At 44.1% G+C, this 110,219-nt stretch overlaps 2 protein-coding genes across 2 annotated transcripts; both read left to right on the top strand.

Annotated features, from left to right (window-relative positions):
• Positions 1 to 27,558: 27,558 nt before the first annotated feature.
• On the top strand, positions 27,559 to 92,188 carry igsf21b (immunoglobin superfamily, member 21b; the record flags this gene model as incomplete). The annotated part of the gene is made up of 10 exons (XM_084333426.1): positions 27,559 to 27,577; positions 46,836 to 46,948; positions 57,685 to 57,806; positions 65,618 to 65,736; positions 68,075 to 68,190; positions 70,695 to 71,241; positions 79,552 to 79,652; positions 85,340 to 85,532; positions 87,544 to 87,585; positions 91,998 to 92,188. The coding sequence occupies 10 exons, from the start codon at positions 27,559 to 27,561 to the stop codon at positions 92,081 to 92,083; spliced, it is 1,458 nt and encodes a 485-aa protein (XP_084189552.1). The 3' UTR covers positions 92,084 to 92,188.
• A 4,914-nt stretch (positions 92,189 to 97,102) lies between these two features.
• dhrs3a (dehydrogenase/reductase (SDR family) member 3a) lies at positions 97,103 to 109,088 on the top strand (the record flags this gene model as incomplete). The annotated part of the gene is made up of 6 exons (XM_084333425.1): positions 97,103 to 97,297; positions 99,373 to 99,516; positions 100,593 to 100,712; positions 102,686 to 102,924; positions 106,214 to 106,339; positions 108,977 to 109,088. 6 exons carry the CDS (start codon positions 97,103 to 97,105, stop codon positions 109,086 to 109,088), a joined length of 936 nt encoding a protein of 311 aa, XP_084189551.1.
• Between the last annotated feature and the right edge of the window lie 1,131 nt (positions 109,089 to 110,219).

The following is a 110,219-nucleotide window of genomic DNA, read 5'->3' as shown; positions in this document are numbered from 1 at the left end:
GTCTGATATTTTTTCTTTGCTTAAGGGTAATGATAAAAATAGCGGGTGGCAAGTTTTTCACACATAAGCCAGAGCCGTGAAATAAAACCAGTTTTTTACACAAACGAGGTTATTGGCTGTGGCTGGCGTGCATGATGTAAAGCTTTTACTCTACAGGTAAGTATGTGCTTTCATGTAGCGTGCTATGCAACTGGTGTCACGGCTCTGCTTTTTTATGGCGTCGTATCAGGGGTGAGGTGTTGAGGGGGGTGGACAGAATAACCCCCCCCCCCCCCCCCCCTCCGGATATGGTTATATCCTTACGTAACTGTTTGGCCGGGAGGTTGTGCCTTTCTACCTATCAGTTTCCCTGACGAGGGTGTTTTCTCTCTCGTCACACAAAGGGCCCAGAACAGAGCCTTGTGGGACACTGCATTGCACTAGGAGGGTCTCAGATGTTTAATCATTATGTTATATCAGTTAAATAAGATTTAAACCAAGCGAGTGCATGACCCTGAATGCCAACATGATTCTCGAGCCGACTCAGAAGAATGGAATGATCGACAGTGTCAAAGGCTGCACTGAGATCAAGCAATAAGAGCACAGAAGTTAGGTTTTAATCGAGAGAGAGCAGTAAGTCATTTGTGACTTTGGTAAGCGCCGTTTCGGTGGAGTGGAAGGCTCTAAAGCCAGATTGAAAAGATTCATGAAGATTGTTATTTGATAGATGGTCAGTAAGTTGCGTTGCGACAATCCGTTCTAATATTTTGGATAGGAACGGAAGATTGGAGATAGGTCTGTAGTTTTTCAAGATTAGAGGGTCGAGGTTCGTTTTTTTAAGTATTGTTTTTATGATTGCTGATTTAACCTGTTAAGCCGTATTTCGCCTAAAGGTACATGCCTAAGTAAATGTAAGATTGCTCCACTTCTGAGGCGGCTACGTGGCGTAGTGGGCAAGGCGCTCGCCACGAATGCGGAGTGCTGGGCTCGCCTGTTCGAGCCCAGCGCTCCACATTGCTTTCAGTTTAGCTGGTCGTTCATACTAATACACATTGGCCGTATTAGGGGGTGGGAAACTGATTGGTGGGGATCGGGCGTTGTGGACAGCGACTCCTACAGGTCGGTTGGTGCGCCTGCGCAGTAGAATCAGGAAGTGTCGGGGGCAGCGTGAGCCTCCCACGCGTTACTCCTCGCCACTGAGAGATCGAGCTGCGCAGGTGAAAAGATGCGACTGCTGTTACCTCAAGTACCGGAGGGGACTTGTGCTATGTATGACTTAGTCCACATTGCAGCCGGCTTGTGGGAGGCAAGAAACAGCGTTCGTGACAGGGGAGGGTTGAATTGGATGATACGAAATTGGGATGGGAGAAAATATAGAAAATGGGAGAAAAAAAGTGGATAAAAAAAAATGGCTCCACTTCTGCAAGGGGTAATTTGCATGTTCTTGGTATCTAGGAACATCTAGGGACCTGGGGGTATGTATTTCCAGTGTCAGAAATATTGTGTCTGTTACTAGGCTGAGTAAATTGTAATGAAGAAAAGGAGAATATAAATGATGATTTATGATTTTTGCATCTTTGATCATGTTAAATCTGCGGGGCACGAGAAAATGCTCACTGAGCTCATTCACCACCTTATTGAGATCATGTGTACAAAAAATCTAAGCAAATGAACCGCTGGAAGATGATTAAACAGAAGGATTTGTAGATACAGTAATTAATGATAATCGATTTTAATTATAAATTCATATTTTTGACCTTGAACTTGACCTTGACCTTATTATGGCCAAATAATACATCTATGGATAGGGAAAATGCTCCTCTTTCCAATGGCCGGGTTGAATCTGGATTTAGTCATTTCCTTGCGGTTTTTACTATAATTAGCATTTTTCGCTAAATTCTGATCAATCGTATAAAACATCGGTAAAAATGAAAATATACACTGACTACTGTTTTTGATAGGGTTATGGTCTTTACTCTTGGCAAACAAAAATTAAACACATTAACCTCTTAACATCCAAGGGCCCACATGTGGACGATTCTTTTCCGACCTCTAGTGGCTCGGGTGTGCATTTCTTTTAATACAATATATAGATAGAATTAAAGCCCTATTTGTTTCCTGTCGATTGCCCTTTCAGGTGACAAAATCCGTTCAGCGGTTCTCGAGTTACATGCCGATATGTGAGGCGTGCCCAAAAGTATGCAAAAGTACACATTACCACCCCTGACTCCCGGGGCTCTAGCTCCGTCAATCATTTGGCGATCTCGAAAATCTTTGCACAGGGTTGTAGCCAATGAGTTTGGCTTTCCAATGATACTCCATGATATGATAATTTGGGATCTAATACGGTCTCTATTGATCGATTTATGATAAAGAAAAGCAGGGTCCCCCTATAGGGGGACCTTAAGGCTTAACAAGGCCATGGGCACCATGCCAGTAGACAAAGAGATGTTGAAGATATTGAGTAGGGCAGGGCCTAGAGTTGGGAAGAGTTTCTTGATGAGAGTTGCTGGAATAGGGTCAAACAAAGCCGCACCAAGGGTTTAGCCGCACCAAGCAATTTAGAGAGGACACTAAGTGAGACATTTTCAAGGCAGCATAGCGTATGGCTGGATTCAAAGTCAGGGGGAAGGCCTATCAGAGGTTGGGAGGGACTCTTATTGTTGAGTAAGCCAACAATTTCATCTCTTATGAGATACATTTTCTTGGTAAAGAATTTAATGAATTCGCTAGCCGAGAATGCATGGTGAGTTGGTTGTTTCTGAGTAAGTTTTGCAACTGTGTCAAACTGAAACTTTAATTTGTTTTTGTTTTCGTTGATGAGCCTGGAAAAATATGAGCTTTTGATGAGAGTGCCTTTTTGTAATTATGTAAACTATCATTCCAGGCAAGGCGGTACACTTAGAGTTTGGTCGAACGCCATTTATGTTCAAGTTTGCGACATGCCTTTTTTTTATTATTATTTTTTTAGCATTTTTACAGCTTTTATTGGCCACGCAGGCAGGCAAGTGCACACATAGAGGCCAAGGAGTGCCTGAGCACCTGCCTTTTTGAGCCTCATCAAAAAAGTGCCCTTTTTGAAAAAAAAAAAAAAAATGATTTTTTTTTATTATTTTTTTACCATTACGCATATAGACTGCCCTTCCAACTGAAAAATGTCAGGATAGAATCAAAATATTAGGTAAAGAGAGAGAGATGCCCCATATTCCATTGCAGTTTGCACGGCCTCCTCAGCGTGCCTCTCCGCAGACCTATATATTTTATGCATAGCGTGGGTGGTGATGATGATGATGATAGAAACCGCTGTTGAATGCTGGTTGAGGGACACGAAGAAGTCAAATCCGATGGGATTTGGGAATCTCAAATACAAATCGGGATTGGAATAAAAAATGCATTTATATTAAACAATACAGAATATACAGCACTTCTTGGGGTCTGTAGGGTAAGCACTTATTCCCTCCCCCCTGAACATTTATGGAGATGTATGGGCCTTTTAAGTCAGTGATAAAAGTGTCTTTCAAGGATAAGTGAGCTCCTGCACTGATTATTATAGTTCAATATTCAATATTTGATCACCAAAACCCCCCAAAAAGCATAAAAAGGGGGGCCCCCGCCCGAAAAGGGCTACGCGCGCTCGGCTAATATATACGCACAAGTGTAGTGCCCTTTTCAGCCTTTGAGCACCTGCCCCTCTAAAGTCCTGTGCACGTCCCTGCACGCAGGGCTGACAGAGGAGAGGGCGAACGGGAGGAGAGGTGGGGAGGACATGCGACAAATAACGACGGGAGCTGGGATCGAACCCGGGTCGGCCATGTAGGTGCGCGAGGCACTATGGTATGCGCCACGAGGGCGCCCCACGACATGCTAATTTATGCAAATGACATGTCGTCAGCTTGTGACTGCAACTTGTTCCTGTTTGCGGACGACTCAGCCCTGCTGGTCTCTGACAAGAACAAGTTACAGGTTGAAAAAGCCCTCAGCTCGGAACTAGGCAAAATCTGCATATGGCTCGCCGACAACAAACTATCATTACACATGGGCAAAACAGAGTCCATTCTCTTCGGTTCAAATAACAAACTCAGCAAGACCGACGGCTTCTCAGTTACAGTGGGTGACAATATTATCACAAGGAAAGATGAAATTACCTACCTGGGTTCCATCCTAGAGGCTAATCTTTCCTGTGACAAAATGGCATCCAATGTAATAAAAAAAGTCAACCAACGAACGCGATTCTTGTACCGGATCTCCTCTCTGGTAAACAAGAATACCCTGAAGACTCTAGCAGGAGCACTCATTCAAGGGTACTACGACTATGCTTGCACCTCATGGTACCAAAGCACCTCAAAGGCACTAAAAAACAAATTACAAACATCTCAAAACAAGCTAGTCAGACTACTACTTGACCTGACTCCTAGAACCCACCTCACCCCTGCCCACTTTGACAACCTAGGATGGCTTAGAGTAGACGACAGAGTACAGCAACTTGCAATGGGCCTGGTCTACAAGATACACTACGCGACCAAGGTACCCATGTACAGTACATGTCAAAATACTTCCCAAAGGTCAGTGAATACCACGATCACAACACCAGAGGGAGCTCCACAAATCATGTAAAACCCAGATTCGGCTCAAACAAGGGACTAAACACGTTTCGCAATTATGCCACATCAATGTGGAACGCCCTACCTAAAGCTGTAAAGGAATGTGAATCACTACCCACTTTCAAAAACACTCTCAAAAAACACCTACGTGAGACTGCAATTCGAAACTGGCCCCTACAAATGTCCTAACCTAGTTGTACAGTAAATGACCAAGTAAGGCTTTGTCAGTATTCCAATGTACAGTGTAAAATGTGTGTGTGTCCCCTACCCAACCCCCCCCCCCCCCACCTCCAATGTACAGCCCTCACCCAACCCACCCAACCCCACCCCACCCATCCAACCTCCTCCAATGTACAGTTTCTACGCCAAATGTATATACACTCCTTTTCTGGACACTTTTGTATCACAAACAGTACTGTATTTGCAAATCTGATATGTCATAAATGTATAGATGTAGCAGTACTGTCTATCTGTATGTCATGTATGTCATATATGTTATGATGAATTGAAAATGGGGGACCCTGATGTAAACAAGACGAAAGTCTTTCTCTGGTCTGCATCCCCTTAACAATTGTATGTATTGAGCTGTACTGTACTGTACCCATTTTGCAATCTGTTAATAAACTTTTCAATCAATCAATCAATCAATCATGCCTTTTTAAAGGTGTGAGTTTCCTCTGTAAACAAGGGAGTTTGTTTTGTTTAATACACACAGCGTTGTCTCTAATGTTATCTAACTACTGATAGCTCTCGATATCATCAGTTTGGTGCTGGCTAAATAGCGTGAGCTAACGTTAGCTTCTAGCCACAATGCTATACTGTTATAATGGCATAGACAAGAACAAGTTACAGGTTGAAAAAGCCCTCAGCTCGGAACTAGGCAAAATCTGCATATGGCTCGCCGACAACAAACTATCATTACACATGGGCAAAACAGAGTCCATTCTCTTCGGTTCAAATAACAAACTCAGCAAGACCGACGGCTTCTCGGTTGCAGTGGGTGACAATATTATCACAAGGAAAGATGAAATTACCTACCTGGGTTCCATCCTAGAGGCTAATCTTTCCTGTGACAAAATGGCATCCAATGTAATAAAAAAAGTCAACCAACGAACGCGATTCTTGTACCGGATCTCCTCTCTGGTAAACAAGAATACCCTGAAGACTCTAGCAGGAGCACTCATTCAAGGGTACTACGACTATGCTTGCACCTTGTAACTGAGGGGTACAATTCCCTGACTGTATGGTTAGATATGATACTTACTACCACTACCTCTTGTACTTTAGACTCTGGCCACCCAGTACTAGGTATAAATAATTATGATAAACACTCCCACCTGATGAAACGGATCCAACACAAATGTACCAAATCGAAAGTTTGAGTTTTAATACATAGCAAAAGGTATGTACAACGATCACTTAATTACATTTATGATTTGAAATAGTATGCACTTTTATGGCAAATGAGTATTCGTAGATAGATCAATATCGAATGTCCAATCTCTGATTGCGCAGGAAGCAAATATACAACCTGGAATATTTAGGGAACAATAGCAATGATACTTGAATGATTATATAGCTGGATACACTAGGGGAAGGTTCCGACTGCTTGTAGGACAGCTGGAGGGGGGGGGGGGTAGAGTCTGGCTGTATCCCGTCTGGCCGAGGGTATCCTGGGAGAGCCCACAGTCGTGCGACCCGGTGCCCAGCGATCCTCGATCCACAGATGAAAGCAGTTGGACTCTCTGTGGCCGGCGTCCTCCGGTCCACAATGGAGAGACGTGAGGCGACCTCGTCGTGTAGAGCGTCTTCTCACCTGTCGTCCTCTCCGGGGGGGGTATTTCCAACACACCGCAGTGTTGGCCTTTATCCATAGAATAATCAAAGTACTCAAAGCATAATCCAAGCCGGGGAAGGCTAGCCGTCGTCGGTAGAATAATCCAATATACAGGTCCACTCGCTCTTTGGCCTGGAGCTCCTCGGGTGCAGCTTCACGTGGGGTCAACCACCCTGGATAAGCGTCCAGCTGATGCCCGAAACGATGGGGGTGCTGATTACTATAGAACTCTTACCGCACGAGGCACTACATATGAATAGACTATTATTAGCTTAATAGAATACGTCCAACTCGACGATATAGTGCCAAATATGACTATTCAAATATTAATATACACGATGTCTCAATGCCGATACTGGGCCGAATTGGCCTTACTGCCCACACGTGGTTCGCGGGGAGGCTTTTGCGTCTGTCACTCTGTTGGAGGGTAAGGAACTGGACTAAAAGAAAGCTCTACTTTAATAGCGCAGTATATATACGCACTATGAACAAATAGTACCATTAGTGGTGCGGTAGACATATTCCTATGCGGAACTAGGACTTGTCCATACATGTTGAGCGGTACGATTGAACCTGGTCTGAGGGGTATGGCGACCTGGCACCAAGATCTCGTCCAATGGTAGAATGGAGACTATTATGGGATGTTCAGTAGACTAGAAGGGATATTCAATGCATATTGTACAAGGAATATACAAGGGATATCAGGGGATATACAAATACAATTAAATATATATATATAAATAAATATATATATTCGGTTTAATCTGATCCTTCAGAACACACCTCATGGTACCAAAGCACCTCAAAGGCACTAAAAAACAAATTACAAACATCTCAAAACAAGCTAGTCAGACTACTGCTTGACCTAACTCCTAGAACCCACCTCACCCCTGCCCACTTTGACAACCTAGGATGGCTTAGAGTAGACGACAGAGTACAGCAACTTGCAATGGGCCTGGTCTACAAGATACACTACGCGACCAAGGTACCCATGTACAGTACATGTCAAAATACTTCCCAAAGGTCAGTGAATACCACGATCACAACACCAGAGGGAGCTCCACAAATCATGTAAAACCCAGATTCGGCTCAAACAAGGGACTAAACACGTTTCGCAATTATGCCACATCAATGTGGAACGCCCTACCTAAAGCTGTAAAGGAATGTGAATCACTACCCACTTTCAAAAACACTCTCAAAAAACACCTACGTGAGACTGCAATTCGAAACTGGCCCCTACAAATGTCCTAACCTAGTTGTACAGTAAATGACCAAGTAAGGCTTTGTCAGTATTCCAATGTACAGTGTAAAATGTGTGTGTGTCCCCTACCCAACCCCCCCACCTCCAATGTACAGCCCTCACCCAACCCCACCCACCCAACCTCCTCCAATGTACAGTTTCTACGCCAAATGTATATACACTCTTTTTCTGGACACTTTTGTATCACAAACAGTACTGTATTTGCAAATCTGATATGTCATAAATGTATAGATGTAGCAGTACTGTCTATCTGTATGTCATGTATGTCATATATGTTATGATGAATTGAAAATGGGGGACCCTGATGTAAACAAGACGAAAGTCTTTCTCTGGTCTGCATCCCCTTAACAATTGTATGTATTGAGCTGTACTGTACTGTACCCATTCTGCAATCTGTTAATAAACTTTTCAATCAATCAATCACTCCATTGACATTAGCATGCAGCTAACAATGCTACCGATCTTTTTTTAGACTAAACTATCCGCTCTTGGTGGTCACTTGTGTTGATGTTAGTTTTGTTTCATCAACAAATGACAGGCAGAACACACAGTGAATGTATCCGTTTTGTTTATTGCACTTTTATTAGGCTTTGCTGAAAAAGAATTGCTGCATTGAGTAAATAGGCAAGATGGTGGCGCCCATAGGCGTCTGCCTTGTTGACATTTTCTTTGCTGGAGCTACCAGGAAGTGTATTGGCACATTCAAGTTCTGATTGGTTGAAATTGCCTTCATGTTCGCCACTTACTGCCACCTACTGCTTTGGCAGTGTACTACATCAGTGTGCTCAGGTGACAAAAACAAAAAAAAAACGAAAGTGTGACTCGAGGCGCAGGACGTCGCGGCGAAACGCGTATGACAATGAAACGAAAATGAAACGAAAGGTGTAACCGCAGGCTTAAGGGGAGCAACAATGTCGAGCGTGCTATGAAGGGTGGCGTTAAGGTTATCTGTGAAGAGATCAAGGGGGCCAGAGTAAGAGAGGAAGGGAGAGAGGGTGTCTGGTAGGCATTTAACAACAGTTGGGACAGTGGAGGAGTTAATATGACGGATCATGTAGGATTCTACACTATCTGGGCGAGAAACCGTCAAATCAATTTGAAATGTTATGAGGTAGTGGTCTGAAGAGCAGGAACATAAGGAGAAATGGTCAAATCTGACACAGTGAGACCACGGGCTAGGACTAAGTCAAGGGTGTTCCCACCACAGTGAGTGGGTTGGTGAACGATTTGAATGAGACCGACAGAGTCAATGATGTCTGTAAATGCCTTGTTTAGGGGGTCTAGCGTTTTGTTGGAATGAATGTTAAAATCACCAACAATTAATATGTTATCTGAGTGCGTAACAAGCTCAGAGATGAAAGTGGAAAACTCATCTATAGGAAGAGGGAGTAAGGGCCTGGGGGGCGATAAAGGACAGCCATTACAAAGAATGCAGTGTGGAGGTAGGAATCAGACCGTCACACTTTCTGTTAGGGGGGGGGGGGGGGGAGAGGGACGCATCAGGATAACCTCAAAAGAGGAAAACATACAGTTTGAGTCGGATATAAAGTTGTGCTTGGAGACGTAAATCAGAGCAACTCCGCCTCCATTTTTGGAGGTGCGTGCGATATGAGAGCTACTAAAATTAGGGGGTGAAGCCTCGTTTAAGGGCAGGAAGTCATTAGGTTTAAGCCATGTCTCAGTGAGGCCCAATAAGTCGAGACTATGGTCTGTTATTAGCTCATTTATCAAAAGAGCTTTGGTTGGCAGAGAGCGAATGTTAATAAGCCCAACCTTCAAGCACTGAGTATATTTAACAGAGCGATTTTCAGCCATGCGGGTAGGCTTAATCGCAATTAAGTTGGCACGGTTTAAGGACGAGCTGGGTAAAGCGGAGCATAACGAGATATTCTAGTTTTGATTGGATATACCGGGTTAGGGATAGAGATAGAAAGAGAGGAGTGGGGAGCCTGATGGGGGAGGGACCCAGCATGGTTAGGAAAGGTATAGGGATTGTCAGGCTCCATTGGTTTAGCATGACTGGCAGGCTCGCTACGAGCCTGTACCCTGGCATGCTTGTGGGGTAATGTTTTACAACATACATAAATGTTTTACAAAATAATGATGATGTATGATCAATATAATAATCATTTAAAAAATCCTGGGCACACACAGGTCTGTCCGACTTACGTCCGATTTACAACTGCCTTTTTGAGTTTGTAAATCCTACAACGAATTTACAATACGAAGCCGTTCGAGAATGCCGAATAAATTCGTAAAATAGAGTTACGAAGGAATTCCATGGTAACTTTCACGTATGTCCGTTTGAGAATGAGGACCAATGTTTCTTTTCATTGCTATGCAGATGACGTCCAAATGTACCTTCCTATGAAAATAAAATGGTAAATGGCTGCTTTTTTATATAGCACTTTTATCCAAAGCGCTTTACAATTTGTTACACATTCACTCACACATTCACACACAGACGGCGGAGGCAACCATGCAAGGTGCCAACCTGCTCATCTGGGTTAAGTGTCTTGCTCAAGGACACATCGACACGCTGCCCGGGAGGAGCGGGAATCGAACCGGTAACCTCCGGATTGCCAGACGACTGCTCTACCTCCCGAGCCACTGTCGCCCCGTCAAAAATATCAAGATTCCCTCAAGCCTCTGCTAGCTGGTCTAGAAGACAACACTAGTCAAGTCAAGAGTCAAGAGTTTTATTTGTCACGGCATACAAGTATACAGTGAAATGCGGGGGGTCTTGCCCGCAACGATTGTGCATAGTACAATAATACAATAATAAGAATCCAAGGGATGAGAATGCGACATTTGTGCAATAATACAAGTCATAAGAGTAAAGACATAGGTATATGTACATGAGTTTTTCAAAAGCATGGTAAGACATGCTAGGTCCTGTGATAGTTAGCTGTTAGCTGTTAGCTACGGATGGGGCACTGGGTCTTATATACACTACTATACATGCTTTACTATACAATCTACAGTTATACTATGTGTCCTTATGCTAGCTTGCTATCCATCTACTATACAAGAACCACTCATGTTCTTGTTTTTAAAGTGACCTTTCATTGTGTAAAGTGACCATAGTGTGAGCGTGTGCAGCATAATTGTGTGTGTGACTGTGTGTTCATGTTAAAGTGACTGCTAGTGTGTGAGCATATACAGTGTGTGTGTTGTGTGTGTGTGTGCTCATGACTTGGATGAATCTAAATTCACTCACTCTTAATGATGGGAAGACAGAGGTTATTGTGTTTGGGCCTTGTTTTAATTACTCTGTTAGGATCTCCTCAGGTTATCTGGTGAACTTCTACCGTTGCGCCATAGAAAGCATCCTCACTATCTGCATCACAGCCAGAAAGCAGTACAGAGGGTGGTGAAAACCGCCCAAGGCATCACCGGTACACCACTCCCTGCAGTGTCTGAGCAAGGCACCTCTCACCCCAATCACAAACTGTTTGCCTCTGGGAGGCACTACAGCAGGGGTAGGCAACCCTAGGCACGCGTGCCTGCATAGGCACGCGGGGGCATTTGCATAGGCACAGGGGGCAGCATATAAAAAAAAAAAAAAAAAAAAATTTTGCTTTGAAATATTATAGTGAAATATTTTGCACTGTTGTCGCATTTATCTTGTTGAAATCCTCCCACAGGTTATTTTTACTACCACATATTTAATTGAGACCCTTTATTTGTTTAATATTTTCAATTTAGCTGGAAATACATTGCTACATCATTCAGTAACATTTGCAGAGCCTTATAACAAAAACATTGTGACCAGTGGGATTAATCAACAAATTGTATTATTTATTTTTCTATTTCATTGAACATTGCACATGTTAAATGCCATTTTTTTCTCAAAATGTGAGTATTACCAAGTCAACTTGTGTTCTTAAAACAATGACAATAAACATAGTTTTATTAGGTTGAAATAATGTGGCTGTGTACTTATTTTTCTGTTAACTTATTATGGATTGAAAACTGAAAACCTTAATGCACAGTAACTGAACTCAATATTTTTAAGTTCTGGTAACTTATTATTATATTTTTTGTACAGTGTAGTCTTGCGATCAATCAAAACCTATTTACACGATATACCTCACATTCACCCTCCATTCACATCCTGGTGTTCTCCATTAGGCCTGTAGGTGGAGCTATGACAGCACACGTACAGTACACACACCAATGGTGTGTGATGTGTCCAAAAATGAATGGGCAAATGTGAGTGAAATGGTCGCACTGTATGCAGCTGTTTGTCTGCATTGCATCCCCCCCCCCCCCCCCCAACTCAGATTTAGGGTTGATACAACCATCATAATAATATTGTTAATAATAACAATAACAATAATGATGTAATAATGTAAAAATTATTATTAAAAAGACCTGATTATGAGAAAAAAAAATTACGATGCATGGAATATTGTTGAGGCACACTAGTTACAACTATATTTCAAACAGGCACTCCATGTCAAAAAGGTTGCTGACCCCTGCACTACAGGAATCTCAGTTCCAGGACCAGTAGGCTCAGGAACAGCTTCTTCTCCTCATCTGTCATCTTGCTGAACTCTGCACCCAGCCTGATCTTGCTTAAAATATTTAAATAAAGTACAAATCAACCGCAGGAAAAAGGTACATATCGTATGTTATGTTATAGCCATAATATATTGACAAATTTTACGAAAATGTACAATGTATACATATTACAAATAAGTAAATATATTACATGTTCAAAACATTTAAACTTTTAATGATTTTAGAAAACATTTGAGCTCCCCTGCTGTGGAATGAACCTGGGGCAGAGGCATGACAGGGGGGGCCTTGAGATTTATTTATTTTTTAAAAAACGTTTTTTTTTTTTTTGTTTATTCCAGAAAATTATCACTAAAGTGCTATCTGTTGCAGCTGCACTGTTCTCCATGAAAATACCATTTCTCAAAATCTGAAAATCATTATTTAATAAAACACAGAAAAGGATCACCAAGTTACTCTGGATAAAAAAAACCTTTACAGACAACATTGAGACAAAGCTTCCTGACACATCTCCATCCAAACTCTTGGAAGAACTCTTTGAAATCTCATCTGATACCACCTAGAGAGCTAGTTTCAGAGTGTGGTGCTGAGTACCAAGTATCTCATCTCATGGCCCACCAAGTATCTCATGATGCAGCAGTTAAGGTGTTGATACCATTCAGCACCACATACAGTATCTGTGTGAAGCTGGCTTTTCATCCATGACAGCTCTGAAAACAAAATATAGGGCCAATTTGAAAGGTCACGATATTGGTGTTATTTCAATAAATTTAAACATGGCCCATTTCATGACTATTTTGTTGGGGCGAGGGGGGGGGGGCAAAATATTTTGGTCCGCCAAAGGGGGGCCTGACAGAAAAAGTTTGAGAAGCACTGCTTTAAACTAACCATAACCTTAACCCTAACCTTAACCCTAAGTTTATATCTTGACCATGACCGTTAAACATTAAACGTTTATTTATTTTACGATTTTATTTATGTTTTCTGATGAGAACGTGTTGCTGCACCACAGTGAACCCCCCCGCCCCCCAGACTAAATTTCTCAATAGTCCTTTGACCTTTGACATTGCATCGCTTTTCTCTTTCTCTTCCTCTCCCTCCCCCTCTCTCTCTCTCTCTCTCTCTCTCTAACACACACACAGACACACACACTCTCGTCATACCGTATGAACTATGTTACCTATACTCAACCTATACCATATGAAATCTGATGCCTATACTCAACCTATACCATATGAAATCTGATGCCTATACTCAACCTATACCATATGAAATCTGATGCCTATACTCAACCTATACCATATGAAATCTGATGCCTATACTCAACCTATACCATATGAAATCTGATGCCTATACTCAACCTATACCATATGAACTCTGTTGCCTATACTCAATCTATACCATATGAACTCTGAACTCTGTTGCCTATACTCAACCTATACCATATGAACTCTGAACTCTGTTGCCTATACTCAACCTATACCATATGAACTCTGAACTCTGTTGCCTATACTCAACCTATACCATATGAACTCTGAACTCTGTTGCCTATACTCAATCTATACCATATGAACTCTGAACTCTGTTGCCTATACTCAACCTATACTATGAACTCTCAACTCTGTTGCCTATACTCAATCTACAGTATACCATATGAACTCTGAGCTCTGTTGCCTATACGCAATCGTCAATCCATATGTATCTATCTACTGCCTACCACTGTCTTACACTGTACTCATAACTACCTACTTCAATCTATAGTCTATCCATATAACACTGTGTATGATACAGTATAACAATGTACAATAACACTATACAATTATCTATCTGTATATATATCCATATATACGTGGTAGCCTCCACTCTCCCAGATGATCTGACTGTGGGGGGTAAGTGCGCAGCGATCAGGAAGGGACTGGGAATTGGCATACGACTAACATTGGGATGGGAGAAAATCGGAGGAAAATGGAGGGGGAAAAAGACCAATGAAAAAAAAAAAAAAAAAATTTACTCCATAGCTTCATCATATATACTCCATATAAGCATGTGTGTAACTGAGGGGTACAATTCCCTGACTGTATTAATCAAGTACTAGTATCATTAAACTATTACCGTCTATGTACTACTGGCCAATACTGTACACAAGTATATTAGATTAGAACACTTCCACAATAACACGGTTTTCCACACAAATACTCGTTTACAATATTTATTACATAAAGGAATATTAGATTACATTACTTTGAATGCGCTTATAAGGCAAATAGAATGTGCAGGCAAATCAATAGTGAATGTTAGGAATTAGATCTAGGGATATTCTGGGATGGGGTGTACTACCGGTTGTAAGCCAGCAGAGGGGGGCAATGCTCTATGAATGTCAATGGTCCACGGAGCTGTAGCAAGGCACCTGGAGACGGTGTTTTACTCCCTGAGTCAGCGGGGAAAAGCAGCCTGGTCCCAGGATGCGCGCCGTGCAGGTGAAAGCCGTGGCGCCTCTGGTGCGACAGAGACGGGCTTGAGTGATGTCCCCACGGGCACGTAGATCCCACAGCAGTGGGTGTAGACGGTTCTCTGCTTCCAGCAGCTTGGTGAAGAATGAAGAATAATACTCCTTGCCGGAAAGTGGCACTGCTGGCGGGGTGTAGATCCTCCGTGGTGCGCTGTAGGTATCCTCCGGTGCGCGGTAAAGCACGGTTGAACTTGACGTTACTATACTATTAGCACAGGCAATAAGTGCTCTATGTAGATGCACAATTACTCACTCCACGTGGTCTTTGACTCGTAATGAAGGTTTACTAATAAATAGCGAACGATACATTGAACAAATGTATTAGGATAACACGAGACTCTATCTTGGGGCAATGCGAGCCCTGCTCTGCCCACGTTGCGTAGTGGGTGAGACGTTGCTTGGATAACTGGAACCGAACGAGACTGAACGGGACAATGGACTAAGAGGCTAAGAGAAAGTTCTACTTTACTTGCGCCATATATATATGCGCTGTGAACAAATAGTACCATTCGTATTTCAGTAGCCGTATTCATGGGCAGAAGCTGGGCATGTACAGACATATCTCGTCGGTACCTTTGAAGTCAGCTCTAGGGGGTAAGGCAGTGGCGCCAGGGGATCGCTTCCAATAGGAGAACGAATATTATGGTCTGTCCTGCTACCAGGTAAAGGGATATTCCGTATATATGTACAAAGAATATACAAGGGATATCAAACGATATACAAATATTATACATGGGATCTCAGGCAATAAATATATATATTCGGTTTAATCTGACCCTTTGTAACAGCCGCCCCCTAATTAGTCCCACCTAATTAGCTAAGCAGGGACAGATTAACCGCACTGTCCACTACTCAATGTCTGTGAGGGGTCGGGCAGTTCACAAAGTCAGGGGTCATGGTCGTCATTAGGCGAGTCGGGGAGCCTTGGCGACTATCAGCCTCGCCACGGGTCGGTTGTAGATCCGCCCTTGGCCGAGCACTTCTGCCACTCTGACCTTTCCGTCGGCACCAGTGGTCACTTTGCTTACGCGGCCGGCCGGCTACGCAGCTCGGGGTGGTGACTGGTCTATGGTCATGATGACTGGACGGGATGAAGGGGGGCTTAGGAGGAAGCGGGCCTGAGACTGCTTTGATCTGTGCTTGGCTGTGCTTTCTCCTCCTCCGTCTGTTTCTCTTGTTCGCTCTGTACCCCATGTGAGGAGGGGCCGGTCCCAGCCGCCCCGTCAAGGAGTCGCTTGGGGTGCTGGGTTCGAGGTCAGCTACATCTGAAGCGCAGCTGAGGGGGGTGGAGTTCCGAACTCCCTCTGGTACCCACGGTTCTCTCACGGGCCTCTCGCTTAATGTCAATAGCCTCTGCTGTACGGGGGAGAGGCCGGTGTCTTCTTCTGTCGCTCCGGAGTGGAGGCAGCTAGTGGCTGCTGTTTGGTTGAGAGATTTAGCGAGGGGGCCTTGTAGTGTCCACCCTAGGCGGGTCTCGACTGCTGCAGGACAGCCTCGGGTTCCGGTATGGACCCGGTCTATCGGGACGATGAGGTCTGCATGGTCGGAGCCTATCAGCAGGGTCGGGGTGGCGCCGTCTATGAGCGGGATAGGTAGTTGACGCAGGTGCACATATTTATCCATCAGCTGTGGGATGGGGTAGGTGTACTGTGATAGTCCTATTTCTTGGCTGGTGAAAGCATTTGTAATCCTATACCGTCGCTCTGGCTGCCCGCTTGCTGCGATAGTGAAGGAGACATTCTCGCCCTTTATCGTCTTTAAATCTCTTCTTATTGTCCGAATCGTCATTTGGTTCTCGCAGTCCCAGCTGGGCCGCAGCGGACGCGAGCAGAAGGGTCTTCTCTGATCCGTCATCAAGGACGGCGTAAGTGTCCATGACTTTGTCCTCGTGGCTCAGGAGCACCCTGACCACTTTGAGGAGCACACGGGGGGTCCCGCTATGCTGGGGGTCTATGTGGAGCACTCCTGTCTCGGGTGGTGACGTAGACTCTATATGGTGCGGGTCGCACCGTGACTCCCAGTGTCTGCCGTAGCAGTCGGGACACCAGGGAGCGGTCTGGTGGAACTTTGGTTCTGGTGCCACCGCCTCGGCATGGTACATTACCGCGACGGGCCCACTCGGTTGTCCTGGCTGACGCCTGTTGATGTCGTGCAGGACCTCCAGGTGGGTGCCACCGCACCTGCTGCACTTCTTTTTCAAGCGGCACTCAGCTGCTAGGTGGCTGCGCGCGCAGCGGAAGCAGCGGCGGTGGTCCTTGACCCACTGGCTCACATCATCCGTGGTCAGCTTCTTGAAATCTTCGCACTGATAGAGCCGATGTTCTCCCTCACAGTACTGGCACTCAATCTTCCACTGGTCCTCTTTCGTCGAGGGGGTGTTGTGGTTCTGGTGCTGCGGTACTGATTCGGCTTGGTGCATAACAGTCACCGATCTTCTTCCATCATTTATTCTCCTGGGTCCCTCTCTGGAGCTTGGCGTGCTCCGCCCGAACGTATCCAGTCGTAAGCTGCTGACTTCTCTCGCCAGGAAGTCGGCTAAATCAAGGAGGGATGGTTCGGGGCCGTTGGGATCCCGGTAGTCTCTCTGCCGCCTAAAACGCTCTTGTCTTGCGGGTGGCAGCTTCTCCAAAATCCTCTCGACGTTAGAGTTGGTGTATAGCTCATGCATGCCCTTTTCCCGTTGCGCTCCCAGCATCCCTACCAGGGACTGCACTTTGATTGACAGGTCGTCTAGTGAGCGATTGTCTGTTGCTGGGGGTAAGCGGTCAATATGCCTTATCTCTTCTATTACGTAATCCCATATACGTCCATATCTCTGGTCCAGCGCCGCTAGGGCCGCTGTGTATGGTGTCGAAGAGGTAGCATAGGCCAGCGCTATATTGTGCGCTCACGGTACTTTCAGGTGCTTCAGTAATATTGCATACTTGTGGCGTTCATCAGCGACATCCACCATCATTGTCTCTAGGCACATCCGGAGCTCCGTGTACTGTGCTCGACTCTCATAGGCGAAGTCGGGAAATGACGGCGTGGCAATGTATGATGTCATGGATGACTGGCACATCGGTGAGCGTTGGGGGAGAGGCCTCCTAGGCGAGTCTCCTCTTGCGTGTCGTCTTGGGCTGGTACTTGGTGGGTACCGAAGGTCGGGTACCCAGGTGCTGTTCCTCGGGGCTGACGGTGCGTCAAACTCACCCGTGAGTTGAGTCGGGGGTTTGTAGCGCAGGGCCTCGGGGCTGACTTCTGGGCTGTACTGGACCTCCTGGTCCTGAGTACGTTGCTGCTGGTCGGGGCTGTACTGGGCCTCCTGGGCCAGAGCACGTTGCTGCTGGTCGGCTTGACACTCCTCCTCCTCCTCCTCTGCCAGGACCTGGAGTCTTCTGTTCAGTCTCTCGGCGTGGTCCGGTTCTTCCCGGTTGCTAGGTCTCGTATGGACCGGCCGGGGAGGGGGTTCGGAGACGTGGACAGGATCCTCCTGTAGGCGGGGTCCCGGGTCGCTTCGTCGGGTAGGGGAATGTGTCCTAGACCCATGTCTTGACGATCTCTGGGAGCTCCGTGCGGAGTGAGGGGGTGTCGCCATGGCAACCAGTTTGTCCATCAGCTCCGCCTGCAGCCGGTCGCGCTCTGCCTCGCGCCGGGCATGGGCTGCGTCGCGCGCTGCTTCGCGCTGGGCATTGGCGATGTCGCGCTGCGCATTGGCGCTGTCGCGCTGCGCATTGGCGCTGGCCTGGGCAGCGTCGCGCTGTGCGTTGGCGACGTCGCGCTGGGCATTGGCGCTGGCATGGGCAGCGTGGAGCTGTGCATTTGCGACGTCGCCGCGGCTTCTCTCGATGTTCTCTTCTGTCTGGAGGCGTCTGGTCTCCAGCCTTATGCGGTCGTCTTCACTCCTTTGTTGCGCCTGGAAGCGCTCTCGCTCACCTGCGTAATGTTCACGCTCGCACGTCTGTTGCGCTTGAAGTCGATCGCGTTCGGTGGAGGCTGCCAGGGTGGCGATGAGTGCCTGCGCCAGCATCTTGTCCGCCTCGCTGGGGGAAGACGCCGTTCGGGGCGATCGGCTCCCGGCAGTACTTGTTGGAGATCCGTTCTCCTGTTGCGTACCGAGGAGATCCGTCTCCTGGGTGCGCGTCTCTTTAGGGTTGTCTTCCTCCCGGAGCTGGTCGGGGGCTATTTCTTCGGTATTGTCTGGGGGTAAAGTCGTGTCAGTTCCCTCCTGGTCCCCACCGTGAGCTTGGTCAGTTACATTAGCACCCACTAGGGCCTCTGTGGTCGGGGTAACCTGGTTGTTAAGGTCAGACATAATTTTACTTTCTACTTTTTCCGCGTTTAACTTCCCTTTAAAGCTAGGTATTGGACTGACAGAGTATGCCTCTAGATAGGGAGGTGGCTGCCGTCTGCGCTGCGGGCGATCTAGCTTAGGAGAACCGTTTGTGGAGTGTTCGTCATCGGCCATGTCAATATTAATATTATATTAATATTACGCTAATTATTATCCGGCTATCGAAGGACCAATTGTAACTGAGGGGTACAATTCCCTGACTGTATTAATCAAGTACTAGTATCATTAAACTATTACCGTCTATGTACTACTGGCCAATACTGTACACAAGTATATTAGATTAGAACACTTCCACAATAACACGGTTTTCCACACAAATACTCGTTTACAATATTTATTACATAAAGGAATATTAGATTACATTACTTTGAATGCGCTTATAAGGCAAATAGAATGTGCAGGCAAATCAATAGTGAATGTTAGGAATTAGATCTAGGGATATTCTGGGATGGGGTGTACTACCGGTTGTAAGCCAGCAGAGGGGGGCAATGCTCTATGAATGTCAATGGTCCACGGAGCTGTAGCAAGGCACCTGGAGACGGTGTTTTACTCCCTGAGTCAGCGGGGAAAAGCAGCCTGGTCCCAGGATGCGCGCCGTGCAGGTGAAAGCCGTGGCGCCTCTGGTGCGACAGAGACGGGCTTGAGTGATGTCCCCACGGGCACGTAGATCCCACAGCAGTGGGTGTAGACGGTTCTCTGCTTCCAGCAGCTTGGTGAAGAATGAAGAATAATACTCCTTGCCGGAAAGTGGCACTGCTGGCGGGGTGTAGATCCTCCGTGGTGCGCTGTAGGTATCCTCCGGTGCGCGGTAAAGCACGGTTGAACTTGACGTTACTATACTATTAGCACGGGCAATAAGTGCTCTATGTAGACGCACAATTACTCACTCCACGTGGTCTTTGACTCGTAATGAAGGTTTACTAATAAATAGCGAACGATACATTGAACAAATGTATTAGGATAACACGAGACTCTATCTTGGGGCAATGCGAGCCCTGCTCTGCCCACGTTGCGTAGTGGGTGAGACGTTGCTTGGATAACTGGAACCGAACGAGACTGAACGGGACAATGGACTAAGAGGCTAAGAGAAAGTTCTACTTTACTTGCGCCATATATATATGCGCTGTGAACAAATAGTACCATTCGTATTTCAGTAGCCGTATTCATGGGCAGAAGCTGGGCATGTACAGACATATCTCGTCGGTACCTTTGAAGTCAGCTCTAGGGGGTAAGGCAGTGGCGCCAGGGGATCGCTTCCAATAGGAGAACGAATATTATGGTCTGTCCTGCTACCAGGTAAAGGGATATTCCGTATATATGTACAAAGAATATACAAGGGATATCAAACGATATACAAATATTATACATGGGATCTCAGGCAATAAATATATATATTCGGTTTAATCTGACCCTTTGTAACAATGTGTTACACTGTATATTGTTACTATTACTTATTACTGTTTACTATTACTTTGCACTCTCGTTAGACGCCAACTTAATTGTGTTGTACTGTACAATGGCAATACAATCGAATATAATCTATTTAAGTATCAAACATTAAAGTACACATTCACCATGATGTTTGTGTATTCCAATGCTTGGGAAGTTCATTCAGTCCTTGATCTACTGACCTCTAAAGGTCATGTTAAAGTGGTCCAGTTATGCTGCTCTGATTAAAGGTCATGTTAAAGTGGTCCAGTTATGCTGCTCTGATTAAAGGTCATGTTAAAGTGGTATGTGCAGTTATGCTGCTCAGATTATATTATCATCTTGAAGTTGGATGGCTTCACAATTGAAAGCACATAATCTTAATCAATCTTTGGCATATTTTCTACACAAAATATTTTTCTTCAAAGTACCTAGTAACTGATGGGTTCAGATGAATGACGACCAGCTGAATTTCTTCGCTCACATTGCCGTAACAACCAGAACCTGCAGATTCCTCCTGAGCCATGTCAGAAGGATCCACCCCTTCCTGAAAAAAAAAGCCTCTCAACTCCTTGTGCAATCAACAGTCATATCTTGCCTCGACTACTGCAATGCACTGCTTGCATGGTCTACCGACCACCGCCACCAAGCCACTTCAACTCATTCAGAACGCAGCCGCCCGCCTGATCTCCAACATACCAAAGTCAGCCCATGTTACCCCACTTCTTAGAGAGCTGCACTGGCTCCCCATCGCCACACGAATCCGCTTCAAGGTCCTCGACCTGGCATACCATGCAGCGAAGGGAACGGCTACATCCGGTCAATGGTCTCTAACTACACACCCTCAAGACCCCATACATCTTCTGGCCACCTCACTCCAATCCGAACTCCAGGAGGGTCATCAAAGAGAAGCCGCCTATTCTCGGTCCTCGCTCCACAATGGTGGAACGAACTTCCCACCACAGTTAGGACAGCAGAAACACGACCAATCTTTCGCGGTCGACTAAAAACACACAAACCTTCTTACTGTCTTCTACTATCATGCACTCTTCCACTAATTAATATTCCTTGTCTATATTACTAGCTACTATACTAATATGTCTCTACTATATGCACTCAACACTGCAGCATCCCAAGTTTCAACACTGTTTAATGAACATTGTTACTCAGCTGAAAGATCTGCACCTGGCTCGCTGATAACAAACTATCATTACACCTGGGTAAAACAGAGTCCATTCTCTTCGGTTCAAATAACAAACTCAGCAAGACCAACGGCTTCTCAGTTACAGTGGGTGACAATATTGTCACAAGGAAAGATGAAATTACATACCTGGGTTCCATCCTAGAGGCAAATCTTTCCTGTGACAAAATGGCATCCAATGTAATCAAAAAAGTCAACCAACGAACTAGATTCTTGTACCGGATCTCCTCTCTGGTAAACAAGAATACCCTGAAGACTCTGGCAGGAGCACTCATTCAAGGGTACTACGACTATGCTTGCACCTCATGGTACCAAAGCACCTCAAAGGCGCAAAAATAAAATGACAAACATCACAAAACAAACTGGTCAGACTACTGCTTGACCTTACTCCTAGAACCCACCTCACTGTCTGTATGCCCTGAAGAAGGCCGATAGAGAGGCCGAAACATGTTGGTGTTTTTTTAATGGTTCTACTATGAACTAAGCTATTTATTAAAGCCTTTTATAGAAGAGTGCCTGGAACTTCCTTATTTTTATTCACCCCTGCCCACTTTGACAACCTAGGATGGCTTAGAGTTAGGGGTGTAACGATGCGACCTCACAACGATTAAGTTCGATTACGATTATTCAGGCAACGATTTCAATGCTTGAAATCTCTTCATTTGACCACGATTCGATTCGATTCATTTTCGATTCATTTTCTATCAGTTAATTCCCCAAAAAAATTTGAATACACAAATGTGGCTGGGGGAACTGATTCACTCAGCATGAATGGACTATAGGTCAATAAAAACAATACACACAAAAAAAAACATTACATTTTTTTTTTATTATTATTATTTCGATTAATTTCGATTATAATCTATTCTAACATTTTCAAATCGATGCAGTTGAATCGTCACATTAGAATCGATGCATTTCGATTCATCGATGCATTGTTACACCCCTATTAGAGTAGACGACAGAGTACAGCAACTTGCAATGGGCCTGGTCTACAATATATACTACACCACTAAGGTACCCATGTACATGTCAAAATACTTCCCAAAGGTCAGTGAATACCACGACCACAACGCCAGAGGGAGCTACACAAATCATGTTAAACCCAGATTCGGCTCAAACAAGGGACTAAACAAGTTTCGCAATTATGCCACATCAATGTGAAACACGCCCTACCCACAGCTGTAAAGGAAATGTGAATCACCATTCACTACCCACTCTCAAAGAGCACACGGGAGACTGCAATTCAAAACTGGCCCCTGTAAATGTCCAAACCCAACCCCCTCCAATGTACAGTCTCCCCCCCACCCAACCACCTCCAATGTAAAGTTTCCCACCCCACCTCCCAACCCCCCACCTACCCAACCTCCTCCTATGTACAGTTTCTTCCCCCTCAAATGTATACTCTCTTTTTGTACTCATAAACAGTACTGTATATTTGTAGATCTGGTATGTCTTAAATGTCTAGATGTAACAGTACTGTCTACCTGTATGTCATATATGTTATGATGAATTGAAAATGGGGGACTCTGGTGTAAACAAGACGAAAGTCTTTCTCTGGTCTGCATCACCTTAACAATTGTGTGTATTGAGCTGTACTTATATTGTACCCATTCTGCAATCTGTTAATAAAATGTTTAATCAATCAATCAATACCCTTCCTGCTGACTTGTCATACAGAATTGTAAGTCACTTAGCATTAGCATCAGCTAAATGTCTAAATGTAAATGTAGTGGAGTGTACAAAGTTCCCTAAAATGAAAATTACACAAATATATATATATATTTTTTTTGATCCACTTTTTCTCCCATTTTCTATTTTTCTCCCATCCCAATTTTCGTATCATCCAATTCAACCCTCCCCTGTCTTTGAACGCTGTTTCATGCCTCCCACAAGCCGGCTGCAATGTGGACTAAGTCATACATATAGCACGAGTCCCCTCCGATACTCGAGGTAACAGCAGTCGCATCTTTTCACCTGCGCGGCTCGATCTTTCAGCGTCAGGGGTCTGGGCTTTGGAGGGGCCCCGCCCCCGTCGCTTCCTGATTCTACTGTGCAGGCGCACCAACCGACCTGTAGGAGTCGCTGTCCACAACGCCCGATCCCCACCCATCAGTTTCCCTCCCCCTAATACTGCCAATGTGTATTAGTATGAACGACCAGCTAAACTGAAAGCAATGTGGAGCGCTGGGCTCGAACAGGGAGGCGAACCTGTTCGAGCCCAGTCTCCAGTATTCGTGGTGAGCGCCTTGCCCACTGCACCACGTAGCTGCCAAAATTACACAAATATCTAAAAACTTTACTTAATTAGCCTACAGTACTTGAGTAAAAACACTTTCCACCACTGTCTGTCAGAAATGGTGACCTGTGTGTTTCTCTCTGCTGAAAAAGTTCATTGTAAACCTAAACCTGCCAACCTCACTTCCCACCCTAACCTAGTAGGTATAGATAGAGAATAGATTTAAAAAAAAAAAAAATGAATTAGTATTAGTATGAATCAATTCATAAACAACTTTTATAAACACACATCATGTCACCATTTCTGATGGATTTCGGTGTAACACCGGTACCATGGTAAAACTCAAATGACTACCATACTACCACCACCATACCATGATACTTTTTTAGTAAGCGTGGCTAAATCTATTAAGTTGCGTGCCATCTGGTGTGCGTGCGTTGGCGCGCACAGAGAGAGAGGGGGGGGGGGGGGTCGAATATGATGCTCTATAATCCACACATACGATACAGGCTGCAGTGAAAGGAGGATAGACCGCGATCAGCCCCAACAAGCGGGTCTGTGCGCTCCTCCAGCAACACTATGAAGTTCCCCGAGTGAGGATGCGCGCCCGTTGCACGGCATGGAGGTGGATGCTTGTAACACACTACCGACGACTTCTGCTCTGTTAACAGATGGAATATATATCCGTCCACTTGACAACAAGAACAGAGGAAGATGAGCGGTGTTTTTACTTTCTGCTTTCTCTTCTGTGCATATATGTTGAATGTAGCAGTCGGTAAGTCTGAAAAAGACAATCTACTTGCAAGTGACGAACGGAATTGCGCGTTATTATGTTGTCTATTATGGTAGACGTTTGGTCATTTGTAAGCTACTAATATTGACAGTAAACTAACTATACTACTACGGTATGTGCAAGTGGTTTTTCATTTGGGCAAAATGTGTGCTGTTAGTGTTGGGCTCTTGAATCTCATGAGATCAGGCTACAGAGATTTAGTTGAGCATGCTTGGCCGAGTGCAACTCATTACCCGTATTGACCGCAATTAATTGAAGGATTTTCATTTGAAGATCATTATCATCATCTAAGTAGACTCACTGTTGTACTTATAGCATAGTGACAACGCTCCACTGCACCGTAATTACAGCCTGTGCACAACAGTGTTTTTGCAGCTTGACGTACCGTACTTGACAGCGAGCTGCTAGAGATGCTACAGTATAGGCTGTCTATTCCCAGTTGTCAAATACTGGTTTCTGATTGATTATTCTAGGGGACGAATACTATTGTCTGGCTCTGACCCATTGGAGAAGGTCATCTGTAGACTGTACTCTACACTGATTGGATGCTGCTCACTCACTGATGTACTGGGGCTGCTAAGAGTGGACAATGCCACAAACTAAATAGATATCAATATCAACCTTTTGAATATTGATAATGAGATGAAATCATCGTCCGTGACTACTATTCTGTAGGCTGTAGAATAGCAGTTATTTCCTCTGTCTCTACAAACTAAAGAATAAACCAAGTTTAGTGGGTGTAGGATGGACTTCATGACAGAGTATAGTCTGTAAAACTTCAAGTAGTGGCCCTGGCTTTTATTTGCTTCAATCACTGAACTCACCCTGCCTGTATTTGGGACAGGCATCTATATGGGACAGCCTCTAATTCATTTTGCAATTTGATTTGATTGATTGATTCATTGAAAATGTAATTAACAGATTGCAGAATGGGTACAATACAGTACGGCTCAATACACACAATTGTTAATGGTTTGCAAACCAGAGAAATACTTCCGTCTTGTTTACATCAGGGTCCCCCATTTTCAATTCATCATGATCATGCTCAGCAAAGATGGGAAATATTGAATAGTTTATTTAAACCAGTATGAATATGACTTGTATATGACATGTACCAGCATGTACACATCAAAATAAAACAAATAAACTGGGTATTCATCTACCAATCCTATGGATGATTTAATTATTAACACTTCACTGCACCAGATCCCCAGTGATGCTTAGGATGCTCAAGATGGCTGATAAGACTTAGCTCCTGCTCCTTCCATTAATTCAGTGATTATCAGCTTGGATACAAAGATTGATGGTAACAAACATTTGATTAAATGAAGATGTTGGTGACATAGTGTTGGCTCAGAAGATGAAGCCACATAAGATGTACATTATAAGTACTGTAAACATATTTTAAAGAAAACAATCAAATAAAAAAGTTAAAAAAATACTGCTTTGCAGTGTCGATGGCAACCGGATAAACAATTATTGGATTCTAATTGAGACCTGCCTCTAGATTTAAAATGATAAGCACATCTCTGGTGAACACTAGATTTAAAATGATAACCACATCTTTAAGCACTAGATTTAAAATGATAAACACATTTATGTTAAGCACTAGATTTAAAATGATAAGTACATCTCTGTTAAGCACTAGATTTAAAATGATAAACACATCTCTGGTGAACACTATTAAAATGATAAACACATCTCTGGTGAACACTATTAAAATGATGAGCACATCTCTGGTAATTTAAAGAGGTCCTTCTGCATGGCTCATTTACAGGATGTTCCACAGAAGGCCAGCTCTCACATTAATGGACGTCTTCCATCATCCACTATTCATCCGTTAATTCACGTGAACTGGGACCTGGCACACTTTCTTCTCTTGTCTGTCCTTTCACCTACTTGCCACTGCTGTAATTGCGCAAGTCAGGTCTCCTCTCACGCTTTGAGAACACTATAGTCTTGGTCTGTGTGCCTGTGGAGAAACTCTCAGAGAGAGAGAGAGAGAGAGAGAGAGAGAGAGAGAGAGAGAGAGAGAGAGAGAGAGAGAGCTCTGATAAGACTTAACCCAATGAGAGAATGAGGAAAGTAGAAATGGAATGAGTGACGACTGCACACAAGCAGCTCTGATTCTCCACGGTAACAGCTGTTGTGGAGAAAACAAAACCCCCAAACCATTCTCTGTCCTTGTTTTGTAGGTCTTGTGTCTATGAGGCACTGTGCTGTAAACACAGCCATAGGCATGCAGGTTCTCATATAACCTCCAGGTATGAGGGTGATATCAATCTTTAAATCATCTCCTTTCAGTATCCTTAATCTCTTTTTTTGGGGGTCAAAATAATATTATGGTTTCTATTACACTGTTCACTATCTGTTATACAGTGCATTATGAATGTCAGTTATCTTGTCCAAGGTCTGTTTGCCATTCCAGTTTGAGATAATCTGTCTTGGAACAGACATGATTCTGTGTGTGTGTGTGTGTGTGTGTGTGTGTGTGTGTGTGTGTGTGTGTGTGTGTGTGTGTGTGTGTGTGTGTGTGTGTGTGTGTGTGTGTGTGTGTGTGTGTGTGTGTGTGTGTGTGTGTGTGTGTGCGTGTGCGTGTGTGTGTGTGTGCGTGTGTGTGTGGTGAGCTTGGCAAATGGCTGGCTGGCTCTCTGGATGAAAAACTACAAGGGTGGATTAAGGCAGAGGGGGAAAAATAATCTGTAGGCTTCAGGCTGATGTCAGGGTGCAGAGGCCAGAGCTGTGTGTCATCATCCAGATGCCCGTGTCTCCAACACTGTGGTCTTTAGCCAGCTAGCGTCTACCACATCGCTGGCTTCAGATCAACTGGAGGTCAAGGGCCAAAGGTGAACAATGGCGAGCCTAAGCCCAAGTACCGCAAGGCCAGGTGCATTAATACATGATATGGCGGCACGGCGCCATATGAATCACACCCGCTAATACTGTGGAGTGAGGAGGGAGAGAGAGGTAGTCGGTCTGTCCTCAAACGCCTGCACGGGAGGATTAGTCTGTATCTGAGTGGCTGCCCTACATGTGATCTTTCTACTAGTTCAGGAGGCGAGTTTAGCACACTGCCACAGGTCAGCTTAAAGCCAGGGTCACTTCACTGAAAAACAACGCTGATTTATTTTGCACATAAACTCACACATGTCCGCTCCCCAGGTTCTAAACTGTTTGCACACATTCATTTAGTTGGACAGTTATTGATCGTTAAGGAGTTTGAATATGGCCACCAGTGATGTCATCGGGGACACTGAATCCTTGTGTTGTGCTAATAACCGCTCAATGAAATTATGTAGATGAAGAAATAGAGTGTCCCTTTAAAGGAGGGAATGATGAACAACTCCTACCTCTCTAGTAGGGCCTATTGTTAACTGGTGTGCTGAGCTAAATATATCGTTGCTGGCAGAAGAAAACCTTGTATCTCCAAAAATCCAACTTTTCAGGAGATGAAAAAAACTACCTGGTTTTAACGTAATTGAACACCATGTCACAATAGTTGGTACAATGTCTTCATAAATAGTCAGTTACTTGCCGGTATCAATACATTCTTAATATTTTACTCTGATAAAGTTCAAATGGAGTTACATTTTTGTAAAACAAATGTTCTGAAAATATGGCTATGATAGGTTTTGTTATTATTTTTATTTATTTTTTTACTTTGACCAGTCACCTGGTTCTTCTTAGCGTTTATCGCTTTTTCTTCTCATTCATACTTGGTCAAGTTCGACCGACAGAAGCAGGCTGAAAGGGTTCAGATGGGGGGGTAGACACTCTGGGAAAGGCACGGCTGCCGTCCGGGATTCGAACGCGCTCAGCCCCAGATCCGCGCGAGCGCGGTTGTCCACGGCGCTGAAATAGCACTCGCGGTACGTGGTGAGCTACTGGAGCTCCCGAGGTTTTGTTATTCAACGATTCAAATGGCAGTAACGACGACAGAGTACAGCAACTTGCAATGGGTCTGGTCTACAAGATACACTACACCACTAAGATACCAATGTACATGTCGAAATACTTCCCAAAGGTCAGTAAATTCCACGACCACAACACCAGAGGGAGTTCCACAAATCATGTTCAACCCAGATTCGGCTCAAACAAGGGACTAAACACGTTTCGCAATTATGCCACAACAATGTGAAACGCCCTACCCACAGCCGTAAAATAATGTGAATCCCTACCCTCCTTCAAAACCGCTCTCAAAGAGCACCTACGGGTGGCTGCAATTAGAAACTGGCCCCGGTAAATGTCCAAACACCCCACCCCCCACCCAACCCCTTACAATGTACAGTTTCTTCCCCTTCGAATGTATATATTTTTCTTTTAAGATCTCTTTCTCTTAAACAGTACTGTATTGTGTATATGTCTTGTATGTCATAAATGTTCTTTATGAAACAGTACTGTATATCTGTATGTCATGTATGTCATAAATGTCTTGATGAATTGAAAATGGGGGACCCTGATGTAAACAAGACGAAAGTCCTTTTCTGGTCTGCATCCTTTTAACACTTTCAGCGCCAATCACGTAATATTACGTGTTTGCTCGCCAACCATTGAGCATATTACGTTTTTAGATAGTTTTTTCTTTTTTTCGATTTTAATATCCTATACACTCTCACGGACCTCAGTGTTATCATTGGAACTCATTCTGAGACCCCGAGAGTGCAATGCCGGCCGAATCCTGCTAGGTGGCAGTACCGCCTACCCTTTGAAACCTTATTTCACACTGCATGTTACATTTGATATGATCCGGGCAGAGAATTTAGACCCAGGCAAGTGAAACGCTTCATTTGAGCAACGTGATGCATATGTTGTGCCATTTCATGTCAGGGACCCGATGGACATCAATACTGGAAATCGCGATCAGACAATTGGAATATTCATTTTGGCATACCTCCTAGTAAAGGTAAGGACTATATGACATCAATCCTACTTTGATCCAACAATGATTTCACATCGATCACAGCGATCAACGTATGTAAAACGTATGCCGTTGCTGACGATCAGAGCATCAAAAAACGTACCTTTGATTTGGAAATAGTAACGTGTCCAGACGAGCAACGCAAACGACTTTAGCAAAATGCACACAGCGCTCCATAACGCAGCTTCCAGGAATTAGCCCGGATCACTCTGAAACTATACAATATTCACCACAGGATAACATGCAAACGTATACATGAAAACATTAACTCTTTTTTACATGTTGGACGAGAGATAGTGACTGTCAAATGAGCCATAGTATTGTTTCTATAGCTATAATATAGAATATAGATATAGCCCTCCAAACATCGTGACGCACAGTGAAAATGCCTATCTTTTAGCGTGGCCCATTGACTATAGGATGAGGATAATAGCTGGCGCTGAATGAGTTAACAATTGTTTGTATTGCGCCGTACTGTATTGTACCCATTCTGCAATCTGTTAATAAAGTTTTCAATCAATCAAAACATTGGAGACGCGTGTGCAGAAAGGGGCGGTTACGAGGTTTTGACAGACAGTTTTGAGGGCGAATAGAGTTACGAGGTTTAGACAGATGATCGGTTTAATGCTTTCCCATTGGTTAAGTTGTAAAACCACACACACATGGAGGATGATCGAATGAGTTGATTTATATAAAAAAAATGGAGTTACAAGGTTTTCTTCCGTCAGCGACAATATGTATGTATGTACAAATAAAAAGGTAATAACTGATCTGATTTGGTTTCCTGGCTACTGGCAAAAGTACAGAACATTGTCATTTGTAATTCTTGCTGAGTCACGTCTTCCCAGTGAGACGTCACACCTTGCATTCACAATACATCATCGTGGCCTTGTACCCAGTCACCTGATGGATAAAAACAGGATTTGTGGATGTACCAAGTGATGGCCACAGTGGCTCAGGAGGTAGAGCTGTCGTCTGGACGGAAGGTTCCCGGTTCGATTCTGGCTCCTCCCAGCAGTGTGTCAAAGTGTCGTTGAGCAAGACACTTAACCTCTAACTGCTCCCAATTAGCAGGTTGGCATCTTGCTTGGTGCCGTCGGTGTGTGAATGTGTGACTGAATGGGTGAATGTGAGGCATAAGTTGTAAAGCGCAGGTACACTTCTGTGAGGGATGACATTTTTTGAAAGTGATATTGAGGGGGGGGGGGGGGGGGTGTAGACAAGTGACAATGTTGTTGAGGGGGTGTGTGTAGACAAGTGACAATGTTGTTGAGGGGGGGTGTGTAGACAAGTGACAATGTTGTTGAGGGGGGTGTAGACAAGTGACGGTGTTGTTGAGGGGGGGTGTAGACAAGTGACAATGTTGTTGAGGGGGGGTGTAGACAAGTGACAATGTTGTTGAGGGGGGGTGTAGACAAGTGACAATGTTGTTGAGGGGGGGTGTAGACAAGTGACAATGTTGTTGGGGGGGGTGTAGACAAGTGACAATGTTGTTGGGGGGGGTGTAGACAAGTGACAATGTTGTTGAGGGGGGGGGTGTAGACAAGTGACAATGTTGTTGAGGGGGGGTGTAGACAAGTGACAATGTTGTTGAGGGGGGGTGTAGACAAGTGACAATGTTGTTGGGGGGGTGTAGACAAGTGACAATGTTGTTGAGGGGGGTGTAGACAAGTGACGGTGTTGTTGAGGGGGGGTGTAGACAAGTGACAATGTTGTTGAGGGGGGGGGTGTAGACAAGTGACAATGTTGTTGAGGGGGGGGGGTGTAGACAAATGACAGTGTTGTTGAGGGGGGGGGTGTAGACAAGTGACAATGTTGTTGAGGGGGGGGTGTAGACAAGTGACGGTGTTGTTGAGGGGGGGGGGTGTAGACAAGTGACGATGTTGTTGAGGGGGGGGTGTAGACAAGTGACAGTGTTGTTGAGGGGGGGGGTGTAGACAAGTGACAGTGTTGTTGAGGGGGGGGTGTAGACAAGTGACAATGTTGTTGAGGGGGGGGTGTAGACAAGTGACAATGTTGTTGAGGGGGGGGGGGTGTAGACAAGTGACAATGTTGTTGATAGGGGTGGGAATCACCAGGGCCCAAGAGTTCAACACTTTTTATCACAATCAGATCCGATCAGATTTTGAAATCCCATAGTTTGTGATCCAGGATCAGACAACTCAGCCAGAGAAATGGAGCAACATTAAAGGGAAATAAAGAGACCGTCGATGGCGGTCGATACCCCTCGCTCTGTCCATTTATATAATTAAATAATTACCTCCCCTACAGCCAACATGGCCTTCATGCCCCTAGCTGTCAAAATCTCAAGGTTTTAATGTTCGACTGCCCTCGCACACACGCCGCCGCACTTTTCTCTCGTCTGTCGGCTCCGGGCTGTGTTTCTCCCGATCATTCAGTACATTGTTGGAAAGTTGAATTTGCCGCCTTTCGATCATCACCACACTCAACCTATTGCATGCTTCAGGTCTCGAGTTACAAGACGAAATATCCGGCGAGCATCATTTGACAAGCCGTTCCGATGCTTTGGCAGTAGTTATGGTTTTGGAGCAAGCTAATAAGAGGTTGTGATATGTGGTGATGTCACCAGTGAGGCGAGTCTTTCTATACTTCCTCTCGGCCGCTCTCAGGACCAGTACGTCATATCTGTGTCAACAAAGAGATATACACTTGTGACTCGTCTCACATTCCCTGTTAATATGAATGTAAATTAATAATGTTTCATGTGTTGATGTGTGTGTGTTCACTGGAGGAAGCGTCATAGGCCACGCCCCAGTGGGCTCACTTGGCATTCCTATGGGGGTCACAGTGTCTGTGTCTCTCAGGGGCCGCATCCTTGGTTCCATTTGAAGACTGAATGTGTCACAGCGGCGCAACCAAAGCTGTCCCCTTTCCATGGCTCCTTCAAATGCGGCCAAGAAATGCAGCCTTCTTTTCCAGAATTTGGACGATATAACGGATGGATCCTTCAGGACAACCAAGTATCCCAGAATGTATTTCACAGTAACCAGCAGCGTTTGCGGAAGGCTGACAGCTGTTGTAATGTGCGATCTAGGACCATTATGTCACTTTATTAGGTTTTCATATTTTTTCAGGCCAGAAAGTAACCATTTCAATTCCCAATTATGTGGTCAGTTTATCCAAATAACGCCTATTTGGAAATTTTATACAATGTTTTCGTAGCTTTCACAGCTGTGTCTCCCCAGTTAGTAGCTAGATTAATAAGCAATAATCAAATAATCTGGATAAAATCGTTGCTTTATCCGTCTAATTCAGATGACACTCCATTGGCCATTCTGAGCCTCTCTTGGTCTATATATGGGTGTGTATAAATGTGTTCCGTGATGCAAGGACTTCTCCAGTCTGTACCAATTTTGGTGCCAAGAGGATTCCTCCTTTCAACTGGGTATGCATCAACCCCAGTCCTGTCGCAGATTAATAATTGGGGGGAACAGCTGGTGACGCAAATAGGAAATCCTCCGTAGGCCAGACCATCTCTCTTAACCACTTAAGCATCGGGCAAAAATGGGACTAGTTTTCTTCTTTTTTTTTATGATTGCATACCCAAAGTAATTAGCTATTTAGTTTATACTTATAGCACATGCATGAGTCTGGTCTCTTTTGAAACATAACATTCTGACGTTTCTTACACATTAAAGAAAAATCACTTTGAGTGCTAATGAAATAGAGTAACAGAGGTTTGAACACACTGAAGTAAAGGTTTTGTGTACTCACATCTCTTTTTACTGGTTGCCAGATGCCTGTTTTTAAGTTCTAGCTGAGAGGTTATTAGTTGTTATTAGCATTAGCTGAAAAGCTAGCTAGTTGGAACAACATCCGCTTTAACATTACATCAAATCAGATGATCGCCTGTCCTTTGTCGAGGACCTGACACTGGCCGTCTATCAACAATAATGCACCCACAGTGAATCGGATTCAAGCCAAGTAGCTACCAACTAGCGTCAGCCGACTAACGTTATCAAATGTCAATGTGAAGAACCTTGTGGGGAAGACGAGCTAGTAAACAAGGGTCAGCTAGCTTAGCTTGATAACAGTACCTTGGCTAAAGTTGGCCACAGTTGGGGCTATTCCTAATCCAGCAATAATGGCTGCAGACCTGCAAGCAAAGTACAGCAAATTGGCACAGGAGTATTCCAAGGTAAATAACTTTTTCTCCAGTAACGTTACATTGTCTTTCCATCTAGCTCACGTTAACTGGCTAACTTAAGTGTTGTCACTGACCGACCTCTCGCACACAGGCACGCAATTAATGACATGTTACCGGACAGCCATACCGGTGACAATGTTTAGCTTAGTAGTGCCGAAGGATAGGAGTCTGAGGCGGAGTCTCAAATGAGAATGTTGAATATTGATTGTGCATCGAAAATCACAACATACACCTGTCTCGTTACTAGCTAACTGAACCAGTGCCGACAGGATAGCAACAACGTATAACGTCCGTGCGGAACCAATGTTCCCAACAACAGTTCCGTGGGTGAATTATGTCTAATCACCACAAGCTAGTGATAGTATATTCCCATGATGTGTTTTGCCATACAACATGGCAAATGCCATAACTCATTGAGCACAGTTGTCAATTAATGATACTAATCTATACAATCACCTGTTGTTGAATAAATACCATTACTTTCTAGTTATTACAAAAAAAAAACAGTATTATGTAAAACAACAAATGCTTGCTTTATGCAGCCATTTAACACATGCATTGCAAATTTGCATCAAATTCAAAACAGAGTGATGCACAAAATAACTTAAAAGAAAATAATAATTTAAAACAATGAATAAAGTGTGCATGAAATAATAGGGGAAAGAAAATGTGAGGACTCACACCCCCCGCCCCGCCCCCCCTCTCTCTCTCACACACACACACACACACACACACACACACACACACTCTCCCATCTCTCTCTCTTGCCCCTTCCTCATCTTTCTCTCTCTCTCTCTCTCTCTCTCTCTCTCTCTCTCTCTCTCTCTCTCTCTCTCTCTCTCTCTCTCTCTCTCTCTCTCTCTCTCTCTCTCACACGCACACACACTTTGAGTCAGAAACAAACATATTATCAATGAGAGTATCAATAATACACCTGAGTGAAGTCTAGTAATTTTTTTTTTTAAAGAAATAACTAAAAATACATTTATTTTCTAAAAAGTTAATCGTGAGTTAAAAAAAACAGTGCTGCGTTAATACCGTGTTCACTTTGACAGCCTTAATATATATATATTTATATAATCTCTACCCATAATAGGAAGAGGCTCAGCCGATACTCCGAAAATGGCCAATAGTGGACAGGGCAGTAGTATTCAGGACTGTCGAAAGCAATCAAATAAAAGATTGAAGACCAAAACGGTCTAAGACCTGGGCAGGACCAAAAGATGTGAGAGAGATCAGTTTGTGAACTACTACAGCGGTCACAGTTGGAATTGGAGTCTGGGTAGATTTCAGCCAGTCTCGCTTTGCTGTAGTGTACTCTGTGACTGTGAAACACCTTCAGTTGTATTAAACTGAGTCGAGTGCAAGGGGAGGAAGAGTTGTGAACAAGTACTCCCACTCCACGCGGTCAAAGGCCTTCTCTGCATCCCCGCATCTACAGTAGAGATATAATTACCTCAGGAGGGAGAGAAGGACCTGAAGTGTGAATAACAAGATTCTAAGAATATTGGAAAAGGAGTGGTGACCTTTGATGAAGCCAGTCTGGTCTTCAGAAATAATCACCTTAGCGATAATTTTTCCATTGTTATTAATGAATGAGATGGACATCTGTGGGGTCTTTGTCCTTTTTAAGTAAGAGGGAAATGTTTGCTTGGGAGAGTGTATGTGGCAGTGACCCTTTCCTCAAGGACTCTGTAAACATTTCCATAAGAAGCAGAGCGAGCTTGCCACAAAACGTCTTATAAAACCCCGCCCCATAGCCATCCAGACTTGGTGTCTTGCCACTCTGCATACAATTGATAGCTTCTTTGATCTCGTTAATGTCCAATGGTCTGTCTAAATCCTTAGCCAGCTCCTGCAGGTCTATAGACAGGAATTCTAAGCCATTTAAAAGATTATCCATAGATATTCTGTCGGGAGGAGGTTCAGATGTGTAGAGAGAGGAGTAGAACGATTCAAAGACCTTGTTGAAGCTTGGAGACCATGTTGTTAGAGCTATCCCTTATCTGTGGAATCAGCCTGGAGGCTGCTCTGCGCTTGAGCTGATGTGCAGCCGACTGTTTTGTCTCCATACTCACGTGATAGACCACAGGAGTGGAACAGCAAACTTTCAGCTTTCCTCGTGGATAATAGATCGAATTCAGACTGTAACTCTAGTTTCTTTTTGGGGCGGCTACGTGGCGTCTGTTCGAGCCCAGCGCTCCACATTTGCTTTCAGTTTAGCTGGTCGTCCGTACTAATACACATTGGCCGTATTAGGGGGTGGGAAACTGATGGGTGGGGATCGGGCGTTGTGGACAGCGACTCCTACAGGTCGGTTGGTGCGCCTGCGCAGTAGAATCAGGAAGTGTCGGGGGCAGCGTGAGCCTCCTCGCCACTGAGAGATCGAGCTGCGCAGGTGAAAAGATGCGACTGCTGTTACCTCAAGTACCGGAGGGGACTTGTGCTATGTATGACTTAGTCCACATTGCAGCCGGCTTGTGGGAGGCAAGAAACAGCGTTCGTGAAAGGGGAGGGTTGAATTGGATGATACGAAATTGGGATGGGAGAAAATATAGAAAATGGGAGAAAAAGTGGATCAAAAAAAAACTCTAGTTTCTTTTTATATAGTTCAGGAGAAGGAAATGTAACTTTCCAACAATGTATTGGTTGATCGGCGAAAATGCAGCCCAGAGCCGACAGACAAGGGCAAAGTGCCGCGACGTGCACACGAGTGCGTGACGGCCCACTGTCGGGCCTTCCGATGCTTAAGATGTTAACAATACTTTGTTTAGCATTTGTGATCTATGAACACACCTTTGTAGACCGCATCCTTTGAAGGACCTGAATTGAGCCAGCTAGTGGCCATATCTGAAATCCCTCAGTATCTACACAATCAGACATTAGCTACTAACCCTACTACCCTCAGTACCTACACAATCAGACAGAAGTTACTAACCCTACTACCCTCAGTACCTACACAACCAGACATTAGCTACTAACCCTACTACCCTCAGTACCTACACAATCAGACAGAAGTTACTAACCCTACTACCCTCAGTACCTACACAACCAGACATTAGTTACTAACCCTACTACCCTCAGTACCTACACAATCAGACAGAAGTTACTAACCCTATACCCTCAGTACCTACACAATCAGACAGAAGTTAAGTTACTAACCCTATACCCTCAGTACCTACACAATCAGACAGAAGTTACTAACCCTACTACCCTCAGTACCTACACAATCAGGCAGAGGATACTAACCCTACTACCCTCAGTACCTACACAATCAGACAGAAGCTTCTAACCCTACTACCCTCAGTACCTACACAATCAGACAGGATACTAAGCCTACTACCCTCAGTACCTACACAATCAGACAGGATACTAAGCCTACTACCCTCAGTACCTACACAATCAGACATAGGATACTAACCCTACTACCAACACTATCCTTTTAAAACCTACAGTACTGTTCAGCAGGTTCACCCATTTCAGCTCCTATACTGTGCAGTAGGAAAGTAACGTTTTTGTCCGGCCTCTTGGTAGCTACAAAGACAGTACCATGGTAAATTATTTATACAATAGCTGGTACTAGGGCTGGGAGGTGCAAAGGTATGGATTTTTATTATACCGTCGTCCATGAATGTTACGAAGGATCAGATTAAACCGAATATATATATTTATTTATGGATATATATTGAATAGTATTTGTATATCGTTTGATATCCCTTGTATATTCCTTGTACATATACACGGAATATCCCTTTAGCCTACTATAGCCCATAATAGTTCATTCTCTTATTGGACAAAGGACCAGGCGCCAGGGGACCAGCCCCTGGCGTCAAGTTCAAAGGTACCGACGAGACATGTCCGTACTAGCCCCGGCTCCGCTCAGGGATACGGCTACCGAAATGAGAGTGGCACTATTTGTTCACCGTGCATATAAATATGGCGCAAGTAAATGTAGAAGTCCCTTACCCTTCTTCCCAACTTAGTAACAGAACGTGAAGCCTCACCCACGATACGACGTGCGGTGAAGTATGGCCTGTTTGGCCTTAGAATAGCATTGAGACCTCGTGCGAATTAATAACTGAATTGTCAGAGTTTGGCACTGTACCGTCGAGTGCGACGTAGTTCTATCAAGTAATAATAGTCTATCGTGTATGGTGCATCGTGCGGTTAGAGTTCTAAAGTGACCGGCATCTCCAACGCTTCCTCGTGTTATCTAGATTCTTATCCAGGCTGGGCCGACCACATGGCGCTTTCATCCGAGGAGATCTAGGCGAGGACCGAGGGACATGTACACTGGATTACCTACCCGACGACTGCTGAGCCCTATGCGGCTGGAATATATATTTGCTTTGGTACTGTGATTTGTGGAGCGGATAATCGCCGACGCCTGTGAGTGTTGGATTTACCCCCGAGAGGAGTCAAGTTGAGTCGGCGCTCAGAGAGACTGAGGTCGCCTAGCTTCTTCTTCATTGTGGAGCTACAGCCTACAAGAGAACCAAGGTGTATTCATCTGCGGATCAAGAGTCTATTGCACTGTCTTCTGTACTTGAAGTCTCCATAGATATCGTTGACCAGACGGTCTACTACCGACGGCTCTCCTACCCCCCCTACCGGCTTACAACCGGGAGGACCCCCTCCAGAATATCCCGCTATATCATTAAGTGTACCATAGATGTAATTCCCTAAGAGCCAGGTTGTATACTTGCTTCCTGCGTAACCAGAGATTGGACATTCAGTGTTGATTTGCCTACGAGTACTCATTTGCCTTACAAGTGCATTCAAATGATAAATGTAAGATAAATATTCTATGTACCTTTTGCTCCATTAAATATTTGATTATTACCTTTGACTGGAACCGATTTCATTGTGGAAAGTGTTCATCATATTTAGATATCGTGTACTGTATGGCCAGTAGTTAAAGTACATAAAGCGGTAGTGGTTTAATGATACCATACTTATCAATACAGTCAGGGAATTGTACCCCTCAGTTACAATTGGTCCTTCGAGCCGGAGGGTAATTAGTGTAATATTAATATAGTGGTATTAATATTGAAATGGCCTATGATGAACACTCCACGAAACGGTCCTCCTAAAGTAGAACGCCCGCAGCGTAGACGGCAGCCACCTCAGTACTTAGAGGATTACGCTGCCAGTATACTACCTAGCCTTCTACAAACGGTAAACGCGGTAAAAGTAGAAAGTAAAATTATGTCCGACCCTATCAACCAGGATACCCCGACCACAGAGGCCCTAGTGGGTTCTAATGTAACTGACCAAGCTCACGGTGGGGACCAGGAGGGAACTGACACGACTTTACCCCCCGCCAAGACCGAAGAAGTAGTCTCCGGAGAGCTCCGGGAGGAAGACAACCCTCCAGAGATGGAACTCTGCACGGAACAAGATGAGGAGAGCGCCGAGGAGATAGAGCTCCAGGACTCCCCGCAGGAGAACGCATCCCCAACGAGTACTGCCAGGAGCGGATCACCTCAACCAGCGTCTTCCCCCAGCGAGGCGGACAAGATGCTGGCACAGGCGTTCCTCGCCAGCCTAGCAGCCTCCACAGAGCGCGATCGGCTCCAAGCACAGACGCTCAGTGAGCGCGAACATTCTACTATGGAAAGAGAACGCATTCAAGCGCAGCAACGGAGCGACGAAGAGCGTATACGTCTGTAGATGAGACGCCTTCAGACGGAAGAGAATATGGCAAGAGACCGGGCCGACACCCAGCGTGCCGCTGCCGGTGCCCAAAGAGAAGCAGAGCGCGACATCGCTCTCACCAAGCGCGAAGCCGAGCGCGACCGATTACAAGCGCAGCTAATGGAGCAGCTGATCGCCAGGGCAACACCCCCTCCCTCCACAATGGGTTCCAGGGCCTCGTCAAGACACGGGTCAAGGGCACCCTCCCCTAACCGATTAAGCGACCCTGAGCCCGACCACCAGAGAGAGCCTATACCCCCCTCCGAACTCCTTCCCCGACTGGTCCCAGTGAGACCCAGCTACAAGGAAGGAACGGCGTACACCGCGGAGAGGCTAAATAGACGACTACAGGATCTAGATGACCTGACAGAGGAAGAAGAGGGAGAGGAGGAGAGTCAAGCCCGACAGCAGCACATTACTCCACAGGACCAGGAGGTCCAGTACAGCCCAGGCTATACCCCCGCGGCTCTGCGCTACAGACCCCCGACTCTATTCACGGGTGAGCATGACGCACGACCAGTCCCGAGGAATAGCACCTGGACCAGCGGGCCATGGTACCCTGCCGGTACCAGCCCACCGAGAGGCGTAAGAGGAGACTCGCCTAGGAGGCCTCTCTTCCAACGCTCACCGATGTGCCAGCCATCCACGGCGTCATACATTGGCACACCGACGTTTCCAGACTTCACCCATGAGAACCGAGCACAGTACACGGAGCTACGGATGTGCTTAGAGACAATGATGGTGGATGTAGCTGATGAACGCCACAAGTATGCTATCCTATTGAAGCACCTGAAAGTGCCCAGAGCGCACAACATAGCGCTAGCTTATGCCACCTCTACGACCCCATACACCGCGGCTCTAGCAGCACTAGACCAAAGATATGGACGTATATGGGATTACGTAATACAAGAGATAAGGCATATTGACCGCCTACCCCCAGCAACAGACAATCGCTCACTAGACGACCTGTCTATCAAAGTACAATCCCTGGTAGGGATGCTGGGGGCGCAACGAGAAAAGGGTATGCACGAACTATACGCAAACTCGAATGTCGAGAGGATTTTAGAGAAGCTGCCGCCCGCCCGACAGGAGCGCTTCAGGCGGCAAAGAGACCACCGTGATCCTAACGGTCCCGAGCCATCCCTCCTAGACCTAGCCGACTTCCTGGCGAGAGAAGTCAGCAGCCTACGGTTGGATACGTTCGTGCGGAGCACACCAAGCTCCAGAGAGGGACCTAGGAGAGCAAACGATGGCCGAAGATCGGTGACTGTCATGCACCAATCAGAATCAGTACCGAGCAGCAAGAACCACAGTACCCCCTCGATGAAAGAGAAGTGGAAGATGGTGTGCCCGTACTGCGAAAAGGAACACTGGTTGTCACAATGTGACCTGTTCAAGAAGATGACCGCTGAAGAAGTGAGTCACTGGATAAAGTCCAACAGGCGCTGTTACCGATGTGCGCGCAGTCACATGGCAGCCGAGTGCCGCCTAAAGAAGAGGTGTAGTCGGTGTGACGGAGCCCACCTAGATGTCCTACACGACAGTAACAGAAGAAAGCCTGCACCATCCAGCAGCACAAAGGCAAGTGTTATGTACATTGACCCCGCTAGCAGCGGGGGCGCCCAGGTGCTCTTAAAGGTGGTCCGCGTAACACTGAGTTACCAAGATAAGGTCATGGACACTTACGCCGTCCTTGATGACGGGTCAGAGAAGACCCTTCTCCTCGCGTCCGCTACGGCCCAGCTGGGGCTGCGGGGGAGCGAAAACCAGATGACGATTCGGACAATAAGAAGAGATCTAAAGACGATAAAGGGCGAGGAATGTCTCCTTCACTATCGCAGCAAGCGGGCAGCCAGAGAGACGGTATAGGATTACTAATGCTTTCACCAGCCAAGAAATAGGACTATCGCAGTACACCTACCCCATCGCCAAGCTGATGGATAAATATGTGCACCTGCGTCAACTACCTATCCCGCTCATAGACGGTGCCACCCCGACCCTGCTGATAGGCTCCGACCATGCAGACCTCATAGTCCCGATAGACCGGGTCCATACAGGACCCAGAGGTTGTCCTGCAGCAGTCGAGACCCGCCTAGGATGGACACTACAAGGCCCCCTCGCCAAGTCTCTTAACCGAACAGCAGCCACTAGCTGCCTCCAATCCAGAGTGACAGAAGAAGACACTACTCTCCTGCAGCATGTCGAGAGGCTATGGACACTAGAGACAATGCCCTTTAAGAACGAAAAGAAAGACATTCGTTCTAAGGAAGATATTTACGCTATAGCCCTCCTCGAGCAAGGGACAAAGAGAGTCACAGTCAACGGAGTGATGAGATACGCAACTCCACTCCTGAGGCGAGAGGGAATGCCCACCTTTCACGCCACAAAAGAAGCGACGGAGCGGTATCTATTGAACACAGAGCGGCGCCTAGCCAAAGACCCCGCTCAAGAGGCTGTGTACCGCGCTGAGATTAACAAGCTAATCACAGCGGGACACATAAAGAAAATTGACATTAAAGAGGCCGATCAGACGACCGAATCATGGTACGTGCCGCACCACAAGGTCCACCACAACGGCAAGGATCGTATTGTGTTTAACTGCAGCTACCAGATCGGATCACAAAATCTGAATAAAGAGCTCTTGCCCGGCCCAACACTCGGCCCCTCTCTACTAGGCGTGCTACTACGCTTCCGCCAGGACAAGGTGGCTATCAGCGGCGACATCAAAGGGATGTTCCTGCAGGTGAGACTAGTGGAGGAGGACAAGCCCCTGCTGCGGTTCCTATGGAGAGAGAGGATCGGAGATGAGCACCCAACCATCTATCAATGGGAAGTCCTCCCTTTCGGAACCACATGCAGCCCATGCTGTGCTACGTTTGCACTACAAAAACACGTCGCAGAGGACCCAGCAGCAGATGAAGAGGTCCGACAAAGTGTGACAAATAGTTTCTACGTGGACAACTGTTTACAAAGCGTCTCGACGCCAGAAGAAGCCGAGGCTCTTCTACTCAAGCTCCGCGCCTCCCTGATCAAAGGCGGCTTTGATCTCAGGCAGTGGGCCAGCAGCGACCCGCAAGTATTGCGCAGCCTCTCCCCCGAGGACAAGGCAGCGAGCAGCGACACCTGGATGGCGACCATCCCAGGAGAAGCCCAAGAAATGACACTAGGACTAGTCTGGCGCTTCAAAACAGACTCGCTCCATTATAGACACAAACCCCTGACCAAGGAGCAGGGAAGGTCGACGGCAATACCGACCACCAGACGGAGTGTATACAGAACACTCGCCAGACAATATGACCCGTTGGGATGTATTCTACCTTACACCACCAGGGCAAAGATGATTGTAAGAGCGCTATGGGACAAGGACCAGGGCTGGGACGATCCCATACCCGAACACCTTGCATCCACATGGAGAGAGTGGGAGACGGAACTCCGCTCACTCCCAGGTGTTAACATACGCCGCAGCTACTTCCCACCCACAGTGAGGCCAGAGACATGCAAGATGGACCTGCACGTATTCAGCGACGCCTCCGAAGTAGCCTACGGTTCGGTGGCCTACTTGCGTGCCCGAGAGGAGGGAGGAGAAATACATACTGCTTTCATCCTGGCTCGCTCAAGAATAGCCCCACGAAAGCAACAATCTATCCCGCGTCTAGAGCTCTGCGCAGCCCTAGCAGGAGCGCAGCTCGCCACGTTAATCCAACGTGAACTCACCATCCCGGTGCAAAGAACAATCTTGTGGTCAGACTCCACGACAGTACTCACATGGATCCGGTCTGATTCGTGCAGATACAAGGTCTTCGTGGGAGTCAGAGTCACCGAGATTCAAGAGTTAACAGAAGTAGCGAGCTGGAGGTATGTGGACACCAAACACAACCCAGCTGACGTCATCACCCGGGGAATGTCCCTGGATGACCTCACCCGTCACAACCTCTACAGTGACGGACCAGAGTTTCTCAAGCTCCCCGAAGAAGAGTGGCCTACACCCACCCCACGGGAGGCGAGTAAAGAGGAGGCCGAAAACAAGAAACCTATGTTCTGTGGATTGAACACACTCGTCTCCACAGACCCCGACATAGACGATTGCCTCACCCTACAGAGTGCGCAGCTAAAGACATTTCTGTGGCACCACCCAGAGGTTCAGCCCACGACTGACATTTCAGCAGCTGACTACGAAGAAGCAGAACTTCTTCTACTACAACGAGCCCAGAGAGACTCGTTCCCCGATGAGCTAGACTGTCTACAGGGAGCAAAGCCCGTCCCATCAGACAGCAGACTGCTCCACCTAGCCCCCGAGAGCGACGCCCATAGTCTCATCAGAGTGGGTGGTCGTCTGCGGAGAGCCCCAGACTTACCGGATGACGTCAAGTACCCGATAGTCTTGAACAGCCGACACAAGGTCACAGAGCTGATCATAAAGAAATACGACGAGGATGTGCACCACGCAGGGGCAGAGAGAGTCTTCGCGGAGATCAGACGTCGTTATTGGATACTGCAAGGGAGAGAAGCAGTGCGGCGCTTCCAGCGAACCTGTCTAGACTGTCGTAAGTGGCGAGCCCAGCCCAGTATACCCCGGATGGCTGACCTACCTCCCTGTCGCCTCCGACTCGGCGACAAGCCTTTTCACTCCACCGGTATGGACTGTTTCAGCCCGCTGTATATAAAGAAAGGAAGAGGAACCGAGAAGCGGTGGGGTATTGTATTCAAATGCATGACCACCAGAGCGATACATATCGAACTCCTTCCAACCATGAGCACAGACTCATTCCTTATGGCCTCCCAAAGATTCACATCACGGAAAGGAAAACCGTCTACATTATTGTCTGATCACGGGACAAACTTCAAAGGCGGAGAAAGAGTGCTGAGAGAGAGCTTCCAAGCTATGGGCCCAGAACTTAAGACCCACCTCGCTCCATCCCAGATTGACTTCCAGTTTAATCCCCCGAACGCACCTCACTTCGGTGGAACTTGGGAACGAGAAGTACGTTCTATAAAGACAGCCCTGTACGCCGTGCTTGGGGCCCAGACCGTGGCGGAAGAAGTCTTAATGACAGTCCTCACGGAGATCGAGGGAGTATTGAACTCAAAGCCCCTCGGTTACGTCTCAAGTGATGTAGCAGATGTCGACCCAGTCACCCCCAACACACTCTTGATGGGGCGGCTGGACCCCGCGCCACCCCAGACAATGTACAGGCCTGAAGAAGCGAACGGCCGAAGAATGTGGAGGTACAGTCAAGTATTGGCTGACAAGTTTTGGAACAGCTTCCTACTCCACTACCTACCGTCTCTACAGACCCGCCAGAAATGGGTGAAAGAGAGAGACAATTTGACAGAAGGAACAGTCGTCATGATTATCGACCAGTCACTACCCCGAGCTATGTGGCCGGCTGGCCGCGTAAGCAAAGTGATCACCGGTGCCGATGGAAAGGTCCGAGCAGCTGAAGTGCTCGTCCAAGGGCGGACCTACACCCGACCCGTGGCGAGGCTAATAGAACTGCCAAGGCTCCCCGATACTATCGATGACGACCATGACCCCATGACTTTGTGAACTGACTGACCCTCACAGCGGACATTGAGTAGTGGACAGTGCGGTTAATCTGTCTCTGCTTAGCTAATTAGGTGGGACTAATTAGGGGGCGGCTGTTACGAAGGATCAGATTAAACCGAATATATATATTTATTTATGGATATATATTGAATAGTATTTGTATATCGTTTGATATCCCTTGTATATTCCTTGTACATATACACGGAATATCCCTTTAGCCTACTATAGCCCATAATAGTTCATTCTCTTATTGGACAAAGGACCAGGCGCCAGGGGACCAGCCCCTGGCGTCAAGTTCAAAGGTACCGACGAGACATGTCCGTACTAGCCCCGGCTCCGCTCAGGGATACGGCTACCGAAATGAGAGTGGCACTATTTGTTCACCGTGCATATAAATATGGCGCAAGTAAATGTAGAAGTCCCTTACCCTTCTTCCCAACTTAGTAACAGAACGTGAAGCCTCACCCACGATACGACGTGCGGTGAAGTATGGCCTGTTTGGCCTTAGAATAGCATTGAGACCTCGTGCGAATTAATAACTGAATTGTCAGAGTTTGGCACTGTACCGTCGAGTGCGACGTAGTTCTATCAAGTAATAATAGTCTATCGTGTATGGTGCATCGTGCGGTTAGAGTTCTAAAGTGACCGGCATCTCCAACGCTTCCTCGTGTTATCTAGATTCTTATCCAGGCTGGGCCGACCACATGGCGCTTTCATCCGAGGAGATCTAGGCGAGGACCGAGGGACATGTACACTGGATTACCTACCCGACGACTGCTGAGCCCTATGCGGCTGGAATATATATTTGCTTTGGTACTGTGATTTGTGGAGCGGATAATCGCAGACGCCTGTGAGTGTTGGATTTACCCCCGAGAGGAGTCAAGTTGAGTCGGCGCTCAGAGAGACTGAGGTCGCCTAGCTTCTTCTTCATTGTGGAGCTACAGCCTACAAGAGAACCAAGGTGTATTCATCTGCGGATCAAGAGTCTATTGCACTGTCTTCTGTACTTGAAGTCTCCATAGATATCGTTGACCAGACGGTCTACTACCGACGGCTCTCCTACCCCCCCTACCGGCTTACAACCGGGAGGACCCCCTCCAGAATATCCCGCTATATCATTAAGTGTACCATAGATGTAATTCCCTAAGAGCCAGGTTGTATACTTGCTTCCTGCGTAACCAGAGATTGGACATTCAGTGTTGATTTGCCTACGAGTACTCATTTGCCTTACAAGTGCATTCAAATGATAAATGTAAGATAAATATTCTATGTACCTTTTGCTCCATTAAATATTTGATTATTACCTTTGACTGGAACCGATTTCATTGTGGAAAGTGTTCATCATATTTAGATATCGTGTACTGTATGGCCAGTAGTTAAAGTACATAAAGCGGTAGTGGTTTAATGATACCATACTTATCAATACAGTCAGGGAATTGTACCCCTCAGTTACAATGAATGATATATAATATTGTAAAAAAAAAAAAAATTATACTCTATATTTTGGTTTATATTTTTATTATAATGTTGGGGCAGTATTAAAAAGTAAAATTGTCATTGAAATGAAAGTATTCCATGATGAAGACATCAAAAATGTGTCATCATATTGTAATTTGTACTGGAAAACTAAATACCGTCAAAAGTAAGATAAGGTGGCCATATCGACCAGCCCTAGCCGGTACCATGGTAAAACTTAAATCACCATCAAAACTACCACGATACTCGTTTGTAAGGGAAGTGATAGAATGCAGTGAGATAACACATTCCTTTTTTTCTTTTTCTTTTTCTGTTTCCTTCAGGTTATTTAACTGTGGCTATTGAGCCTCTCCCTCCTGTCGTCATCGGGGACACAGTTACGCTCAAGTGCAACTTCCGCACGGACGGCAACCTACGAGAGATCGTGTGGTTTCGGGTGAGCGCGCAGGTGAACTATGTTACCGGTTTTACAGCTGATCAGACATAATAGTCTAGATATACAGGGTGTAGTCCAGGTGTACCAGCTCTTTCATCCACCAGTCTACTGTGATCAGTGTGTAGCCTGAACCATCTTGTACGTGAACGCTAGGACAGAGGAATCACTATTGTATTATTTTAGTCCGCATGGACCCTAATGGATTCCGGTCTGTGTCTGGTATATCTGGACTATGTTTGAGTCTTTATGGTCGGGTCATTATGTGTTTCTTCAACAGTTGTTCCAGTTTTCTTTTTTTTGTTAAGGTTATTTTGCCTAAGGGTCTCAGTATACTTGCTTTTAACCATGTGTACTGCATTGTTCACATAATTGCCTGTGTATTATGTTGCGTGTACCTGGAGGATTGAAAAGTATATCCACTAGGGGGCAGATCAGAGCTGAACCCCCCTGGCAGACACATAATTATATACAGTAGAAGAAGAATATCTTCCTTGTGAACTATAGACCACTGCACTTCCACATGTTACATTGAGCTCATGGGAGAGAGAGCGGGGGGAGAAAATGAATGAATGTGGATGAGAGCCTTGACATTAAGTGGTTGTAGCTACGGCTGTGGGGGTGCTGGAGACATGATCCAATAGACTTTTATACGCCTGAGTCTCCTGAATACGGAGAGACCAATCCCAAGTCGATTGGTGCTTGCTCGGCCGAGATATAGTCTCTTTTCCGCACCTACTCCCGAACTCTGCATGCGCAGATTGATAAACCTAGATCTCTGGACAATCCAGAGTAGGTGTCGCGCTAACCCTTTGAGAAGCTTTGTGGTCCGGGCTTGAAATTTCCATAAATGTGTCCATATAAATCTATTTAGTTAGATCCAACACTGTCTGAATGTATCTTGTGGTTATTATCAATTTCCTAACACACCAGTGACTATGAGTGACTCTGCTTTAATTCAATATATATATTGTATTAAAAAATATGCACACCGAGCCACTAAAGGTGTGCAAATCGTCGGTGGGCAAATCGACCTCAAGAGGGCCCACATGTGGGCCCCTGCTTGCTAAGAGGTTTTAAATTCATAATTTTGGTGGTGTACCGCTCCAACGAGAGAGAGAGAGAGAGAGAGAGAGAGAGAGAGAGAGTCAGTCTGACATACTGGTGAGCAACACCGGCGCCCCCCAAGGAACTGTGAACCCTTCCTCTTCACCCTCTATACCTCAGACTTCTACCACAACTCAAGCGGGTGCCACCTGCAGAAGTTCTCTGACGACTCCTCCATCGTAAGCTACATCACCGATGACGATGAGGAGTATAGAGCCCTCGTGGAGAGCTTTGTGGGGTGGAGCGACAGCAACCACCTCCAACTCAACACCAGTAAGACCAAGGAGCTGGTGGTGGACTTCCGGAGGGGCAAGAAGAGGCCCCCCCCCCGATTCCCATCACCATCCGAGGGGAGGAGGTGGAGGTGGTGGAGTCATATAAGTTCCTTGGGGTACACCTGAACAATAAACTGGACTGGTCGGACAACACCGAGGCCCTCTACAGGAAGGGACAGAGCAGGCTGTTCTTCCTGAGGAGACTCGGGTCCTTCAATGTTTGCAATAGACTGCTGCAGTCATTCTACCAGTCTGTAGTGGCCAGCATCCTCTTCTATGCTGTGGCATGCTGGGGGGGCTACATCAACTCGAGGGACACCAACAAACTGAACAAGCTGGTGAGGAAGGCTAGCTCAGTGGTGGGAGTCCAGCTGGTCAGACTAGAGGTGATGGCAGAGAGGGGGATGAGAAGGAAGATGGCTGCTATCCTGGAGAATCCCTCAAGATGAAAAGCTTTCTCACTAACCATCCGGGGTCGAATCCGAGCACGATTGCCCCAAAATTAGTGTGATGAGAACACTCCACTCCGTCACCGGGGACGCTGATTCGCTCCATGCCGGGACCACTTGAAAAGGTGTTTTTGGGAGCAAATCAGCGTCCCCGGCAACAGAACGATCGCAGATGTGCAAACAAACTGTACCAAAACACGGAAGAGGCTTGCTGTAACAAGTGGTTCTGTTGGTGCTAACCTGCTTGCCCAGAATAGAGTAGTATTCATACTTCAATTTAAAAATATTATTTAGGTCCGTTTGGGATTGTAATCTGTAAAACTGCTCCAACGAGGGAAGCTGTCTTTCAATTCAGCCGAGCGTTTACGTCTCTCTCTCTCTCTCAGTCAAGAGAGCACTCGCAAATATCACTGTGAACCTGCTGCAAATATATATTGTTCAAGCTCCCATGTGCGCCCGTATTCCGATCCGTGCAATAATATTCACGGGGGTATGTCTCGTCATGTGAAACAAGTTCCCAATGCATTGTCCCGTGGGATTAGGTGCATAGGTGCATACCGCCACCTGCTGTATTGGGGTGTTGCTCCCTCATGTGTGCTCGGGGACAAAACAAGATTGGTAGTGAGGAAGCAGGCCAGAGGGGGGAGTGGGAAGGGGGGGCTATCGCTCTCGAGGACGGAACGGACCAACCGTTCCTAATGAGAAAACGCCCTTAGACTCATACCCCCCCGACACTCAACTAACCGCCTCGGCCAGTCCTTCATACCAGCGGCCATCAGGCTCCACAACAGTGGGCAGGGACTGCTTCCAGACATCCAACTACAACTACTAGGAACCTAAAAAGGACAATAACACTACCTTATGCATACTGCACCTTATGTGAATACTATATATTTCAGTTAGTTAGTTAGTTAATTATATTGACTTGTTACATTGTTTACACTGCTTGTTTTTACTACCTCCATGCTGCTATGATGCCTGAATTTCCCCAAAGGGATCAATAAAGGAATATCTTATCTTATTCAAGAGATTTATTTGTCATGTACATACACAAGACATGTAGTGAAAGGTGGCCATGCCTGCCTCGATTGTGCAAAAATACAAATAATAAATAAAATAGATAATAAAATATACATGCTAAAAGTAATATGAATAAAATACAATACAATGCTAAGCTTAAGAATGAAGGTACTATACAATAATTATGTTTCTTAAAGTGAATTTTTTTGTAGTGTGTGTGAGAGGGTGCAAGTGAGGATGTGTGGTGTGTGTTTAAGTTTAAGTTTTGTGTGTGTGTGTGTGTGTGTGTGTGTGTGTGTGTGTGTGTGTGTGTGTGTGTGTGTGTGTGTGTGTGTGTGTGTGTGTGTGTGTGTGTGTGTGTGTGTGTGTGTGTGTGTGTGTGTGTGTGTGTGTGTGTGTGTGTGCTTGTGTGTGGAGAGATCAGTGTTCAGTGTTCTGATGGCCTGAGTGAAGAAGCTGAGTCTGAGTCTCTCTGTTCTTGCTGTATTCGGAGGCGCTTGCCTGACCGCAGCAGCTTGAACAGGACATTGTTGGGTGGTGAGGGTCCTTCATTATTCTGCAGCCTCTGGATTTGCACCTCCTGTTGTATAAGTCCTGCAGGGGTGGTGGTGCAATACCCTAGTACGCTCTGCTGAGCACACCACTCTCTGTAGAGCCTTCCTGTCCTGGGCACGATCAGCTCCTTGGTCTTACCAATGTTCAGGAGTAGGCTGTTATCCCGGCCCCAGAGTGCCAGGACATCAACCTCCTCCCGGTAGGCCTTCTCATCAGAGAGAGAGAGAGTCCCATACCAATATGAACTGTCCCATACCCATAGGAATTGTCCCATACCAATATGAACTGTCCCATACCCATAGGAATTGTCCCATACCAATAGTCAAGTCAAGTCAAGTCAAGAGTTTTTATTTGTCACGGCATACAAGCATACAGTGAAATGCGGGGGGTCATGCTCGCAGCGATTGTGCAATAATACAAGTAATAAGAATAGGAATGAGAATAAGACATTTGTGCAATAATACAAGTAATAAGAATAAGACATAACAGGTATAATGTACATACATTTTTACAAAAAGCATGGTAAGACATGCTAAGGTCCTGCGATAGTGCAATACAATGTTAGCTACGGATGAGGCACTGGGTCTTATGTACACTACTATACAATGCTATACTATACAATCTACAGTTATACTATGTGTCCTTATGCTAACTTGATCTATTTACTATACAAGAACCACTCCCGTTAATCTTTTTTATAAAAACCTACTTAATTGTGTAAAGTGACCATTGAGTGTGAGCGTGTGCAGCATGTGTGTGTGTGTGTTCATGCTAAAGTGACTGTTAGTGTGTGAGCGTATACAGTGTGTGTGCTCATGTGTGCTTGTGTGTGGAGAGTTCAGTGTTCAAGACTGATGGCCTGGGGGAAGAAGTTGAGCTGAAGTCTCTCTGTCCTAGTTGCTGGTGTTCGCAGGCGTTTGCCTGACCGCAGCAGCTTGAACAGGCTGTTGTTGGGGTGGTGAGGGTCTTTCATTATTCTGCAGGCTCTGGATTTGCACCTCTTGTTATATTCATTCAATCTTTATTTATACTCGATAATACACTGAGTAATTAAACTCATTTACAGTGCCGTCGAGATGTTACATACACAAGTGTCACAGTGTGTTCATAAATATAAAGACATCAGACAATCAGAATAATTGAGAGCACATTTTAAAATACATTAAAAAAAATTATAAAAGATCTTTTAAAAAGAATAAAATAGCTCAAAATTAAAACAGAGGTAATAATTTAAAAACAATTACATATTGTGGTGACCTGATTGGTCATTAAGGTTCTAAACCGACCCATAGACACTAGAGTGTCTAGTTTCAGTGTTTCCTGCAGGGTATTCCATGATGTAGGGGCAAAAAAGCCAAAAGCAGATCTACCAAGTTCAGTACAAACTCTAGGCACTCTAAGTGTAAGCCAAAAACTGGATTGTGTACGACAGTGGTCCATTCCAATAAAGAACTAATATAATTTGGACAATCTCTAATTATGGCTTTATAGATAAAAAGATTGCAATGCAACTTACGTCTCTCTGCCAGAGAGGCCCACCCGACCTTATTATATAGGATACAATGGTGAGTACCATAACTATCACCTGTGATAAATCTAATGGCTGAATGATAAACAGAGTCTAAGGGCTTAAGAGTGGAAGCCGCTGCGTGTCTATAAATCACATCTCCGTAATCCAAAACAGATAGGAACACTGCTTCAACAACTCTCTTTCTACTAATCATAGGGAAGTTGGCTCTATTTCTATACAAAAACCCAATCTTTTTCCGTAATTTACTGGCGAGAAAACGCCCACATGATATTTAAATGTAAGTCCTTCATCAATCCAAATACCAAGGTATTTGTATTCTGAAGTTATATAAGACCTGCAGGGGTGGTAGTGCAATACCCGTAGTACGCTCAGCTGAGCGCATCACTCTCTGTAGGGCCTTCTTGTCCTGTGCCTTGCTGTTTCCATACCAGGCAGTGATGGTTCCAGTCAAGATGCTCTCTCTACAGCTCCGGAGTAGAAGGACTGGAGTATCTTCCCCGATACTCTGAACTTCCTTAACTGTCTCAGGTGGTAGAGGCGCTGCTTCGCCTTCTTTACGACTGAGTCTATGTGTGTTGTCCATGTCAGGTCTTCTGAGATGTGGACCCCCAGGTACTTGAAGCTGCTCACCCTGTCCATGGTAGCCCCGTTTATCCACAGTGGTGTGTGTGTCCCCTGCTGTGTTCTCCTAAAATCCACGATCAGCTCCTTGGTTTTACCAATGTTCAGGAGCAGGCTGTTGTCCTGACACCAGTGTTCCAGTGCATCAACCTCCTCCCGGTAGGCCTTCTCGTCGTTGTCAGAGATCAGCCCCACCACCACTGTGTCGTCTGCAAACTTCACTATGGAGTTGGAGCTGAACTTGGCCACACAATCATGTCTGTATAGTGAATACAGCAGGGGGCTCAGAACACAGCCCTGGGGGGACCCGATACTCAGGGTGATGGTGTTGGAGGTCTGACCCCCCACCCTGACCGCCTGGGGCCTTTCACTCAGAAAGTCCAGTATCCAGGCGCTCAGAGCGGAGCTCAGACCCAGCTCAATCAGCTTGTCCACCAGTCTGGTGGGGACTATGGTGTTGAACGCTGAGCTATAGTCAATGAACAACAGTCTCACATAGCCCCCCTTTTGGCAGTCTAGGTGAGAGAGGGTGCAGTGCACTACTTGAGAGACCGCATCGTCAGTGGACCTGTTTGGCCTGTATGCAAATGGCAAAGGGTCCATATCACTGGGTAGGGAGGCACAAATGTAATCCTTAACCAGCCTCTCAAAACATTTCATGACCACAGAGGTGAGTGACACCGGTCTGTAGTCATTAAGACCTGTTGGGGAGGATTTCTTTGGTACCGGTATTATAGTGGACACCTTGAAGCAGGCAGGGACCACGGACTCAGCCAGGGATAGATTAAATATGGTGGTGAACACTGGGGCTAGCTGGTTAGCACAGGACTTAAGTATACGTCCTGTTATCCCATCTGGGCCAGCTAGCTGCCTTTCTGGTGTTCACCCGCATAAATGCTCTTCTCACACTGTGTTCTGTCACTGAGAGAGTGCCCCCCCCCCCGCGGATGCCCCCCCCCCCCCCTCACGACGACCGGTGCGTCAGTGACATCGTTAGCCGGTGAGCTAGCGTCGCCACTGTTTGTACCGAACCGTGCGTAAAAGGAGTTGAGTTGGTCCGCGAGAGAGGCGTCGCCACTCCCCATTGAGGGGGCGCTGACTTTGTAGTCAGTTATCGTCCGTAGTCCTCGCCATAAACCTCTTGTGTCTTTCTGTACCATTTGTGCCTCTATCTTGTCAGCGATGTCCTCTTAGCAAGCTTTACAGCCTTGCACAGAGTATAGACTGTAGCCTTATACTCCTCTGCCCAGGTTAAAAGCAGTGGTGCGAGCGTTCAGAGCCACTCGGATAGTACTGTCAACCCACGGTTTCTGGTTCGGGAAGACCCGAACCTTTTTCGTGGGTACAATGCTATCCGCTAGTGTTGTTATGAAACTGACAACAACATCAGCAAACTCACTGACGCCACTGGAGCTCGCCTGAAGCATTCCCCAGTCGACGTCATCAAGTGCGTCCTGTAGCGTGGCCTCTGATTGGTCGGACCACTTCTTTACCTCACGTGACACGACAGCGTCCCATGATGGCCGGGTAGAGCAAGATGGCGTCATGATCTGATGTGTTCGTTGATCCAGCTAATGGAGGAGCCGGTACTGCTTTGTAACCGGCTCTGAACGGGGTGTAACAATGATTCAGCGTATTTCCTCCCCTGGTGGTGCAAGCGATGTGCTGGAAAAAGTTTGGCATCACTTTCTTCAGATTCGCTTGATTGAAGTCGCCGGCTACTATCATGGCTGCGTCTGGATGTTTGATCTGGTGATTGTTTAGATGGACCTGTAGATCCGCCAGGGCCCTGGCGGTATTCGCTTGTGGTGGAATGTACACCGCTGTCATGATAATGGCAGTGAATTATCGGGGAAGATGAAACGGGCGACATTGGATGGACAGATGTTCCAGATCCGGCGAGCATGAACGGGAGAGTATCTTTGTCTCCTTGGGGCTAACCCAGCCGTTGTTCGTAAGGAGACAGACCCCCCCTCCAGTACTCTTGCTGGACTCTTCTGTACGGTCCGCTCGGAAGACGGAGAAGGAATCCGACGGAGAGATGATGTGATCTGGAGTTGTTGGTTTCAGCCATGTCTCCGTGAAACACATGATATTGCAATCCCTCACATCTCGTTGGAATTGAACCCTTGCACGGAGATCGTCCATCTTATTCTCCAGCGAACGTACATTCGCCAGCAGAATGGTATCGCCGGCCGGTAAGCAGAACTTTTTTGCCTAATCCTGATTCCACTTCTCCTTCCCCTGTGCTTTCGTTTCGTCCCGCAGCCTTTTCCTTTGTCCCGTCTGATCTCCGATGGCCAGTCTTGGCCAAAAGTGTCGTTAAACTCTACTTTCAGTCCGGAGTTTAAGTCCATGAGTGCCTGATGGTCGTATGACGTCCCTGCCAGCGTTGTTTTTATAAAAAAAAGTATAAAAAATAACCATAGTAACTAAGAGTGTGCACAATCTCTGCGGAGCAAAACCGACGGCGACTAACTTCGATCGCGCCATCATCATATCAATAGGAACTGTCCCATACCAATATGAACTGTCCCATACCAATAGGAACTGTCCCATATCAATAGGAACTGTCCCATACCAATAGGAACTGTCCCATATCAATAGGAACTGTCCCATACCAACCAAGGAACTGCAGTAAAACCATGCATCCAAAATAAATAGGTAAAACAGTATTATTTCTATGTTAAGCCACAGGAATACTACAGTATAGTGATTCACCGTATTATCTTTAATAATATTCCACTACAGTGGACATGTACTATAGTGTATCACTACAGTATTCCTGTGGTAAATCTATAGTGTGTATGAAAGAAAGACAGGAATACTATGAATCACTACAGTATTTCTGTGGTAAATATATAGTGTGTATGAAAGAAAGATAGGAATACTATGAATCACTACAGTATTTCTGTGGTAAATCTATAGTGTGTATGAACAATTACAGTGTTACAGATGCAAAGCTAAATGGTCTTAGACAAAGCACATAGACTGTAAGCCACTACTAGGGGCAGAGTGGCTAACCATGAGTGAATGAGTGAGTGAGTTAGTCATAGAGGTGCTTCGCATAAAAAACTAGGAAGCTGTGCTCGGTAGAGAGCAAATGTCCGGCAGGTGGCATGGCCTAATAAGAATGGTGATGTTTGGTAAACGTATCTAAAGTCATGAAAGAGTAGGGCTGCATGTGATTACCAGCTATACACCGGTTCTACTCTCCCTCACTCTCTCTGTGGGGCATTTGATGAGAATGTTTTGGGGTTGTGTGACTTCATGAAAAGACAGGGGGCTGTGGGGGGAAGAGATATAATAAAGCAAATGAAAAGCAGTATCTTTCTTGTGGACAAATAGTCACAGACTGCAGGATCTCTTTTTCTGCATTGGGAATAGTGATGTGAGAAATATTCGAGGCATAAGGTCCATGGTGTGAGCGTACACACAACACATGACCTGCCTAGTAGTATTAACAAGTAGCTGCGGGCTAGTTTTGCATAGCCATACATCTCTCCACACTACGTTAGCTGTGCCAGCGCTGGAGAGAAGTCTGGCTGAACCAATCATTCCGCTATAGGTAAAAAAATGCTTGTTTTATATTTCTTTAAACCAATCACAATCATCCTGGGCGTCGCCAAACCCAGGATGCAGCGACAGTGCCCTTGCAAAATAGTGTCACAGATAACGGAAGGGGAGGAGAATTCAGACTGAAAAGATCGGCCGTTGGTATTTTTATACCCACAGTCTATATACCCTGTGAGTCAGACTAGCTGCGGACAGAACCACAGATGCTATTAAACGCATAATCTACAGGCTGGCTCCACCTGCTGGAAATAAAAGACCCCACAGGAAGATTATAAGTGTTGCTGTAGTTCATTGTTGTATGGAGCAAAACTAAATGTTTATTTTCTGGGGCCTGCGTCTCTGCATTGTGGCATTTTGAGAAGCTCCTGACAAGCGAGCCATGTTTCATTGACAGTTCAATTAAAGCTCTGTCAGCCAAAACAAAGAGTCCTTCATAGCAGGAGGAGGGGGTGGGGGGGGGGGGGGGGGGGGGGGGTAGGAGGTTGAACTCTGTGTACTGCAGAGATGCCGCTCTTGGTTTTAATGTTTTTTCACTTCAAAATGTGATGAAGTTCAACACCCCTGCTGCCAGTGTCTCTCTCACTTTGGAAGAACGCACCCTCTCCTCACAACGCGGTCTCATCAGTAAAACGCACGCCTCTCCGCACGGTTGGGATTCCAATTCCAGCCGCTCTGATCAAAGTGTCCGAACAAAAGCATGAACCAAACGTGTACAGCCTTCAGAAAGCTGCAGTGACTTGACATTTAATATGTTCAGATTATGAAGTGCATCGGGATGTATTTCATTTTAGATTCCATTGTTAAAGGACATAATCATTGATCTGTTATTGCCAAAAGTCAAACATGTATATATGAAGTGTGTTAAAAATACATTTTGATACATATGTCATTTCTGAGAGTATACTTGCTACTGTATGTATTTGTGGGACTTCTTATGTGCTTTCATGTACTAATTCAGATAGTCATTCATATGCGTGTATAGTGTATTCTAAATAGACTTAAAAACTTAAATGTTTACCAAACTTAAGTTGTACTAGTAAACCCATTAAAAGTGTACTATTTTGTTTTATTTTGTAAAAATGTTTGTGTCCTAAAGTTGTGAATGACGTATTGGTCTACAGTGAATCCATTCAGGCTGGTGACTCTCTGTTGAGTTCTGAAAATAGCTGTACCCAACATTTAAAACACAAGAAAACTTATTTTCTTTTAGTTTTACATTTGTGTGTTTAGCTACTGCATGACAAAAACTACTTTTTATCCCACAGATAGAACAGAAAGGAAGCTGGTTATGAACTTGTTTGTGGTTCGTATTTTCATCTCAAAATGTCAGATTCCTTTGTCCAGATATTATTTCAGCATTTTAGTTTGATTACAATATTTTTTTCTTCTGATGACCCTGTTTTCATATGACATATGATCCCAAGGTGGCGAAGGCTTGACTGAGTAGATAGATAGATGGATAGATGGATAGATAGATACGTACGTACGTTATTCATCCCCTTGGGGTAATTCAGGTATCCAGCAGCTCAGTGCAGTTGACAGACAATAAAAAGCGATACAACCAATACAACAATAAAAGTCATAACCTCCACTCCTCTCTCCCAGGATGTAGATGGTGGCGGTGCCAAACAGAAGATCTTCACCTACGATGCAATGTACAACACCAACTACTCTCACATGGAGCACCAGCGCAACCGAGAAGATCTGGTGTACCAGTCAACTGTACGGTAAGACCAATACCAGTCAACTGTACGGTAAGACCAATACCAGTCAACTGTACGGTAAGACCAATACCAGTCAACTGTACGGTAAGACCAATACCAGTCAACTGTACGGTAAGACCAATACCAGTCAACTGTACGGTAAGATCAATACCAGTCAACTGTACGGTAAGACCAATACCAGTCAACTGTACGGTAAGACCAATACCAGTCCACACAGAGACAGTAAGTTTATAATAAGATAAATACCAGTCCACACAGAGACAGTAAGTTTATAATAAGATAAATACCAGTCCACACAGAGACAGTACGTTTATAATAACATAAATACCAGTCCACACAGAGACAGTAAGTTTATAATAAGATAAATACCAGTCCACACAGAGACAGTAAGTTTATAATAAGATAAATACCAGTCCACACAGAGACAGTATGTTTATAATAACATCAATACCAGTCCACACAGAGACAGTTAAGGTTGTAGTAGGGATTCTATCTAAGAAACTGTTCCCATTCAATTTCCATTATTTAGACAAGGATTTGATGCATCCCAAAATCTAAAATCTTTGACCATGGTTTGATTCAATGAAATTAATAATAAAGAAAAGTGTAATAGGTATGTAATGCAGATGCTTCTCTATCTTACACAAACACAGGTGGAGACAGTCTAAACATAAAGTTTCTGTTTATTTTGATACACACACGCTCACTTTACGTCTAAACATAAATCTTCTGTACTTAATTATCTGTGGCAGGTTGTTTGGTTTTAGGGCTTCATTGGGGGTTCATTGTGTCGTCATTGGTCCTCATTCTCGAACGTGTTCGTAAGTACCTTTGTAAATATCAAGGTAAACATTTCGTACCAACAGATTTACAAAAATCCTCCTCCAAAATCTTCGCAGCTGGGTTCCCATGAATGAAATACGTCGCTCATTCTTTTTTTTTGTATTTTATTTTTTTATTATTTTTTAAACAAACACATAAACAAACATGACAACACACGATAAGATATACAAGCATTAATTGTCAGAGCACTACCAATGAAATCACATATTAGTTAATTGTCTTATATAAGATATACCCCTAATACCTGTTATCTAAAAACCTACACACATATGCTCCAGCTCGAACCCCCCCCTCCCGGACCCCACCTTGGGAAGTACCTCCATTATCCCTCGCACCTAACCAGACACTACCATTATAAGCTAGCTTTTATTCTCTCCACCACTTCTAACCACATTGACATTTTGGATTCATTGAGACCCAGAATTCTTGCTGTAGATATTTCTTGATAAATCACATCGAGATATGTAAGAAACCAAACTTTCCGGCAAATTTTTTCCGGTTGAAACCAGCGTGATGCGATCAGCTTTTTAGCTTTTTTTTTTAATCCACTTTTTCTCCTTCTTTTGCTGTTTTTCTCCCATCCCAATTTTTTTGTTGTGCCAATTCCCCCCTCCCCTGTCTTGGCCGTTGCTCGCATGTGCCCCCCACTGGTCGGTCGTAGGGAGGGTTGAAGAATCTATCGCATGTCCCCTCCGATACATGCAGAGTCAGCCAGCCACTTCTTTTCACCTGCCAGCGTGGACTCTCATTGGCGAGGTGTAACGTGTGGGAGGCTCACACTACCCTCGACATCTCCTGTCCTTGCTGTGCAGGCGCCCTGACCGACCTGTAGTAGTCGCTGTTTACAACGACCAGATTACCACCCATCGACTCCCCTCCCGCTGACTCTGCCAATTGAGTCAGTATGACGGCCGGCCCAAGCCGGAGGCAACGCTGACAGCCGGATTCGATACCGTTGTCTCGTGCGTTGGTGACAAGCGCTTAGACCGCTGCGCCACCCAGCCGCCATATACGTCACTCATTCTTAAACTGAAATGCGCGCTCTCGTCGTTGAATTTGCATACAGACACGCCCAGCCAGCTCCTCTTAAGGCGAATGAGGCATGTGCAAAACGGCGAGGGCCGTATGCAAAACAGCAGAGGTTTGGCATTGCACTGCACCATGCTGATCCATTCAACAGGTAGCGTGGAAGCGATTTGTGCCTGATCTCAAAATGAGATTAGATTAAATTGTATTTGTTATTAGGGGTGTAACGGTACACAGAAGCCACGGTTCGGTACGTACCTCGGTATTGGGGTCATGGTTAGGTACGAGTTTGGTACAACAGGACATTTAAAAAAATAATTATTAATAATATTTTTTGTATCTACTTTTTCTTCCCATTTTCTATTTTTTCTCCCATCCCAATTTCGTATTATCCAATTCTACCCTCCCCTGTCTCGAACGTTGTTAGACCATGCCTCCCACTGGTCGGCTGCAGCGAGGACCAAGCCTTGCATCACGTGTCCCCTCCGGTACATGAGGCGGCAGCTGTCGCATCTTTTCACCTGAACAGCGCGATCTCTCAGCGGCGAGGAGTAACGCGTGGGAGGCTCACGCTGCCCCTGTTGCTTCCTGATTCTGCTGTACAGGCGCACCAACCGACCTGTAGGAGTCGCTGTCCACAACGTCCGATCCCCACCCACCGGCTTTCCCACCCCCTAATACTGCCAATTGTATTAGTATGAACGACCAGCCAAGTCGGAAGCAACGCCGAGAGCTGGGCTCGAACCCAGCATCTCCTGCGTTAGTGGCGAGCGCCTTGCCCACTGCGCCACTTAGCCGCCTATTATATATTTATAATATATTTTTATAATTAGAATAATTATTAAATAGAATAATATTCTATAGGCTTGCCGTGGTAGTCAGTGATACTGGTGTCATTCTGTGTTCAGGCATCCACTGAGTAAATAAATTGCCTACCCTTAACACATCGAACATCCGTCGAACATGCAAAAAAGAGAAAGATTTTTCATGCTAGCTTGGGTAGATGTTGGCTGGGTTACTAATCTCGTGTTATTTTTCTCTTGTGCCTAGTTCTGTTTTTGGAAGACGTCGCCCTCGCAGCCGTGCCGCGCACGTCACGTTCAAGTTCACTCTTTCTCCCCCGTTGGTTCTTTTCTCCCCTACCTCGCCAAGTTCCCTCGCGTGTTATGCCCTCTGGGGTATTCCCGATATCTTTTCCTGGCGTTGCTGAGGCAACCTTGTTCCACGACATATACAACACGGTAAGACCCCATTACAGATATAAATATTAAATACACACACATCGTCATTATTGCTACACCACACATTTGGGAGTAACTACACATCTCATTCAACCTAGGCCCCTCCCAGCCTACTCGCACGACACCACCACCTCGTTTGTGTTTGTATTACTCTGCTTGTCTTATGATATTTTTGTTGTGAATAAATATACGCTATTTGTTGCATTTAAACTGTTGAACTGTTTGCATTCTCTTATTCGGGTCCCGTTCCTCTGTTCCCATAACATTCTGTCCGCTTGTCATCGATCGTGCCTTTCTTTACAAGCTTCAACGTTTTATTCATCATCTACATTTGGCAATACAAGCTTAATATTCAACTTTAACTCTTTGGACGCCAGACCCGAGGATAGTCGGGTTATCTCGCTGACCGCTCAGTGCCACACCCCAGTATAGTCAGGTTTTCATCGTTATTTCTTTTATTCGATATTTCCATTCATTACAGGCACACAGATTCGGGGTTAACATGGGGAATCATCCTGAGAATGCCAAAGTGCAATACCGGCCGCATCCAACCAGGTGGCAGTATCGAGCACCCTTTGAAACCTTATATATTGGCCTGTCCAACGATCAAATTTCTCCGAGCTCACTTTTCTTTGTCAGGCGAGGCGAGCGGGTATCCCGATCGCATTGAGAAGCATCAAATGCCTCCGTTGCATCTGTTGTGGTGGATTATGTTGGCGACACGATGGACACCAGTACTTGGACTTGCGATCAGACAATTGGAATATTCTTTTTGGGGTACCTTCTAATGAAGGTAAGGGCTAATTGATATCAATCCTGCTTTGATCCAACCATGATTTCACCTCGATCGCAACGTGTGTGTGTAACGTTACTCCACAACGTATGCCGTTGGTGATGATCAAAGCATCAAAAAACGACCCCCCTCCCCCTTTCATGCATTCATGATGAAACATAATACCTATTATATACATTTGATTTGGAAATAGTAGCGTGTCCAGGCGAGTAACGGCAACGCTTTTAGTGAAATTCACGCTTTGCTTTATCGTCGTTTTCTGGGATTAGACAGGATCACTCTAAAACTATTCTTATATTCACCACGGTATAACACGTGAACGTATTGATGGAAAAATTCATTATTTTTCACATATTGAATGATAAATAGTTGATGTCAAATGGGCCATAGTATTGTATCCATAGCTATAATATAGAATATATATATAGCCCTGCAAACACTGCCACTTATTCCTATCTTTTAGAGCGTTGGCGTGGTAGGAACTAAGATGCTAGGGCCTCCGGCGCTGAATGAGTTAAAGATCAATGTAAGCCAGTGTAAAGTAAAGTAAAGATATTGAGCATAGATTTGTAAAATGTGCAACCCTAGTTTCACCTAGTGGTATGAGACGTATTCTTCGTATGGTTGTGTGTACCGCACTGTGACGCCTGTACCGTAAATTCATAAATTCTAGCAAAGTAGGCTTCTATTATTCTAATGGCTTGTCAAGAGCCAATCACGCAGTCGGTCAGTATTGAGATTACTACTGTAAATGAGATGTCATGCTAATATGTCATGTTCTACAGTAGGACATATTACTATAATACCTAATAAAACAAATCATTAGAATAATAGTGTTATGGCAGCCTGGACTCATGGATTTTGTGAACATTTCCCCTCCTGCCGAAGTGCCCCTGTTCTTAGACAGAACTCTGCCTCTCATAGACTGTCCTCTGGCGCCATCTTGCGGCATGTCGGCGTTAGGACTCATGTCGGCGTTTGAACTTATGTCATCGTTTATTTACCTGTCATGTTTAGTCTCTGCCTTGTTACTCCCTGTGTTCATGCTGTCTGTATGTTTCCCCTGCCCATAGTCTAGTGTTCCTTCCCTGTCTGTGTTTGTATTTATGATCAGTCTAGTGTTGTCTCAGTATTTGTATTTTGATCCAGTCTGTTATCCTAGTCTGTCCGTGTTCCCCAGCGGTTGCTTGTTTTGTAATCAGCGTTATTGTATATCTGACTGCCTCCCCCTGTCTTCCAGTGCGCGGTCATTATTCCTTGTTGCGTATCCTGTTTCCTCGTATCCTGTTTTTTCGTAAACCTGTTTATTCGTGCCTTGACTGCTTCTCAGCAAAGCCCAGCTCTACGCTGTGCTGTCCTGTGTGCTGCTCCAGTCTTCCGTGTTTTGCCCTGCTCGCTGGAGCTCCCCGTGTCCCGTGTGCTATCTGCTCTGTTCCCGTTTCTGCCCTGTTCGTGTTCGTATTCCTGCCGCTTGCGGAATAGTCCCGAGTACCTTCTGGTTAGTACTAAGTGTTTATGGTAGTAGTCTTGTTTTGTTTGCTCTTTGTTTTTCAAGTTCTCAAGTTCGTTTTCTGGTTAGGGTTTTGTTTATTAGTCATTGTGCTCTTGTCCCCATGCCGGCTTGGCCGAGCCTTTTATGTTCCGTGTTTTTGTTGCGCATCACCTTTTGTCTAGTCTACTAGAGTAAAAGCCTTTACATTTGGACCGTTCGCCTCCTGACTCGTTCCTCGCTCACTGTCCTGCACTATTGGGTTCCACCACCATGCCAACCCGTAACAAATAGAAGCCTACTTTGCTGGAACGATTAATTTTGCACGTATACAGTACGTGTGTGTGTGTGCTCGTGCACTGAGGCTGCCTCACTAAGTCGTTTCTCCACGCATGTATTTAGTTCTAGCAATAGGACTATAAACCAACAATAAATAATATCATAGAGAAGACAGTGTATGGTATATTAATACAGTATATACCACTATACACAGTAGCTATATCCGCGACAATCGGTTTAGTTCTTATTTATTTAGTTTGCAGTGTGTAATGCTCACGATGCCTCATTGAGTCAGGACTATAAATGCAAAATGTAATTATTAACTCATTGAGTGCCAAAAACGTAATTGCTCGTGTTTCGCCACCAACGCTTGAGCGCCAAAAACGTAATATCTTGTTTTTAGATCCTTTGATATTTTTCCTTTGATCCCCGTTCTAAACACTCAGCCGGAGCTCCCTGGCACATCTGCCTACGTTGGAATTGCAATGACGATCGAATCTCGGCAGGTGGCAGTATCGCCTACCTTATGAACATGCATGGGCCAGCTATTAGTGTGTTAGTGCCAGCCCCCAAACACCTAGGGACTCGTTGAGAGCAGCAGTGAGCAGGACACGTTCGACAATCGCGATCGCCTAGAGCGAACTATTGGATATTATGAAAAAGACCAAATGGATTATATGGATGATGATTATGGACGATAAGGTGCGTTTCCACCAGACTATGGACTATGTTGGACTCAGCACTACTGGTAAAACGTAAAGAAACTATAATCAAACCGACCGATGAGGAAACATATTCGTCTCTGTGGTATAGTCTGGCCCGAGCACACAATAGTAACCTGCAATGCAATGGCGAGCAAACTATTGGATATTATGAAGAAGAAGACAAAACGGATTATATGGATGATGATTATGGATGATAAGGTGCGTTTCCACTATGTTGGACTCAGCACTACTGGTAAAACGTAAAAAAAAACTATAATCAAACCGACCGATGAGGAAACCTATTCAGCTCTGTTTATAGTCTGGCCCGAGCAGATGAAGAAGACGGATGAGGGCTACCTAACGTTATATGTATTGATCCTGTTCTGATTCAAGACACTTTTGGACTCGAAGTGAGAAATGGAGTACCTCTAAAACAAAGGTAACGTCTTTTTTACGTGTACTTTACAGAAACATCATCATAAAACATGCGTTTGTATGATCGCAGCGTCGGATAAACGACCCCCTTCCCGGCTTTGTGAAGAAACAAGGTAATAGGTTTCAAGCGAGCAGCCGTAAGATTTGCACATACACTGCACAAAACACACTTTATCTCACAATCTAGAAAACCAGCCTGGATTATTTTTAAATGGGGCAATGTTTATCTTGGGATTTTGAACGGACGAGGGTATGTAGAAACAAACTCTTTTTTACATGTTGGACTATAAATAGTGCCTGTCAAATGAGCCATACTATTGTCTCCATAGCTATAATATAGAATATACAATAGCTCCGCAATGATCGTGAAATATCATGAAAATGGTAAAAAATAAAAAGCTGCCGCCAGTACAGATGGGGAAAGAGCGTGGTGCTCAATGAGTTAATGATACAAATATTGTTGTATTTATTATCATCATAATTATTTAATTCCACGGATGTCTGTAGTATCGGCAATCCGCAATGACTTGTCCCAGAGAAAGCTGTTGAAAACATGGCGCGCCGCACACCGGAATTCCTTGGTAACTTTTACGTACATGTTCGAGAATGTGCACCATTGTTTCTTGGCCTATAAAACCTATCCCTTACAGAGTAAACAGGGGAGAGACCCACTAAGCTCATTTTACTTTGGGCTGCAATTCTTGTATAAAAGGTGTATTATTATTATTATTATTATTATTATTATTATTATTATTATTATTATTATTATTATTATTATTATTATTATTATTATTATTATTATTATTATTATTATTATTATTATTATTATTATTATTATTATTATTATTATCATCATTATTATTTCTGTATTTTGCACAAGGAAAACATACAGACACAGCAACAGCTAAATACAGACTGTAAAATCCAAATATTAACACAAAACATCACCTGAATGCATATGAACCAAATTAAAAACCACAAAATGTCTCCTGTATTGTGATCAGGCTCCCTGAGGTTCAGATGGAGGATGACGGTCCCTACGAGTGTCATGTGGGGATCTACGACAGGGCGTCCAGGGACAAGGTGGTTCTAGCCTCCGGCAGCATCATGTTAACCGTCATGGGTAAGACACAAGTGGGGATCTGGCCTAGTCTTCTACTTCAGAATGACAGGGTGGTATCGTCAGCATCCAACAGAAACCTTGTATCTGCAATAAGTCACAAGTAGATTTTTACCCCCACTGATGCCCCTGCATTTCTTTTCAAATGTATTTCACAGTGTAGTTTTGTAGTTTGGCCTACAGTAGTTCCAAGGTCATGAACCAATTTTCAACAACTTCAGAAAATACGACCGGAAAATTTTCAAGTTTCAAGTTTCAAGTTTCTTTAATAGTTGTCATACAGAAGTACAGAATACTTTCATACAAAATGCTTCTTACTGTTACGCTCCAGAGACTGTGCTAGACAAGATAGTATCAAATAACATAGTATAGCATGTAATTTAGAAGAAGAAAATGAGGTCACAGTGTTCGGTATAGACATATGTACAATGTTCTGAGTTACCATATAATATACAATACTATGCAGTGTACTAATGTACAGTACTATATAGTGCAAAGCAGAAATGGGATGAGGTACAATTTAGGTACAATTTACAGTAAGGTGTACGAGTTGTAGTGCAATCCTTCATCAATAAATATAAAGTGTGGGGAGTGGGTGCTACAGGTACTTTGGCCTTTTTCGCGGCCATGCCTACTTTTGGGGAAAACACAGACACTGTTCCTATTGACCGCCATTGTATTTAGCCTCTATAACAATGTTGGCAGGACACTTACATTTGAAACATTTGTTTTGTTAGTGCATCATGTTAAGTCAAGCAATTACTTTCCAACACTGGCCAATCATCAATCGTTCACACCATTGTGAAAAGTTAGGTTTAATCTGTTTTCAGGCTCCTTCTGGCTTCTCTATGGTATTTCCCCAGTCAGCTGCAGGATATGTCCTCATTTCCCTACCTGGACATTTAATATCACACTTATGAATCTCCAAGTGACTTAAAACTAAGAGGTAATGATTATTTCTGGGCCTTGTTAGTCTTTGGCATGATTTATATCCCTGTGTTTTGTTGTAAGTTGTATTTTATGATCGAATAATCCATTTATTCCTTGTTGTTTCCCCCAAAATTGGCGATTCAGTGTGGATGACGTATTGCCGGTCTGTATTAGGGAGTTAACTGCAGTTAATTAGTTTCACCAAGGAGCCCCTAGTGGCATAATTCAAAACGTATTTTTTTTTTTTTTTTTTTTTTTATTACAGAAAATTATCACTAAAGTGCTATCTGTTGCAGCTGCACTGTTCTCCATGAAAATACCATTTCTCAAAATCTGAAAATCATTATTTAATAAAACACAGAAAAGGATCACCAAGTTACTCTGGATAAAAAAAAACCTTTACAGACAACATTGAGACAAAGCTTCCTGACACATCTCCATCCAAACTCTTGGAAGAACTCTTTGAAATCTCATCTGATACCACCTAGAGAGCTAGTTTCAGAGTGTGGTGCTGAGTACCAAGTATCTCATCTCATGGCCCACCAAGTATCTCATGATGCAGCAGTTAAGGTGTTGATACCATTCAGCACCACATACAGTATCTGTGTGAAGCTGGCTTTTCATCCATGACAGCTCTGAAAACAAAATATAGGGCCAATTTGAAAGGTCACGATATTGGTGTTATTTCAATACATTTAAACATGGCCCATTTCATGACTATTTTGTTGGGGCGAGGGGGGGGGGGGGGGGGGGGGCAAAATATTTTGGTCCGCCAAAGGGGGGCCTGACAGAAAAAGTTTGAGAAGCACTGGTCTATAGTATACCGTAAGTGGGGAGATAACATTGTAGAGAGTGTAACCTATGATCAGTATATTGATTCTTATACATTCTCTCATCAAATATTGTGAAATTCTAGTAAATTATAGCCCACTTTGCTGGGGACCCCCTGGAACCCCCTCAAGGACCCCTGAGGGTCCCCGGACCCCCACTTTGAGAACCACTGCTCTACAGGACCGGAACAATAGGGCTTCCTCTGCCTGCTAATCCAAAACCCTAGCAACAGTTATCTGGAATTAGTTAATGGCTAAATAAATGACTGATGGCTGTGCAGGCTCTCAGCTGATTACTACAAGAACGTGTTCAGCAGTCCAAATAAAAACAAAAGCATCTGGATTTGAGGTCATGGAATGATTAGAGGCAAGAAAGGTCCATGGTAGCTTTTATCTCTTGCTCTCCATTCACTGTGTGTGTGTGTGTGTGTGTGTGTGTGTGTGTGTGTGTGTGTGTGTGTGTGTGTGTGTGTGTGTGTGTGTGTGTGTGTGTGTGTGTGTGTGTGTGTGTGTGTGTGTGTGTGTGTGTGTGTGTGTGTGCGTGCGTATTCTAACTTACCTTTTTGTTTTGATCTCTCCAGTACCCCCCAGGTCCATCTCGGTGGTAGCAGCGGACAGCCCGGCTCCGTTCAGCCGCTACGAGGCTCAGAACTTCACTCTGGTTTGCATCGTCACCGGAGGAAAGCCGGCTCCCACGGTGAGGCTGGTTTCACCTCGGGGACCGTCCTACATTTTACACAATGAAAATGGGAAATATGTACTTGTGTCAACTGTGACAAGAACCCTCCCTATTTAAAGAAGCCATTCAGAATTACAGCCAACATCGACGTAGATATAACAACTGACCAATCACTGACCAATCACAAGAAACACGCCGGTGGTTGTAGTGGATGCTAGCACCTGCAGGCCCTGCCTTGTAGAACACTGTGACATTCTGCTTTAGCTTAGCTTTATGTTCGTGGTGGTGCATGCTACTGTAGTTGCTAACGTTCCATAAACGGTAATGAGAGAAGATACACTGGCATGTATCCGGGTCCGGCACCAACAGCTCTATGGGTGGAACCCATCCCAATACAGCTTGTGTGCTGGAAGGATAGAGACTAGGTTAGATAGAGCTGAGACAGAATGTATAAGAATCAATATACTGATAGAGACAGATAGGTTAGTACTTGAATACAAATACTTGAATAAAATACATTTGATTGAAAATAACCTTACAGATGTGTTCCATAGATTCACAGGAATTATGTAAAAATGCCCCAAAGTGATCAATTTAGGACCTTTAAACAATGCTCATCGAACATAAATTAAATTAATTGTATATTCAGAATTCATTACTATTTCATAATAAAAAATAAAAAATAAAGCACCATTGTTTGGATCATTACTCCCCCCCAAAAAGTATTACACATTAATTTATTAAGACAAATAACTTTTTGTCAGGACCATACCAGTGTTACTACATGTTACTGTCTAGTGTCAACATTGGCCACACAGTTTACATAAACCTCAACCATTTATTTTTTATTTTTTAGATATGAACATAGTTTGTTTAGCCAGAGGAGTGGAGGCAAAGTGTGCTAGTGCCGATTTTTAAGAGTAAGAGAGACGCTCAGAGTTGCAGCAACTACAGGGGAATAAGGCTCATCAGCCACAGCATGAAGCTATGGGAAAGGATAGTGGAGGCTAGGTTAAGGAGAGGTGAGGATTAGTGAGCAGCAGTGGGTTCATGCCAGGGAAAAGCGTGACAGACGCATTGTTCGCCCTTAGAATGTTAATGGAGAAGTATAGGGAAGGCCAGAAGGAGCTGCATTGCGTCTTTGTAGACCTAGAGAAGGCGTATGACAGGGTACCAAGAGCGGAGGTGTGGTACTGTATGAGAAAGTCAGGAGTGGCGGAAGAGTTTGTGAGGGTACACAGTAAATTTCGCAGAGTACATTTTACTCAAACTGATGTAAAAATGTACTCAGTTTGAGTAAAATTTACTCTGCGAAATTTACTGTGTAGTACACGACATGTAGAGTGCGACTGTGGTGAGGTGTGCAGTGGGAGTGACTGAGGGGTTCAGGGTAGGATTGCACCAGGGGTCGGCCCTCAGTCCATTCTTGTTTGCTATAGTGATGGACAGGCTGACAGATGAGGTCAGGCTGGAGTCCCCGTGGACCATGATGTTCGCAGATGACATTGCGATCTGTAGTGAGAGCAGGGAGCAGGTGGAAGAGAACCTGGAGAAGTGGAGGCATGCATTGGAGAGAAGAGGGATGAAGGTGAGCAGAGGCAAGACCGAGTACATGTGTGTGAATGGGAAGGAAGACGAAGGGGTGGTGATGATGCAAGGAGTAGAGGTACCAAAAGTGGACGAGTTTAAATACTTGGGGTCAACTGTCCAAAGTAATGGGGACTGTGGTAGGGAGGTGAAGAAGAGAGTGCAGGCCGGGTGGTGCGGGTGGAGAACGATGACAGGGGTTATCTGCGATAGAAGGGTACCAGCGAAAGGTCTACAGCAGGGTAGTGAGACCAGCTATGCTGTATGGTCTAGAAACGGTGGCACTGACCAACAAGCAGGTGGCGGAGCTGGAGGTGGCAGAGATGAAGATGCTAAGGTTCTCTCTGGGAGTAACAAGGTTGGACAGAATCGAAAATGTCTGCATCAGAGGAACGGCCCATGTTGAGCAGTTCGTGCAGAAAGTGAGAGAGGCAAGACTGAGATGGTTTGGACATGTGCGGAGGACGGAGGTGGGGTACATCGGGAGGAGGATGCTGGAGATGGAGCTGCCAGGAAAGAGGAGGAGGGGAAGGCCCAAGAGGAGGTTTATGGACACTGTGAAGGAGGACATGCGGGCAGCGGGCGTGACTGAGGACGACGCAAAGGACAGGAACAGATGGAAACGGATGATCCGCTGTGGCGACCCCTGACGGGAAAAGCCGAAATAAGAAGAAGAAGAACATAGTTTGTTTACGTTTTGTCCATATTCAGTAAACGTTACAGAATGGACCTGAAAACGTGTGTCAACGTTAGATTAAACTCTGCATCATTAAAACCAATCTTCAAAATAAAATTAGGAATTAAGAATCCTCTTTGTAAATTGATGTTGCAAAAACAAACAACAATGTGGCTCTTGTGGATTAGCACGTTATTGTATAGGTACTGATAGGTAACTGATCTAGACCTGTCCTCTGTTTCCTCGGCTCCTTTCCCAGGTGTACTTCAAGCGGGACGGTGAGCTGATCAACGTGTTGCCCTCAGCCCCCTCCTCCTCCGCTGCCATGCGGGTCCACCAGAGGAAGGGCCCGCCAGACAACAGGGGTCACATGCTACGGGGATCCCAGCCCCTCGTCAGCCGAGACACGGATGACACAAAGCTCCAGAAGTCCCTCTCCCTCCTGGAGTCGGAGGAGAAGCAGGCTCGCCCGGCGCCCGACGGACCCGGCGGCAGGGAGGGAGAGCGACAGGACGAGCAGGAGGGAGGAGAACAAAGCCTGGAGCCGGACCCAGACACAGACCGACCCGCCACCACGGAGGTCATCCCGGAGACGGTGGTGAGCCGCGAGTTTCCCCGGTGGGTCCAGAGCACCGACCCACTCTACTACTTCCAGCACCGGCGGCAGGCGGCTGGCGACGGCACCATGGAGGTCCACGCCCTGCTCACCTGGAGCCTCAACCCCCAGCTGGACAACGAGGCGCTGTTCAGCTGCGAGGTGAAACACCCGGCCCTGTCCATGCCCATGCAGGCCGAGGTCACGCTGGGTGAGTGGAGCAAACACACACTGCACTGTGGAGCAAACACACACTGCACTGTGGAGCAAACACACACTGCACTGTGGAGCAAACACACACTGCAATGTGGAGCAAACACACACTGCACTGTGGAGCAAACACACACTGCACTGTGGAGCAAACACACACTGCAATGTGGAGCAAACACACACTGCACTGTGGAGCAAACACACTGGGATTGGGTTGGTTTCTCGGTTTTGCCGGTACGGTGTACACATGATTAAACCAGTTTGAATTTAATGAGAACCAACTGAAATGGTAATTATGAGACGTTCTGGCAAATTAAATCAGCAACCCGCCGATGGCGCTAAATCCAATATTAGTACTATATTAGTAATAAGCAATATGACAACATGATCAACATAATATATTATCTTTGTTTATAAAACAGAGCCATTAGTGTCTAAGTAAAATAAATAAAGGAAGACGATGCACATGGAGACATGGCAGAGTTAGTGTCAATATGGTGCAGTATGTGTCACTCTGTCATTATAAACCGCTATACTCTCATTATGTTTGGAGCGGCACGTGCAACACCTATTGGCTATTGACATTAATGGCTTAATGTTAAACTGGTTTGAAATTTTTTATATAAGCCCAACCATATCGCGCACCACCAGACTTAAAGGTGCTATAGATAACATTGTATGGAGAGTAATAATAAAAAATATATACATCTACAGAGCTTTTAGAAAGATGTGGAATAAAAGTATTCAAAGTCAAAGTCAACTTTATTGTCAGTTTTCCATTTGTGCGAGACATACAGAAAATTGTAATTACGTCCCCCCATTCCCACAGTGTATATAAAAAAACATATAGACAATATAAACACAAAAGTAACATATAGGACACAATATACAACACACAACACACAATATACAGGACTTTTATATTGCTTTTTTAATGAATTTATCATTAAAAAAGATTTTGGCAGGTCTAAAAAGAATGTATGAATGTTATCTATAGCACCTTTTAACAAAGGGAACAGCCTCAAAACAACATTACATGTCAATTTAGTAGAGCCTTAGGTAAACACATACTGTATGTAGGGCACAGTTCTCCGGATTGGAATATTATCGGATATTTCAGGCTTCTAAAGTCTGGTTTTCAGGATTTGTTACGTCAAAATTATGTATTAAATCCTAGGGATTCTTTTAAAACTACAACAGTTTGAGGATAGCTCTCTGTTGCAGCAGATACCCTTAGTCAAAACCCCTACCCCCTCAAGGGTGATGGTTGCAAGGCATAAAAAGTGCATTAGTTGCTGGTTGCAGGAGTTCTGCTTGCGACCGTTACAGCAGACCGCTTAGATGTAGCCAAAGATGGAAGGTGATGACCAGCGAAATCTCATGTGTTTTAGGGAGAACGAATATTCCTTGTTGAAGTTAATCATAATCTTCAGCTGGACACACTTCCAGATCTACTAACTTAGGCAGGATCTAAGTGGAGACAAAGGTCAAATGCTGCCGTTTTTACAAAGATCAGCTGTAGAAGAGAAATTATTCTATGAGTGTATGGTTGTGTTTTTGATTTGGCCAGCGCAGGAAACTTCATTTCTATTGAAAACGTAACTCATTCAAATGAATTATTTAATAAAATTTTCTTTGGTTTATCACATCCACATATATAAGGAACAAACTATGTTTCTAATCGATAACCAACGGAACCAATCATTTTCCTTTTTAATTTGGATTAATTTACCTTCATAAGCAACAGGTGGCGATGCTAGATCCAACACTGACACAGTGAACCTCACCTTCCCTGTCCTTCTCTACCAAACCAGAGCAGTCTGGACATGCTTCTCTACCAGGTCGCTAGGGACCAGAACATCATACAACATACCACTGACACATGCCTTCTCTATTTGAATGACCACATCAAACAAGAGGTGGACGCAGGCAAATACTGCGGCATGGTCATGCTGGACCTACAAAAGGCCTTTGACACGGTCAATCACTCCATTCTGATTGACAAGCTAAAAGCAATTGGTTTTGATAGTCTTATCAGTGAGCTGGATGCAATCCTACCTTGAGGGGAGGGAACAGATGGGGGAGGTAAACGGTACCCTATCCCCCCCCCTCACAGTGAGCTGTGGTGTTCCACAAGGAAGCATACTAGGACCGCTACTGTTCCTAATTTATGCAAATGACATGTCGTCAGCTTGTGACTGCAACTTGTTCCTGTTTGCGGACGACTCAGCCCTGCTGGTCTCTGACAAGAACAAGTTACAGGTTGAAATAACCCTCAGCTCAGAACTAGGCAAAATCTGCATATGGCTCGCTGATAACAAACTATCATTACACATGGGCAAAACAGAGTCCATTCTCTTCGGTTCAAATAACAAACTCAGCAAGACCGACGGCTTCTCAGTTACAGTGGGTGACAATATTGTCACAAGGAAAGATGAAATTACCTACCTGGGTTCCATCCTAGAGGCTAATCTCTCCTGTGACAAAATGGCATCCAATCTAATAAAAAAAGTCAACCAACGAACTCGATTCTTGTACCGGATCTCCTCTCTGGTAAACAAGAATACCCTGAAGACTCTGGCAGGAGCACTCATTCAGGGGTACTACGACTATGCTTGCACCTCATGGTACCAAAGCACCTCAAAGGCGCTAAAAACAAAATTACAAACATCTCAAAACAAACTGGTCAGACTACTGCTTGACCTTACTCCTAGAACCCACCTCACCCCTGCCCACTTTGACAACCTAGGATGGCTTAGAGTAGACGACAGAGTACAGCAACTTGCAATGGGCCTGGTCTACAAGATACACTACACGACCAAGGTACCCATGTACATGTCAAAATACTTCCCAAAGGTCAGTGAATACCACGATCACAACACCAGAGGGAGCTCCACAAATCATGTTAAACCCAGATTCGGCTCAAATAAGGGACTAAACACGTTTCGCAATTATGCCACATCAATGTGGAACGCCCTACCCAAAGCTGTAAAGGAATGTGGATCACTACCCACTTTCAAAACCTCTCTCAAGGGACACCTACGGGAGACTGCAATTCAACACTGGCCCCTGTAAATATCCTAACCCAACCCCCTCCAATGTACAGTCATTTACCTAGTATGGTTTTGTCAATAGTCCAATGTACAATTTTGTTTGTTTGTACAGTGTCTCCCCCCCCCCCCTCAATGTACAGTTTTGCTTGTTTATACAGTGTGCCCCCCCCCCCCCAACCACCTCCAATGTAAATTACCCAGTATGGTTGTCAATATCCCAATGTACCCAACCCCCCCCACCCAACCTCCTCCAATGTACAGTTTCTACGTCAAATGTATATACTCCCTTTTCTTGACTCCTTCTGTATCACAAACAGTACTGTATTTGCAAATCTGGTATGTCATAAATGTATAGATGTAGCAGTACTGACTATCTGTATGTCATGTATGTCATATATGTCCTGATGAATTGAAAATGGGGGACCCTGATGTAAACAAGACGAAAGTCTTTCTCTGGTCTGCATCCCCTTAACAATTGTGTGTATTGAGCTGTACTGTATTGTACCCATTCTGCAATCTGTTAATAAAGTTTTCAATCAATCAATCAATCAATGCTTCTCTACCAGGTCCCTATAGACCAGAACCAGAATACAACAGTACAAGAAACAAACAACTTCTTTACCATCTAATTTATTATAGTAAATAAATAAAATAAACAATCAATAAATAAATACAAATAATAATAAAATGTATACTGGTATCACACTCTCAAGTGGCCGGGAACAAATTTGTTGTGGTTGTTGTTTTAGTTTTTTAAGTATAAAGAATTTTAAAACAATCAAATAAATAAATGCTACATAAATAGCCTTGGGTTTGAGACAACAGTCAGACATGTGGGGGCATGCATACATATCCTTGACATCTTTGACATATTTTTGTGAATATTCATGGAAAATATCTATCTATACTTCTTCAAAAAGTCCAGTTATTATTATATATTGTGCATATTCAATGACATTATGAATATTTATTAGATTTATGTATAGTATATTTGTATGACAATATTTGTATGAAATACTTGGCTCTGGTCTTTCCTTTGAAATTTGCATTTCTTTTAAATTAATTATGCAAAACTGAATAAATATATTTTGCACAAGTTGCATCTCTAGTTCAATATAACCAATAGTTCAGTTAGATCAACAAGGCTCTGCTGTATGGGTAGAATGACTCAGTTCAACAACCTTTCAATTCAATTACATTCCTATATCAATTTACCATGGTTTACTTCAATTCCATTAATTTATGTCCTCATTAAATTTGTAATAGGTGTACAAATGTGAGTTTCAGAAAATAATAACTGAATTAAAGCACTGTGATGAAAACCTTACACCAAAGTATTAGGTCACACCAGTCAATTAACCCATTAAGCTCGCTGGTGGGTCCAGTTGATTAGTCGACTTCTGCAGGGTCTAGTTTTAAGCTAGAAGGTAGTGATATCATGTGAAACTAGACCATGTGAGGAGGTCACAGAAAGCAATGTCTCCTTCTGTGCAGCTGCCAATTCTATCAGATACTGAACAATCCCCTGCTAACTGCTTGACCCTCCTCACCTCCTACTGAGACCAGCCTCCTCTAGTGAGACCAGCCTCCTCTAGTGAGACCAGCCTCCTCTAGTGAGACCAGCCTCCTCTAGTGAGACCAGCCTCCTCTAGTGAGACCAGCCTCTTCTAGTGAGACCAGCCTCCTCTAGTCAGACCAGCCTCCTCTAGTCAGACCAGCCTCCTCTAGTGAGACCAGCCTCTTCTAGTCAGACCAGCCTCTTCTAGTGAGACCAGCCTCTTCTAGTGAGACCAGCCTCCTCTAGTGAGACCAGCCTCCTCTAGTGAGACCAGCCTCCTCTAGTGAGACCAGCCTCTTCTAGTGAGACCAGCCTCCTCTAGTCAGACCAGCCTCCTCTAGTCAGACCAGCCTCCTCTAGTGAGACCAGCCTCTTCTAGTGAGACCAGCCTCCTCTAGTCAGACCAGCCTCCTCTAGTGAGACCAGCCTCCTCTAGTCAGACCAGCCTCCTCTAGTGAGACCAGCCTCCTCTAGTGAGACCAGCCTCCTCTAGTGAGACCAGCCTCCTCTAGTGAGACCAGCCTCCTCTAGTGAGACCAGCCTCCTCTAGTGAGACCAGCCTCCTCTAGTCAGACCAGCTTCCTCTAGTGAGACCAGCCTCCTCTAGTGAGACCAGCCTCCTCTAGTGAGACCAGCCTCCTCTAGTGAGACCAGCTTCCTCTAGTCAGACCAGCCTCCTCTAGTCAGACCAGCCTCCTCTAGTGAGACCAGCCTCCTCTAGTGAGACCAGCCTCCTCTAGTGAGACCAGCCTCCTCTAGTGAGACCAGCTTCCTCTAGTCAGACCAGCCTCCTCTAGTCAGACCAGCCTCCTCTAGTGAGACCAGCCTCCTCTAGTGAGACCAGCCTCCTCTAGTGAGACCAGCCTCCTCTAGTGAGACCAGCCTCCTCTAGTGAGACCAGCCTCCTCTAGTGAGACCAGCCTCCTCTAGTGAGACCAGCCTCCTCTAGTGAGACCAGCCTCTTCTAGTGAGACCAGCCTCCTCTAGTGAGACCAGCCTCCTCTAGTGAGACCAGCTTCCTCTAGTCAGACCAGCCTCCTCTAGTCAGACCAGCCTCCTCTAGTGAGACCAGCCTCCTCTAGTGAGACCAGCCTCCTCTAGTGAGACCAGCCTCCTCTAGTGAGACCAGCCTCCTCTAGTGAGACCAGCCTCCTCTAGTGAGACCAGCCTCCTCTAGTCAGACCAGCCTCCTCTAGTGAGACCAGCCTCCTCTAGTGAGACCAGCCTCTTCTAGTGAGACCAGCCTCCTCTAGTCAGACCAGCCTCCTCTAGTGAGACCAGCCTCCTCTAGTGAGACCAGCCTCTTCTAGTGAGACCAGCCTCCTCTAGTGAGACCAGCCTCCTCTAGTGAGACCAGCCTCCTCTAGTGAGACCAGCCTCCTCTAGTCAGACCAGCCTCCTCACCTCCTAGTCAGGCCAGCCATCTAAAAGCCTTTCACAACTAGCCTATAGCTGCTGTTGGGTGAAAACCTTATATCTCCAAACGGGACCTTTTCAGGAATTAAGAAACACAACCTGACTGACTCCATGCATCTCTGAGTTCTACATTGGGTTTCCAGGGGCTTCATGGACCGTAGGGTAACTTGTTCAAATTCCAATTAAATAAAAAATGTGAAAATAACAACAGTCTGACAGCAGTGCTATGTAGATGACCCTGGCTACCAAATATCAACCTGTAGCCTAGCTGTGGAATAAAGCGGCTCCAGCTGTCAGCAGCTCGGTCAAAAACACTTCCTCCAGGCTGTATTCATCTACAACAACCACCAACTGTTTACCACTAGAGACTCTATGCTAAACCATCATCATCCGTTAGACATTTGATCAGAGAGGCTGTTCTAGGATTGGTGGACACATCTCCTGGCCATCTCTATATATAGGCTACACACAGAATTACATGCAGTATGTAATCCACTGATGTGATGTAATAATGTGAACACCTACACACGTATAAACTACTCACTACTGTATAGGCTACAGAGAAGCCAGAGGCATGAGGGGGGACATTCACCAGCACATGTGCCCCCCAGTGATGTCAGCCTGGATTAGGAGAGATTTATCACATAGAGTAAAAGAAAAACATCCCCGGGCTGCAAGCTTTCACACTCAAAATGGATTACAGTGTAGTACAATTTGACAATGAAGAATGTAAATAAATAAATAAATAAATAAATGAATAAATAATCAGCCACACCAAATGATAGCTAAGAAGATTACTCTGTGTCCTTTTCACAAAACACTTTCATACAAATGACGGCAATAATCATGGGTGCAGGGAGGCAGGGACAGCGAATAATAATAATAATAATAAAGCAGGGACGGCACATGGCAAAATCTTTGTGCTGCGTAAATGATGGCCTGGTTTGGAGTGCAGTCTGTTCTACTGGCTTGGCTTACAGCCTGTTCTACTGCCTTGGTTTACAGCCTGTTCTACCTGCTTGGCTTACAGCCTGTTCTACTGCCTTGGTTTACAGCCTGTTCTACTGCCTTGGTTTACAGCCTGTTCTACCTGCTTGGTTTACAGCCTGTTCTACCTGCTTGGTTTACAGCCTGTTCTACCTGCTTGGTTTACAGCCTGTTCTACCTGCTTGGTTTACAGCCTGTTCTACTGCCTTGGTTTACAGCCTGTTCTACTGCCTTGGTTTACAGCCAGGGCCCTATTCCTCGTACCTGGTTCAACTAAGTCGATCAAAAGTCCCATTATCCAGATTCAATTAACCCGATGTTTGAATCCGCGCTTTCCCTGTTCCTCGAACGCTGATTCAGTCTCGTTAATTCTAACCAGACTTGATACTCAGGATAATTGCGCGCGGCCGCCTCAGTTAAAAAGACAGGAGATGTCGATTGCAGAAATCCTGATTTTCTAACGGCATTGATTGATTGATTGATTTAAAACTTTATTAACAGATTGCAGAATGGGTAGAATACAGTACGGCTCAATAGCCTCGCCGACAAGTTAAATGCATAATCTATAGGCTAATGTTAAGGCCCTCATTACCCCAATCAATCAGATTATATTTCTTTAAATGTGCCTGCTGGCAGTAGGTTTAATGGAATGAATAATCGAATGAGATCTATTGCTAGCGAAAATAATTAGTTCAACTCTTTCAGAATAAGTAGATACAAACAAGCCCAAAGAGTATCTAATTGATACGAATTAATAGAGATACTTATGAGGATATCTGTACTGTATGCGCTCGGCTTAGGTATCATGTACTTTATATATAAATACATGGTTCCCAAAATGTTCAAGGCGCGACCCGAAATAACGTGTCAGAGAGGCTTGGAGGGAGGCTATACAGTTTCACTATTAATCAGGTTTTAATCTGTTTCGGACATCATCCATACATGCATTTAATTGATTAACCTTTGGTTTATACCAGTGACACCTCATGTTCATCATCAGATAACACTAACAGTGCTTGAACAGATAGATGCATTTTCTCAAATTCATTAATGTCAACGGCTCATTCAATTTCTCAAATCCGTCAAATAGCACATCTCATCAGACATTTTAATCCCAGTTTAAGTTTGCTTGAATGAAACACAATCCGGGCGCAAATACATCCACAGCCGAGAATATGTACCAGCCCAATGGCCGCTCCAGAATGATGATCTAGGAAGGATCTCCATGAACTCTAGTTTCTGTGGAGGTATCTCTCCCTTTTTAACATGGTCCAAAATGTCTGTTTGTTTCTTCTAGCTGCTCCCCGAGGGCCCAAGCTGTCGATGAGCCCCAGCAAGGCCAAGGTAGGAGACACGGTCCGCATCACAGTCCAGGGCTTCCAGCTGGGATCGTCTGCCGTAAGTTCCTAAAAGTGTATTAAAAGCTTCACTCTGTACGATTTTCTGATTCATTTGAAATTAGGTTCATGTAGACTCAACCATGTACAACACAAGCCTTGCACAGAATGGACCTCATGATCGAACATATTTGTAAGTATCCTCGTAAATATCTTACGAAAGATCTCCTCCGGATTCCTGAATGCCTGAAAAGGTGTTCATAAATAGCCAAAGTGTTCTCAGCTGCGCTCCCCTGAATGAAGAACATCATTCTTAAATTGAAAGAGCGTTCTCATACACCTGAATTTGCATACAGAAATGCCCCGACAGCTCCTTATAAGGCCATGCAACACAGGACCGTGTGCACAGGATCGAGTCCACAGGCAGCGTGTATGCTTTTACCAACGCAGTTGTGTTTCCGGGTTCCCGTTTTGCGCTCTGATTGGCCACTGACCGACACGCGTACGCCCCCCTCGCTATTGCCTTTGGGGCGTGAGATATGAAGACAGATTTAACTGGGTATAGGAAGGCAGTACCATACGAGCCGCAAATTGAACATGCAGTGAGTCTGCGACAACAACCCAATAATAAACACTCGAAACAGCTATTACCAGACAATTACAACAGCAGTGGTGCCTGCTTCTGGCCATAAAATTGAACATGCAGTGAGTCTGCGACAACAACCCAATAATAAACACTCGAAACAGCTATTACCAGACAATTACAACAGCAGTGGTGCCTAGAAAAACATGACACAATGTGATCCTATCTCCGATAGAGCGGCTGGTCTCAGAGACGCGAGTTGAACGAACACATCGGGAGGAGAATGAATGAATGAATGAAAACTTTATTTAACAGATTGCAGAATGGGTACAATACAGTACGGCTCAATACACACAATTGTTAAGGGGATGCAGACCAGAGAAAGACTTTTGTCTTGTTTACATCAGGTCTCTGCGACCAGCCGCTCTATCGGAGATAGGATCACATTGTGTCATGTTTTGCTAGAGGGTGTATATGTTTATTATTCCGAATAGATCTACACGGGCTTATAGCCAATAATACGTGACATTTGAAGCAGGCACCACTGCTGTTTAAATTGTCTGGTAATAGCTGTTTCGAGTGTTTATTATTGGGTTGTTGTCACAGACTCACTGCATGTTCAATTTGCGGCTCGTATGGTACTGCCTTCCTATACCCAGTTAAATCTGTCTTCATATCTCACGCCCCAAAGGCAATAGCTAGGGGGGCGTACGCGTGTAGGTCAGTGGCCAATCAGAGCACAAAACGGGAACCCGGAAACACAACTGCGTTGGTAAAAGCATACACGCCCACAAGCAACACGAAAGCAATTTGCGACTGATCAAAATGAGATTAGATTACAAATCAAATGTATTGTCATTATACAGCACAAGTACAATACAATGAAAATAAGTTCGGCATCTAACCAGAGTACAAATAAGTAACAGTAAAGTGCAATAGTAACAGGCAATTAAACTGGGTATAAAATATATAAATAGTACTAGCACTAGTAATAGTGCTCATCAGATGCATGCACAGAGTTGTAGTATTAATATGTATAGTGATACAGTTATAAAGACCCTATAGTAAGTCATACTGTAGAACATGACATCTTATTTACGGATACAAGGCCACCCAAAAAAAGCGGCATGGGACAAGTTAACGGGTGACGTTAACGTGGTGTCAGGAGGGGAGCACACAGCGGCTGAAGTGAAAAAAAATTGGCTCATGTGAAATAAGAGTCCCAAAAAAAACATACTGGGCACTGGAGGAGGAACAGCGGGCTCAGGGTTGTCTGAGGTGTGTCAGCTGCTGCGTATAAACACACCCAGCATATTTTCAGCAGTCCGATGATGCGCTCGACTTTGGAATGATTGCGCGCGTAGCTCTCATTGTAGACCACCTCCTACTCTGTCTGGGGGTTGGTGAGTGGGGTCATCAACCAGGGGGCAGCACATATCCGCGATCTCCTAATCTCCAAGTCATTAGAATAATAGAAGCCTACTGTTGCTGGAACGATTCATTACTCACATACAGTATACAGTACGTACCAATTAGCCATACTCAAGGTGCACACCCACAGATCTGTTCTGTAAGATGTAGGAGTCATGTACACCTCATGGGAAGCGGGAGACCATGTTGAGCAGGTAGTTCTGGGCGTTGCAGATGATTTGAATGTTGATGGAGTGGTATTGCTTTCTGTTGAGATATATAAACGCATCTGGGGAGGGTGCCTTGAAGCACATGTGGCTGCTGCATCGTTGCTAATAAACTATGGATTTATATGTAATCCGAATCCCCGAAAAGAAACCGTTCGAGCATGCAAAAACTGTCCCGAGAAGTTCCTAAGTGGAGTTACGAAGAAATGTGTTTCTCGTAAGTCCGTTCGATCATGAGGACCAATGTGTGTGTAGTTGTCTTTCTTCCAACATGGCTGCCTAATTTCTGTCCAGACACTGGAAAAGCATGCTATTACTGTTCCACTGTAACTTGTTTACAAGATCCAGTAATAATTATGTTTTTGTTTATATATTTCTCATAAATCAACACACAGTGTTATGTTATTTTGCACACACTGTAGCAACTGTATTTTCTTCCAACATGGAGGATAAATGGACATTCCAAACATTCCTTGAAAGGCTTATCTTACATGATATGCAGACCATTTAGTGGCTGAGTCTCAGACTGAATGACACTGTGTAGACTGACTCTACCACTAAATGATACTGTGTAGACTGACTCCATTCTCTTTGGATCAAATAACAAACTCAGCAAGGCCAACAGCTTATCTGTTACAGTGGGTGACAATATTGTCACAAGGAAAGATGAAATTACATACCTGGGTTCCATCCTAGAGGCAAATCTTTCCTGTGACAAGATGGCAACCAATGTAATAAAAAAAAGTCAACCAACGAACAAGATTCTTGTAGTGGATCTCCTCTCTGGTAAACAAGAATACCTTAAAGACTCTAACAGGAGCACTCATTTAAGGGTACTATGACTATGCTTGCACCTCATGGTACCAAAGCACCTCAAAGGCCCTAAAAACAAGACTACAAACATCACAAAACAAACTGGTCAGACTACTGCTAAAACCCACCTTACCCCTGCCCATTTTGACAACCTAGGATGGCTTAGCGTAGATGACAGAGTACAGCAACTTGTAATGGGCCTGGTCTCAAAGATACACTACACCACTAAGATACCCATGTACATGTCGAAATACTTCCCAAAGGTCAGTGAATTCCACGACCACAACACCAGAGGGAGTTCCACAAATCATGTTCAACCCAGATTCGGCTCAAACAAGGGACTAAACTAAACACGTTTCGCAATTATGCCACAACAATGTGGAACGCCCTACCCACAGATGTAAAATAATGTGAATCCCTACCCTCCTTCAAAACCGCTCTCAAAGAGCACCTACGGGTGGCTGCAATTAGAAACTGAAACTGAAATGTCCTGGTGGTACAGGCTCATGCACCACAGCTAGATGGAGCACGAGCGACTCACTCATTACAGGCACAGAAACAGCCTGTTGAGAACAGGACTGAAACAGAAGTTGCTAGAATGCATTGTGTTTTTATTTGAGCAAAAAAATTAAAATACATGCTTAGGGAGGGCGGCTAAGTGGCGCAGTGGGCAAGGCGCTCGCCACTAGTGCAGGAGATGCTGGGTTCAAGCCCAGCTTTCGGCATTGCTACCAGCTTGGCTGGTCGTTCATACTAACACAATTGGCAGTGTTAGGGGTGGGAAAGCTGGTGGGTGGGTCCTGGTCGTTGTAAACAGCGACTCCTACAGTTCGATTGGGGCGCCTGCTCAGCGAGGAAAGGATCTAAGGGGGGTAGTGTGATCCTTCCACACGTTACACCCTCTCAGTGAGAGTCCGCGCTGCCAGGTGAAAAGAAGCGGTTGATTGGCTACACATGTGTCGGAGGAAGCGTGTGATAGCCTCCACTCTCCCAGACAGACCGTAGGGGGTAGGTGCGCAGCGACCAGGAAGTGGATTGGGAATTGGCATAACGACTAACATTGGGATGGGAGAAAAACAGAGGAAAAAGGAGGGGGGGGGGGGGGGGGGAAGAGTAAAAAAAGAAGAAAAAAAAAACATGCTTAGGGGACCTCAAAGACCATTATTAACTTGTTGAAATATGTACTTTTTTCGGCGTGAGATTTACCTTTAAATATGAATGAATGAATGAATTCTGAACTAAGAATAAAACATAGTCTTGGTTCCTGCCTGGTGGGCAAAGGTCAAGAATGTATATTAAGTGTGTGGAGTGCATGGGGGGGCAGGGGGTAAAAAAGCTTTAAATAAAAACATACACAAATATCCCAGGCTATGTTCCCATGTCAAAATAATTTTTAGTTTAAATTAGGTAGACAAAACTATATTTATACCCATATATACTTTTTATATACTTTCATGTACTAATTCAAAGCAGATGTTTAGTATGACATTAATATGCTGTAAGTACACTTAAATAAAATCTGAAATGTTTACCAAGCTTAAGTTGTACTTCAGTGAACGTATTCAAAATGTAGTATTTTGGTAAGCAGAAGGGACCAAAATACATCAAAAGTATAATTTCAATACATTTAACAATAGATATCTCGGGTTTTGGTAGTTTATTCTTTTATTCGATATTTTTATTCATTATTCATCCAGGGACATTGGTGTTACCATAGGGAATGAGTCTGAGATCGCCAAAGTGCAATACCGGCCGCATCCAGCTAGATGGCGGTATCGAGCACCCTTTGCAACCTTGTATCTTGGCCTGTGTAAGGGCCAAATGTCTCCGGGCTCACTTTTCTTTGTCGGGGGAGCGGAGCGGTTATAACGATCGGATTGAGAAGCGTCAAATGCTCCCGATGCATGATGTGTGGTGGATTATGTTGACGACACGATGGACACCAATACTTGGAATCGCGATCAGATAATTGGAATATTATTTTTGGGGTACATCCTAGTGAAGGTAAGGACTATATGATATCAATCCTGCGTTGATCCAACCATGTCTTCAACCTCGATCGCAACGTGTATGTGTAACGTTACTCCACAACGTATGCCATTGGTGACGCTCAAAGCATCAAAAAACTACCCCCGCCCCCCCCCTTTCATGCATTCATGATGAAACATAATACCTACTATATAGATTTGATTTTGGGAATAGTAGCGTGTCCAGGCAAGAAAGTTATAGTAGAATTGACGTATAAGGCTATTACTCAGCCTTTTCGGGAATTACCCCAGACCACTCTAAAACCATACTTATATTCACCATGGTATAAAACGGGAATGTATGGAGAGAAAATTTATTCTTTTTCACATACTGAACGACAGATAGTTGATGTCAAATGGGCCATAGTATTGTATCCACAGCTATAATATAGAATACAGTTATAGCTCTACAAACAAGGTGACGCACTCCTATATTTTAAAGCGTGGCATTGCTACGACGGGGCCCGTCTAACAGCTGGCAGTCAATGAGTTAAGTACAACGTTTAAAACACTAACTACAACTTGGTTGGTTGGTACAAAGTGGTTTAAATTTGACACAACTTTAGTATACTTTCTGAATACATAAAAGGTATACTAAAGTGTACTTTTAGATATACTGTACTTAAGTATGTTTTTCTGACTTGGGTTATTCCTGTAGATAATTGCTCATCTTAATCTTGTCCTGCAGAACGCTGTGTTCCCCGAGCCGCTGTTCACCTGGACCAAGGTAGGCGGACCCCTGCTGGATGGCAGAGGGGAGCATGATGGGAGAGAGCTGGTCCTGGAGCGGGTCCCAGCAGAACTCAACGGTTCTATGTACCGCTGTACGGCCCAGAATCCACTGGGCTCTACCGACACACACACACGACTCATCGTTTTTGGTGAGTCTGTTTTATAATAGTTACTAGAACTCAAAGTTGCTCTACACACTTTAGGGCCTGCGTCCACCTGCCTCATATTTATGACCGCAAGTGTCTTTTTTCAATGTATCCCAATGGGGAGGGAGCGTATGCGGCCGTATTGAATTGATTGATTGAAAAGTTTATTAACAGATTGCAGAATGGGTACAGTACAGTACAGCTCAATACATACAATTGTTAAGGGGATGCAGACCAGAGAAAGACTTTCGTCTTGTTTACATCAGGGTCCCCCATTTTCAATTCATCATAACATATATGACATACATGACATACAGATAGACAGTACTGCTACATCTATACATTTATGACATATCAGATTTGCAAATACAGTACTGTTTGTGATACAAAAGTGTCCAGAAAAGGAGTATATATACATTTGGCATAGAAACTGTACATTGGAGGAGGTTGGTTGGGTGGGGTGGGGTTGGGTGGGTTGGGTGAGGGCTGTACATTGGAGGTGGGGGGGGGGGGGGGGGGGGGGGTTGGGAAGGGGACACACACACATTTTACACTGTACATTGGAATATTGACAAAGCCTTACTTGGTCATTTACTGTACAACTAGGTTAGGACATTTGTAGGGGCCAGTTTCGAATTGCAGTCTCACGTAGGTGTTTTTTGAGAGTGTTTTTGAAGGTGGGTAGTGATTCACATTCCTTTACAGCTTTAGGTAGGGCGTTCCACATTGATGTGGCATAATTGCGAAACGTGTTTAGTCCCTTGTTTGAGCCGAATCTGGGTTTTACATGATTTGTGGAGCTCCCTCTGGTGTTGTGATCGTGGTATTCACTGACCTTTGGGAAGTATTTTGACATGTACATGGGTACCTTGGTCGCGTAGTGTATCTTGTAGACCAGGCCGCACGCGGCCGCCTATAGGAAATGTGCTGCAGTCGGCTTCTTTTTTCAGCGCCTTTCAGCTTTTTTGTGCGGCCGCACACAGCGTTTAAAGTTGAAACTTTCTGAACTTTTCAGAGCGATGCGCAGAGCGGATTTTCAGACAACCAATCACAGCCAATCATATCTACCACTCTGTTTGTAACCTGACACCGGAGTTGCCTGCCTGTCTTGGCTGTCTACCCACAAGAGACGGGCCATTGAGATTCGCGACAAAGCACAAATACACTAATAACTACACGAATACACTAATAAAAGCTAATAAAAAGCAAAGGGCGAACTGTGGTGTCAGGCAATAACTATATATATAATTAATATACAATAAAGTGTATTAAAATATGCTATATGTGCAAAACCGCGGCCGTCAAATACGATAAAAGTTATTATTACAAGATGGCTGTCATGTAGTTGTCGCTAGAGTTCTTTCTCTCTCGTCATCAGGTAGGTTGGTGACTGACAGCTCGTTGCCATAGTTACAAAAGGCTCGCGCTGCGTTTTTTTTTCTCACCGCAAGCGCTCCACCCCAGCACTACCGGCGCACTGCCAGCGTTTTTCAGCTGGAAATGTGAGATAGGTGGACGCATAAGGGGTGAGGATAGAGACATAAGCAACATACAAGCATAACACAAACACACAAGGATGGAATGCAGTGGAGAGGAGACAGGTCTTGAGGTGGGATTGGACAATTGAGAGAGACTTTGAGTCTCTAATGCCTTGGGGGAGGGAGTTCCAGAGGCTGGGAGCTGAGAGAAGGCTCTCTCCCCAAAACTGCAAAGGTTGGATTTGGGGGTTGAGAAGAGGCAGGCTGAGGTGGATCTGAGGGACTGAGAGGGTTGGTAGGGGGAGAGGAGGCAGGCTGAGGTGGATCTGAGGGACTGCAAGGGTTGGTAGGGGGAGAGGAGGTCTGTGAGATATGGGTGGTCTTTGTAGGTGAGGACCAGTATTTTGCAATTGATCTGGTGGATCAATTATGTGTTCTGTGTTTTTGATAACTGTGTCCATTTGTGTGCAGCTGCCACCTGAGTGAATATGACATTTGAAATGAATTAATGAATTTATTTTATTTTATTTGAACAGAGAACCCACGGCTTAAGAAGGGAGGGAGAGAGCATGTTATCGGTAAGCATCATGAAGGACTTTTAAACTTTTAAAAGCCATAACTCTTACACCAAGTCTGATTTGCACACATACCTGTACACATACCTTACACTTTACCATTATGTACTATGTTACTTAAGCATTACATCACGCGCAGGAGTGGTTTGTGAAAAATAAACCATGCCTAGGGGTGGTCGTTAGACCCCCCTAGGCATGGTTTATTTTTCACAAACCACGACTACAAGTGGTGTAATGCTTTTATACAACTGGCACATTCATCCAACCTTATTGCTATACAATAAACACACATTAATCGAAGATTTATTGAAAAAACCATCCGCCACAAAAAGTAGTTCCCACAACAACAAAAAAGAGAAATTGCCTCCATGTGGAAGCAGCTCGGAAGTGCATCCAACCAACTAACACATCCAACTGTCTTTCAACTAAGACATCCAACCAACTAACACATCCAACTGTCTTTCAACTAAGACATCCAACCAACTAACACATCCAACTGTCTTTCACCTAGACATCCAACCAACTAACACATCCAACTGTCTTTCACCTAGACATCCAACCAACTAACACATCCAACTGTCTTTCACCTATACATCCAACCAACTAACACATCCAACTTTTCTTTAGTTTTTAACCTACTTTCTATAGAACTTCATTCTTAGATGCTTCTATAGAAAGTAGGTAAAACAAATAAAAAAAAAGTTTTCTTTGCCCTATAGGGGAAAAAAGTAATTAAAAAAAAAAAAAAACTACTTTCTATAGAAGCAGCTGGGAGGTGCGCTGTTTTAAGTGAGCGTGGGTTATTGAATTGATTGATTGCTAATTTTATTACTGTCCGCCTTGTTTCCAACTGGTTAAGTTTAGGCCCTCTTTCGAAGTTGGTTAAGGTTAGAGTTTGGAACCAGGGCTGGTGGTCTATCGCCCTGCTCTAAAGACAAACTCTAACCTTAACCAACTTCGAAAGAGGGCCTAAACTTAACCAGTTGGAAACCAGGCGGACAGTAATAAAATTAGCAATCAATCAATCAATCAATCAATCAATTCAATAGGCCATGCTCACTTAAAACAGCGCACCTCCCAGCTGCTTGAAAGTAGGTAATTTTCTTTTAAATTGCAAATTAATCAATCAATCAATCTGCACGATTTTTATTTTGTTCCACAATGACTCATGACCTATCAATTACATCATCCGACATTGTTTAAAGGGGAACTATCTTATAAATGGCCTTTTTGAGTGTTTAGCATTGTTTCCTAGCTATGTGAACTTATATTAATATGATCTATGTCTCAAAATTCTCATATTGGCGCATTCTTCCAATTCTCCTCTCACAATATTCACCCTCACTGAACTGAGTCGTTTGAAAATGTGCCTATATGTGATGTCATATAGTCACTGCTGCATGTTAATGTTCAGGCGACGACGACGCTCCGCAGTGGTTTAGGAGCCCAGGCTCAAAACAGCTCGAGATCTTGAGGTAGAAAAATGCTGTTTTTGAGGACTTGATTAGAAATACAAAACAATGAATAAAAAAAATATATATATTACAGAGGTGTTCCATAGACTCACAGGAATTGTGTAAAAGTGCCCAAATAGTGAAAGAAATAGTAAAATAGTTCCCCTTTAAGCAACTAAGACATTCGCCGTGACAGAATCGTTTTCCATTTAGTCGTTATGACGCTATCAACATATCCATTCAGTCCACCCTCACGTAAAACAGTAAAAAGAAATATTGCAATTAATCAATCAATCAATCAATTCGCGCGATTTTTATTTTGTTCCACAATGACTCATGACCCATCAATTACATCATCCAACATTGTTTAAAGAACTGAGACATTCACTGTGACAGAATCGGTTTATATTTAGTCGTTATGACGCTATCAACATATCCATTTGTTAAAGATTATTGTCCGCCATCTTGTTTTTTCCTAAAAAGCCGCACGGCGGAGTGATAGTAATTCGGTTGTGGGCGGGTCCTGGGACCAAGAGCGTGGAATTATGCAAAATACATACGTGTAAATTGACTGTTTCAGCCAATCAGAATCGAGAAATTTGCATGCCGTTGTATAATATCCTTATACTACTACCTATCATGTTAATATGTCTATACTACTATGCACTCAGAGTGTAACACTCAATAGTTCAACTATTTGATGAACAATACCACTTAGCTGCCAGACTCCTGCTGACTTGTTGTACACAATTTGTAAGTCGCTTTGGATAAAGCATCAGCTTAGCTAAATGACTAAATGTAAATGTAAACATACAGCTATTCTTGGTCTACAATGTTGCCAGTAGGACCTCCCATTTTCTTTTGAAAATCTATTTTCACTCTAGTACTCCTAGACTCTTGGTTCTCACAAAGCCTGCTGTGCAGCAGCGAGGAACAGACGTCTCTCATTGCGTAACTCAAACCATGTGACTGGCTGCCACATCTAATCCAATGTGGTAAAAACACATTGTAAACAGGAAGTGAAGTGTTACTTGTGAACACTTTGTCTTGATTTGCACCACGTGTTTCCTCAATGATGGGGAAGACGTGTGCAATGTTTTGTGTCATTCAGCCACATGGTGGCGTTTTTCACAGGAATCACAGGAAGCAACTGCAGCTCAAAGTGCTTCACAACAGAAAAAAATACAGACTGACCCTAACCCTAACCCTAAAATGAGCACATAAAGTGCAGACATATAAAATCACAGTTTTTCACATTAGGATCTAACATCCCAACACGCCACATTATTTATGGTTTGATTCCGTTTTAAATAGACAATAATAAAAAGAGTAAGATAAAATAGACAGAGTAAAATAGTATAAAATAAACAACAAAAGCAATAAAATAGTAGAATAGAATAGATAAAATAATGTTTTTACAGTGCAATAAAAAAAATAAAAAATTTTACTTCTCCTTCATTTATCTCAGCCTTCTGCAGTACAAATTGCATCAATTGTTAATAATTCTAAGTTACGGTGCAGAAGTACCAGTACATAGGCCTACATGAGGGCCCATATAGTCAATAACATCCTATACTTCTTTTTTTTCTAGACAAACAAAACAATAACCAAAGATAACAGATAACAAAATAATATGTTAGGGTACATCTCCAATACATCTGCATCTACCATAAAGCAAACAAATAACAAAATAATATGTTGGGGTGCATCTTCCTGACACTCAACTCCCTTTACACAAGGTTCACTTAACGATTATCCCGAATGGACATTTCTGTACACCTTAAACAAATGAAGATCGTAACGGTGTAATGTACATTATCCATCTTTCCCATTTCTTCCGAAACGTATCCTGTTGCAACCTAAAAGAAAAAGTAATTCTTTCCATCTTAAAAATATCATAAATAATATCAATCCAATCATCCACTGTAGGAATTTCTGTTCTTAACCACTTTCTAGTAATGGCTTTCCTGCTAGCCGCGCTTAGTATCTGAAATATATATCTATCCCCATATTCTGATGGCCTGGCGCCAAAATATAGACTCTCCAACTTAAATGGTGTGTCTTAGCTATGTTTCTAAGGTGGAAAAAATATGTTTTTGTCACCTTGTTGATGTGTGATTTAAAGCTTAGGTCTGAGTCTATTATACAGTAACACCAAGACTTGTAAATTCGGGTTTGATCCAAGGAGTAAGTTGCCCCATATTGCTCTGTAACATTTCTCTTTTTGTTATAGGACCGACTAGTAGGATTTCAGTTTTGCCCTCATTTAATTTTAGGAAGTTGTTCGTCATCCATTTGTTTATTGCTAAGAGACAGGCGGAAATGGAGATAATAGCTGTGTGATCATTTGGTTCAGCGGAGATGTACAATTGTGTGTCATCTGCGTAACTATGGAAATATACATTGTGTTTTCTAATGATGTCTCCGAGTGGCAGCATGTATAATGAGAATAATAATGGACCAAGGCAGCTCCCCTATGCAACTCCGAAGTAGGTGTCATGTTTCTCAGAAGAATGATCTCCAAGCCTGATGTAATATTTTCTCCCTTTGATATATGTTCTGAACCAGTTTAATACATAGCTTAGATCTAATAGGACGAGAATTGAGACTTTGTTTGCATCAGAGTTTATTCTATACATTTGGTACCATTTACAATATATCAAATAATACACAGTAGACTATACGTACTGTATCACTGTCCATACATTTAGTACCATGTACAGTACATCAAACAATACACAGTAGACTATATGTACTGTATCACTCTCCATTCATTTAGTACCATTGATTGACAGTACATCAAACAATACACAGTAGACTATACGTACTGTATTCTCCATACATTTATTCCTGTGTATATCAGTGAAAGACTGTACTACTGTATATTGTTTGTATTATTCGTATTGAACTCCTGTAAGCATATACATACATACAAGGCAGTAACCCTTCTACTCTATCCAGCAAAAGATGAAGCATGTTGTCATCAGACGCTGGGCCTGACCTGTACCCTGCTCCTGCTGACCCTGACCTCATCTGAGCTGACGTGATCGATCCAGCGGAGACGGCTCTCCACCTCTCTCTCGCTCGCTGCATCCCAGATCTACCCACAGCACCTATACTGTAAAATAAGACCCTTGGCAGTGTTGCTGGTAAAGAAGGACATTCTTGGTAGAAGCATGTTATACAGTATCTGAACAATCAAATCCACGAGATCTGCACACAAGTACAGGGTTGGGAATTAATCGATGGCGTGTAAACAGGATTACAGTAATCTGAACTATAATCCCAAATAATACATTTACTGTAAGAATACACTGTAATCAGATTACAGGTTACTTTTTAAAAGCTGTGATTACTTCTTGGATTACCAACAAACATACTCGGATGTAAAAGGCAGGGGGGAAAATATTATCTGTAAGATTACAGATGCAAACACCATTTTATAGAAGTTGAAAAAACGATTAATCATGGTCGTCGTAGCGGATGATGAAAATAACATTTGACATTTTGGTCGAATTAGAATTTAATTCAATTGGAATAAATTGTCCGATTCCATAGGCAAACTTAATCCAAAAGTATTGAAACAAATCAGATTATGTTACTGTGTTGGTGTAATCCTGTGTATTATGTTGCTGTGTCATTGTGATCCAGTGGATTATGTTACTGTGTCATTGTGATCCAGTGGATTATGTTACTGTGTCAGTGTAATACAGTGGATTATGTTACTGTGTCAGTGTGACCCAGTGGATTATGTTACTGTGTCAGTGTGATCCAGTGGATTATGTTACTGTGTCAGTGTAATACAGTGGATTATGTTACTGTGTCAGTGTGACCCAGTGGATTATGTTACTCTGTCAGTGTGATCCAGTGGATTATGTTACTGTGTCAGTGTGATCCAGTGGATTATGTTACTGCGTCAGTGTAATACAGTGGATTATGTTACTGTGTCTGTGTAATCCAGTGGATTATGTTACTGTGTCAGTGTGATCCAGTGGATTATGTTACTGCGTCAGTGTAATACAGTGGATTATGTTACTGTCTCAATGTAATCCAGTGGATTGCACAGATTAGGTTTTGAAAGGGACCTTCCCAACCCTGAAGGTGGATGTGGACGTCCACCACTGACAAAAAAACATTTGGTCTGCTTTTCTGAAATACGGGTGGGAAACATCCTAAACAACAGTTGAAATGTAAAAGGAACAGAAGAAACAAGCAACTCCATGACACCCTGTGTATCTCAGTGCCGTGACGCTCCCAGCGTGGCAGTGTTTAAAGTCTTCCTTTGCTGCAGTATGTGAAACACTAAAAGAGGACATGGACTGTTACTGAAGGTTTACAAGCTGTTTCACTTTTTTTAAATGAACATTCCCCCCTCATTCATAAAGTACCTGTGAAAATGTACAGCTTGTTGATTCTTTTGATAGGAAAACGATAGGAAAATATATAATTATAGAATGCTGACTAAAAAAAGAACCCTCAACCATGAATACTTTCCATTGGAAAATTAACCATTGTCACTGTTTTCATGAATGTATCAAATTCATTTGAATCTCATCAACCACTTTAAGGTTGGGGGCTACATTGAAACATGCTATGGAGTGGATTCTAATGTTGTGTTCAGACTAGAGGTGTGTGTGTGTGTGTGTGTGTGTGTGTGTGTGTGTGTGTGTGTGTGTACAAAGCTACAAACTTGCCAGCTCCACCGACGCAGAGTCTCTCTTGAAGTGTTGCTTGCACCCGTGGTTAATTGCTATGAGATTGCAACCATAGTGAGTTACAGTATGTTTAACATTAAACATTATGTCAAAGCCTGATTCTTTTTTTTTGGCAATGTTATGATATTTATAGGTGCTATTGATAACATTCGGCCACTAGATGTCACACTAGAACACCAGCATGTCATCCAATCAGGTGCATTCCACATGGGGAAATGGGATGTAGGGAGGGGATAGTGCATGCAACATCTAAACAACATTCAATTTGGACCTGCAAAAGATATTCATTAATCATGAATCAAGATATTTTTTTGGGAAAAGCAATACTTTTATTCTGCACCTTTCTAAATGCTCTGTCGATGTATTTATTTGTACTGTATGTTGACTCTACATATACTCTATCACCTTTACGTCTACGTTTTCATTGAAAGTTAAAGGGATCTGGCTGATTTCCTCTATTTCTAGATGGACCAGTTGTGATTGGCTAATGCTTCACAGCATCATCATTGCCTCGCGCGCCCGTCACGTGCACTGTGTTGGCTGTGCGTCTGTACAGTATAGCTTCATGCGATGACTCCCATTGAAAATTAATGATTTCCTGTTGCTTTGCAGATTTTTTTGAAGAAATAAAAAACTTGCACCTGAAAGGGTTAACACTGTACAGAGAACAGCAAAGAAAAAACGAATTATATATACTTTATACATTTACAATATAATAAAATATATAATTATAATATTATATACAAATAAAGAAATGACTGCTGTCAGCTAAATTTACTGCATGGTTTGGTTGTATGAACATTTTATTTGTGTATGAAATATTAGTCAATTTGTTTTTGTGCAATTGAAGCCTTCAGATGAAGAAACATGCATCTGTTTTAGAATTCTATTGGAGTTGGAACAATACAGAAACACACAGAACATACAGAACATACAGAAACACACAGAACATACAGAAACACACAGAACATACAGAAACACACAGAACATACAGAAACACACAGAACACAGAACCACACGAAACATACAGGAACACAAAACATACAGGAACAGACAGAAACACAAGAATACACAGAACAGACAGAAACATACAGAAACACACATAAACATACAGAACCACACAGAACATACAGGAACACAACATACAGAACACAGAACCACACAAAACATACAGAACACAGAACCACACAAAACATACAGAACACAGAACCACACAAAACATACAGAACTGCTCTTTGAACTGCTGCGGTCAGGCAAGCGATACCGGAGTCTTAAGGCGAGCACAGAAAGACTCAGAAGAAGCTTCTATCCCCAGGCCATCAGGCTGCTCAACGAACAATAAACACTATGCAACAACCATCAAATGCACACAGCACACCCACACACACGCACACACTCACTTAAACAAACAACACACTGCAGCACCCACTCTCCACACTTTAGATCACACAAACACACTTTATATTTATATTTATTGATAAAGGATTTGCACTACAACTCGTACACCTACTGTAAATTGTACCTAAATTGCACCTCATCCCATTTCTGCCTTGCACTATATAGTATTGTATATTAGTACACTGCATAGTATTGTATATTATATGGTAACTCAGTTACGTCTATTCTGCATCGAACATTGTACATATGTCTATACTGAACACTGTGACCTCATTTTTTTTTTACTTCTAATTTACATGCTATACTATGTTATTTTATTCATACTTATCTTGTCTTGCACAGTCTCTGGAGTGTAACAGTAAGAAGCATTTTGTATAAAAGTATTCTGTACTTCTGTATGACAACTATTAAAGAAACTTGAACACAGAACCACACAAAACATACAGGAACACATAACATACAGAACACAGAACCACACAAAACATACAGAACACGGAACCACACAAAACATACAGAACACGGAACCACACAAAACATACAGGAACACAAGAATACACAGAACAGACAGAAACACAAGAATACACAGAACAGACAGAAACATATAGAAACACAGAACATACAGAAACACACATACAGTACTGTAAACACACAAGAACACACAGAAACACACAAGAACACATACAGTAAACACACAGAAACACACCTCTGAAGGCACAGACACTATACAACCATGTATGAAGCACAGAATAGACTGAGTGCCGGGGAAGGACTCTACCACATGACATCATCATTGGTAAGTAGGAAACAGGGCCAGGGGTCCCAGATGCTGCACATGTCCTTTAATATTGGGTCCATTTATATAAAACATGCCAAGCACCTGCAAGAGAAAGACACAACAAAGAGCTAGATAGAGAGGGAGGGTCGTCACAACACATTAACATATTTATAGACATATACATTACATATTATGCATACACATGTACAATGGCATATATGTCACAGTATCTTGATCTGCCTACCTGCATATTATGCAGTTAATATACAACATATCCACATTTATACAGTTGAATCTATATCAAGTAGTATATGAACATATACACACCCACAGGACCCACATAAGGTTTATATATCCATATACCTTAATATTATTGAATACATGTGCCTAACAAGCCTGCATCAGAACTTAATGGAAACAAGGAAATATATAATAATAATAATAATAATAATTATAATAATAATAATAATAATAATAATAATAATAATAATAATAATAATAATAATAATAATAATAATAATAATAATAATAATAATAATAATAATAATAATAATAATAATAATAATAATAATAATAATAATAATAATATTAATTACAACAATAATAATATCAATGGTGATGATAATAATAATAATGTGTATCCTATATTATATGTCTCCTACTATTACCATGCTCATACCTGTACCCCCCCCCCCCCCCCCATGCTGCTATGATGATTATTTATATCATTATTATAAGCAGCAACGTGCACTTGACTGGGTGCGTATAGGCGACAATGTACAAGGTCAAATCGGGGCATGACCGCCTTCAACCTCCTCCCCCGCTCTATTTATTCCAGTCTTAACCCTTTCACTGCCACAAGAAGGTTAACCCTTTACTATCACATTACCGACGGTTATGGCAGTGAAAGGGTTAAAGTCAAGATGATGGTCATAGTTAGACCATGCGAGCAGAACGGCGAGACGCACCAAGCACCGGCTTGTTCAGTGTATTCTGGAGTCAGTGAGTGGGCTGTGTGAAGCAGACAGGCTGGAGTGGGTTCCGTTCAACGTGCGCTCCGCGTCCGTTCCGCGTCAGTTGGAGCGCATAAACTGAGACCCTGTGAGCCCACCAGGAACCCATACCATACTGTACATACACCCAGGTTACAGTATTACTTGGATCACGAATTTGACATCATGGATATGATTCAGTTGAGGAACGCTGTGCTCTTTCCCTTCCACGTCATATTTTGCATTATAAAGTCAAGTCTTGGATCTCTTCTACCGAGCAGAAGGAGAGAGCTTCGCGGTGAGGTGGTGCTGATAACGGGAGGTGGAGGAGGGATAGGACGACATCTGGCCAAGGAGTTTGCAAAGCATGGATCTAATAAGGTAGGGTAGGCACATGTTCTTTATTTCAATACTCATTACGTGACAGAGTCTCATTTACCCAGATATGATGATGATAATCATAATAATAATGATGATGATGATGATAATAATAATGACATTTAATATTAATAATAATGACAGATAATTATTATTATAATGTCGGCCAACAATCTTGCAACTTAACTTTTCAAAAGTGGTTTGTATAATTGAATCCTTGCACTGAATAACCATATACTACCCTTTTGAAATGTTTTGGACACAACACTCTAACTTACCGTCTTTAGATAATAAAATACTCAACCTGCCTGAGCCTCTACTGTCTTTCTTAACTATGAATGAACACAATACACTAACTTACCATCTTTAGATAATAAACTCAACCTCTACTGTCTTTACTGTAACTATGAATGAACACAATACTCTAACTAACTATCTTTAGATAATAAAGTTTGAAAACATTGTTCCTCAAACAGACTTACTGTATGGTTCTTTGTCTGAGGTATTCAATTAGGCATGCAGGCTCATATTTTGGTCTATACCTGAATATTGAAAAATAGCTGAACATTGTGGCAGTGAATTCAGAAATTCTGAATAGCAATTATAGTCTAATAAAAAACATAAAAATTACCATATGACTCCCAATGTTTAGGAATGAAATGGAATTCAAATAAATTAATATGGATTTTCAATATATACCAACGAACTGAATAATTTCAAAACTAATATGTAAGACGTGTGTCCTGTTGCACTCTATAACTGTATACTTGTTTGGGCCTTTAGTTCCAGTATATGTACACAAAACAACAATTTTCTTACAGTAATATTGAGTGTGAGGCTGTGAGCTGACAGGAATATTCAAGGCATGCAAATGCTCTCTCTCTCTTACCACCTACATGCAAACTGAGTGTGAGGGGATGTTTGATGTTAGATATGTCTCAGTCCAGAATTTCATTTATATGCCTATTAGAGATTTGAACAGGCCTGAAATTCAAACCCGAGCCTGAATCCTGAATCCATCACATACAATACTGAGCCAGACACCGACCAAAACTGAGCCAGAGACCGACCAAAACTGAGCCAGAGACCGACCAAAACTTAAAAATAAATGTAGCTATTTATGCTCAAGGTGGCTCAAATCACAGAGCAAGAGAGATAGACCAATCAGCACCATAGGACAGTGCTGTCCTCTCTCTGTCTCTCTCTCTGGCTGTTCAGCTGCTCAGGACCTCTGTGATTTGAGCTGCCCCCTACATAAATTGTACAGCCTTTTAAGCATAGATACTGTACAGTAGCTACATTTGAACAAGTAGAGAAAGTCTTGACAATTGATTGACTCCAAAATGAGCAATATATATTAATATTACTATTATTATCATTATTGTTATTATTATAGTTATTGTTATTGTTATAATAAAAAAAAGAAATTGCGCCCTACCCTACCCAACCAATCAGCATAGTCGGTTTGAGCCCAGTCCTTCCCATTGAGTTGAGACTGAGAACTGTATATTGGGAACTGGTATATTCAAATACACCCCAAAGTGATTTAGACTTTGGCGTGAATGCACACAGTCAATTGAAAGATACAAATTATGGTGAACAGACACAGCTGTTCTGGGACCATTATTGTTACAATATTATTTGGAAATGTGTGTGGAGAGCTGTGTAACTGTATCTCAATGCGTAGATCTGTAAAAGTGCACACAGGTCTGTAAATCCATACATAGATCTATAAATATGTACATAGGTATGTTAATCCATACATAGATCTGTAAATCCATACACAGATCTGTAAATCCATACATGCAGTAGATCTGTAAATCCGTACATAGATCTATACAGTAAATCCATACATACAGTAGATCTGTAAATGCACACACAGATCTGTAAATGCGTACATACAGTAGATCTGTAAATGCATACATAGATCTGTAAATCTGTACACACATCTGTAAATGCGTACATATATCTGTAAATCTTTACACACATCTGTAAATGTGTACATAGATCTGTAAATGCGTACATAGATCTGTAAATGCGTACATAGATGTGTAAAGGCCAGCCTTCTCTGTTCCCAGGTGATTCTGTGGGGCCGCACTGAGAGGACTCTGAAGGAAACCTGCCAGGAGATATCAATGACTGGAGCAGAGTGCTACTACTTCCTGTGTGATGTGGCCAATCGAGCGGAGGTGTACAGGCAGGCCAAGATCATCCGGGAGAAAGTAAAGCATTCCTCAAAGTGTTTGAGGTTTTTATCTTCTATCATGTCTCATGATGAGTGTTTGAGGTCTACTGTTCATCTGTTATCATGTCTCATGATGAGTGTTTGAGGTCTACTGTTTATATCTGTTATCATGTCTCATGATGAGTGTTTGAGGTCTACTGTTCATCTGTTATCATGTCTCATGATGAGTGTTTGAGGTCTACTGTTTATCTGTTATCATGTCTCATGATGAGTGTTTGAGGTCTACTGTTTATCTGTTATCATGTCTCATGATGAGTGTTTGAGGTCTACTGTTTATCTTGTATCATGTCTCATGATGAGTGTTTGAGGTCTACTGTTTATCTTGTATCATGTCTCATGATGAGTGTTTGAGGTCTACTGTTTATCTGTTATCATGTCTCATGATGAGTGTTTGAGGTCTACTGTTTATCTGTTATCATGTCTCATGATGAGTGTTTGAGGTCTACTGTTTATAAAAATAGAACATAGTTAATTAAAAACATAGTATAAACAGAAAATTAAAAAACAACAGCACAAGAAAATTAAAATGAAAAGCTAACAGTCAAAGGCCTTTTTTGAACAGATAGGTTTTCAGGCCTGCTTTAAAAGAGTCCAGGTTCTGTGGTGCCCTCAGCTGGATGGGGAGGCTGTTCCACAGGCGTGGTGCAGCCGTGCAGAAGGTGTATAGTGTTTATAAGGCAGAATTGGGGGTGGGGGGTTGGAGAAAAGAAAATGGCTAGTAACTGTATTGTGACTGGTTCTCTAGGTGATGTACAGTAACTGTATTGTGACTGGTTCTCCAGGTGATGTACAGTAACTGTATTGTGACTGGTTCTCCAGGTGATGTACAGTAACTGTATTGTGACTCTGGTTCCCTAGGTGATGTACGGTAACTGTATTGTGACTCTGGTTCCCTAGGTGATGTACAGTAACTGTATTGTGACTCAGGTTCCCTAGGTGATGTACAGTAACTGTATTGTGACTCAGGTTCCCTAGGTGATGTACAGTAACTGTATTGTGACTCTGGTTCCCTAGGTGATGTACAGTAACTGTATTGTGACTCTGGTTCCCTAGGTGGGTGATGTGAGTATTCTGGTGAACAATGCTGCGGTGGTCCATGGTAAGAGTCTGATGGACAGTGATGACGATACTCTGATGAAGAGTCAACACATTAACACACTGGCCCAGTTTTGGGTAAGTCACAATGACCACGACTGTCAATAGAATGTATTTAACATAAATATATATATATATATGTTACATTAAATGTGAGAAAACTGTGATTTCAAATGTGAGTGGAAAACATGCCACATCGTGAGCTCTCTGTTAAGATTCAACTGTCATCAGGTTCCTGTTCCTGAGGTACATCCTGGAAAGACTGATCCCCACAAAGTCTTGGCGATAGTTCTGGAAGTGACATGGTGGCTTTTACAGACTTGGCACTAAGAACAGCATTCTTAACCTGTTAAGCCTGTAGGTCCATCGATCAATAGAGACCGTATTAGATCCCCAATTATCATATCATGGGGTATCATTGGAAAGCCACACTCATTGGCTACAGCCCTGTCCAAATGTTTTTGAGATCGCCAAATGATTGACGGAGCGAGAGCCCCGGGAGTCGGGGGTGGTAATGTGTACTTTGGCGCACGCCTCACATATCGGCATGTAACTCGAGAACCGCTTAACAGATTTTGTCACCTGTAAGGGCAATCGACAGGCAACAAATAGGGCTTTAATTCTATCTATATACTGTATTAAAAGAAATGCACACCCGAGCCGCTAGAAGTCGGCAAAGTGGCATCGCGAATCGTCCTCATGAGGATGTTAAGAGTATAATGTTTTTTTTCTTTTCTTTTTTGTAGCCAAGAGTAAAGACCATAACCCTATCAAAACAGCAGTCAGTGTATTTCATTTTTACCGACGTTTTATACGATTTACCGAAAATAAGAATTTATCTGAAAAATGCAAATTATATCTCTTTTATCGGAAAACCGAAAGGAAATTACTAAATCCAGATTTAATCCTGCCATTGGAAAGAGGAGCCTTTTCCCTATCCATAGATGTATGATTTGGCCATAATAAGGTCAAGGTCAAGTTCAAGGTCAAATATGAATTTATAATTTAAATCGATTATCATTTATTACTGTATCTACAAATCCTTCTGTTTAATCATCTTCCCTTTATTCATTTGCTTAGATTCTTTTTTCACTTGATCTCAACAAGGTGCTGAATGAGCTCTGTGAGCGAGCTTGGTTCACGCACAATTGTAACATGGTGTTATTCACCGGCACAGATGCAAAAATAAATCATAATTTATATTCTCCTTTTTTCCATTACAATTTACTCAAGCCTAGTAACAGACACAATATTTCTGACACTGAAAATACATACCCCCAGGTCCCTAGATGTTCCTAGATACCAAGAACATGCAAAATGGCCTTGTAGAAGTGGGGCAATCTTCCATTTACTTAGGCATGTACCTTTAGGCGACATTTCTGAAAATAGGGCTACAGCTTAACAGGTTGCAGCTGTTTGAAGCCAGGTTGCCCAGAGTAATTTCTGAGTGTGGCAGAAGTTCTTTCTGATGGTTTAATGGACAAGGCTTCTATGTCCTGATCTGATTCTTATTCACTGCTGCGTTTTCCACCACATTAACCTTTCCTCTGGGAAATGTGGGAGTATCACCTATATTTCCCATCTGGTGGGAGAATATTCATAATAACCAGTTAATAAATAAAGTGTTCCTTTATTGAAATCCAGGTGTCATAGCAGAATGGGGGAGGGGGGAAGGGAGGTACAGGCAGGAAAAAATATAATAATAGAACATGGTAATAGTAATAGTGGAATGGAAGGATTCAAACAGTCAGTAATAATAGTGATGCTAGTATACATGGTACATAGCGTAGTTGCACACTGCACCAGAGTCCATGCAGTGCAGTGTTTAGTATTAAGAGTCAAACAGTTCTCAAGTTCTCCAGCCGTTGTTTCTCCAACTATTGGCAGAAATCCATGCCCACGGTTGTGGAGTGTGATGGCTACTGGCACAAAGAGAGACCAAGCTTATTGTTTGCGGATTAATATGAATGTTGAGCCATATTATCATGTCTGTGCCTCTTTTCCTACCTTCCGCTATCTCTTCATCTCTCCCTCCACCCTCCTCTCCTCAGACCACCAAAGCCTTCTTGCCTCGGATGCTGGAGTTGCGTCGCGGCCACATCGTGTGCATCAACTCCATCCTGGCCCAGGCCCCCATCCCCGGGGCCATAGACTACTGCACCTCCAAGGCCTCGGCCCTGGGCTACATGGAGAGTCTGACCCTGGGCCTACTGGACTGTCCCGGGGTGGCCTGCACCACCGTGCTCCCCTTCCACACCAACACAGACCTGTTCCGCGGCATCAGAGTACGGTGAGCGTGCGTCCCTACGAGATGTGGAGTCTTGTGTAGATCTGGCATAACCAGTAGTGTCGGGGAAACCACACTAATCAAGTCAAGTGTTCCTTTATTAATCACCTTGGGAAAGTTCAGGTGTCATAGCAGCATGGGGGAGACAGGGGGGTACAGGCAGGAAAAAATATTATAATAATAATACTAGTATACATGGTATATATAGTAGTAGCACACTGTGCCAGAGTCTGTGCAGTCTTTATTAATTAAGAGTCAAACAGTCTTAACAGTTCTCCAGCTGTTAGTTCTCCAACAAGTTAGTTCACCAAACTACTAGTTACTTCACCATGAAAGAACTAAATCAACTAAATCATAAACTACTCAAAATAATTCATTAGGTCAAATTAACACTACTTTGAAAACACAGTTCAGCTACATCCTAAACAAATTACCAATTTACACAACATTATTAGACCTCAATGTAGGAGCTTATCAAAGAGGTCCACCTTCGCTTCCCCAAGTTGGTGCCAAATCTGATTGACATGGTCTGGATGTAAGTGCCACTCATCTCCTAGGGGACCTCCACGAGACATGAGATCAACTCCCACATTGTCAAGGCTGAGGTGGGCTGAGGCTCAGAGCCACAAATCCACTGCTGCCCGATGGAGGGTCGGAGAGCACACTCTGCCATACTGTATAAACCATGGTTTATATCATGCAACGGTCTGTACTAGGGATGCACTGATACTGATACTGCTAAAATAGAATATCGGTGTCCCAGATATACATTTCCCAGATATAAATCTGATACCAAGACGTCTAACATGTCAGATGTCAAAGCAAAGTGACTTGACTTGCTGATCCTTTGACGTCCAGGACGTTAATTCTTTCTAATAGAGAGAAAGAAACTCAAAACCCAGGTATCGGTATCGGGACTGAAAAAGTGGGATCGGTGCATCCTTAGTCGGTACTAACAAGGACGTGGTGGCCTCTCACCAACCTGCTGAAGTACCATGCAGCACACATGTAGCACCTTGGACAGCTCCAGCATGTTGATGTGGCCACTGAGTGAGACATCAGGGAGGCGTCTGTGAATACGTGACATACAAGGTGACCCTGCCCATCAGGACCCCCCCCCCCCCCTCGCCAAGGTGTGGGGGTCTCTCCATTGGTCCAGGTCACCCTTGACTGACAAAGGGATGGACAGCATCCTCCTCTTGTAGCACACCTGGTCCAATTCGAGGCGGGCAAATCATATCTGTATCCTGAAGATTAGGAATGGGACAATATCGAAATTCAATATATGATGTTATGGTTTGTAACCGACCCCAATCGCACAACACAAGACAGGTATGAGAGTAAGCCAAAACAGGGCAAATCTTTATTATAGAACAAAAGGCGGAACAGTCCCTTTATGGGAGAACACAAAAAACACTAGAGTCAAGGAAAACTGGAAAATGCGGCACTGTGCCTTTAAGAGGCGAACAGGCTAAGGGACTAGGGCTAAGGGACAGGGCCAGGGCTAAATGTCAAGGACCAGGACCAGGGGCACTGGAGAGGGGAACAGGGGAGAACACAAAACACTAGAGTCAAGGAAATAAGGAAAATGCGGCACTGTGCCTTTAAGAGGCGAACAGGCTAAGGGACTAGGGCTAAAGGACAGGGCCAGGGCTAAATGTCAAGGACTAGGACCAGGGGCACTGGAGAGGGGAACAGGGGAGAACACAAAACACTAGAGTCAAGGAAATAAGGAAAATGCGGCGCTGTGCCTTTAAGAGGCGAACAGGCTAAGGGACAGGGCTAAGTGTCAGGGACAAAGGCTAAGGGCCAGGGCTACGGGCCAGGGCTGCTTACAGGGATGAGGACAGGGTTCCGACGGCGGAGGCCTGGCAAGGGGACAGGGGCCCGACGGCGGGGGCCGGGCACGGAGACAGGGGCCCGACAGCGGAGGCCGGGCACGGAGGCAGGGGCCCGACGGCGGAGGCCTGTCACGGGGACAGGGGCCCGACGGCGGAGGCCTGGTACGGAGACAGGGGCCCGACAGCGGAGGCCGGGGGGAAGAGGCGCCATCCTCCCGTGGAAATAGGGAGCGATGACGCGCCGGCTTGACGTCTGGAGTGGGAACACTGGCAACCTCCCGTAGAGAATTAGAGAGCGAAGGCGGTGTCCCACTCCAGGCACGGAGATCCTCTTCCTCCTCCTCGGGGGGGCCGGGCAACGCAGAACAAAGGGGTCCCAGGGGACCGGGGCGAAGAGATGCCATCCTCCCGTGGAAAATAGGGAGCGATGACGCGCCGGCTTGACGTCTGGAGTGGGAACACTGGAAAACCTCCCGTAGAGAATTAGAGAGCGAAGACGGTGTCCCACTCCAGGCAAACGGCGACAGGTGGTGATGGCTGGCACGTCGTCTCACGCCGAAGACGCGGCAGGTGATGGTAACGTACAGGATGGTAACTTACAGAATTCCATGAACACAGAGTGAACACAGATACAGAACGACCCGACCAGGACTGGAAGGGAGGTCCAGGTATATAAAGCCCTCTGGGGCGCTAATCATAAACTATGACAGCTGCGTGAAGGTAGTCCAAGGGTGGGGGCTGGTGAAGAGTAGAGGAGAGTAAATCATCGCAAGGGTGGGGGCTGGTGAGGGAGAGTAGACAGGGAAAAGTTCAGGGAACAGGCGAATCCTCACATATGATCTGGTTATGATCTGATCTGACCCATGGGAGGCCCATATGGAGGGAGGGCAAGGCACTGGGGAAGCAACTACTCGGGCTGGGAGCTTAGGAGGAGACTCTGGGGTTGTCAAGTCTCTTGAAATTAATACATACACAAGTATGAATGAGAACCTTGTACAGGTTCTAGCTCTCTTGCTGGTGACGCTAATGCAGACATTGGGGCCCTTATACTGAGGAGAATGGCCAAGCTGCATTTCTCTTGGGGGGACAGGGCCAATCAGAGACATGCTATCCAGTTCAGGGCAGGGTGGAGCTGTTTAAGGGCAATCCCCCTCACTGCCCTCACATCTCTGATTAGCTCTAGGAAACAGGCCTTCAGTTGTCTCAAGAGGCCCCGAAGAAGCAGAGAAGCTGGTGGATTCATCCTCCTCTCCCTAAGTGGAAGCAGGGACAGTGGAACTCTGCATCACCATGATTCTCCTCATCCTCAGATCAGGGAAGGTCCGGCAGGTGTTCTAGGGCAGACGCCCTGATAGCATGTAAAACGCTTTCAGCATGAAAGCACTATGGGCAAGATGGGGAAGATGCGAAGGCAGCAAGAAATATAACTCTCTCCCTTTCTTCTCCTGCAGGTTTCCACATCTCTTCCCACCTCTGAGTCCAGAGCTTGTGGCCCAGCAGACAGTGGAGGCGGTTCAGACCAACACAGCTGTCCTCTACCTGCCCTGGACCATGAGGGCCCTGGTTGTTCTCAAGAGGTAGAGGTCTCCATTATGAGCAACACAGATTTCAATCAGGGTTCCTGTTAGGGCTAGACAGGTATATTGTTCAGACAATATTATCAGTTCATAATTATTTGACCAATATATAGTTATCTCCACCAGGTGGAACGGAGATAGATTCTGTCTGTCTGTCTTAGTATTTTATTTGAATTAATTGTCCTTTGAAATACAGTAGATTCAGTATGTGTTTTTGAATAGAGGCGATATTACACATGTTCGCTGCTCAGAGCCGCAGGGAATCAGCTCTCAATGGAAATGCCATAGTGAACCTATTGTCATTGCTATACCTTTCATTGCATTAAAAACATTAATTCATATCCATCATAGGGAGGTGTAGTGGTTACGTCATTGTGGTTTCCGGCCAGTCCACCTCGCTTGAAATTGCAATGTATTTCCCCATTGCCCATTTCTAAATCGTCTCGTTTAAAACAAATAAAGCATGAACATTTGCATGGTGTACCTTTCTGTTTGTATTCAGCCACAATCTATAGCTCAATATGAAAAGATTTGCTGTGGCGCGTACCATAGTGCCACGCGCACCTACGCGGCCGACCCGGGTTCGATCCCAGCACCCGACGTTATTTGTCGCATGTCCTCCCCACCTCTCCTCCCGTTCGCCCTCTCCTCTGTCTGTCCTGCGTGACCATGAAAAAGCTGTAAAAATGCTAAAATATAATTAAAAAAAATAATAAAAGATTTGCAATTAATCGTAAAATAATTACGTTGAATTTTATTTCAACCAAAAATAATACAAAAAATAAAAATAAAAACAATAATGTTAGTGATAGAAGGGAACTCATTTTGTGCAAAAATGGAAAGCTTGCCAATGTTCATGAGGCAGAATTATTACAATAGCCGATATACATATTCCCAATACATTTTCCCAATGATAAATCCCTAAATGGGTGGACCGCACGGGCGGTCCAAAGTGACGTCAGACTACACCTCCCTATTATCCATTGAAATAAGACCCGCCCCCTCTTGCTTGAAACCTGTTTCTAACATGCTTTCTATCACCTTCCTATGCTTCCTAACATCCTCCCTATGCTTCCTATCACCATTCATGTGATTCCTATCAAGTCAAGTCAAGTAAGTCAAGTAATTTATTTATAAAGCACGTTTAAAAACTCAAGAGCCAACCAAAGTGCTGTACAATCAAAGCACAAGATCAATGCATAATATAAAATACACAAATAGAAAAAGGCACAACAGGACAAGACAGTACATTCAGAGAATAGGACAACAGTAGGCCAACACGTGGATAGGGGAGCACAAAGCACAATATAGCACACAGGGGACAGAGGAGCACAAGAAGAGATACAAGGGGGAGGGGGCAGGATACACTTGCATGGGAGAGTGTGAGTTAGGGTGTGTGAGAATCAGGGTTTATTGAAGGCTAGGGAATAAAAGTGGGTTTTTAGACGGGCCTTAAATGTCTCCAGCGAGGGGGCAGATCGGATCTCCAGGGGAAGCTGGTTCCACAGTTTGGGGGCCACGGCCTTGAAAGATTGATCGCCTCTCTTTTTGAGTCTGGTGCGGGGGGGGCAGCTGAGCCTGGTTGGAGGATCTTAGTGACCTGGATGCTGCGTAGGGGGTGATGAGCTCTGTGATGTATAGGGGTGCTGCACCCAATAGTGCCTTAGGAGGATTTTGAAGTCTATTCTAAGTGGGACTGGGAGCCGGTGTAGGGAGGCTAGAATTGGTGAGATATGGTCTCTTTTTTTGGTGCCGGCAAGGAACCTAGCTGCCGATAGGGGTGGGAATCACCAGTTTCATCATGATACGATACGATATCGATTCTTTGGACAACGATACGATATTTGCCGATATCACAAAGTCTCTCACGATACAATACGATACGATTAGATTCAGGTGCCTGCGATCGATATGAGATGATATCATATGCCCATTTAACACAATCAGTAACATTTAGATCAACAAAAAAAAGGTAATGAAAATATCATTTGACATTTGTATTTTTGAGCTCTTCCAGACATTTAAAGAAAAATCAATCTATTGTTTTTAATACAAATAGACCTCCTGTTCACTGTAAAGTGCCACGTTTTTATATATTGAGCTTTAAACTTTAAGCTACATTTTTTGGAACTCAAAACTCACAACCTCCCTCTCCCAAACCGTTCCTACAACAATTTGTTGATGTTGCATGATCATGTATAGGCCTACATTTATTATGTATTATATTGTTTATGTTTAAATAACATTTAAACATCAAACTCCTCTGACCTCATCTGGTCTTTCCAAAGACGCGCGCACACACACACACAGAAAGGGAGAATGCTATGCTGTAACGTCTACACACGCGGAGCTACTGCTGTTGTTCTTGGGCGGATATGAGACTCGCCACAGGATTTTCAAAATAAGAGTATCGATATGAATCGATCTTATTACATCGCATCGATCCGATTCGATTGTTGATAATTACATCGATGTATCGATCTGGATCGATGTATCGTCCCACCCCTAGCTGCCGAGTGTAGAGGGCATTGGATTCCATCAAATAAACCCCTTATAAAATCACTCTTCCTAAGCTTCCTAAAAGATCTCACTCCGTTCTGTTTGATGACAAGTTGTTGTGTTCTTGTCCTCCACCAGCTTCCTGCCCCAGGCAGCCCTGGAGGAGATCCAGCGTTTCTCAGGCTGTTACACCTGCATGGACTCCTTCAAGGGACAGACAAGACATTCAGATGACAAGACATTCAGATGACAAGATGACTGCTGCTCTGTTGTTCCCTCTTGAAGGTGAAGATGACAGCGAGGAATAGAAGAATACGTGTTGAGAAAGACAATCAAACACGTCAAAGAACGTGTTTTCCAGTGAGATCAGCACAACGGCAAGTGGAAGTGGAGTTTTGACAAACAGATGATGCAGAAGTCTTCGGTCATGGTGTCTGGGCTGGCTTGGTCACTTGGTGTGGTTTGTAGATTTCTAGGTGGAGAACCTAGCGGCCTTAGAACTTGGATGGACATTAGGCACTACAAGATGTTTGATTTTTAAGGTCTTGTCTGTATGTGAATAATACTCCTATATTAAAGATGGAAGCTTAATATTGTATTACCTCCTCCAAGGAGGATATGCTTTCACCCCTGATTGTCTGTTAGTGAATGACATATCTCTAAATGTAATGACCAGATTAACATCATATTTGCTGTGCACATTCATGACATCAAGAGGAAGAAACATACTTATTTTGGTGACCCCATGACCTTTCTATAGCGCCACCACCAGGCCAAACTTTCAATTTTCAAATGAGCACATCTTCTGACCCATTAGGCGTACAGTCACAACGTTTGCAGTGAACATTCATGACTATCAGGCCAAACTGAAAAGTTATGGCCAGATTGCCATAAGATTTGCTGTGAACATTCATGACCCCTAGAGGAACAATCAACAATTTTGTAAAGATTGCGCTCTTGACTCAAGGTTTACCAAAAAGTAGTATGTGTACGGACAAAATAATAGTCCAATTCCAATGTATATATTTCTATATATAGATCTATAAAGACGCTTTTTAGATCATTTATTTACAGTGAATTCTTTTTGAAAAAGGTAACGTTTTAGTCCTCAGACCGTCATCAGCACAGCTTTCATGTTTCTCATAGGGGTCTAAATAAGCAACCAACCAATTAGCAATAGCCAACAGGAAGGAACGGAGTGCCACCAAACAACTGTGGCCAAGAGGCCTACAAGGAAATACATACAACCCATACAGACTAATTATATATTATCATAGATAGGCAGAGCCAGCATTATCATACTACCTACAAAGAAGAACTAGATGCTCGTAGAAAAATACTAAAGATATAATTTACACACAGTACCAGGAGTTACACCATT

This window comes from Notolepis coatsorum (genome assembly GCF_963971535.1).
Source record: "Notolepis coatsorum genome assembly, chromosome: 17".
Classification (NCBI taxonomy): domain Eukaryota; kingdom Metazoa; phylum Chordata; class Actinopteri; order Aulopiformes; family Paralepididae; genus Notolepis; species Notolepis coatsorum.
This window is presented reverse-complemented; position numbering and strand designations above follow the sequence as displayed.